The 144,179-nt window shown below is 37.7% G+C and overlaps 3 protein-coding genes across 15 annotated transcripts in view; 1 reads left to right on the forward strand and 2 right to left on the reverse strand.

Annotated features, from left to right (window-relative positions):
* Nucleotides 1-4,695: 4,695 nt before the first annotated feature.
* On the reverse strand, nt 4,696-62,096 carry AGPS (alkylglycerone phosphate synthase). Of its 3 annotated transcripts, none has more exons than XM_088135769.1 (21): nt 61,804-62,096; nt 49,119-49,208; nt 47,120-47,210; nt 46,327-46,447; nt 46,159-46,233; nt 44,274-44,345; nt 43,826-43,905; nt 40,888-40,968; nt 37,113-37,238; nt 36,539-36,647; nt 31,381-31,508; nt 28,197-28,248; nt 26,596-26,672; nt 24,651-24,763; nt 22,239-22,308; nt 21,320-21,381; nt 19,971-20,060; nt 17,940-18,039; nt 16,431-16,488; nt 6,922-7,060; nt 4,696-5,031 (listed from the first exon to the last, which is right to left on the reverse strand). In XM_088135769.1, the coding sequence occupies exons 1-20, from the start codon at nt 61,989-61,991 to the stop codon at nt 6,939-6,941; spliced, it is 1,905 nt and encodes a 634-aa protein (XP_087991895.1). In that variant the 5' UTR covers nt 61,992-62,096; the 3' UTR covers nt 4,696-5,031; nt 6,922-6,938. The 3 variants fall into 3 exon arrangements, with proteins under 3 accessions (XP_087991895.1, XP_025022498.1, XP_007428406.1); XM_025166730.2 differs by having other exon boundaries at nt 6,917-7,060; XM_007428344.4 differs by having other exon boundaries at nt 4,696-7,060.
* Nucleotides 62,097-98,004: 35,908 nt separating this feature from the next.
* On the forward strand, nt 98,005-127,906 carry NFE2L2 (NFE2 like bZIP transcription factor 2). 3 transcript variants are annotated; one of them, XM_007424606.4, is made up of 5 exons: nt 98,005-98,456; nt 123,358-123,627; nt 123,784-123,876; nt 124,039-124,236; nt 125,847-127,906. In XM_007424606.4, the coding sequence occupies exons 1-5, from the start codon at nt 98,436-98,438 to the stop codon at nt 127,026-127,028; spliced, it is 1,764 nt and encodes a 587-aa protein (XP_007424668.2). In that variant the 5' UTR covers nt 98,005-98,435; the 3' UTR covers nt 127,029-127,906. The 3 variants fall into 3 exon arrangements, with proteins under 3 accessions (XP_007424668.2, XP_007424667.1, XP_025020103.1); XM_007424605.4 differs by lacking the exon at nt 98,005-98,456 and adding an exon at nt 98,738-98,870; XM_025164335.2 differs by lacking the exon at nt 98,005-98,456 and adding an exon at nt 98,858-98,893.
* A 2,407-nt stretch (nt 127,907-130,313) lies between these two features.
* HNRNPA3 (heterogeneous nuclear ribonucleoprotein A3) overlaps nt 130,314-144,179 on the reverse strand; it is a 17,952-nt gene continuing 4,086 nt past the window's right edge. For 2 of the 9 annotated variants that reach the window (XR_015795209.1, XR_015795215.1), the window contains 11 exons: nt 140,428-140,550; nt 140,152-140,298; nt 139,810-140,020; nt 138,321-138,410; nt 138,135-138,227; nt 137,970-138,047; nt 137,025-137,162; nt 135,153-135,278; nt 135,000-135,069; nt 132,520-134,912; nt 130,314-132,436 (listed from right to left, as the gene is read on the reverse strand). Coding sequence is in view for 1 of the 9 variants with exons in the window: in XM_025164337.2 (XP_025020105.1) it covers nt 135,017-135,069; nt 135,153-135,278; nt 137,025-137,162; nt 137,970-138,047; nt 138,135-138,227; nt 138,321-138,410; nt 139,810-140,020; nt 140,152-140,298; nt 140,428-140,550 (1,059 nt within the window). In the remaining 8 variants the exon portion in view is untranslated. The remainder of the gene's footprint in view (nt 132,437-132,519; nt 134,913-134,999; nt 135,070-135,152; nt 135,279-137,024; nt 137,163-137,969; nt 138,048-138,134; nt 138,228-138,320; nt 138,411-139,809; nt 140,021-140,151; nt 140,299-140,427; nt 140,551-144,179) is intronic. The other 7 variants (XR_015795212.1, XR_015795213.1, XR_015795211.1 and 4 more) reach the window with 7 other exon arrangements.

Below are 144,179 nucleotides of genomic sequence, written 5' to 3' on the forward strand. Positions count from 1 at the left end.
ATTCATGTGTTGTGGAGAACATTAAGCTTGAGGAAGCCTGAGCTAGAGGAAAACAGCATTCTCAAACATGCATATTTTGCCTAACCTTCCCTCATCAAAGCTAAGGACTTTCCCCAAGACTAGCCAAACTGATAGAGCTATTGAAAGGAAGAAGTGGGGATCGCTGTAGTTCAATATGGAAAAGCCCAGGCACGCTGGTGTTACCACTGTGCTAAGTACTAAAAAAAACCATTATCAGCACATAGATACAACTCTCAGATCCTACTCAGGCTGTAAAGGAGCCCTATAATTCCAGACTTAAAAAAAAAAAAACCCAGTAAAATAACCATTTATGTTAGAAGAATCTTGCTGTCTGCTATAGAATTAGGACTTTTTTTATGAAGTGCCAGAGCGATGCCAGTGGACACCACCCAACAATTTCAGGAGACTGCAGGCAGATTTTAAAAGCTTTGTCAATATAAGCATCATCCATTCATTCTCTCTCTTATTTGTTCAGATCGTACATACCCAAAACACCCTTCTTGTTGCTGGCCAGGCAACAAAAGAAAGTGGAAAGTCCCTAGAGAGCACTGAGATGAACCATGATGGAGTGGGAGATGGACTTCAGGCTTCTCTTTCTTCCAGTTCTTTTTAATAAGCAATGCCAGATTTATTATTTTTTTTAATCTGCGCTCAGTCATTACCGACTCTGCAGTGACTGCTTTGGACAAGTCCTTTGCAGTTTTCAAGGCAAGGTGTTTCGGAAGTGGTTTGCCAGTGCCTCCTTCCTAGGGCAGAGCCCAGCTGGAGAGCGCAGGAGGCGGGGTTTCCGTTGCTTTGCGCCCTTTTTTGGCGCACGCTGTTTTTCACGCTTACCGGCAACTGCTCCCAACTCCTTTTTGCAAGGCGCCACCAGCATTTTTCCTCCCACCGGAGTGAGAGTCCCCATTTATCTACTCACATGAGTTTTCGAACTGTTGGGTTGACAGGAACTGGGGAGGAAACAGGAGCTCACCCTGTTAACGTGAAGGCTGGACTCGAACCGCTGAAGCATCGACCATTTCTGGCCGGCAACGTTCAGCGTCATTAAGCCGCTGCGCCACCGCGTCCCCATTGCCAGATTACTTCAGCTAGATTGCTGCATCACCAGTGTCTCAGATCAAGGTTGAGAGATATCCATCTGATCAGAATATTCCTTGTCCTAACTATTCCACAACCGTTACATGACAGTAGGGATTCCAAGAATCCTATCAGAGCAATAGTCTCAAATATTCTTTATCCCATAGAACATCTTCTGATATAGTCTTGCACATGTATTCTTTCCAGGTTTCATCTCCAGGGCAAATTATTAACCCTTCCATGCCTGGCCACTGACTCTTCGTCTAGCAGTGTTAATATTGTACTAAGTACAAAGAAATGACACTATCAACACATAGATGCAACAATTAAATCCTGCTTAGACTGAAACTACTAGCTGTAAAAGAGCCTTTTAATTCAAGATTTAAAAAAAAAAAGCAAGACTATCTTTGTATAAGACTAGACAAAATGATCTGTTCAATACTTCTCATCATTCTTCAATTCTCATATACATTCTTCCCTCATTAAGTTGTCCCCACCCCCAATCTATATCAGAACAGAAGCTTAAATATAGGTGGTCCTCGTTTAGTGACCACAATTGGTTCCAGTAACTCAGTCATTAAATGAAGTGGTCATTAAGTGAAAAATCACATGACCACGACTGTGCTTATGATTTTACTTCAGCTTGCTTTACAGTTTCAGAAGGATAGGATCCCAAACAGCCGAGTGAGCCCAAATGGCAGGGAAGGTTTCCAGAACTCAATTCACAAGTCAGTCAAGTAAAAGGGCAAATCTAAGAGCCCCTTTTCTCCACTCCCCCGCTCCTGGGAATACTCACCCCAACGCTGGGATTATTAGCAAGAAAAAAATTAGTTTGTATTTACATCCATTGGAGAGGAAGGGATTACAAGAGAGTAAGCAGGCACACAATGGGGAATATACACTGAAAGCAATGCGCTGGTGCCGGCTGTCTGCTTAGCACTCTCATGGCTGCGAGCCACTTAAGATGCAGACAAAAGCCTTTAGTGTGTCTTTCAGTGTCAGGCAGCAGTATGAGCCCTGGATGGTTCTAATCAACTAATTAAGGTCAGACCTGAGCTTATTAACTTGCGATTCATACCTTTTAGGGACATGCTGCACTGCAGAGAAAAGCAGCTCAAGAAGAGATAGCTTGTTTAGGCAATCTCTGTTGTTCGAGGGGGAGAAAAAAAAAAACAGGTCAGGCACAGAACAACACTTAACTGACTGTGATGGCAAACATGAGACTGACTCAGAGATACTGTGAAGGTTGTAAATGCAGGCATTGGGCATTTTTTCACCACTGCTGTCTGAGGCAGTCACTAAACGAGGACTACTTGTACTTCCTTTCACAAATAACGTTTTGGGAAAGGCAATTTTCAGTTGGACAAGAATCAGTGGAAAGTAAGTTGAATTGCCTCTCTCTAAGCTCAGCCTGAGCAGCTTGCTAGGTTTTTATTCAACAGAATTCTGTATGAATGGACTTTTAAGCCTCTCTGAAATTAAGCAAAATCTACATGGATAAGATGTTACTCTTTAACACTTAAGTGGTAAAAGGGCTGTAACAAAGATAAGAAATCAAAGCATTCCAGAAAGTGGGAGAGGTCTGGCCTCATTAAAGGCAACTGTGGCTGGATACACACAGCATGCTCTGCCAGAGTTTTCTGAAAAATTTATAAGTGGCTTGGCTCATACAACACACTGGGCTATAGTTATTTATAAACTACCATCCCTGGAGCTGATATGACAGGCTAAGCCAAAACTAGACAGACCACACTGCTGCTTAGCTTAATCAGTAAACCCAGTTTGTTAGGTTTGGCTTCTGAAATAGAATACCCCTATATCCGGAAAACAATGGAGAGTTCCGTTAAAACAGAGAAGGTTTTATATTCTGAAAGACTGATCCATTGTCTCAAAGTCTATCCTCCTAAAATGCCACTAACTTCAATCACTGCTTGAAAATTATTTAAATATTTCAATAAAGCAAAAACAACAAGCCATATGAAAATGTATTAATTTAATCAGCTTATGGAGAAAATTTAGGACCATTTTATTAATAAGCAACTATAATCTCAATATTGTAACCTTGGTTGTACAATTAACTTATCAATACATGATCAACATGTTCTTACATAATTAGCAGAATTTCATTAGCTAGTAATATAGTGAATTAACTTTTTAATTTGATGTGTAGCCCAAAAATGTTATGTTAAATGTACCTATGGATGTGCTTTTAAACTTTTTTATTGGAACCCATGTGAGGCTTCAATCTGAATCAAGAAAGTTGGCTGAAAGAAAAAGCGGCCCTCCTCCCATTTATGCCATGATCCAGACCCGAACTAATCACCCAACTGCTATATAAAAAACCACCACTATAACGCAAATGCAGAGATGCACTTAACATAACAGTTTAGTCCACAAAACAACAGGCACGCATCATATCAAATGACTCCTAAGTTACCGGGTTTCTAAACAGAAAACCACAAAACTCCATTCTTGTTCTTAAATTCAGTGTAACTTTCTGAAACAGTACACAAATATGTCCCATTGAAAGAAGATCTAAATGCCAATACTCCATTTTACAAAGCTGAATTTCAACTCCTTTCCTGCACCCCGTATGAAAACCTATGAATCTGGGTCTAAAGAATTACATTCCAGGCACAAACGTCACTCATGGCCAGTGGAATGCTGATTCCTTCTTGTTCACTTCTGCTACTTGTCCCTCTTCTTCACAAACTCCTTTTGAAAGATCTCTCCATTTGCCTCATTATGTGGGGGATCAGTTTGATCCAAGGTCCTTTATCTGCATGGGACATCGTTATCTAATTCTTTGGGTCTCATTACTTGCTATGAAATGGAAGCAAACCACACTGAGAACACTGTGAATGGTCAACAGTGATTTAAAACTTGTTCTATCGGGGTGGCACTGAAAACATTTTAACCAATATAAAGCTGATCCTGTAAAATTGCCTGTTCTTCAGGCAGAATCCAAAAAATTGCTTATGGCATATCAAAAATGGACTTTTTTCTTGCAACTCTCGTAACACCAAATACTTTGAAATCTATCAGAGACATGTGGTGCAGCCTGCAACAGGGCCTATACGTTCCTCACTGAGCATGCCTGGGGAAAGCCCCCAACAGGCTGGGACAAGTCTGAAAGCAGCAGGGCCCTTTGCAGGCTCACTCTTCTCCTTCATGAGCAGTCCTGAGTAGTTACTACAACATTGTAAAAATTTATTGAACGTCTTGTCACGTTTAAAACATTGATTTTCATTATTTTGCAAGAGCACCTGCTGGGTAGAGTTCATTTTATGACTAGGACCTCAAAAGCGCGGCACCACGCATGCTTCTATTTCATTTCCAGCAGTCTTGCTCCATGACAGAAGAGGCTTCTGAGCTTCCCTACCCTCTTGGCATCTGCATGGTAGTGTACTTTTGAATGTCTGGTGAAAAGTACTGCAACTTCATCAGTTAATCATTTTGACTCTACGAGTATTGGATTTTCATGAAACGGCAGCAAGGCGTTACAATGCAGCATTAGAGAAAAATTAAATATGCCATATGCCAACATAGCCTTCACGATTTTTAATGCTGGTATGCCATGAAAAGATAAGCAACAACTTTTTATTTGGCGTCTTTCAGACTTTTTAATGAACATCACTTTTTAAAATTAGCATTCAGCTAGTGCTTATTTTACAAGTGCTCCTGCTAATATTCTGAACAATTTAACAATTAAAAAAAGGTTTAGCAAAATAGGCATAAGTAAAGCAATTTACAATGTTCACAGTAATCTGCATTGTGTCTTTCTCCAAAAGCCTGTCCACCTTTGTGACTTCACAATTACTTTGATAGGACAGTACCAACATGACACGATTATACTTCATGATTTGAATACTCCTTATCTATTTATCTATAAAGGTATGAAACATATCCCCAAAGCATATCATTCTGTGCAACCTAAGGAGAGAGAGAGAGAGGGTTAAGTAAATTCTACCAGTAAAATAAACCAATTGAGCACCTTAAATGAGACTAGAAGTTTGGGAGATAGCATAAACTTGGTCACAAGGGAAGACAACCAGGACATTAAACTTCTGCTTCTATTCTATCAAAAAGGCAACTGTATTCCCTGAAGCACACATTTGCTTTATATTTGGTACTCTACAAAAACAAAATCCAAACCCTCAATGTATCCCTATGTTTGAATAAGAAACTAAACTAGTAATGATAAGGACACCGTAACCTAATCAGAAGTAAAAATTAATGCACATATGTATTGGTCTTTAATCGGAATCACTCAGATTCCACTTGCCGACAAGACAGTTCTGCACCTCTCTTCTCTATAGTCCCTGCATCTCCATTCAAGCCTTCTCTGAAGAGTTGGGGCTCTAGCAAGGAGATGGAGTTGTGGAATATCTGACCCCTTTTCTTTTTGGCTGATAAAATCTTACTGACAGCAATGGGCAGCTAGATGGACTGATCCAAAGAGCCAATCTCTGCTGAATAGAGTTTTATTTCTGTCGTTTAAATTTGGGAAAAGCTGTCTATTTTGTAACCATGGTTCAGAGCCATCAGTATATAATATTATGCACCTGCCTATGTTAAAAGTATCTTTCAGCCATCTATTAGTAAGGCAATCTTTAAGGTTTGGACATGTGTTGCTTTGTGTCCCAGACCAGATAACACTCATGTTTCTGAGTTTAGCTATATAATTTATTAAATTTGTGTATTAAACTTCAATTCTGTTACCAAAGCAGAACAGAAGTTAAAAAAATGTTTCAGGTACTTTTGTTTATATAAGCTTCTTCAGAACGAAACTGATTAAATCTCCTTATTTTACAATAGTGGATTCTGATGGGCAAAACATGTAAGCGGTTTAGTCCCAACAAAGCCAGCCAGATTTAGACATCCTTAGTAAGGACAACAACAAACTACAGGAATTGGCTCTTAGATTAGAATAAAATAATAAAAGAACACCCGCCCAACTTTTCTGCCAAAAGGAGTGTTTGCTCAGAAGATTCTATTCTATTGTTGACAGAATAAAATTTGAGACCCACTGAATTGTTATAACCAACCCCCCCCCCCATTACATTATATATTTAAGGCCAACGCTCATGGATACTTTTAGAAGCTTGCTATTTTGTTTTTGTGGGTGGGCAAACAACTTAATGTTGCTTTGATTTGTAAAGGCTGAAATTTCATTTTTTTTCTATTGCAGGATTAGAACTCATAGCACTATTTTCATTCTTAGGAAAAGTTACACTCAAATAAATGAAGACTGATTATGAAGCTTGACGTTTTATCTAACAGTGGGTTCCAATATCGAGAAAGAAATGTTTAACTTTCTAGCTCAGTAAGATTGATACAGGATTAATAAAAATGCATTAAACCACATTTAATTTTTTAATAGTATCAGAGAATGATGCTTTTTTTGTCTCCTATCAAAATATCAGATTTTTTCCCCCCAGTTGCAGCTTGGCATTGCTCCTTTCTGCTTAACTGTTCAACAGAAAATCATATTTTAGTTAAACATACTCCTATTTTTCATCTGCTTCCCCAAAGTGCTTTTCTATCAAGAAATTCTCCAACCACATCAGGGTCACTCTTGAACATTTCGGCACCTTTAGCAGGAAAGCCATCCAAATAGGTTATCAATTAAATGGACCTAACTATACTCTGAACTGCTTGCATGTGAAAGATCTGGTAGTAAATTGAACATCTTCTCTCTGGAACTGAATGAAGAAATAAAATTTACAGGGAAGGAAACAGCTTTTGAAGTTAAGTCCATGCTATTTTTGGATACTGGGAAAGCTATGAGATTCAAAAACATTATTCTTTTCTGTACTTCACTGTGGAGAGTAAGAAGCTTATAAAAGGTTTCCACTCCCAAAGATGTTATTGGGGTCCACAAATTGTTTGATGGATTTCAGCATCCCAAAGCCAACGTCAGATACACATTCTTTCAGCCACTGTTTTCGTAACTTGCCCACTGGAAAAAAACAACAACAAAAAAGTGTCTTTAAAATTCACCATAATAGCAGGAACCAATTAATCTTATGGCCATGAATGAACAAACACTGGGTGATAAATGCTTTTATTCAAAAATGAGAAATGTTTTGCTTTATTTGATTTATTGAGCGCCCACCAGACTATCAAGCTCATTAAGTACAATATACTCCCAAAGGAAACCTGGATTCCAGACTGCCTTTTCTCTTTACAAAGTATGAAATTTAGATCAAGTTTAGGCAAAGATGATGTCTTGCATTAAAAATAATTAAACTGAAGCGGCATATATTTCAACAAGATCCTGAAACAGAAACCGCTATCTTACATGTGAGTAGTTTTTGTAACCTGTTTTAAGCAAACAGTGCACAGGCTATATGCAACTATACAAAGTTTTATTTTCAAAAACACTCAGGCTATCAAATAAGCAAGAAAGCACACTTCTCAAAAGCAGGATGACAGATTTGGGCTGCAGTTCTACCTATATCTACATTTAGGAGTAGCTTCCATTGAACACAGTCGAACCTACATCTAAGTAAGTACGACATATGCATCCAAGAACATTGCCAGCTGTCACCATCTTTACATAACTCTTTGCGGGGGGGGGTGTCGGGGGGGCTTCAAGCCAGTCTCCACTTCTGGTGGCTGCCTAGACAAGTCCCTACAGGTTTCTTGGCAACATTTTTGGAAGCGGCTTGCCCTTACTTTCTTCATAGAGCTGACTTCACCCAGCTGGCTTCATGCTCAAGGGAGGACTAGAACTCACAGTCTTCCAATTTCTAGCCTAGTGCCTTTAACTACCACACCAAGCTGACTCTCTTATGCAACTTAGAAAATTAAAAATATAAATACAAACGTCAACGACAGTTTATAGCACAGTCATAAAAGTACAGATCTTTTAAATATATGTAGTTAGCTCTATCATTAAACAACTATTATAAAAGCATTTAATTCTTTGCTGAATAAATTAAAGCAGGTGCTGAATACAGTGTGAGTATAAGCCAAAAGGTTGATGTATTTGTACGAGGGACTAAGTTGCCTCTTGTCTTTGCTGCATTCAGGCGCCTCGCTCACCCCAACCAAACCTAGGATGTCCCAGGCTTGGGGCAGCTGGTTAAATTGCCTCGGGGATAATGAATCATGTGGACACCAGCCGAGAAGAGCGTTTTTGTTTCTCTCCTCTGCCAAACACAAGCCTGTCACCAAGCTCACTGAAAAGACTGCAAGGCTGACCAAACACAGGAAGATACATATTGGTGATACTGAAATGCCAAGGATCGTAGCGCATTCTCAGCTCCAGCCACCTACGTACCAACCAGAGCTAAAGAGACAATAAATAGTCTACGCTGTTATACTCCGTCATCTGTAATATTGTTTAAGCAAATGTATCCTGTGGATATAGATGTAATTGTCCAAGAAAGACTGAAAACAACTGGTCCAACAAGCTGGAGTGCATTAAAGCCACAGCAGGATGTCCAACAGCCAGCAGGCCTGTCCTCTCCCCACCTCCCCAATAATGCGATTCCATGAGGGACTGAACCGATGTCTGAGCAGCCACCAAACAGCCGCTGCATATTTAATGAAGTTGCTCACCGAGTGCTGGAAAACAGAAGGTGCTTGGACTGCATCATTAGTTCTGTCAGTGTGATAATTTACACATCTATCTTGTCACACTTTCTATGCTCTATACTTTTACAATAATAAATCTAACATACATTTGATTAGCGAACCGGAAAGTAAGAAAGCTGTGTGGCGGACACCGGTGGTCTTTTATGAACGTATTTGATAAAGAAATTAACCCATTTGTAGCATAAAGTTGCCAACCTTGAACATCAGTATCTCTGTGTTAAATGCCTAACGTTGTTTTTGCAAGTATGACAAGTCAAGGTTTCATTTAAAAGGAGATAATTTTATTTTGCTTGGAAAATACAGAACCATTCCGTAGATAAAATATCAGATGCACCATCTGACTGCATGAATCCATAAGTTAGAGTATCATCCAGTAAAAGGTGCAGCCTGCTTTACCTGTTCTCCATGGTGTGTAATATAATGCTTGTTTTTAAATATCCAAATTATCTGTTACAGTCACTGATGTACATATGTAACAGGCATACATATGTAACAACTATAGATGGGCTCTTATTGTGGATCTTTAATCCAGTTCTGCTTTAATCTTGCGGAAACTGCTTTTATTTAGCCTAATTCATTGTAATTAAGACCTTTTTAGACCTAGTGAAAGGCCTAAGATGCATTATTTTATTGTGCAGTACTTTAATTTCTCAGCTACTGCAAACGCTTGCTTTTACCCATTCATCCAGCCAGCTTTTTAATAACTTTAGTGGATTTGCTTCAGTGACAAAGCTGCATAACAATTTACTCAAGACCTTGAAAATACAAGTGAATATTCATGAACGTTTCTTCAATAAACGCGTAAAAATATTGCTTAGCTGATAACTGCTAAATGAATCAATCAAACCATTTTTATTCAACAGAAACAGTGAAAGATTAAGCTATCTTGAATGTTGTTGGAGACAGTATTTAAGAACCTGGCAGAGTTTTGAAAGCCTTTTTATTACTTATTAATTTTCATTTCAAGTGATTATGTTATTAATCTAGGCTCAAGGATGTTACTGTATCTCCTCGAGATACTTATTATACCACATTTGCCATATGATAGTGGGCTGTTAATTTTAAATAATATGGACAGCACTAATATGTGTGTTAACAACTGCACTATTATATATATATACATATATATGCAAGCAAATGGCAACACTGTCCAGCCCATCGATACTGAGTAGGCTTATCAGTGCAAAATTTGGACTTCTCATAATTTCTTCTCTGCATTTCCAGTATTATTGACATTTGGAAAGTGACCATAATGGAAGGGAATTCAAGAGAAGTTAGAGAGGTCTTCTAATGTCCCAGCAAATTTTGTCGTCAAAATGCAATGCTCCCCAGTGGACTGGAAATGTTTCTTTTTTCTGGCTTCAAATTATCCTTAGCTAACATTAAATGATACATCTATCCTCAAAATAAATTATGAGAGGAAAGGTAACAAAGTTATTTGCAAAGGGCAGCTATTTCACGTGAGTCAAATTTCTCAAGATTTTATTCTTCACTTTTTTTCCAGGAAAGGGGCTGTTAACAGTGAACATTCGCTAGTATAAGCTGTCTAGTTCTTTCTATAAAAACAGTAAGTACTATGAAGATTAAGTTAAACATGCTTTATATTCCTTATAGCCTGAAGTCCCAGACTACATCTGTTTTGTTTGATACACAAAACCAGAGTTAAAATAGCTCCATTTATCACAACATGATTGTGGTAAGCAGACAAACCAGGCTGTCTGTTTCAGGATGGTGAAAGCAACTGTTATTAATCACAATTATAGGGCAAACACTGAAGAGGGATTGCATCAATATTCTCCCTTCCACATACAGGAACAAAAAGAAACACTAAGAATGTCATGGTAAGGCCTGAAGGTCAGTAAATAATAATAAACAAGGATATTACCAGTTTAATCCCAAATAATAAATTCCAGCTCAGAATAAGCATTAAAAGTCACTGTGGGAATTTAACACATGATATTTGATAGAACTACCACAGAAATGCCTTTTTGCAAAAGAGAAAAAAATGCAAAGCTTGCTTGTGTGCTCTGCGAGGGAGCCATGTACCAATACCAGACTCCAAGAAAATACAAAGAAGGCATAATTCCTTGGTCAAACAAAATTGCACATGTTTAGCTCCTGCAACTGTATTACATGCAACATCCTTTTGTTCAATTTTGTTAATTTCTCCAATCATATCACTGGCTTTAGAACAGACAAGAAACATAAAAAGAACATGAGTTTATAGCAAGTATTACTACAGCCATCACTAGCTGCTAAATTTCTGCTTAAATACCATATTCATTTAGCATAACTCAGGGATGGGCAACCTAGTACTCTGCAGATATGGTACCATGGTCTTTCAGCCAGTCAGGACTGAGAGGAATGAAAGCCCAAGCCATCTGTAGGATATTAAATTGCCTACTCTGCCCTGTTCTCCAGGTATATTGCAGACGTTTCCTTTGATTCTGCCTACTGGCCACTGTGTGCTAGGCCAAGGCCAATACAGGCATTCCCATGGATGCCGACTTCAATGTCACAGCCACAAATCATTGGTTCCAGTAGCTCACTTCGCACTTCCTTCTGCCCAGGAGACATTTCAGATTCGTGGGAAGGTTTCCAATAGCCAGTCCATAACAAATCCTGAGACACCATTCATCCAGAAACATTACCAAATCAATGCAGACTCAGAGCATGGTTTCAACGTACTCCTGACCTACATCCTTATAGAGGCATTTCATTCACCTTTAATTCTGGATGTATTATGTGTTTTATATATAGTTATAGTTTTAATGTTTTTTTGTAAGTCACCCAGAGTCCCCTATTGTGGGGGAGATGGGTGGGGGAGAAATCCAACAAATAAATTGCTCTTCTTTAGATAGGAACCTGTGCTTTCACATATATTTTATACCTGCACAAATGAGTGGAATACTCTAGAACTGAGCATTTAAGCTAGAACTGTGCAGGCCATGGCTCCTGCTTTTCTTGTTCAGTTCCCAAGACAATACAAAGGAGAATATTCAAAACGAAAAGGAAACAGCAACCACTGCCAGTGGCATGAGAAACAGAGTGTGCATTAAGAGGCTGACAATCTATCCTCTTTTGTCATCTTACAATCTTCAGATATGTTTACCCGGAAGAGGGATCTTAGTGCAGAGGAACTGCATGACCAAAGATGCACTGCCCTTTGCATGGATATCAAGCACAGCACAGATCCAGGAAAGAGACACCTCGGAGAGATGCAGCAGCAAAAGCTACCACCTGGTAGAATGTACCATGATGGGATTTGGAGCAAACAAAAATGATATAAAAAAACAAGATATGTGGATTGAAGACATCATTTTAAAATGCACTGAGAAAAACAAGGTGCATCTGGCCATTACAACAAAAACCTGCTTATCTTGAAAAGAGATTATTTTAATCCAGGTAGAAGACAAGGGGCTTGCATCCATTAAGGAAACAATGAAACACTTTCAGGAGCAACAACAGCTTTGAGGAGAAACCAGGTAAGTTAATCACTGATATACCTGGGCAGATGATCACTTTATTTCTATGCATTGGAAGATATGGGCTTAAAGCTCACCAGCCACTGGCAGCAATTAGAAATAGAGATGTTCAGATTAGCAGCTTATGGGAGCATGCGACAAGTGGCTTGAAAGATTCTCCCAGAATCACAGAAAAAGCTCCACAAAGGTATAGGCCAAGTGCATTGGGGGGACGTGGTGGGGTTCAGATTAAGGCGTTTTCTTAGATCAGTGACGCATAAGTGGGAGAATACTGAGGAATTTTCAACAGAGGAATAAAAAACTGCTGTCAGATATATAGCTATGGAAGAAATGGTGAGTCTTCCAGATTTTAGAGAAAATAGAAACCCATCTTATACATGAAAAATGAGTTAAAGCCACAGCAGACTGCTAAACCTGTAAATGAAATCCATTAAATATGGCATGAATTATTAGTACAGAATTGTGAGCCACATAGCATACTGTAAAAGAGATTCAAATATCAGCGTAGCCCACAGGATGGAGGAATCAGAACTGCAGTGATTGAAAACTGAAACTTTAATTAGGGTGAAAGTTGCTGGACTTCAAAGCAAGAGACTGGGCCAGATGATTAATCTGCTCCAAAACCACCTTCTTTCAAAACAACAGCACGGCTGAGGATCCCATCTGAACATTGGAAGGAAGAATCCTACTAATATTGTTTCAAGTCCAATATTAGTTCTATGAATACTGTTGTGGTCATTTCTAAGCAAAAAGAGTGCATGCTAATGCCAATAACAGGGCAAGAGTATATTTGACCCAAACAGTTGAAGGGACAGTAGAAATGGTCAGGCCAATGATTATGCTGGGTTGAAAACTATCAGTTGCTGTCAATTCTGCCTATACCATTGGGACTGTGAATAAGATGCTTGAATGGCTTATAACTACTCCTAAGATAAATGGAAAGACTTTGGTGTTATCTCTGGGCCACAGTCTTTCTTTCCATCTTGGACCCAATGATCTACACATAGGAATGATGATCTAAGGCACACTGTATCATGTCCAACATGGGTATTGAGAAAAGATAAACGATGGAGGTGAGCAAAGAAGTTCTTGGACTGACTGTACTGACTTTGCCAAAGCTGGAAATAGTGCTGTTCTAAAATGACAACTGCATCTTGCTTTAGTATTTGGAACTACATAGTCTATCCCTTCATTTTCTTTTTTGGTGTCTTGAGCTCTTTTTTCCTTAGTGCAAAATATTAGCTACCCCACCCAATTTTGTATTATCTGCAAATTCAATAAGCATTTCCTTCACCTCTTTTTCCAAACCATTAATGAAAGTATTGAAGATTAGAGGATCCATGATAGATTCGTGTGGCACCCACTTAATACTTCTCTCCAACTGATGAACGTTCTTTAAATATGGTTTTTGAGCCAGTTATGTAACCACTTAAATGTCATGCCATCCATATTTAACTAGCTTGCTAATCAGGTTGTCATAGAGTATTCTGTCAAGGTATTCACATTACAGCATTCACACTATTAAAGAAATACCTGATAAAAAATATGGTAAGATCAGTCTGGCAAGATTTAATCTAGACAAATTCATACTGACTTTTGTTAACTACTGCATTGTTTTAAGGTGTTAAAAAAGAGGTCTCTTTTATGATCTCTGCTACAATTTTCCCAGCTATTGATGGCAGACTGAGTGGTCACTAATATAAATCTTATGTTTTGATTGTTCTCCTCTAATCTTTTGGCACTTAACATTTCTTCAGGATTCCTTAAAGGTAATACATAAGCCAGACCATTAGCTAGATTGTTCACTATTCTAGAATGCAATGCAAGTAGCTCTAAAGATTTCAAGTCATTCAAAGTAGGGATATTTCTAGCAATTTCAATCTTTAATCTTGCCCCTTCTTAATTTCCTATCTTTTCATCATTTTGTGTTGGGCAAGACTGAAGCAAAATAGAAGTTGAAATGCTCTGTCTTTTCTTTGTTATCTGTTGGCATTTTGCCTTATTTTAGTGAGCAGATGTTACACCAATTTGCTTCTTTCTTTTCTTTTTCTACTGAATACATCTTAAGCCCATTTGTTATTCTTAGCATCCTTTGCTAACTCAGCTCCATTTGACCTTTCACTCTCCTGACAGAAGCTCTACAGTTCTGGGCTATCAGTCTGTACCTTTCCTTTTTGACCTGACCCCTTTTCCATTTTCTGCATGTCATTTTGTCTTCAGATTTTCACTAAACTTTTGTGTAGCCAAGCTGGCTTCTTTGCTGTCCTCCATTTTTCTTCTCACTGGGATTGTATTTTCTTCTGCTTTTAGGAACTCTTGAGTTCCTTTTCCCATTAAATTCTCCTGCCATAGGATTCTATTTATCATTGCTCTGAGTTTATAAAAAATCTGTTTTTCAGAGTTCAAGACTTTGATTAAGTTGGTATCAACACTTAGTGATCACATAAATTCTAAGTTTTAGTTCCCTTTGAAATCAAGAATTCCAGCATTATATGATCCATTTTCCCCCCAATGTTCCAGCTACTTTCACTTCCTCAACTAAATCTTGTTATGCCTTTTTCTACTCTCTAAATAAGAGTTGTCTACCAGACAAATTAGAGGTTTTCTGGAAAAACTATGCTTGGCAGAGTTTGTCTCTGATGATTCTGAATTTAAGATGATCCTACCGAAACAAAGATGAGAAATAAAAAAAAGTTATAAACATACATAAAATTCCTCTACAGTCCCAGCTTCCATTCTTTGTCAGCTAGGGTTGCTAACTTCCACTTAAACCAATCCTGGATTATTTCTCCCCCGAAAAATGTGCACATGGGACTCTCTTACATATCTGGAGGTGTCTATATGCATTTACCAGAAGCCACATTTCAAAAAAATGTTTAGGGTTAGGAGGAAAAAAATTCAAGTAACAACTTCTGGCTAAAATTTAATTGCTTGTAAAACAAGCTTCTGCATTTGTAAAATAAATGAATTATTCATCTGTATACATACATACAAATTACTTTTTTCCACACATACATAATCAGAGAAGAAAAAATTGGAAATCTGAGCTCAGCAAGAATAAAATCTATATATTACTATATAGTAAGCCTCACTGAATTCAGTAGCTTTAACTTTCAGGCCAGTATGCATAAACTCCTGCTATGCTGGGAATTCTTCTGTTTAGCCCAGCCAACTCCATAAAAGTTGAGGCTAAAACTGGGGAGCAATTCTTGGGGCACTGAGCTGTTTCTTTTTCTTTCTCCTCTTGTTCCTCTCTACATCCAGCAGTTGAGTGTGTGCAATGGAGAGCCTCCATAGCCCTGAACAGATATTAAAAGTCATTTTGACTCCCCCCACCTTTCCCCAGCTGGGCTGGCTAGTCTAATTTTCAAAGGCACTCAAGCTTTCAGCAGCAATATCTGCTCCCACTTGCTTTAATTATTAGCATCTCGTACTCCGTTTTCAATAATGACATCTATTATCAGCAAATATGACTACCCCCAATGAAAAATGAATCTTCCTATTGGGTAAATGTAATAAGCGCTTTGGAAAATATTCCCCATTATCGTAGTGCAAGATAGCCACCAAGAGTCTCTGGATTGTGGCTGGAGATAGGTAGGTACATAGGCCAAATGGTACTAAGTATGATTAATATTATCTACAAACAGGAATTCTTCAAAACAGGAATAGGAAGCGTTTTGTATGATTCACATTTTTAATCAAATAAGTCAGGCTAACTGGACTAATTTATAAAACAGCTCACAATTTTCTTTCAGCCTGTTCACTTTTCCCAATTTTACAATGTAGTTCTTGACTCAAAATATATAATTTTAGAGAAAGCAGTGAAAGAAAATATTTTCCATTATTTTAAAGACATGCAGAATCTGGACATAATGGACATATGGCTCAAAATATTCAAAACTGACATGGAACAGTTTATAGACTGATTTGTTGTCACTAATCATTTGACCAGAAATCATAGAAACAACATTTTATTAACATATCACAAATAAAAGCTTGTGTATATATCGTCCATTCTGTTAGTGGCTGACAAAAAAAATATATAAAGAAAAAAAAAATTAAAATTTAACCTAAAAATTAAAATCTCCTAGTTTAGTATTAAATTTATCTTAATCTTACCCCTACTAATCACAGCCTAACTGGTCTATAATTTGCAGGAGCATTTTCTCTTCTTTTTTATATATATGAATCAAAACTCCCTACTACAATGTGAGTAGCTAAAAGTAAGATCTGTAACAATACCTCCATGATGATGTGACAAACTTCCCCCATTAGCAAGGATTTCTTCTCTAGCTGCTGTCTAAAAGAAATAAAGTAGTTTAAATTATTCAGCTGTTGAAGCAGGCAAGACAGTATGTTTCACTCATTCACCAGCATTTGTGTAATATAAATGAAGGGGGAGGGGTCTGCATTATGGGACATAATGCAGGACAGTGTTTTATCTGCAGTTTACCTATTGAGAGAGGTATTTCCAAAATGTTTTTAAAAGCCCTTGATAAAAATGAAAACAATACAACTCCTTTCAAAGCATTTTCATTCTGAAGTTCTATGTAAATATAGTTTTACTTGCAATATGTGTCTAAACTGTAAATAAATAGGCAATTAAATAGCAAATGTTAGCACATACTTGTCATGACTCTTACTCCATCCAATTCTCAAACCTGCTGATAAGTGAAACTCTGTTACATTCCTGCAAATATCCTGTTTTGTGTGTAACCAAAATTCATGTACTGAATTGTGGGGGGTGGGGGTGGGGAGTAATAGAGACCAGGAAAAAAAGGGCCATGTGTTAGAACTTGAAAAAAACTAAGGAGGGTTCAACCTGGTAAGAACTTGGATGGGAGAACCCCCAGTCAATTCTAGGTTGATGAACCAGATGGTTGCCAACAGGTCATAAAAAGTATTGTCAACATCTCCTTAAATCAAATACATTTCTGCCTGGGATCTTCTGGCTCCTGTGTGAGCTCAGAAAAAGACACAATTTTTTAAGAAGGTGCCAAAAGGTATGCCATATTTGCTCTGAAACATCTTTTCATCCTTGGATCTGAAGTGCTGCATATCCCCATTGGGGGCCACTTCTGTATTGTTGAGAAGAAAACATGGATGTGTCCACATAATGGCCAAAGTTGAGGTCAACTCAAAAAAAAAACACTTCATAATTACTTACATAGCCAAAGAGAGATCTCGTTGTGATTCCCACAAAATATTTTTCATAAACTCTCAGTGTGCTTATTTGTTAGGGTTTTCCTTAATATGGTATGGAACACAGACACAAAGACTGTATTTGTTTTTCCCACACAAAACTGTTTTATTGTACAAACTTAAACTTCTATTCCTTACTTCTAAACTTAATGCTAATTCTATGCTTGTTTCTATTTTCCTACCTAACTTATTCTACCAACTTCCTATTACTATAAGTTAACTATTTCTATCTTATTTAATGTATAAATTTCTATCTCTGTCTATGTTCCTCTATGTTTTGTAGCACTATGTTTTCCTATTTTAAGTATTTCTTAGCTCTGTAAACATTTCCTTTTCCCCCAGGTCTTCAGCTCTTGGAGCCAATCTTAGTCCATTAGCATGTGAAAACCCTTTTCACACCTTTATTCGATGGTTTCACAAAACTCCACTCACACAAACATCGTTTTCAACAACTATCACACAGCCAGTTTCACCTTTAACTTTGGGTTTAGGCAACAGTTAAATATAAACTTTATCTAGACATTTAAGCTATTAAATATGTAGAATTACCTCTATTTCTTCATAAACCCGAACAGGGTCACTAATTCCTCTGTAGTTAAAGCCCAGATAGAAATAGACACATGCACCGGAATCATACATCTGTGTCACTCTGTTTTATTTGAAAAAAGGTATGTCAGATTTAAAATAACCTAGTATTCTTACACACAAAGTCCAGTTTAAAAAGAGAAGATACAGTGATAGAATAAAACAATCTTCTCTGAATGTACTTGACAAATCAAGTGACACAAACTTGATACTTCTGAAGCAGACATTCTGCTATTTTTCTTTTGCTCTCTTTTTTCTAACCTAGTAAAATTGTTCCAGATTTTACATTGGTTGTGTATTGGGAATGTCTACTTAGAATTTAAATATACTAAAGTTGTGCTGCTGGAAATACTGGAAACAAGTTTGTGTCACTTTAGTTGAATATAATGTGTGAACCAGAACAAGAGTTAAACTCAAATATTCCCTTTTCTCTTATTATAGGTCTGGGTTATTAAGTTTTATTTACAGCCAAAAGCCCCAAATACCAAAGAACAAATATAATCTGATATTTGGCATTAGATAAGACCTCGTTTTTATAGCCATAGTAAAAATTTTGGCTGTTGCCCCTGTAATTTTAGGATTTTTATTTGTGAACAAAATTTTAACATACTCAGAAATATCTCTTCCTGGTCGATTTTAAAACAGGCCAGATAATTTCTTACCAAAAATCCACAATAAAATGTGATCCACTGTTTCTAGATCAATACTATCATAGGGATAAAATCATTGAGAGATGGGGATCTTTCAAAATCTACCATATAGCATATTTGATGGCAACATATTTAATCTGGCTTTTGAAAAGACTATTTTGTATTTACTTAAATGTAAACTGTTAAGATATATAGGGAGCTAAAAACTGTATTTGTTATTTATTCCAAAAATCACAGGTGAACACAAAACTTTGGCTTTTTCCTGTACTGAATTATCCCATAATCTTTGTTTAACATGATGATGTCATACCCTTGGAAACAAATAATCAAGAACAATGCCAATCCGACTAAATTGTTGGGCCATTTGTTTAAGCCACACATCCACAAAATTATCATTTGGGATTTCATAAAGTAAACCTTCCTTGCTTTTAAAAACGTACATTGGCAACTAAAATTTAATAGTACTTAGCCAAGCCTTTGTTTTCAAGGGTATTATCCAGTTTCCAAGAGAACAGCATTTGGGACACAACTTGGAAGATTTAAAAGAGATCTTAAACATTTCATCTGCAGTTGGGCTATGTTAATATTGACAACTGTAATCCAAATTGGAGCTCCATATAAAATTTTGCATTAAAAACCTATATTGCTGCAGGAACAAGTATTCCCCTTTTTGAATAAAAACACTGAAGCAAGGCCATGGTTAAAGAAAATGCCCACATAACTAAAATTCTTGACTTGTGTTATCATATGTTCTTGAATTTTAGTTTTAGCTGTACTTATAAGTCTGGGTTGGAGCTAACTCAAACTAGTACCTTAGCTTCTGACCACAATTTGCATTGAATTCCACCTTCCACTCCACTCCCTCTTTCCTCCTCTGTAAAGAGTTCATGAGCTTTTACCACCATTATATGGGTAACAATGTTGCTGAAGCTGAACAAACTATGGTTTAAATTTCACTCTGATCAGCAGAGAAAAGCAAAGGTCAAACCGTATCTTACAAAGCTGACTTGTTTCAACTAGTGATGATTTAGATTAAGTTCACTTTACATTCTGGATGATAGAGTAAACTGTGGTGATTCTAAACAGGATAAATGCTTATTTCTTTATTTAGCTTTCTTTGTAGCAATTAGGAGATTCAGCTGATGCAAGAAGGCAAGTTAAGCCATTTTACAAAAACTGGTCACCAGATAAATAAATAAAGCTGTGGAGAATTAGGTTTTTGGTGCAAAATTATGGTGACATGATTTTAAGGGATTCTGGGGGCCACAAAAGTCACATTATAGGCCTACATATAATCTATAGGGTACCCACCCCACTTTAGAACTTAATTTATAAGATGCTTTACCGACAGGTAGCAAATGGTGGAAACTGAACACCTTTTTCTTTGCATTCTCTTGCTATTCTTTCCTTTACATTTTTGCACAGATCAACAGTCCTAAAGATAAAATAATGCAAAAGTTAAAAAAGCAAAAATGATTAACACATTTATCAGTAACATTTTGTAATATTTTGTAACCTATTTAAGAATTGATTTATTGCAACCTACGCTAAATCAAGGATTAATTCTGGATCAAGATGTGCCTGTGCCTACAATTCTGCTTGGTTCTTAAAAGCACAAAATGCCACAAAAGAATTATTAACCAATATTTAATAGAAACTGAGATTGTATTTAGACATTTCACCTTTGTTACAATTTTTCCTTGATTAAAGCTTCCTAAACCTAAGAGCTAGATGGACAGTTCTGCTTCTCGGGTTTTTTTCCTCCAAAAATGTCACTTTAATGTTTATTCAATAAATCAAAACAGGCATTGTCCCATTCTCCACAAAACCTACAACAGACAAATCACATTGGCTCTACAGATTCCTCTGAACGTGGTAAAGACAATCAGATGACTAAGCAAAGGTTACAAATTTGATTACATTAATTGTAAAGGCTAAATGTACATAATGGTTCTATACCTGGTACTTGAAAACCACCTATCAAAAAGGTCTGAATTAGGTATACATTGTTTTAGAGCAGTCTCCTATACATTAAAGCCTCATCTTACCAATTTATATTATCTTGGAAATCATGGAAAATAAGATTTTGTTTGGAAAATGACAATGTCATAACAACATTTACAAATGTGAAGATGAGCATTTCCAACTTAATAGTCTCTCAGAATTGCAAGACCAATTACAGGACTAAATTCAGATGGTTTTTAGGAGATGGTATCAATACAGATAGCCATTTAATTCATCAGCTAAAAGTTTGAGCTGTTGGGTACTATGTTTCATTTTTGCAATTTATTCTTAAATTAAATTCATACTAAACTTTGCTTATGCTGATTAGGGCATCATCAGAGAGATTACCGTTGTTCTCTTTTTCAAATAACAGGATCTTCCATTGGCTCAAAAACTGTCTGTGGAGAGAAGCTGTTCTTTGTTGGAGAATGGGGAAGTTAGGACTCAACTGAATAGCTTTGCTTACTTCATCAAGAATCTCCAATGTAATTTTTATTACTAAAATAAGTTTCGCATGAACTATCAAATAATGCAATTCTCCCTACTATTCCAGAAACAACCTATCTTTATATTTTACAAAACATTTACACCATTACAATCTCAAACCATCACTTTCTAGCAAATTTTCCAGAAAAAAGACCTAAAAATGAGGGTTTTTTTTTTACTGAATAGAAATTTTTTTGATTTTACCTATCCCAAGGAACAGATGTTTCAAATGATTCTCCTATTAAATAATAATCCATGCCAAAGTCCTATTCAAGAAACCAGAAAAGTCTTAGATTAGAATTCCATCTTAGACTCATATGTTTACTATGTATTATTATGCAATTGAAAATAGTTAAGGTAATATTGTGACTACAGATCTGCATTTATTATCTAATTAGATGATTAAGCTCAATCCGTTTACGAGTAGGGAAAAATGTATCTGAAACTTAATTCCAATTTCCTGTCCTATCAAATCTGTGTGTATCATGTATCATGGACTCAATGTATAACTTATAGGCAAAATTGTAAAACTATACAATTTTTGTAAAGCACAAAAACCAAAAAAGAAGCAAAGCAATTCAATTTCCATGAATATTATACCTCAAAGTTCAAGGTTTGGTTTTAGACTATAAATAAACAAACTTTGAACTTTGAGGTACAATATTCATGGAAGTTGAATTGAACACAAGAAAAAGACCAATCATACAATAGATATAGTAAAAGAATAAAAACTGCAAGAAAATCATGAGACAATTAACAGCAAACAATTAATAGCATGAGGGAGGAACCAGATGGCTTCTAAGAGCTATTGCTATTAATAGAAAATTTTCAACCTTCATAGAGGTTTCTGAAACGTGGTCACTCAAAAGAAGGGTAATGGTCCCTTGGTCACAATGGCAATTAAAGTTGTTAACAATTGGAAGTTTGATCACCATTGGGAGTACAACGGACATTTTAATAGCATATGCTCATATGTATCTCCAGGAGTTCTGAACCACTGGAATATGGGTGCATTTCTGAACAAAATCAGTCCATAGCTTTTTCTTGCTTTATCTCATGGCAACATAATACACAATGGAAAATTATACATCTATATATTGTTCAAAAAGTAGGATAAACTTACCCTAAGGTAAGCAATGATAAATGTCAGCATATAGCCTCTTTGTCCATTGTCTTCTCCAGCTGCAAGACCACTGCAATTTGAAAATTTATTTATTTATTTATTTATTTATTTAATAGACTTGTCCCCGCCCATCTCCCCACAATGGGGGACTCTGGGCGGCTTACATCAAATTAAAATCATAAATACATGATTAAAAGTTATAAAAGAACCACAAAATATTAAAATATTATACATTCTAGCTCTTCCTAAGATGTCAAAACTAGCTCTTCTGAGGATTTAATAAGAGTACTTTAATTGTTAGAATTTATATAGAATAAGTTCAATTCCAGATATAATAGTCAACAAAAGAACTGAACTTATTCTATGTTCATGTAGGATTTTCAAGTGACACAAAATCCATCATTACCATATGTTGATATGGGAATCTTGAAGTATTGCATTGTTTAGATTCTGCAATACGACACCAAAAAAGATTATGTAGGGTATTGAGAACATTTATTTTAAAAGATTGTCAGCACATCACAGTGGTGAACTTGGACCAGGGAAACCTGAGTTAAAGTCTGCACCAGACCACAAAAATGTTGGACCGGCCACTCTCTGTCAGCCCAGTCTACTCGTTTTTTGTGAGGATAACATGTGTGTCTACCCCACTCCCCCATATGCCACCTTAAACTATGGAGAGGAAAGGCAGGGTATGTATGCAATAAAGCAAACTTTTCTAGCCCTCAAAGGATGGTGTGGGATGTCCACATACAGACAAGCCCACTCTTGGGTATTGAAATACTGTAAGATTTGGGCAAATAAAATATTTATCTAGGTAGATTTATCTCGTGGATATTATGGTACTTGCAAGTGCCGTGCTCCTGACTGCTGCTGCATTCTCTCAATTTTCCACACTAAGTTTATGATTGTTAGTCAAATTCCTCAGAGTAGATTTTTTTTGTTTTTTGTTTTAAAAAAGGACACTACTTTGACTCAACTCCCTGGTGCTAATGAGCACTGTTCTATGGAAGAGTCACGGGAGCAGGTTGCTAGCAACTTACTTGCTTTCATGCGGCATGACCGACACGCCCCCCCCCCCCCCCAGCAAGAAAGACAGTTTAAATGAGCTTGGAAACAGCGCTGCCATGGAGCTATCTTCTTTTTGCCGTTACTGGCACTTCAAAGAAGCAGGAACCTGAAAGCCCACTGAGCTTGCAGCTTGACATAGTGATAGCCAGACATGAGTAACAGCTGCCTGGTGGGGAGTATAATATAGTCTTTTAATAGCTGGCCACACTTTCTTCCTTCTTCCTCTGGCATGGTGACAAAGAACAGAGTGTGCAAAGAACCATGTACAAGAGAAACACATACAAGGCTTCTGTACAAATGTTACAGAATCAGTATCTGCAAAAACTAGTAGAAGTTTTATCTTACTCCTCATTTTGTAGCTTTCAGGCCAAAAGCATAATGGAACAGAGATGTAGATAGGATATGGCCCAAGAATTTGGTAGGATAGCCCGTGTTTTCATTGCAAATTAATAATGAAATTATTAATATGCATATAATTTCTATACTTCAAAAGGCACCTTATTTCTCCTTTAAATCTGAATTTTCTGGTTTTTTGAAACAATCCTTTTATAGGAGAGCATTGAAAAACAGAATGTTGTTAGCAAAACCTGTAAAACAACTAAAGTTAACAAATGATGTGCTTAGCAGTAGGAATGATGTTAATTTTTTTTTTTTTCTTAAATGGAAAATAAAGTTGTTCTGATCTGGATAAATATCTTCACCATAGTTTCATTATCAGACCCATAATCAATCAAACCAGATGGACACAAATTACCCTACCATTACTCAGCTTATAAAAGCGAAATGTTTTCTGTTTCCTTGTAACAGCACAGAGCAATAGGTGACAGGAGGTGGGATATATATAATTAATCAAGGTCTGTTGATTAAAGACAGACAATTTCCTTTTTAAAACAGACTTGTTCATTACAGCTGTAAGTCAATAATGGACGTTATTATACCTTAATCTCTAAACATTATTCTCCTTCACTATATTGACTTATTTAGTATCAGAAGTTGCTTTTAAAAATTGGAAAAAAAGAAAACTACTATAAATAGACATGACTTCAGCTGAATGAGATAAACATTTACATTTTCTTGTAATAGTTAAGGCCTTGCCAAAATGCATGGCTAGGCAAACTAAAATTGCTATGAGTGTCTTTTTAACTGCACTTCCACATATTCAGTAATTATGCTTTTACCATTCATGTCTGGAATATTGTTCTCACTTTCCCAATTAGTTATCTATTATTGAAAAATGCATGACACCCAATGGTTTTCACAACGGCCATTTCTACTCAACTCTGCAAATGTTTTAGGATAATAAATGGTAAAGTATCAGTAATACAGCTTTAAAAATCATACCCAAATTTTGCAGCAATATCATAAACTTGCTTTTCGTGCTGGAGAACTTTCTCTCTGCTACCCTCAAAAACCAACGTAGCAACACATAATACATTGGGATCAAATCCTTTGAACTGTGGAAAGAAAGAACCTGCACTGTATTATCGTAACATGACAACAAGATTTCCAAATTGCTGGGACTACATTCATTTTCATATTACTTTTGGTAAGAAGAGCAATTCCTAAAGTGAATGAAAAGTAGGGATGTAAGAAGCATGACATGACTTTTTAAAAAAGAATGATGAAGTTGAGAGTGTAATTCACTTTCAGTTTTTGAAGTTTTTCAGCACAATTAAAGTATAATTTCAACTACCAAATACCAACAAATACCATATTCCTTCAAGTAAAATCCAGAAAGAACGTGATTTTAGTCTTTTAAAAAGGAAAAATGTGCAATCAGATACTTCACAGCATAGGGACAATTAAGAAAGAAAACCTTTCTGCCGTTTGCAGATCTTACTGGCCACAGCAGCAGGCCAAGAGGCCTGGCAGCTGGAGAAAATAGCACAGAGACAGCATATGCTGATGCTTCTTTTCTAGCAGTGTGGAAACGCAGAACAAGAGGGATCAATCACTGTCTCATGTTGTAACACACCTCCTTCCCCCACTTTGGGTTTCAGTGGTAAAGAGGATGCTAACCTCAGGTCCAAGTACTTGGAGGGGAGGGAGCTACTGTATGCTCATTATTGGATTTTCTCCAAGGGTAATAATGTGGTTTTACAGGTTACAAAATTGTTTCTAATGCAAAGAGTTATTTTTCCACACGTGAAAGGCTCGTTTATGTTGTCCCAAACCAAGATTTAATACTATATTTGAATGATACCAGCAATGGACTTCTATGATAAATTTCTGTCAATATAATGCTATACTGTAAACAGCTCCAGAACCAATTTAGGAAAAGACAGGGTAGAATGTTTCATTTTTTTTTTTTTTACTGATAAATGATGTGTTAGGTTTTTAAGATACTTTTCCCGATCCTATTTTAAGGTTTTGAGAGGTTATGTCAAAGAGTGGATTCAAGAGACGTTGAAATTTGTTGAAATTTGAAATATCACTATATTGCTGAAATGAGAAGATGGAGCAGTAAGTTTTTGTATGGTCTAGATTTAATAATATGTTAAAGAAATGAACTAGTATATTAATAGTGTATGACAGTATTATCACTGTCATGCTATTTTTATCTTTGTGAAATTTCACTAATAAAAACCTATAATATACTTCTGAACTCTTCTATGTATCACTCAGAATAATACCCCACTAGAAAAGATTCTGGAAAAAAAATCACTTTAAGAATTATTCCCAATTACGCTGAATCTAAAAAACCAAACCAAACCAAACCAAACCAAACCAAACCAAACCAAACCAAACCAAACCAAACCAAACCAAACCAAAGCTTAACAATAAAATATAATACGTTTGGGTTTGTAGAGGATATCATGAGGCAGGCACCAATTGCTACCGCTCAGTTCAGTGCTGAGTTCAATGGTCCCTTGCAACAGTTTCTGCCTCTGGAGCTCACACTTCGACCAGTCTCCAATGGTAGTTAATCCACAATGGCTCCCTCACTGTGCCATGTACTCCTTAAATGTCTGCTGCTTCCATCCAAACCCCACCCCAGAAAATAACATCCTAATTGTAAGAAACAAGACAAGTTCCAACCATATCACCTCAGTTATAATAGAATATTCAAAACACTTTGAGTAACCTAAAATAGAATGAAATACTCAACACATTTTTCATCCAAAATAACTGCATTTTGGATTGCAAAATACATATGCAAACCATTCGAAACTGTTCATTATCAAATTGTTATACACAACCATATTCAAACTACTTTCTGTGAAAGAAAATATACAAAACCATTTACAATTTGTATATATTTATTGCTAAGATTAAAATTAAATACCTTTGTGATGTAAAATTTTTTCAATCCATCCAATAGTGATGTAAAAATAGAAGCAACCTGTGGCTTAAGAGCATATCCTTGCCAGGAAAGAGAAAAAATTGTAAGACAACAGAAAGATTAATAGAATTCAGAGATGCATATTGGGAATTTATGCAATACATTAATTAGTTGGATGCATACAGATGTGCCTCAAACCGAGGAAATTTTCAGGCTCCTTTTTATGTAGGGTGAAACAAAGCTTTTTTGCATGAACTTCCACTTCTTGTACTGATCTAGGGTTTCACTGTATGTAAATTATATATCACACTGGTCTATATCCTGGATTTACATTCTCTGGTATAATTGTATGGTAACCTTATCAAGACTCAAGCACACAGAGAAGGTGGAACTTAATTCTCCCCCATACTCCCAGTGTTTTGAAAAAAATCACACATATCATTGAACATAAGGTACAGGGTTTTGGTGCAATCTGTGCTTGCTCACTTTAGACTGAATGGATATACTTTGGCTAAGTCCAGTTACTTCCTTAAGCTTTTAAAGGAACTGGCTTTTATAATTACTGCTGCTCCTACACTTAGGGACTTATCTTTTGGGATTTTTGTTTGTTTGTTGCCTTGACATTTTTCATGGCCAGGTGAGAAGTGAGGAGGGGAGCTTTTCTATCTTCCCATTTTTACTCTTTCCGTTTCACAACCACTATAGGCCTCGCCAATTCTTCAAGTACATCAAAATACAAAGGAGGGTTAGAATATTGCAAGTACCATACAATTACAACCCTATCAGTGGAATACTAACAGAGCTTTTTAAAAGTGGAGGATTTCCAGCAGCATGTACTGTATGTTTCTCATAGGACATCTGCTCTATGTCCTGGAACAGTACTTACTGTATTCTCCTTTCTAAAGCCTATAAGCTGATCTGACTAAAGTTGGGATTGCACATTTACTTCTTAACCTGATCAATCTAACTATCAAATCAATATTATAATCCTAATTTTATGGCATGTTTTAGCAATATTTGAATTTCATTAAACCACTTATTGGTTATTAACAGTTGAGAAAAACAGTAGAAGCTGGAACAAATGTAATGATGGCTACCTCTTTACTGTATTAAGTAACTGAGAACCACTTACAAATCATGTCCTATTTTCCTGACTGCAATGCTGGGTTACAACTTGCCAAGGTTAACATCAAAGGAAACTTACCCAAGTTCCAAAAAACTATTTAGGATGTGTCCTAGCACTTGGGCATATTGTGTGTAATTTCTGACATTTTTTTGAAAGCAAAAAAAAAGTTACTTATAAAAACAATCTGCTAGATATCACTGGCTATTCCAGCTACAGGAACACATGCCCAGTGTTATCTTTTGGGGATGAGCTTAGTAGTTCTTTGAATCTTGCCCACAACAATGAACTATGATGACTGACATCAGGTGGACAGGGAGTAGAAAGTTGTAGCATGAGAAATAAGTATAGGAAGACTAGACCATGAATTCCAGCATGTTGTTTCCAATTCACTACTAGACTTACAATTAAGGGAGGTCTGGTTACAGAGTACTTAGTATTTTACCAAAACAATTCCTAAATAAAGTTAGTAAAAACCTACCGAACTGAAACTGTGCATTGTCCATCAGGCGAATGGATGCAGGAGCACATCGCTACAAAAAACAAGATGGGATATGAATAAAGAATACTGATGAAAAACACAATTTAAATCAGGGGCATGTTACTGAGAAAAAACTGGCATGGAAACAAGTATTGCTGCCCAACCAACTGTTAAAACTGAACTTCTGCAAAGGAGTTTCATTATTCAGTAAAAAGATACTTAATTCTTCCACATAGAGAGCCAAGATTAATGTTTTTAAAATTTGAACCAAAAGATATTGTTAACATCCGGCCTTTTAATAAATTGCATATAATTCAGGTATGTCTGAGATTCACTACGATGAAAGATTTTTAATGATGTGTTGGACCACAGTTAACTACAAATATTTGAGGAGAGCATTTTCTAAAATATAATGCCACATCATAAATACGAGTTAATTTTAACAGGTCAAAAACCATTTCAGAAATGTGTTAGCAAAGAAAAAACATTGTTTATGTCTGAAGGATGAATTCAACCAACAGTTTCCCTCGGTCAAACAGCAAAATGTGTATCTCTGTAATTTGCTCTCCCCTCTTCAATTTCCCATGCACCCTTTAAAATCTACACTGGAGAATTAGAGGACTCTCTTGAGCAGGTTTTAGGGAGGAGGCCTGGAATAGCAGCAGCAGGGGGGTAAGAGAAAATATGCTTGTACAATGTTAAATTTCACCCAAAGAGGTTTAATGTAGAATCAGGCATTATAATTTTTTAAAAATATGTATCAGCCAAAAGATGACCAGAGCAAATAAAGACTAGAAGTCACGTAGAAGTCATGAAAAGATGAATAATGGAAGATTTGAGTGTTTAGAGAATGCAGAGCAGTTCAAGAGTAGAGAGGAGAAAGGATAAAACATATTATTTTCAAACATATATTGGGCTGGAACCAGAAAAACAAATAAAAGTATGCTTGTGCAATGGGGCTGTTCTATGTCCTGTACTCCGTCTTCCCAAAACATGTTCTTGAGGCTTGGGAGACAGAATAGCATAAGATCTGGTAATATGGGAAAATGATTAGAAACTGAGAGGGAGAGAAGGTATACACTTTTTTTAATTATTAGACATTTGAAAGGAGTATAAAAGAAAGAAAAGACAAGACAAGAAAAAAATGAGTAAAATATAAGTAAGTAAAGAAAGGATCTACAATGTCAGGGAGATTACAATATATCATTAATTATAGAATATATTATAATACTTTAAAAGACTAAGAATCGCTATTAGGTTTTAAACTAAGAATGCAGTTTGAAATTTGAAGCTGCTAATCCACCTTGCTCACTTGAATATTGCAAAACCTTGAATTTAAATCGTTGGTCTATTAGACCATATGTAATTCATTATTTGTTTATATTAGTCACTTAAAACCTTATTTTCTTAATAATAATACCTTAATACCTATATGTATTAGAATCATTTGAAAAAGAAAATTGAGTCTTGGTAGAACATTCATTTTAATGGGTGCAATTCTTCCTAGCCAAGACAGATTTAGTTTTTTCCATCTAGAAATATCTGCTATTATACTTTTGTAACATAACAGGTAATTATTTTTGAATAAATCCTTATTGTTTTTTTGTCAAATAGACTCTGAAATATTTGACCTTTTTTATAGTAGTGTTAAACCCCATTTCTTGATACAAGTATTACTTTTCTTCCTCTGCCAAGTTTCATTGTCAGCATTTGGGTTTTTTTTTAATTAATCCGGCAACCTTACAGAAAGCCATATTGCTATATATATTCCATTAACATTATTAAAGAGCCTTGTATTGAGTAATTGTAAATACAACATTTACATCATCAGCAAATAATTTCAATTTAGGTTCTTATACTGCTAATTTAATTCCTGGGATTTTATTTGCCAGACTCTGACTGCCAATGGTTCTAATGACAATAAAAAATAAAGGAGAGAGGGGACAACCTTATCTTATCTCCTTCAGTATATTGCACTGTTGCGATAAAGAACCATTTACTATTATTTTGGCTTTCTGGTCTTTATTAATACTCTGTATCCATGTAAGGAAATCTGAGCCATAACCCAGTTTTTTCAAGAATGTAAGCATGAAAGGCCATTCCAAATTGTCAGCTTTTTTTGAACCAAGGAAGATCATTTATCTTCAAAATTGCTTTGCCTTTATCCTTATGTTATGGATTTATGTCATGCATCCCACTTGTCTCTATTTCAAAGTTACGGTAACTATATTTTATAAAAGGCAATACTGATTTTAATTTAATAGCAGAAATCAGTGGAAGGCCTTTTCTACTTCTGAAAATTTGCCTGCCTATCCCTTTCCCTATTTTATCTTATTTTCTTAGATTTATCAATCATTATAAACCTATATATGTCAGAAATGAATTTAATTAAATACATTCAAAGATTTAATATACACAACTGTTCTTTTAAAAAAAAACTTGAGTTGTTCAGCTAAACACAAAAAGCACTAACTCCTGTGACAACACTAACAGAAAGCACTGCAGTTTTTACCCTTACACTCAAGTTCACTCAGTGTTGCATATTAAGTTTAATAATTTGAAAAAAAGTAAACCACAATAAAATAGCTGATGCCACTAAAATAATCTGTTGTTCCTAGAACAGGACATTTTATATTTTAAGTTGCATAACTCTACTCCAAACATAACATGCTAACAATAAAATTTTTGAACATTTTTGTACAATATGAAAATGTTCTGGATCCAGATTTAATCACACTTAAGACTAGATTGGCTTGATATAAATTGGACTTAAAATACTCAGGATTAATTCAAGACCTGATGATTTGAGTAGTCGCTCAGTGACTAAGTCTGCATCCACTTTCTCTTCCACTTTAGGATTGTTTTTCATGATAAAGCAGAATAGATGTTTTATAAATACAGTAAATGAAATGTTGAAATATTCAAACCATACTGAAGCAGGAAATAATCCTATATCCGCCGTTCATGGTATCAAAAGATCAGTTCTCAGAAATGGAGTATTTTAACATTTCATCTAGCCCTCTGTTGGAACTGATTAGATTGCTGGACTGCTGTTTTAGACATATTCCTCAGCCTCAGAGAGGCCAGTGGAGAAGAGCATCAGCATGCCACCTAGTGAAGGTTCTTGATACTGCAGCTTTTTAAAAGTGCAATTAAATACAATTTGAAGACAAGGTTACTTTACCTGCTTTGCTACTTCTCTTAAGCAGGCCACCCCTTTCTCAAAGTTTGGAAATACTACAGAGCCGTACTTTTGGTATTCAGGGACTGGTCGAATTTTTATTGTAACTTCTGTTATCACTCCAAGGATTCCTTTATAAAAAGAGGAAAATAATCATTTTGCTACTACAGCCGAAAGATATACAGAATTTTATGATTTAATAGCAATATCCAAAATCCTACTACTACATCTCTATTTAAGTCATTACAAAATGAAAACCACACAACAGTGTAGTTGGTTTCTTTAAATGTGTCCTATCTTCAAAACTCCAAAAGATAGCGTACAGGGAATGCAGTATTTCTCAAACTATGAGAATTAGCCTTCCAAATGTAATAATATTTATTCACTATAATACATTGTAAGACTAACACTTTTTAAACAGTAGAATTCAGTATTAAAGTTATTTAATCCTCTGAAATGTAACTAAAACTCAGCACGCGAAATAGATTTGTCAAAGGACTCAGCATGAAGTACTGCTCTAGCGCCCATTAAGCATGTAAATAATTTGCACTGTTTGGTATGAAGCAAAGCATCTAAATATGTTTTCTAGTACTATATTTTTACTGGAAAATATCAGTCATTTAAAAAGGAAGTGACTTCTGACTACAAAGAAGAGACAGCCAAATTTTGGAAAGGAACATCTGCAGGCCTATGCAAATGAGCTTATAAACATGTGTTGATGCCCAACTAACTACTGCCTGATGTTTCAAAATTCAGTCAACTTTAGAAACTACACTAATACAGTAGCTGATACATATACTGTGATTTGATTTTGGCTTAATCCAGTAGGTGAACTCTGCAATTTTGATTTGTAAACTGTACTTTATGGCTAAGTGTAAATCAGATCCCCACAGCTTGTTCAAACCATGATTGAATAAACTATGATTTAGCACAATGTCTGAAGCCTACTATTTGTTCAATTCACTTCCACTGAGAGTTATGAAAATCCAACTACATATAATTGATTGGCAAGCCATTAATTTGTGCTAATTATTCTTCAATATGATTATTTGGTTCAGGCATCAAACTTACCAAGGATTTGCTTCTGAAAGCCATTATATTAAGAATATTATACTTAAGGAAATGTACAGACAAACATCTCTAAACTATGACTAATATAATCCATAGTTAGGTAAAATATCCAGGATGAGTCATTGTCTGTACTAAATAAAATGTCAGTAAATATAACATAGTATAATTAAATACAGCATTTCTAAGATACATCCTTTTTTAGTGCATTTTGTTAAAATTATTATTTTCAAAATTATAACAATTATATACAGAATTCCAGTTGCTCTCTTACTTGGTAAGTTACAATTTCTTACACTGAATTCTGTCAGATCCAGTGAGGCCATTTTTACAAATTTCCCCTTTCCCCAGCATGCCTTTTTTCTTTTTTTTTTGGCTGATCTAGAAGATCATAAACCTCTGAAGTAACTTTTATGGGGTTGAAAAAATATTGTCAAAAATCATCTGTCCTTCCTCAAGCCTAGAACTACAGATCTAGCTTAATGACTGATAGTGATCTGTAACTAAATAATAATACATATTGCCAGAATCAATCCAATACAGGATGAAGGCCTCTTCACTAAAAGTTATGGAGTGTAATCTATCATGCTGATCCACTGCAGATTGGGCTTTGACTTCCCACTCTATGGCTGAGAGTGAGTGATTGGCCCAAAGACATCCAGCCAGCTTCCATGCTTAAGGGAGGACTAGAACCTGGGTTTCCCCACTCCGTCCAGCACCTTAATCTTCAGTGAGATCTTTAATTATCTTTAAGACCTTTGGGCTGTCAGATTCTGGAAGGGGAAAAATACTTACAGGATAGAGTCCCGGTGGAATCTCAGTCGTGTACTGAGTCTATGCAGGAAAACATCTAGCTCTGAAAATCAGTGTAAGTCATGAGTTTTTAATAGCTGTTTTTATTTGAGCAATAGGAACTGAATTAGTAGATTGCCCGTGCAGAGTACACATGTATCCTGGGATCTGAAGTGGGCTATGACAGTCACCATCACCATCCAGTGAGGCCAGGGTGTCTTTTTTCTAGAAGAATTTCCTTACAGATCTCAGGCTTTTCATCCTGAATTTGTGATGCCTGATGTGCCAATTCACCTGTTTCAGTGTCCAAGATTTCACACCACTCTTTGTTTTCTTGGCAATGATAAAGAATATAGAATATGAACCAGAGAACCATTTGCATTGTGGGATTTATGGTTTCCAGAATTAGCTGGTATCCAATCAGCTTGCATGATTTTTAAGACAGGATTATAAAATGGATCAGGGGGGCGGTGTTGAATTCTGTGGTGTGATCTTGTGATAATTCTTAGTATGGATGTATCTAATGTTAGGTGGATTCAAAACTGGGTAAATTTTGTTAGCCTCCCCTCCATAAAGGAGGTGATATTTATGTCTCCTTTTCTGCACATGGGGAAATATTATGAGATCTCTGCTTCCTCTGGGTGTTCTGTATTCTTCCTGGTCAAAGGTTTTGCTTCATGTTCCATAGTGACAAAAAAAAAATTAGTAGATTCAGTTGATGTTCTGCTGCCATTTCCTTTATATTTTCTGTCAGTGATTAGAACTTCCTTTTAATATCTGTCTTATTAAGACACTGTATATGCCCTTGTTTCCACTGAATGGATCTGATATAAAGACAAATATATGATAGGAAGAGAGGGCAGGTTAAAGCTCCTGTGGAGGCCAAACCTCTTACTTCTCCAATGTGTCCACAGTTAGCAAATTGCTTTCTGTGAGCTTGCTAGCCATGGAAATTGTAGTAGGCTATAAGACAAGGAAAACAAGGAAAAACAAAACAAAACAAAAATCTGGTAATTTGAATGGTCAGGGTCATGAGGTTGGCTAGCAGAGCTACCTTCCCTAGAGCAAGGTAGAGCCAGAATTGGAAAAGAAGCTATCTCCTTTCATAGGAAGTAGACTCAGGAAGAAATTCTAAGGGAAAGTGGGAGGGAAATACCAACTTTTAGATATACTGGCTCCATTGTAGGAAAAAAGGAAGATCCATCTAACTACAGACCTGTTAGTCTCACATTAATGTTTGGGAAAATTCTAGAAAGGATCACAAGGAGATCGCTCTGTAAGCACTTTGAAAACAATGCAGTATTTGCCACAAATCAGCATGAAGAACAAATAATCAGGCTAGTCTTATTTCAATTTTTGATTAAATAATTTCCTTAATAGGTTGTGGGAAAGTTGTAGACATAATACATCGTGGATTCAGCAAAGTATTTAACAATGGACCTCATGACATATTGATTAGAAAGCTATCTAAGTGGGCTAGGTGGGGTAACAGAGACTGTCTAGGGATGACAGGTGGAGATGTAGGAGGCTTCCAAATTATATTCAGAGAAACCACATCAATGGTGCCTCATCAAATTGGAAAAAAGTATCTAGAGGGATCAGATCTGGGTTCCCTTCAATATTTTTATTCATGATTTGGATAAAGAGATGGAGAGAATGCTAATCATGCTAAAGGAGTAACTACTACCATAGAAAATAGTAATAAAATTCAACATGATCTTGATAAGACAGAGAAACAGGCTGAAAGTAACAGAATGAAACTTAACAGAGTCAAGTCTAAAGTTATTCATTTAGGAAAGAAAATTCAAATGCCTAAGTATAGGATGGGGAATATCTGGCTTGGAAATGGTACTTGTGAAAAAGATCTTGCAACAGTACTTGTGAGTAGCCAACAATTGTGTGACATAACTGCAAAAAAGGCAAATTCATTGTATGCTACATCAGTAAATGTATAATTTCCAAATCACAGGAATACGTCATCTGCTTTATTTTGCTTTATCCAGACTCAACCTCAGTATTGTGCCTAATTCTGGGCAACATACTATAAGAAGGATTCAGAGAAATTGAAACAAATTCAGAGAAGGGCAATGAAGCTGATCTATTGATTAGAAACTAAGTCCTATGAACAGAGTTTGAAAGACCTGGGCATTTCTTTTCCAAGCCAATATTTCCCATCCTATACTTATGCATTCGATTTATCTCCTTAGTGAATAACTTTACCCTTGAGAAATGACGATTGGTGAGATGGAGGGGTGGGGCGGGGATGTTATATCACTCTTCAATACCTAAAAGGATATCATACAGAAGGAGGACCAAATCTGTTTTGTTCCAGTGTGCAGGACATGAACTAATGGAATTAAATTGTAGGAAGGATAATGCTGTTTTAAAGTTAGCAAACTTAACAATAAGAGGAGACTGATTATGGAACCAGTTACCGAAAGAGGTAGTAGACCTGACTTTATTAGATCTGTTCAAGTAGAAGTTAGGCAGCTCTCTGTCTAAAATTCTTTAATCTGGATTCCTATATCAGGTAGAAGGTTGGATGCAAGACTTAAATGGCCCTTCCAACACTATGATTAAATAACTAAATGGCTGCCACATGGGGAGGAGTTGCTCATCCAAAATGTGCTAGCCATGGTATGACAGTCAATAAAAAACCCACACCATTTGCTAGGAATAAAAATTGGTGAAGATGATCCTTGCCATATACCTCTAGCCTCTTCTCAAGATGTTCCCTACCAAATGAAGCACAGGAATGCAGCCATCCACCATTTAAATTGCTTTAGACTGCTGCTTGGGCTCATGTAATGCTTCAAATATAAAGACAGCATTGGAAGCTGGCACCTTGCAGCATGCCAGGATCCCATTTTTTTGTTATTATTTTTCACTATTGAGTGAAATAATTCCTCAAGGAAACATACTAGCTCCTTCCTAAATATCAGCTGTTAGGCTCACAAAACAGACCTATGCTATTTTGTGTGGAACTATATGAGTTAGATGCATACAGTGGCATATGCAGGCGGTAAGGGGGTGGGGGGAGCAGAATGACCAAAGCAACATTGCCCTGTTGTGACACAAGCCCTGTTCTCTTTTATATGTGCACACATACACAAAAAGAGCAGAGCTTGTAGTGTGACAGTGCATTGCTGCATTCCACATTTTGATGAAAAACCTTGCAAATGCCCAGGGTTGCACAGTTGGTAAAATTCCTGTTCCTTAAGTCAGAAGTATTAGTTAAATATTGTGTTATAGAAATATGCTTGAAAAGCATCAAAGTCTTGCAAGTTTTTAAAAATTATACCTTCAGATCCCAAAATGAAATGATGAATGTCAGGTCCTGTTGACATGCGTGGTCCTTGACAGCTTTTTTGTATTACGCCTCTGGGTGTTACCATTTTTATATGAACCACCTGTATAAAATAGGGAGTCTGCTTAATACTACATATAGATGAGAGTGTATAAAATATGCATGCATATTAAATACCCAGGAAAAGCTAAACAACAGCCCATTTTGCCATCATAGATAAAAACACAACACAACATAGATAAAAACACAACAAAATAAAAAATTGACACAACAGAACATTGTAATACACTAAAGAATATGATCTAGTAAAAACTTTGTGGTGCCTCCTTAACTCTTTCTCTCCAAACCACCAAAACACAAAAAAAGCAGATGAGTATATACACTGTTTTCTTTTCATACGTGTTAAATAAATCCAACGCTTCTGTCAACCGTTACATCCTTCAAATTATTTTAATAACTTTTCCTGCACATCAGCCAATATTTGTCAGTGACAAAAAGATAAATATATAAAGGCAGAATAGATTACTTACTGATAGAAAGAATAAGAAGAATTATAGAAAATATTTACCAGATCTTCAATATTTCCATAAATATTTTTCTTCATGCCTGATGCTCGGGTAGCTACCCATCCTCCAAGAGTACTAAATTCTATTGAATCTGGTTCATGGCCTGTACAATAACCACTTTCGCCAAGCTAAAATAAAGAAAATCCCATTGTTTAACTGGTTTTTTAGCTGACATTAACTTCCACTGCAAAGTTCAGTTTTGTAAATGCTTTAAAAACTAGTTCACTTAGACCAATACAATCATATTCATGTGTGTCTTTGAGACTATTTCCAAAGAGCTGGTAGTATTCACCACTCCATAACTTGTTTACCAGATTTTTCCTTCTCCGAGGTGATCTAAAAAAGTTATTAAAATAGAGGAGGATTAGTAAGGGAGGTGATTAATTGATGCTTTCCTGCAGGACAGTGTTGAGTCCCTGCCTGCTTAAAGGAAACAGATAAACTATTATTAAACAAACTTTTTCTTTATCTGGAAGAGCAATGAAATGGCCTCAAATGTATGATTTCTGATTAATATCACTGAGTGAGTAGTAGCCTTGCAACTCCAGATATATTTGGAAGTTACCGATTACATTGAACCCTTTACAGCAAGCATTTGAAATACTTTCTGCAAGTATTTGTAACTGATACTGCTTTGGTCTCCCTTTTTTTGGATGATCTACATTGAGAACTGAATAGCAGGAGCACAGCCCTAATAATTATTATCTTGGACTTTTTGATAACTTTTGATCTAATTGATGATGGAATCCTTCTGGGCAGCTGGAAGTATTAGGCCTTGGAGGCAATGTTTCTTAGATATTCTGCTGTTTCCTATTGGATTATGTTCACACAATTCTGGGGGACTATACTTAAGCTGCTATCAACCTCTTCTTGCTCCCAATGCCCAAGCAATCAGTACATAGAAACGCTGCCTAAATTTGATAATGGCTGGATGATGGTGAACATGAAATTACATTGAAAAGGTGCTGTACTGTCAGTAAGAAGAAACAAAGCGCTGGGATGGGGGTTCAACCTGTTCTGGATGAGGTTGTACTCCACATGGATTAGTAAATGCTTAGTCTCGGAATGTTCCTTAACTCTATCTTCCTTTGGATATCCAGATGGTGATGGCAGTTAAGGAATGCAATGTTATGCTTTTCCTGAACCATATCTTATTCATATCTTGATTGCATCCTAGTTAGATCACTGGAATATGTTATTCTCAGGATTATCTTAGAACAGTATTTAAAAGCTCCGAAACAGAATAAAATGTTGCAGCTAGGCTGCTAAATAGTTACAATTCTAGGGGTATAATATGCCTACAAGTAGTCCTCATTTAGCGACTGTTCACAGTTATGAGAGTGATGAAAAAAATAACTTTGTGACCAGTCCTCGCATTTACATCCTCTCAGGTCTGTAAAGCAAAGGAAAGCTGAAGTAAGATCATAAGCACTGTCGTTTCGCTAAGTGACCACTTTGCTTAACAACCGAGTTGCCGGTCCCAACTGTGATAGCTAAAGAAGACTATCTGTATACTGAAAGACTTGCCTTGGTTGACCTTTTGTGTACATGGTGGGGGGGCACAATTTAAGACATTGATGGTCACCTTTAAAGCCCAAAATATCCTTGGATCTTACTGTTTAGGGACTGTCTACCTTGGTAGGAACATATCTGCACATCAAGATCAACAGGACATGTCATCTCAGAAATGCCCTTGCTTTCTGAGGTTCATTTATTAGGCATACAGGAAAGGCCTGCTGTTTGGTATCAGAATTCTAAACCAGGGGATCCACATAACTACCACTGCATAGTTCATGCCAATATTTTTTTAAAAACTTTAAACATTTAATATCCTCTGGAAAGAGTCTGTGTAAATGCACCACTAAATGTACCATGAATTCACAAATTAGGTCGTAAATTCCCAAAGTACGCATTATTTAAAAGAAATATCTGAAAATATCCTCCCAAGTTGCCCAGTTTGTGCTACCATCTGCACAATACGCTCCACCATTATTTAGATTTAAGACTTCATAACACAGTATTTTACTTTGATATATTTTAGTACTTTTACTTTAATTTTAGATTAAATAACATTAATTTGTTTTGTTTTATATATATACATAAATGTAAGATGGTTACTATTATATATTTTGATTGTATCTAGCCTTAGGGCTGTAATAAACATGTGCGTGTGTGCACGTGCGCATTATTTAAAACAGAATTCATTACTACTACAAAGGTGTTAAACATTTTATCTTATTAGGAGCCTTTTGTTCTTTTAATAAGCCTTCTGGTTAATACCCATATTTAATTACTTGACTACATAATTCTCCTCAAGATGATAGCTTATTCTGGGGCTAAATGGAAGAAGATAGAAAGATTCCAAAAAGATAGTTACATTGCTGATTCTGGTCAATGACAAAAAGTGGATTTTAAAAAATATATTTTGTTAAGATAGAGTGGTTGTTAGATAGAATGGTTGCCCTGTACTACATAAATCCAGTAGAGATAGCTATTTCCTGAACCAGGTTTAAGATTATGTTACTTGAATTAATTTCCACATGTATAATTTTAAGCATCCAGTTTTTTAAGAGGGTTCCCAGTCCAATAAAGCTTCCAGTAATGATTCCATGCTATTGTAAGAGGGACAGCAACGTAGGACTTTATTTAGAAAGGGTAGGACATATGATCCTGCAGTAGTGTCCAAATTTCAGTTTGTAATGGAGACATGGTTTATTGTATCTCCATTACAGTAATCCATTTCAAAAATTGGTTAGAATATAACAACTTTCAATGTTACCAGGTGTGTCTTCCTGGACTCATGGCAACTGATGGATGTACAGGTGGAGGCTGCAAAGGTTGGGGGCGGGGGGCACATGTCTTTGCCCAGGTTTGGGTCGTGCACCAGTTGCAGCTCTGGAGCAAGAGGACTTGACGATAGTAATTCATATCGTCATCTCTACTTAGGATAGACTATTGCAATGGACTCTACGTGGAGTTACCTTTGAAGACTTAGGACCACAGAATACAACTACCCGCAAGCAGATGACAGCCATTAAGGCACATGATACCTACATTGTAGGCACTGCACTGACTTCCAATATGTTTTCAGGTACAATTCAAAAGTGCTGGTTTTGATCTTTAAACATCTATTTGGCTTGGCCCCTAGGTACCTACAGAACCACATCCTTTAGGTAGTACTGACCCATCCAGTAAACTCATCCTGACTGAGGATATAGAGTATTCCGCAGTGCATAAGAGGTTAGCTCAGTGGGGAGACGGAGGTAGAGGACTGAGAACTAATGTTACTCCACTGGTGGGCACCTGTAGTTACAGGAAATGATATTGCTTTTATTTAACTAAAACAATAAATAAATAACATAACCTTTTTGTGTGTTGTGTTACTGTTATAAACTGCTATGAATTGGAAGATATGGTGGTACATATATTTAATAAATAATACCCCTACCAATAAAATGGCTAAGGGGACAATTTTAATTTTTTAAGAAAGACTGTGCAGAAAGGCTGCAAAACGCATATTAGTTATTTTTGTTGTCTGCTATGGAAATTTAACTGCTAGATTTTTTTTTTTTTAAATCCCTTTTGCCAGTTTTGAACATACATGTTATATCTGCTAGGATTAAAATAAACAGAAAAATTAATAACATAGCAGCTGCAATTAACCTGGATATAATATGCATAATTGTTCAAATACATTTATTTTATGAGCCAATATATGGCAGTATATTTGACAGCTATAAAAAGACCAGCATTCTCAAAGCAGTAAGTTGATGATACCTGTCTTTCCAAGTCTTGGCCAACAATGCCAGCATCAACGTGAGCAGTTAAATTTTTCTCATCTATCCAGTGAATCCTGTTCTATTACAAAGAAACAAAAGACTTGTGAAAAATACTGATATTTAATTATTTAACAAAGCACCGTTAAAGTCAGTAATTAGTGCAACAGTAGGCATTAGTTATGTGTAAAACCCACCACTGCAGGAATGGAATGTTCCATCTCAAAGGGGCGAGTTTTGCATAGCCATATGAAGTATAAATCAATAGAGACAAGAAGATGAATGCATTTTGTCTATTTGCATTGCTACAATTGCACATATGAGGATAGAGTACTATAGTCTGGCACAAAAACATGTGACAGATATTAGAGTCCATAAATCCTTTTAAGAATTAAGGAATTCATGAGATAATGCCGAAATCAAATTTCACCTTACTTCAATTAACCACAGGTGTCAAAATAATTCTAAAGTGACAATATACCAAAGACAAGGCCTTCAGAATAGTGAAAAAAGTTCTAGTAGCAAAAATTATTTTCTTTCTTATGTTCAATCTTGCTCAAGACAAGTTTTTAAAGAAGAAAATGGCATGCTTGTGCTAATTTTAAATACTTTTTTGTGTAAGTTTCTCCCTTAACCTATTTTGTACTCTGATATCCATCTACGAAAGTAATATTACAAATGCTGAACACTGAATTGGGGTCAGATCCAACCTGCTCTATAGCATGTAGGTTATTAAAGCTGTGTCTCTGCTAGTATTTAACTACCACACAATAATTACATGATAAAAGCATTTTTTCCTGTGTCCCTAACAACACTGCCTTCATCTTATCCACAGCCTGCTAGTGAAAGAGCCTTAAGTCAATAGCTAGATCGGTCTTAAAGTTATATTTTTCCACTTATTCAGACAGCCATCCCAAAACAGCTTCAAGGTATGCAAAATCTCCTAGGCTTTGTCACCCACAAGCTTGGAGGGAAGCCAGACAATTAGCAATGACTGCAAACAAATGCAACAGAGAAGGAGCGGGATCAACAATAGGGACTGCAAATTTCACGCTAATATTGTTTCCTTCCAACTCAAGGATGTGTGGGGAAAAAGTCCAATCCTACCAGCGTATTTTACAACAATTTACAAAGAAATTCCAACTCCATTGGTACAATCAGTTTTCTCCTCCTCCTCCCAATCTGTCTAGACTGCATCTGAATGTATTTGTGGCTGCAGGAGGGATGAGAAAATCCTGCTTGACAATGTAAATCCACTACTATGATGCTGGATTTCATCCAAAGAAACGTGACAAGCTAACTATCAGTAATGCATGAAATCACATATATGAGGGTTTTTTAAAACCATGTAAGCAAACAAAACAAAACAAAATCCTTGAAAGTTTATATTACAAGGTCTTGAAGGACCTTATAATATGAAATTATATGATCTTAGGAGACAGAATATATCACATTTATCTTCCCATCAAAAACTGCAAAATTAAATTTATTCAAAAGCAAATATTCTCTTCCATGATCTCAGACTATTTCTTGAGTCTATTTACCAGGTGAAAATTCTTTCCATCACTTCACACATCAGTGCTCATAAGTCAGCCTCAGCAACATCAAGGTCCTATGATCTGCAAGAGTTTGTTCCTAACAAAGCATAATATAGGAGATACAGCACTGTCTGCCATTTGCCACAATCACAGGTCTCTGGTCCATTTAACAAAGTTAACCCAAACTATGTACCTCAATATCAAGGGTCCTCAACATTTATTCCTCTACTATAGAATGGCTCTTTTGTACTGATGACCGTGTCAGCCTTTACAAAGTTTCTCAACTGTGCCTAATATACTTCTTCTCTAGAAGATGTTGGCCTGGTATTTAAAGCTATTGTTGCTGTTAAGAAAACCTTTGTATGATCTCAAACAACTCTGCTCTACTTTGTGGTTATACAAAGCATAACCACATTATACATAGCATCTCCCTGGTGTTAATTTATTTTATACTGATTTGCTACATTCTTGGTGTGGGAACAACCCTGATAGCTTTTTTGAAACTGAACTATTGCTGAATTGGTATTATCTCTGGCGCAAATAAACAGCAACAAAATTATGCTGGAAATGTAGAATTGGGTCTAAAACCATTTAATTGCTTATTCTTTCACTATTACTGCTGACAAAGTACAAATCTAAATTGTAGCCTCATTGTCACTGATTGCTATTAAAGAATGTGGATGGTTAGGGTCATATATCAGGTTCATTTGGTTTACCACAATCTGGATCTTACTTTATCACATCATAAGCTCTACAAAATCCAAGGCTGTATTTGATGGCATATAAAATGAGGTGATAAAGCTGTCTCCTAATTTTATATTTCATACCACTGTCAACTACCATTGATGTCTCAATTTACAGATCTGGTCTCACAAAAAATGTACTGCCATATTTTTAATGTGTTCTTTTAATCACAATTTTCAACTTCACATCCAAGATTTGCCAATCAGTTGATTCTCTTGTGTGTTCCTTATAAGCAAAGTACTTAACAGTTTCTTCACATGTAAGTAAAGGCTTTTTGCCACTTCAGAAACAACTGAAATTAACTGATGAAGCCTTCATTAAAGACCTTGAGAAGGGTTCCAGAGGGAGTTTTCTCTCATATCTATATTGGCTATACTTCCTGAATGGTTAGTGCCCCACTTTTGTCAAAACCCCTTGAATTACAGCTGAAAGTCCTGACTTTGCTCCCATCTGGGTGTGTTTCATTTCAACTTCAATGTGGTGGTGTACAGAGGCCAAATGCCAAAACAGTTATCCTTGTTTCAATATTTCTGGTCCTGACTGTAAATTCCAGAAAGATTAAAACATTCAAAGCAAAATGGGGACCCTTAAGCTAAGTGACATATTTTTATGACTTGACATTCTGTGAAATTCACTTGAAACTGTTTGTACACATACCATTTGTGAAGTGTCAAGTGAAACAATAGTTCTTTTTTCATCAGCAGGACACTCAAGTGCGCTGGTAACGCTTGTGCCTCCTACGGATATGAGAAACAGATCAATTTATATTTCATTTGTTTGCCTTAATGTTAGTTCCTTGGATTATAATTTATGACATCCACTGACAGAATAGAGAATGCTATGGATGGAATTAGGATATGTGTGAGGGGATAAAGTAGGGATGAGATTAAGTAGAACCCCCCCCCCAATATTTATGGGATTTACATAAAAGACACATTTAAGGTTGGGGGATTTCCGTAAGCAAAATATTATATGGCAAAAGGTATTTGCTATTAAAACTAAACAATTCCATTTGACATATCTAAGACATTATGCCTCAATTGTTCTTTAGAGCCTGTCTTAAAAACAATTATTTTCTAAAGGTGTTAAGAGCTTTATTACTTACCACCATAGGGTATTATACAAATATTATGCTTGCAGGCTATTTCCACAATTTTAACTACATCATCATGGCATTCTATAGAAATGAACAGAGTATTAAGAGTTTAAAATATTATATTTTAACATAAATTACTGAATAATCCAGCTAATTCCAAAACTTTTGAGAAGTCAGTGTTATATTAATTAAAATACTTGATTGTATTAAAAGAATAAAGTCATCAATATCTCTGACAGCTTTTGGACAAAAAAGAATCCTCAATGCAAAATAAGCATTAGGTATGGGAGAAAATGGGATGTTAGCCTCATTTAAAAAAAAACAGTTTTGATCCCAAACTATATACATTTTAAAATGTGTGTGTTGTTTAAAAATAAATTAATGAAATCAAAGTAGCTTGAATTAACTAATCTCAATACAGCAAAATTGATTGTTACAATTCAAATATCAAGTTGCAGATTCAACAGAACTCCCCCCCCCCCCAAAAAAAGGGAAAAACAAAAAAACCCAGTCAAGTCCAAAGGTCTTGAAAGATACTTGACACTTAATATCTAAAGAGGCAGAGCTTGATAAGTCTTCTGGGGAGGCTTCCAACAAAGTCTGAAATGCGAACTCCCTCCTGCTAGGACACAGGCCAAGTTTCAGGGAGGGACTACCCAGCAGACTTGAGGCTGAAGTGGTTCTAAGTTACTCAGGCCTGCACAGAATCCTTTTTTTAAAGGCAACTAGTATAGCTCTGATAATACATTCCAACTGACTATGGTCACTAACAATTTCATGGCAGCAGTTTGCACATTATCAAATGTGTTTAATGGTAGCTTTGCTTCATGCTATCCAGTGGTCAGCAACTTTTTTCAGGAACTGGAAACCCCCGATTGATTTCATGGTTACAATCTTTCCTTTAAAATTAGAGTTTACTTCATTAGCTTCAATGGGGCTTAGGTATTTTAGTTACGCCAGGGGCAATATTTATTTAATCATGCAGATTAAATTATACATAAAACGCTAAGAAAAACTAATTTCCTTGTAATTAAACAATCTATCATAGGAAGAGCTAGTAACTGGAGCTTGAATTAGTTTCATAATCATAGTATTTAGATGAGGTGATTGTCTATTCTCATATAATGTTAAAGAATCACAACTCTTGGCCTACACACCAAGAAATAAGTTCCTATAAGTTTTGCCCATTATTTCAGACACTGCAATGTCACTCAATAGCCAAGATAATCATATAATGGCAACATGCTTTTTGAAGAAAAGGCATAACATGTGCCACTCCCCTCATTATTATGTGGAATTTGCACACCCTGGCATCTGGACAGCTTTGTGCATCAACTGAAAATGTCACACTGAGAAGCTTGGTAAATAAAAGCAGCCCATCTTGAATTAATGTAATGCTGTCTAAAAAGTAAGGCATGTTTATGCATTTCAGAAAATATTATAACTCATTTGTTTAATAGGAATTAATTGTCTGAAAATAATGTTCTAAAGCTACCAATTTAAGACTTGCATTTGACCTTCAGAAAAATTTAAGTTTTGTACATATTGAAACAACATTTTATTATTTTATATATTTTTGTTCTTTGGTACCCTGTGCATTCTAAATTTTGCCTCTTCCCTTCACTTTGGAAGAAATGAAAACAAGTGTCAAGTGGAAATAGAGGCTGTGTTTTTACCACAGTCCTAACCAACGTGCAACATAAACAACTTTCTTGGCAGATCCCCAAACTGCATTTCTGGACTACATATCCAGTAGATATTTTGTATTCTGAGGCTTTTATAAATTTTTTCTCAATTCCAATTTTTCCAAAATTGAAAATATTACTACATAAGTTCAGTAGGAAATGCAACAGGGAAGTATTTTAAGATGTGAAAAATATTCTCAATAGCTTACCTGGCCATACCACTACATCAGGAACCCGCTTAAACATTCCTTCCCTGAGCAAAAAAATCTCATGTAGGCAATGACCTGAAGCGCAAAGTAAAAACAAGTCTTATAAATACATCAAATGTTGAAAGCAAACAATTAAGATGTTATTGTGTGCATGCTGATTTTGCTTACCATGGGCTCTAAATAATCTAGATTCTGCTTCCTGTGTATATGAAATTTTAGCATTTTGGAGGTCCTGGAGAAATTCTTCACTTGCAATGGAGGGAGGTACATCACTGATATTTAAGGATGCCTTCAAAATTAAAAAAAAGAAGAAGATAATTTCCAGTGTATCTGTTCAGAAAAAAATGAGCCACCTCAGAAGAGCATCATTTTCAAATCTGCTATAGGAAACGCCATTCCCACCCTTTTGCCACCAACCTCTCTTCTAGCAAATCAATTTCTTCCTCCTCATTTATCAGCTCATCACACTCACACAAAATCTTCTGGAGGAGTCTCTGGAGCAGACCTCAGGTAGATGTAGAGGAATAATGAACGACTGAAGTGTATGTTAAACAAGCAGAAATCTACATGTGATGCAGCCCTTGATATTTTTATACCACACTTCTATCCACAGACCACCAGAGACAGAAGAATGAACACTACAGTTTTTTAAAACTGACATCTTGAAATATTGCAACAATTTAAAATCAGCAATCTATCAATATATGAAAGCAGAAGTTATAAAGCTTGTAAAAATAAACAATTTGTGCTTAAGAAATTTTGGATGTATCAGACTATTTTCAATTACAGATCCTCATGACAAGATGGCATACTGGCAATAAGGCTGGGAAAAAATTTTATGTGAGACTTGCAAAGGTCAATGGACAAGATTAATGTAAAGCAGCTTTATGTTTTAACTAAACTGTATATAAAGAACTTAAAATAGGTTAACGATTAAAAAACAGCCAATGTATTCACTTACTTTAGGAGTAGTTTTATGTTCCAGACTTCCACCAAGATTTTTCTCTACCCAGTCTTTCAAAAGTGGGAATATCAGTCCGCCTATCCGGTACCTGAATCCAAAAGCATTTTCATCAGTTCCTTCTAGAGTGAAACTAGTGAAAACCTGATGCTAATTTCTTTATTTAGATATACACAAGCAGTGGGCATAAAATTTCTAGAAGTAGGAGGCTGAGAATCTGGGAGGATGGAGATCTTAAAATATCAGTCATAACAAACTGATTAGAAATTTAACATCTGAAACTTTAAGCATGAAGAAGTAACCTTGCAAAGAAGTATTGATATGATTTCTGTAACAAGAACTTCAACTCAGAAAACTTTCAGAATTCTATCATGGTCAAATATAGAGATAACAGCCACGTAATTTTTAAGTTTAGATAAAGTATTCCACTGCATGTTAAGCAAGGTATAAGATAAATCCTCATACTGATTACAGCTGATCAAAGCATGGAAACAGATTATGAATAGCTTTGGCAATGGAAGGGATCAGTAATGAAATTTAGTATTAGCATCAGTGATGCACACTAGGACAAAACCAGTTACAGGTAGTCCTTGTTTAGTGACCACAATTGGACCGACAATTCAGTTATTAAGAGAAATGGTCACTAAGTGAAATTGCAACTGTTCTTATGATCTTACTTCACCTTTCCTTTGCTTTACAGACCTGCAAAGGTCATAAATGCAAGGATTGGTTGCAAAGTTACTTTTCCATCACTGTCATAACTGTGAACGGTTGCTAAATGAGGCAGTCGCTAAACAAGGACTACCTGTATATGCAGAAAAGGTCCTTGGGCCTCCACACGCTTGCTATAACTGATAAGAGGTAATCTCAATGTTAGGAATGGGATTGAAATAAAATATTATCAAAATTAAAATACATTTAAAATACTGCAAAAAATCAAGCATACATGCTTATTGAAAACATAGCAGAGGGTTATGAAATTATCTATTACATTATTACTTTAGAAAACTGCAACTTATTAAATTAACTGGTTACAAGTTCACAAAAAAGGGAATGTTTATTTCCTGAAAACAAGAACATCTGAATCAGATTTTTTAAAGTACATGTCTTTGGAACAGCCAAATGTATAAATGATTTTTGCTATCTCTTTTCCAAAAGGAGATGACAAAGCCAACAAGTAGATAAGGGTTAAAATCTTAATTCAGAAACAATACAAAACTTATAAAAAATATGCACCCTGTAAAAAAGAAGAGAAATAGCTTTCTCTATCTCATACTAGATCCCTGGTTCACTCTATGGCAATAACAGCTGGAAAATTCAGGAGATATAAATGAAAAGTATTTCTTTATATAATGCATAATTGTGTTAGCACTTTTAGATTACTGATTATCACAGAATTTGATAAAGTTGGTTTAGATCATTTTAATGCAAGAGAATATATGTAGCTTAGGGCTGAACTGTGGACTCAGGGTTGAACTGTGGAAATATAAACAAGGAGCAAACCCCATACTCACTCACACTGATGATGTTACCTAGTTGGGTAATGAAATGTCTGCAAGCATACAATCAAGCTCAAAATTATCTGTGGAATCTGATAATCTCTAAAACAGGTTTAGATTATTGTGCGGAAGGAAATGGCATATGCCCCAATCTAGCCCAACAGTAAATAAACTCTAAATGTAATTACTTCCTAACAAAAAGAAAGGCTACTCCAGATATGCCACAGCAAATCAACCACATCTGTCTGTGACTATGTATGTGGCAGGTTGCAGCTGAAATGTTTGATAAAAGCAGAATATAATAGAATTGCTATTGCTTATTCACACTGGAAAAGAGGGGAGTTGTTTGTGCCACAGAGAATACAACATGGATGCATAATAAGATCAAATCTCTTGGCTTTCAATACAGTACCCATTTATTAATATATGCCATAATTCAGTGCAGTTATTTTTCCAAAAAGAAAAGAAATCATAAATCTTACTGTCTCTATGGTTGTTACCTTTTTCCAGTGAATTCTCCTTGCCCCTTCTTATTGAAAATGAATTTTGAGTCATTGTATCCCCATCCATTCCATTTTAAAATTTCTTGCCTTAAAGGGAAATGAGGATAAAAAGAATATGCTGTTAGTTCAATATTTCCAATTTGTTCTGTAAATTAAACAGCACTAAGACATCCTTTTCTCCAATCTTCATTTTGCACTCTGGCAGGAATGGAAGTTGTTACTCAACACTCCTGAAGACACATCAATGGGGAAGGCATATAATAGGTTTTCCATCCTATGAAAATATACAATCTTCATTCTGCTATGACAATTTAATGCCAACAGATACTCATCTGATAAAGTAGACTGTTGGTCTGAGAAACATACGCCATAATAAATTTGTTGATGTCTTCAAGTGCCCTCAAATTTTGCATTGTCTTAGCTATAGCAGTCTAAAAGGCATATTCTCCAGTAATCTATTAATAGCAACAACTACTACCTTTATGCCTATGCCCCAGTCATTTTGCTCCACTGAGGCAGTGTTCCTGTTCTGAAAGGTCTTTTTAGAGCCCACTGCATTGATCAAAATTGTTTGGCCAGGGCCCCATGAACAGAATGAATAGAATACAGAACTAACAGAGTATATAACTATACAGTTAATGTATACAACTCCAAGGCTAAAACCTTTTCAATATAGATTAAGATACTTTCAACCATTTATAGAAAGCTGATCATTTCAAGTAGCTGAGGGTGAGAGCCAGAATTTGACCTTATTTAACTAGAGGGTCATTCTGGTTCTGTTACTTTTTTTTTTTTTTTTAATTCTGTTACTTAGGAATAGCAATGGGGGAGTCAGATACAGTATAGATAAAGGAATCAAACCTGTAGTACCAACCCCATTTCAGCACTGTACATTAATAAAGTGTTCCCTACAATATCTCTGATTCTAACCATAACCATTGGTTAAGCTGTCTCCTTTAGATTTCTCTTCTCATCCTTTTTTCTTGTATTTTAGACTGCAAGCCTCCAAGCAGGAAATAGTGTTTATTTTTATGTAAGACACTATGAGAGGTTATTCACTAAGGAGTGGAATAAAAATGGCATCAGCTATATTGCCAAGAGCTCATTTTCCTGCACATTCACCAGTGATTTATGTACTATCAATTGATAGCAGGACGCATTATTTTCATTGACAATGGGGCACCCACATAGAAAACAAATGGACAAACAGTAACTCAACTCAAATGTTAAGTAGGTACATGGAGAAAACAATTTCATTTTCCTTAATATTGTCCATAGAGTCATCATATAGCCAAAAATAAGACTACTGATACCAAAATTTCATTGTAGAAACCTTTTGAGTTTTACACAGTGATTTTTTAAAATAAGAATCTAAGAATTAAATTAAAAACATTAAATTTAAATAGGACTGTAAAGTATTTAAAGTATTATATTAAAAGGAACTCTTTAGCCCCAGAATAACATATATTCTAATAATAACTTCTAATTATAGTCCATAAATAGCATATGGAAATAGGAGATACAGTCCTGATCAGTCCTATTCTGCAGGTAATATAGCAGAGCAAATATAGCATCAAGCCCTTAACTCTCTCTCTCTCTCTAAAAGTACAAAAGACCCCCCAAAAAAGGGGGGGTGAAGGATGAAATATACCCAAGCAAGAAGAATCAGAATAAATGTGACAACTGAAAAGACTCAAAATGAAAAAGTAAAAAGAGACATCCATATAATGCTGAGAAAATCTGAGTGCCCTTCATCATTTGAAGAAGTACCAGAAACTCCATCTCGAAATACTATAATAAAATTCCTGTTGCTTAAACATTTCAGTTTGAAGACCACTGAAGTGGTACCCTAACTTTTCTGTTTTAGCTTTTTCAGCAAGTACGGATTCCCCCGCTCTGCTTCCTTTGGACTTTATTCTAAATTAAGAAATACAGTAATACCTCGATTCATGAACGCTTTTGTTCACAAACAATTCGGTTCGTGAACAGCAGCATTTGCACATTTTTGCTTCCGTTTGCGAACTCCGCATCAGGTGACAACACACGACCTGCGGCCCTCTTCCCTGCTCTGACACGTGGTCGTGGCTTCCTCTAGGTGAGATCGCGGTCGCAGACAGACACTTGCTGTGAAGCTTTTTGGTGTCGCCTCAAGCAAGGTTACTGTTCTCTCTCTTTATACTGTATTGTACTGTACTTTGTTTCATATTTTTGTGGTTAAAAAAAATACATATGGTTCAGAATGGATTAACCTTATTAAGAACCTTATGGGAAAATTTGATTCGGTTGGCGACCAAAATCGGTTGGTGACGTTCGTAGGGGTCAGAATGGATTAACCTTATTTACATTGAACCTTATAGGGAAATTTGATTCGGTTCGAGACCAATTCGGTTTGCGACCAGAATCGTGGAACGAATTAAGTTCGTGAACCGAGGCACCACTGTAATTTGGGAAGTAAAATAGCAGGAAAATGTTTACTTCTTTTCCTGACTATAAACCAAGAGGAACACAAATAGAAGGAAAATGCTTGTTATACCAGTCATCCATATTATAAGTATTGACTTCACTGAAATTGTCAATTTGACTTTTAAAATGTGTTACATTTACAGTTAACAATGCAGAAATGAATGTGCATATTGCTGAAATATTCAGTGTGTTTATTAATGCAATTAAAAGTCTAAATAATGTTACAGCATACCTTGAAAAAAAAATCCTCCAAACATTAATGATTAAACTGGAGCTGGTTCATTTCATAATGATTTCACAAGTATGTGTCTTCTTTAATATTAATAAAAAGTATAAACCATTATTCAATTTGGTAACAATTTTTAAAAATCATAATTGCTTTATAATATGTGCAAAGATCAATCTCTTTAAGTCAGCTCCCTGCTTTTATTTCTCAAGATCAGACAACATTGACTAGGTGCTGCCACCTGGTGTGATATAAGGCATGCGTCTATTTTCTACAAAATAAAGTTACAAAGCTCTGCTAGATAACAGCATCTTGCCAACTTTGGCTGATCTTGAAAATCAAAGTAGGGTTACCGCTTAGATGGGAAACTATCAGGAAAGCTCAGGACTCAGACTAGATAGCAAAGTAAGGGGGAGGGAGGGAAATGCCCCAGAAGACTACAACGGCAAACTATTTTCACACTGTTGCCAAGAAAACAACATGGATGTGTCTATGAAATCATTAAAGTCAAGCTCAAGTTGAAGGAGACTTTATTAATTCAGAATGCACATGTGGAACAAAGGTTTGAAATTTACGTTGAATTATAATTTAAAAGAAATTTTTTATAAAATGATGTACTGCTGTTATTTAACTCCTGATTAGTTATCAAAAATGTATACTGGTATAACAAATGTTTGTTGGAAATGTTCACAGGGTAAAGGAACCTTTTATCATCTTTGGTGGACTTGTGAAAAGGCTAAAAAAATTTGGGACCAGATATGTATTGCTATTCAAAAGATTCTTAAAATGAACATTCAAAAAAAACAAAAACAAAATAGAATTGTTCCTACTGGGCTTGATGGAGAAAGGACTGGAAAAACAACATGGAACTTTGCTTCTATACATGACCACAGCTGCAAGACTTTTATACACGCAAAGACGGAAAGACTCACGAATACCTACAGTGGAAGAATGGATTATCAAACTAATGGACTTGGCTCAAATGGTGAAGTTAACAGCTTTAATAAGAGACAATACCATTTCTAAATTTGTCTCCTCATGGCAACCCTTCCTAGATTACGTGCTTGGGTTGGGAAAAAATGAAGCTTTGATTGTGGGATTTAATTATTAGATGGTTTGTGTTGATAGAAATAATGTGAATTTGGATTAATTAGTGGTAAGAGATTAACTTTTTAAAAATTTGTACTCATATCTGTACTGGAGATAGTCGGAAGTCACTTTCTGTTTCATCTTTCTACTTAATCTCACTATTTTAGTTTTTGTCTTTTTCTTTTAGTTCTATCTTCTTTCCTTTCTATACTTTCTGATTTATATTTTAACTGTACTTTTTATATATCTTAATAAAAGTTTTAATAAAAAAATTAATCAAGAATGCACTTTTTTAATTAAAAGTTTCATTAAATAGAATGTTCCTGTCAGTGGTTTATACACTAAAACTGAATCTTCTTGTGGAGTGACTTCAGTTACATCCATCTTGGTATGATGCACAACTGGAATTTATTCACAAAGTTTTTCAAAGTGCATATATATATATATATTTACTGCATATATATGAAAAAGGGTGTTTATTAGGGATATGCTAGGTAGCCATGATTCTGTCCAAAGGTGACTAGATTTAGTGTGAATTAGCGATACGAAGGAAACAAAATTTCCAAGCTGTCAGAAGACATGACAAAAACTCCTTAATCTCACAATATTGATGTTACCTGACTCTGTGTCATCAAATTCCCTCATCCAGTGGTTTTATATGGATGTTAAATACTGTAGGGCATCAACCCTCTTCGTATATGGACAAACTCAACCAGTTTCAACTGGGAAAATATTAGCATCTTAGACCAAGCCAAATCCAAATATGCTAGAGAATTCCTGCAAGCTTGGCATTCAGACCAATCAACCATCAATAGATACATAGAGATAAGACACATTTATGCATCATTCAAAAGAGACAATAAAAAGCTTATGGAGGAAACAAAAAGACTACAAAACATCCCTCCAGCAGCTCACATTCAGATAAGCAGGGATCAGCACCAGACAAACAATCAGGCAGAAAACAATAATTTAATCAAGAAACCACCAAGGAGGAAACTACACCCCTACCAAAACTGGCAGGGCAAGCTACTGCATATAAACAGGCAGCAAACCTCATACTCACACTGATATTATCTAGTTGGGTAATGAAACATCTACAAGCAAACAAGCAAACTCAGAGAGCACCAAGAACTCCACAATTCAATCCTGAGCCACAGATATTCTCTTCTATCGGAAGATTAATATACCTAGGAAGTACATTGGCACTGTTAATGATGTGATCATCATCATCAACATCATTAATTTTAATATACGTTTGTAAGCTATTTGAATTCGTTTCATCAAAGCAGAATAACAACACTTGTAATAATTAAGTAAATAATGAAGAAGCATCAAAACCCTGTGCAATGTAGAGTCCTTCAGGGTTGATGCTCTCATCATTCCTACAGTATTTAACATCCACATGAAACCACTGGATGAGGGAATTTGATGACACAGAGTCAGGTAACATCAATATGCTGATAATGCTCAGTGGTACATCTCAACCCCAGGCCAACCAACTGATGCTGTCAAGGTTCTGTTGCAACACTTGGAGTCTGTTAGGAACAGGCTGAACTCTAGCAAAACTATGGGTACCCTAGCAAGGCTATGGGCACATGAACCATAAGTTTCTGGGGATCTTCCAATTCTAGTTCTGGATGGGGTAGCACTTCTCCAGACAAAAGTGGTGTGCAATTTGCAGGTCCTTTGGACTCACAGCTCCTGCTTGAAGAGTAAGTGGCAGCTGCCCCAATTCACCTTATGTGCCAATTGCACCTATTCCTGGATTGACAGGCCCTTCGCATCGTCACTCATGCTTTTGTCACCTCATAGCTGGATTACTGCAATGAACGTTACATGGGGCTATCCTTGAACATCATTTGGAAGCCACAACTGGACCCAGAATGCAGCACTGTGAGTTATGGACAAATCTCAATATGGCCATGTGACAATGCTACTTCACAAACTGTACTGGTTACCAGTGAGCTTCTGGTTGAAACTAAAGGTACTGATGGTAATCTATAGAGCCCTTCATGGCATAGGACCTGTTTAATTTTGGGACTGCCTCTCCCCAACTGTTTCTGCCTGTCCTATAAAAACTGATATTGTCAACATCCCCAGAATTCCATCAATTAAATAATGTCACTTTGTGGGACCCAGGAGGCATCCCTTTTCTGTTGCTGTGTCTGCCTAAACAAATTCTACAGAGTGAGAAGAGTGAGATACAGCATTGCAACACTCCATAAACACTCTGATTTGTAGGAGCATAAAACCTACTTGCTGGCTACTCATATCAATATTAGAAAATTGTTTACTGTATTTAATATCCTTTCAATTTTGTCTATAGGTGAAAGGAAAACTGCAACAATGTTTGAAACTCTGCAAAATCAGAAACAGCGGAAAGACAAATGAATCTCTGAAACAGTTCAAAGGCAACTAATCAGACTTTAAGCCTTTTTCTAAGCAATTGTGTATGACAATCATCCCCAAATAACACGACATTCCATCCATTAAGAAGGGATGGGGCAACTGACAGCTAGGGAGAAAGGGAGAAAGGGAGAAGTAGCAACAGTAGCAACTATCACCCAATATAGTGCCACTACAACATAGAAAAGGCAGTATGCAGTCATCTCTGGTTCATTAGGGCATTAAGGGGGGGGGCAACAGAAACCACAGCTAATTAATCTGTTATCCATTAGACAGAATACCATCTGCCATGATAGAAGCTGTAGTCCAAAAATCCAGAAGGCACAATTTGGAATTTTCAAAATTTTTCAAGCCATGGTTCCTATTCAATCAATCAATCAATCAATCCTGAAGCCTCTGATTAAGAGTCATCTTAAGAATTAAGATTGTCAGGTAACAAGCCCTGTGGTTTCACCTCTACCTCAGACAAATTGCTATGGAGCAGCATTGAGGCAAGATCATTTTTTCCCCTTGGTCCTTTGTGAAGAGGTTTTTTTCCTCCTTAGTCCCATGGAACCCATACAAGTCTTTGCAGAATCTAGGATTCTGTGGGACCCAGTCTGAAAACCCCTGATCTAAGGCATGAATGGGAGACCCTCTGGACCATAGCTTAATATAACTCTTATTCTATTACCAGCAGTAAAATTCTCTAATAGAAGATAACAGGGAAAATATTTCCAGAGAAATATGGTAAGAAACATAACTGGAGAAAGAGGTATATTAAGCAAGACGTTAAGGAAGCAGTTTTATATTTCTTCTGGCAATTTCAAATGTTTAAAGCAGAACTGATAATACTTCCATACATCACAGCATAACAGCAATAGACACAATCCCTCATTTCCCAAAGACCTACTAGAACAAAAGATTTTGCTCCCATAAAAAAACCCTGAAACTCTGACCTTTTTATTGGTTGACAAACCTGGCTTGGCTCTCAGAACTTTGGATTGGATTTTCACTTCTCTTTCTGCAAGTTCCTTTCGAAAGTGAAACTACTCAGGCAAGCTTTCTTTCCAAGAGAACTCTATTTTGATTTACAAGTAGTCCTCACTTACCAACTGCCTCATTCAGCACCCATTCAAAGTTATGGTGGTGTTGAAAAAGTAACTTTACAACCAATGCCCACATTTATGACTTTGAGCGTCCCTTAGTTACATGATCGCCATTACAGTCAGTACACATTGTTCTGTGCTTTATCTTTGGTTTTTCTCCCCCCCACCCCGCTTGCACAGCAGAGAGATTGGAGAAGAAGGGATTACCAGAGAGTAAGGCACACAATGGGGAATACACACTGAAAGCTATGCAGTGGTGCTGGCAGCCCCAAGCACGCTACACAAACAGCCTGGTGCATGCCCCACTGTGTGCCCACTTACTATCTTAGTAATCCCTTCCTTTGCAATATCTCCACTCTGCAAGGTGGGGGGGGGGGGGAAGAAACAAACAGGTCAGGCACAGGAGATTGCCTACAGAAATTGCTTTTTTTTCCTCTCACCCTTCTCTCAGAGTGGAGGGATTGGAGAGGTTATGACAGCAATTGGGACTGGGATTGCTATCGCTAAGAGATGCAGTCGTAAAGCATGACATCGCGTGACTGCATCACTTAGCCACGAGGGCCAGGGGGTGATGCAGGCAGGGGGTGCTACAGAGTATGAGTCCCTGGGACTTCATGCTCCATAGCAGACTCCTTGGGAGAAAAAGCAATGGGAGTGATTTACTGGGGCAACTTGTGACCTTTCCTACCAACTTCCGCATTGAAGTTGCTTGTGGGAAGCCAGCAGGGAAGGTCGCAAATGGCAATCACTTGACCACGGGGATGCTGCAATGACCAGAACTTCGACGACTGGTCGTAAGTCCATTTTTTCAGCACCACCTAATTTTGAATAGTCACTGAACAATGGGTGTAAGCTGAGAACTATTTGTATGTTTCTGGGTTTGATTCAAGTGCTGACAATGACTTATAAAGCTCTCATGGCATAGGACTGGGTTATTTGAGGGACCGCCTCTCCTTGCTTACATCTACCCGTTCCATTAAGTATGGCAGCAGAGGCATGCTTTGGGTCCCATCTGCTAGAGAATGTCATCTGGCAGAGCCCAGGAAGAGAGCCTTTTCTGTCATGGCACCTGTCCTTTGGAACATCATCCTCCCAGAGATCAATTTGGCCCTGGCCTTGATCCTACTGGCCTTTTGTAAGTCTTAAAGATGTGCTGTGCCACCAAGCTTGGAGATCTGGATGTGTAGTTGAGCCTGTTACATAGTGGTTGTGTTGAATGGTTTCATACCTTGGCTGTGGATTCTGTTATATTGTTTTTTATATGGCGTTATATGCTTCCCAGAGTCATACATTTGAGACAGGTAGCTATATAAATTGAAATAATAAAATAAATAAATAATTTGAACAGGAGGTAGCAGCTCAGATCACAACATCCTTTGCCTAATCACATTGTATGCATTAGCTAAGATCTTTTGTGGATCAGGAGGCTTTGCCCGCAATCACAAAGGTCTTTGTCACCTCTTGGCTAGATTACTGTAACACACTTTAAATGGGGCTGCCCTTGAAGACCCATCCAGATGCTTCAGCTGGTGCTACATGCAGCAATTGATTGCACGATCGATTATCAGTGCACTGAGGTTTGTCCATGTAACAGTGCTACTATAAGAGTTGCACTGGCTACCAGTTATCTTCCAGGTGCAATTCACAGTGCTCATCTTTAAAGCCCTAAATGGCTCAGGGACTAGATCTCTCTGACTGCTTTCTCAGAGCTGAATCTGCCTGTCCAGTAAGAACTAGGGGAGAAGGCTTTCTGAGAGGCCCACCACTGAGGGAATGCCATCTTCAAGGACACTGGGTTCAAGTCTCAGTGATATATTCCTCTTTTGGAACAATTTACTCACTGAATATCTAAACTGCTTTTTCCTTATGTTTTCAGAGAACTGTAAAAGCATGGCTTATCAGAAAGGCATTTAAGGATAAGTAAGATCACACTATGCGAAACACTGGCTCATTAGGCTGATTGGTTTTAGTTGTATTGATTTTTGTTTTTAATCTTCTGATATTAACAATGTAAGCTGCTCAGAGTCTTTGGCAATGCAGCAGCATAAAAGCTATAGTAATATATAAGAAATAAAAATACCCAGTAAGTGTAGCTTTGGTTCATGATTCATTTGGACATTCTTCCTATATTTTACCCACCTTAATTTATTTCCCTTACTCTTTTTAGGATTAAGAACCACTTTAGTGCAGTGGTTAAAGGCGATGTGCTAGAAACCAGGAGACCATGAGTTCTAGGCCTGCTTTAGGCACAAAACCAGCTAGGTGACTTTGGGTCAGTAGCTCTCAGTTCTAGGAAAATGACAATGGCAAACCACTTCTGAAAACATAGCCAAGAAAACTGCATGGACTTGTCCAGGCAGTTGTCAGGAATCAAGGCTATTCAAAGGCACGTACATGCGCATACACAGACACAAAAGGATTGGAAGGATATCTCTAGCACGTTAGGTGTTTATGCCATGTATCCTCACAACATCATAGGGTTTCTACTACAATTTTGTAGCCGAGTCAATTAAATTTCCATTCAAAAGGAAACATTACAAGAACAGTTCAGCAATAGTAACTCCTGAATCAGAAGTGGCAATGTCCCTTTGGCATGAATATCTGCCTTACCCTGCCTCCCCTGAATGCAGAAATCAATATGCTGCCAGTTCACTACTAAATAAGAAGCTGAAGTGCCAAGGTACCTTATCACTATTTCACCACTCAAACTGAGCCAAGAGGCAACTTTTTTTTTCTCACCACAAAAACAAATTTGGTAAGGCAAGGAGAGAGACTGCCTACTATCTGTATTTTTGCAATCTTCTACTGGCCAGCTAGAGGGAATGCTAGTTGTCTTCTGGAAAGGTCTGTGCATGATGGGGACAACAATAGTGAGGATACTAGAGAGATCTTGAGAAAATTTTAAGAGTTTAGGGTATGAAATCAGTAGAGTGTGCAGTAGTGATATCTTCTGTCATCTTTAAAGCCCTTTGTATATCATGGTACTACAGAAATAATATATAACAAAATAAATTATTTTACTGAATCCAAAGGTTTTCAAGTTGTTTATATAACTGCTTTGCAACTCTTCTAACACAACATGAATTTAAAAAATTGAAAACAGTATTTTAAAGTACATTTTACACTATAATATACATAAGGACAGCTTACTTGACAAGTATTATAGAATATGCATTTCTTGTTGGTAGAGTGTAGTTAAGTTACCTATTTCAAAATTAATCTGGGATTCTTTTTCCACTGACTTTTAAAAAATTATATCAAGAAACTCAGCAAGTGGCAGTACCGTCCTGGACACAGGAGCTAAGCAGGGTCAGCCCTGTTTAATACTTGGATGGAAGATCTCCATGGAATCTTAGAGCTGTAACTAGATTATGAAGACAAAATAACATCCCTAATGAAGTTAATGCCAAATCATCTCCATGTTGGTGCCAAAAACACTACACAGACATGTCCATGAAAGCACCCAGAGTTTTGCTTCACTCAAAGAATATTTTATATCAGGTAAGCACATTAGTAAGCTCTTGAATATATATTGAGAATGGATCATAAATAATCTATATTGGGCATGCAGTCATTTAAGATGTGCAATTTTTTGGTACATCTTTGCAAGACCTTCCCTTATTGTTCTATTGTAACACACTGAACTCCAAAGGCCCACAGCTCATTATTTTTTCTAATATGCCCTGCCCAGAACAACAGCCATTTAAATAATATGTAAATTCATTTCAAAAAGACATCTTTGTTTCCTCCCCCCCTTTCAAGAATCCTTACTATTTTAGCAAGCTGTACTGTATGTCATTCTGGCTAAATATAACAAGAGAATGAGTTAGAGATTCATCTCTTCAAATGTTAGCAAAAGGCAACAAGAGGAAAAGCCAAAGGTCTATTTGACTGCTGCTAGGGAGGGCACTGACACCATTTCCCTTTGTTTTCTTGATTAAATGTTGTTCCCTACTCCAAGCCATTATCTGTTTCATGAGATATATATAGAGGTAAAGAAAGTTGTTCATGGACCCAACACCGTATTTCAATTCTTATCTATCTAGCTGTTTACCAAAACAGCCAAATAGAAATCCAATGTTTTGGTCCTTCAATATTCTGTGCTGCAAATTAATCCACATTAAATTAAAACATTAGACTGAGCTCCTAACTTAAATGTAAGATATAAATCTAACAATAAAGCACTGGGACTCAATCATACTGCACATTATAAATCTGCTAAATTATGCTCATTATATACATGTAATCATATACAGATTACAAACATTTATAGCCCACCTTTCAGAACAATTCTTCAAGATTTGCTTACAATTGATTATTCATAAAATCTCAATAAATTTTAAAAAGAAAATAAAAAATATTAAATCTTTTGTGTACGGCAGGTAATCTTAGTAGTTTTAAATAACTGATACATTGAAATGTATTACAGACAGAGGTCAGTTGAAGAAACAAAAGCAAATGCTTATTAAATCTCTAGAATTTTACATCTACAATTGTACACATCTAGCACTTTAACCTTTATTGCTGGCCCATGGGAAAGAAAATGCAACATCCATAATACAGCATATCTTTAAAAAGATTATTCAAAATAGCATACAAATTGTCCGGAACTCATCATGAAAAAAGTTACAGCTGAAGAGCATGATGAAAACTAGAGCTGTAACCTATTTTAGAAGTATCAACCAAGTAACTTCCATTGTACTTCTAACAAAATGTTTCAAGAAGTACAAGTCATATACCTGTGTAGGGAGTTCATGCCTGAGCGGGAGAGGGGAATGTAGGAGTTCTCTATCTCAAGTGCTACAGCCCATATCATCCTCCAATGTCTCAAATTCGCATTAGTTTACACCATTCAAATTAATATCATGCCATGGTGAATGAGAACTGTAGTGACATGCAAACTTAGAGCCACATATTCATAGTCGAATTAAGTATCGGAGCTAGAAAACTTTATTCCTGAACTCAGTGATAACACTTTCAAAAGCTAATGTAAATTACCAACACCCTCAATTTATAAACTCCTCCACAAACACCAACAAGAGGTTTGGCCACTAGAATCCACCGGGACTTAATAAAATTCGCCCGCCTTGCAGCCCCGGAAAGAAGGGATTTTTAAAAATGTCTCCTTTGAATGCCCCAGCGTACTTCAAGAGAACCGTCACCGCGCACAGGGCTACCACCTGCCTGAACTTCAGGCACAGATTACGCGTGCGGAATTGACCGGCGGCACATTTCAAGCGGCAGGCAGGGCCGGGAGCGAGAAAGAGGGAGACGTGCCCTCCTCTCTCCAGTACCCGTCTACTGAAGGCGGTGTCGGGACACGGGAGCGGGCGGCCAGGCCTCTCGGGGAGCCCATAGCCACCAACGAGAATCCGCAACCGCCGCCCTCGACTAGGCTTCCCTCGCTTACCGTCTCTTGGGGAAGGTGCCTGACTGAGATCCTTCCGGCGTCGCGACGGTTCGCCCTCGGCACTGGCTGGCTGACAGGTAAGTCTCCGAAGCGCTGCGCAGGTGACCCGAAAGGATTCGCAACCTCCGGTGAGCAGCAGTCTGGAAACCGTCGCTTCCCCCACCTCCCGGCGCCGCTGCCGCCGCCATTTCACTTCCGTGTTGCGCCGTCAGGCGCCGCTGGAGTAAAAAGGTGCGCACGGCGCCCAATGGCAGTTATAGATTGTTCCGTCGTGCACCGCGCCTGCGTCTCTCCCTCGCTCCTCTGTCCATTTATAAGCATGGACAAAAGGGAGAGGAATGCTCCGCCCCTAGTGGCGGAGCGGGAGGGGCTGACGCCTTCTTGTCGATGGCTCCGCCCGTCTCATTTTTTATGAGTTTGTGAGGTCTGGGACTCTCAAGGGCTCGTGGTGGTCCTTAGAACTTCCCTTCGCCAGCGTAGTTGATTTTGCTTTAGAGCTCTCAATAACGTCGGACTTAAACGTCCACAGGCCACATCAGCTGGAGCTGAGGGAGTTGATGTTCAGCAGATGAGAAGAGCAGCAGGGTACAGATGCCTGTTTTGCAACAATGGTATTCTGTGTTTAATTCACTCAATTGTTCAGATGTACACAGTACACAGAATTGTCTTCTTAATCCACTTTAAGGGTTTTCACCACACACAGCCACCAATTAATTAACCAATTATAGCCTAATGTTAGGGGTTTCTGCAAATCCTGCTGGAGTGATGATAAGATACTTCGACAGTCTTTTAACATACAAAAATTGGATGACGTCTTGAACCAATTTCCATGGAAGGAATTTATTGGATTTGCTCCATACATTGTTTCCAAGAGCCCCAAAAGGTTTGATGCTAATGTAGGAATTCACCCAAGTCGCTTAATTCAATTTTATGGTCCTTTTTTCTCTGGTGGGCTGGGGAAGCCTCCCTTATTGCAAACCCTTTGTTGCTGGTCTGAAAATGGACTTTGCTCAGAAACTGGCCGAAATGTTATAAACATGGTACACTTTTGAAGTTTAATCCCTCATAAAGATAAATGTTTCCTGACCAGGCAAGCAAAATGACACTGAGAGAATTTATTACCATCGGTTTCCTCATGCATTTTTCATTCAAAATCCATTGAGAAGCATTCTTTTGCAGTTTTGTCTATGTTAGTTTGGCCTTATAAATCACTGTATTATTAATATATTATTCAGTGCAAAAATATGGCCAATCTGTATACTAACAAATCAATACAGGAATACATATTTGTAATTCCCAAAGTGATCTGGATTGGATATGCCTCGGGTCTGATCTTCCACAGGTTTCTTGTTTTTTCTAGGTCTCCTTATGAACTTCCTTGCTTCCAAGATAAAAGCAAACACTTCTCTCTCTCTCTCTCTCGCTTGTTTTATTAAGCAAACAAAATATCAAGACAAAACTAAAAAAAATTACAAATAAATAAATAGATAAATAGAAATTTGGAGTATACATACATGTAAATATTTGAATATGTCACCTTATGGAGAAATACAACACTTCAAATATCCATGTTTAATAGTGACATTTTATAGCCAAACATTAATATGGCTAATAAAAGGTGGTCAATTTTCACTAAATTTATTCTTCATTGTGAGAGTTTTTAAGTTTTTTGTTCTGTGTTAATTTTTAAACCAGAACATCTGCCTACATTTTAAAATATAACTGGTCCAGTAAAATTTGTATTTTAGTTTTTCAGTGTTTTTGGATCACAAATCTCATAGCTAACAATAGCAACTGAAGAAATGTGTGAAGCTGCATTAGTTTACAGGCCTTGGGAAATATAAACAATAAACTAATAATAGCCTTGTACATTTTTTTTATTAAAGGATCAGTCTAGCAAAATGTCTGGGAAAGTTGCAAAATTTTATCTTATGGCAGCCACTATTAGAACACTCTGAGTCTGAGCTATGCAGACTAGAACAGATGCTGATTTATGAAGTATATTTGTTTTTTCTGATCTATGACCATAAAGCAAATTCATACATGCATACATACAATGGGCTTCATTGTGAAAGATTGTCAGGATTGACCTTCCCAATTTCTTCAAAAAACTTTAACCAAAGAGATTGAGTAATTGGGTGATGCCAAAGCACTTCTCTTTCGAGTGATGTTTAAGTGTTACCCAAGAGAGCACTGTTTTAGCAAGAACACCCACACATTTTTCATAGTTTTGAAAAAAAACCTCTCTGATCATTAAACCAAGGACAAATTAAAATACAGTACTTGAGAATGCAGTCCTTCCATTTTGGAACTGGGATGCATTTTAAACGTTTGAGAAAATTTCATGCGCATAGCCTCAAATAGTTGCCATAGTAAGGTGTGCCCATTTACAAAGAAAGTGTTAGATATTCATGACCAATCATAAAATGCTTAGTTCTCCAAAGACTAAACCAAAAGCCTGAGTACCAGACAGTGATGAGGCCCACCTGTTTTCTGGTTTGTCTACTATATCACCCATTTCACAGAAAGTAGGACTTTAATTTTTTTTCTCTGAAGTAAATTAATTTCAAGAAATATTTCCCAATTTAATAAGATCATCTTTACATCGCACATAGGAATCATATATCCCACACTGCATGCACAAAACAAACAAAACCTATCTCTCTAAGTATCCTCACTACTCTCTGGGTAGCAGTGTTTTCATCATCCATCATTGAGAAAGCAGTCTGAAACCAACTTGGCTTGAAGCACAGCAGACGCTCATAATGTGATCCAATTCATGTCTTATCCTCTGTAGTATGACAGGTTGTGGAGTAAAAAAATTCCCTTACCTGCATTCTGCAAATTAAATAAAATGATTTCCTAGAACCCAATCCCCATTAATGAATTTTAGTAAATGGATTTGTGTGCATGTGTCTGATGGATTGCAAAACAAAAAAAACCCCAAGTGTTTCTTTGAAAAGCTATGTAAAGAAGGCAGATAATATGAAAATATGAACAAAAACACTGATATAGATAGCTAGATAAACTCCAGAAATAATATGCTACTGAACCTCTGTTGGGCTGGGGAAGAGTTGTGGAGTGATAGCGATGGCTAGTTTGAACTCAAGAGCCTTTTAGGAACCTGGGGCTATGCCAAGGTTCAAACTGGAAGCTTTTGTCAATTTTTTTATACAGGTAGTCCTTGCTTAACAACCACAATAGGGACTGGAAAATTGGTTGTTAAGTGAGGTGGTCATTAAGCAAGTCATCATGTGACCAGACCTGATTTTACAACTATTTTTACGACAGTCATTAAGCAAATCACTGCAGTCATTAAATGAATTATATGGTTGTTAAGCAAATCCAGCTTTCCCAATGGACTTTTTTTCCAGGATTTGCTTAATGACCATAGTGATTCACTTAATGACCACAGTGATTTGCTTAATGACCATTGTAAAAAAGGTTGCAAATCACGATCACATGACCACAGGAATGGTGTGACAGTTTACAACAGTTGTAAGTGCAAGTACAGGTCATTAATCACTTTTCCTGAACTTCAAACCATCATTGAATGAACGGTTGCTAAGCAAGGACTACCTGTACTAAGAAGAGACAGAATACAAACAACAGCATCTGGGCATGGCTTGGTAGCATATCTTATCTGGGACATGATCATAACTTTAGACAGTGGAATCTCTGCCAAAGATATTTTATGGAAGACAGAGGCTTCTAGGAGACAGCACCTGGAGAGAGTCAGATGATATTTTGGGGGCCCAGGTAAGTGACCTTTTGCTAAGAATGTGTTATGAGAATATTGGTTTTAGTATGCAGGTATTGTTCTCCCTCCCCCCCTTAGCAGATGTTAGACTGGGGAACTGGTGTTGTCCTCTTTATCTTAATTGCTACAAGTAAGTATACAGATGAAAGGCAAGCAAGAGTGATAAACAATAGAATGATGCAATCCACAAGCTTGCAAAATAAGTTTTGCACACATGTCAAGGAATTTGCAAAAAAAGCTTGCTCAAGTCACCTAAAAATTGCCTCAGCTGGCTAAATAACCCTTTCTACATAGGTATTTCTTGTATCTGTAAAGGGAACACCACTATCTCCTCACAATCTTCCATGGTGTCCATGCAGTTATCAAAGGAAATAATTGAATTCATTGTGTCCTGAAAACCATATCCCCCTTGATGCATTTTATTCAACCAATTTGTATGCCCTCTTCTCATTGGACTCTAACCAGTTTAATTATATTTTACTACATTAATCTGCACAGATTATATGTCTAACAAAGCCAAATCTGTAAAGTTATATATTTATACAGCTTCCTTGATCTACTTTAGTTCAGAGCGTGGATTTCCAACATTCTGACACTTCCCTTGCTGCCCACTAGGCTTCTTGACTTAGGTGATTTTGTTAGTTTTTTTGTACATTTTTTTAATTAAAAAAGGGAGGTTAGCATGCTGTAAAGCAAATAGCCAATCTCAAACATCAACTCTGGTTCCAGTATTGTTTCTGGGTCCCATATACACCCTAGAAACATTCCTTGAAAATAAACCTCATAAGAATGTTTGCCCATCTACAGAGAAAAATGAGAGGTAAGGTGAATAATAGAGTTCATCCTGGAGTTGACAGCTGGAAGCAATCTCATCAGTCAGCCTTATGATAAATAAGTGTTTTTTTGATCAGCTGCTGGCTCCATGACAGCCATTTTGTGGGAATGCCCATAATATTCCATAGGTGAAAAAAAAGTGGGAATCTTCTATTTTATAGATATTCTTCTACCACATCCTTTTTATACATACAACAGTGGTTTTTTTAAACTCTTCCTTAAAAGAATCTTGGACTCGTATTCTCAGAAATATTAGTGAGGCATACAATTATCAGTAATAGTTATTTGATCTGAAAAGCCATCTAGCCATCCCTGTCAATATTCCTGGCAAGGTGTAGTTAGAGAGAAAATTCCACTGTGTAGCTCTGATCGGTAACAATCTGCAACAGATCGTAAGAGTGGAGCTTGGATTCTATGCTAGGATATGGTGTTCTTTGCAGTATAACTGGATTCCGTGGCAATTCTTTGGTTTGTTTCTAAAAATATTCTTTTTTACATTGTTTATATACACCTCAAGATAAACATGACAGTGTATGGTGTAAGGTTAGTTGGTTAAGCTAGAATGGTGAAAGACTTAATTCAAATATCCACTTAGTTTGAAGCTTACTTGGTAACTCCACTGAACTAAGTGTGAATTACATCTGAATGCACAGAACCAGGATTTCACTCTTAAATGGCCAATAGAAACTGTTCTAGTATGGATGATTGGTATCCCAAAAGGAAAGCAATACAACTGCTTTATACCAGTCTTTCTTGTCCTGATGCCCTACAAATATATTGGACTACAAGCGCATCTTATGTGCCTGGGGATAATTTGTGTGAAATGTCATCAGCATATTTGGAGAATATCAGGTTGGACAAAGCTGCTCACACATCTAAATATAAAGTATGTTACAACAGTCTGAATAAGACATTGCTGTTGTAATTGTGACAATGGTCCAACCTAAGGGTGTAGTCAGTTCATTTGCTGAAGCTGGTAATAAGCAGTTTATCCACATCAAACAGCAAGGCAAGCTTAAATAAATGTGTCCATCATATCTGATTTTTTGGGAGGAGTATAATCCCATCACAATTAGGCAAGAAAGCTGTCCCACATATCTTTACTGACCAACCATAAATTCAGTTCAGTTAGCTGGCTTTTCTACCAACAGTAACAGTTTCCAGATATTTCTCTATATAGGATACTGCTCCCAAATTTGGTGTGGAGTTAGTGTGTCACGAGCATCCTCCAAAATTTCAGATGTTCTCTCCCAAGGTTTCATAATAGATAGATAGCAGACAAAATATGATGGGTAATTAAGAAATCCCTAAAATAAGTCCAGTGGGTTGTAACCCCCACAAAATGATACCTTCAAGAACAAATCTTTCCAGCTTACCCAGAAGAATTAATGTTCTGAAAATCTCAGAGAGAGATCAAGAAGCACAAATCACGTCATACACTGTATCTACTGTCAAACTTCAAACAGAGAATATTCATTAAACTTGCTGATTTAAATACCCTGCATATAGCCGTGAAAAACCTATCTGTTTTCATACTTTGCTCAGCTTGCTGAAAGGTACAGCTTGTTTCATAAATCCAGTTGAAAATTATGATGACTTGCTGTAATGAGGTATGTAGCACTTTGTATTTCTGCTTTTAGATGACTATCTTAACAAATGAAAATCTGCACACCTGCGTTATTAAACAGTATGTCTCTCCCTTTTAATTCAGCTTCTAAATCTCACTGGAGAACTCTTCAAATGCAAAATAAGGTTGCTACAGTGGAAAAAGATGTATATATAAATATTTGCCCTCAACCTACTTCTTTTGCTACTTACACTCTCTTGCGTTTAATCTACATTCACTCAACATCCATTTATTCCTGTTCTTATTTCTTGTTTCACCACACATGCTTCTTCAATTCTCAGTTCAACTTAATGTTATATTTCTCCCAGCACACCTAACTCTTTCATATAACGGAGTGGGCAGCCATTTTTGCTTTTTTAGACAAAAACTCGTTCTGATTGCAACAGCCCATATACCACCCATTGTGTTCTACCAGCATTTTCATGACTTAAAATGTCTCCATCTGCTTTCCCATCTTTAGTAAACACTACCATAATATAAAGTATGCTCTATTTTTTTCCATTTATGTATAACTTACAATAATTATCTCTATTTTCCCTTGGTCTTTCATATGTTAATTTTCAGATCCATACTCCTTATTTAAAATCTGAAGTATCTGCTGTTCATTGTAAATAATGGTTTCTAGGCCACCAAATCAGCATAATTTGCATATAAAAATATGTGCACATTCATGTCCCTTATACACCTCTGATATCATTACAGGTTTTCAGGCAATGTCCTCCCCTGTACATTCTGTTTTTGGCCATCAAAGAAGCTATTCAGAATTGGTGCCACCATCTGGAAGAAACACCTTATATCACAGGAGTGAGAGTGGACCACAAAACCCTAGAACATCTACAGACTTCTCATAAACTTACTCAAAGATGGGCAGATTTCCCCCCCCCCCCCCCATGTTGACTATCAGTCTCATATTCACAACCAGGCCAATGCTTTGTCATATGAGCTAGAATATTTCTTGCCTTACAATGTTCCTCAGCCTCAGTTCTGAGACCAGAAAACTGTGGAACCCCTCCTCTGATACCTTCCCTCTTGGAACCATTCTCAGGAGGAGAAAGCCCCTATGTGCAGGTCAGGATGGATGACCCTCAGAGAATCATTCTACCTCCTTCTGCCTCCTTTTCTTGAAAGCAGAGAGAATTATACCAGAATGGCTGGCTATATGTTCTTCCTTTCTTGAAGGGGGAGGTTTTGCAATACCGTCATAACAGTATTTAAGAATTACATTTCTTTATGTCATATTGGCTATTGTGCCCAGCCTCAAACTGGGAAGTACAATGGTCTGTTGCAGTCACTTCCCACCTGCACAAGAACTTTGGGATACAATTTCCTTGGACTTTATAATGGACCTACCGTGTATTAAGGGTCTTGATGCTATTTTGGTGGTAGCTGATCTTTTTTCTAAGGTGGCTCATTTAATTCCTCATCATGTCTCCCCTCTGCCCCTGAGACATTTTGTCTGTTCATTTAATAAATTTTCCGTTGTTTCCTCCTTATACAATAACACGCTCCTTGCCCTGGTGCAACTTAGTTCTACCATCTCCTTTTATCTTGAGGGGGAGGAATTCAGACAGAGTGCGTTCCTGGTGCAAGAGTGGCAGGCTTGAGTATATGGTTCATTGAGAGGGCTCTATGGATATTGAATGCTGGCGGGAGGAAATGGAGGATATATACATATACACATACCCCTCCTCCTTTGCTGTTTTCATTTGCCATACTCTCAGAAACCCAGTCTGCCTGATTAGTTGCACAATACAGATTCTGCAGGTGGAGGAATGAAAGATGGCATCATCACCAAGGAGAGGCACTCCGTTATCTCTTCACCCCTGCAGTAGACAAGATGGCACCACCTGAATGGGAGAGGTAGTTCTGAACTTGTATAGGTCTTATTAGCTCCAGCAAAAAAAATGAATGGCAATGGGGATAGGGGAGTGTCAGAAGAGACTCCAGTATCCATGGAGATGGACTGAGGGGTTGAAATAGCCCCTCATCCTGCTGCTTTGAGACAAGGAGAAGAAGGTATTATTTCTGGTCTTTCCCAACATATAGAAAGTGAGGAGTAGAGAATGGAGACATGGGTTGCTATGAGAGAAGAGCTGTGTCACAGGTTCTCAATGCAGTGAAAATCAATTATGCCAACAATCAATAATTGTTCAGCTTCAAAATCATAAAGTTCAGGTCAGAGAGTCTTTTGAAATGTAGGAAAGCAGGAAGCAGCAACAACAAGTTTAACTGCTATGGTTATAAGAATGTATAATATCCTCACAGTGATAGAAGACAATAAATGGTTTAATATAGCTTCTGCCAAGTTTGCCTCTAACAGCCTAGTTAAAACATGCAAAATTGGAGGACATAATTTTATAGCTAAATTTTGATCTCAATAACCTACAAGTAAGCCTTTCAGTTGCTTTGCATATATTTATTACATATTTATATATGTAATAGGGCTGTGTAATGCTTCGGATTTAATTCCAAGAAAGTGCCTTGGAACATGTGGGGGTGTGTACATAGCATTTATCTCCAACTCTTAAGTCATCTGAAGTTTTCCAGGGATCATGTTCCAAAGAACCCTTTAGGAATCAAGTTTAAGAGTTACAAAGACCTAACAGGCAATCTTATTAGATTATCCGGACAACTTGTCTGAGTAATATGTGATTTTTACCAAATCACCTAGGTAGAACAGGCTGGTATAGTTTGCAACAACACATGATGTTTCAACCTTTGCAGGTTCTAATTGAGATTTTGCAACGTAACACACATGCAGATAGATTAAAATTTTACATGGCCTTTATGAGAGTTCTCTCTTATGTATTCTAGAAGCATGGATGCAAGACTGGTGACTTTTGATGGTTGCTAGAAAAAGATTAGATGGGATAGACTTTGCTTTTATAATTATAACTTGTGCATAAATGGTGACAAATTTAATAAGCAGGTATACAGTATGTCCTATTTTGAGCTGAAAAGTAATAAAAGATTCTGTTACAATACCCTATAGCAATGAAGTAGCATTCCTGGAATCCCTGAGATACCTGTTTCTTGACCTGGCTTACCTAAAAACACTGACATTAGTCTTGAAAGCCTGTCCAAGTTTTCTCTGTCCCATTTCATACTGAACAAAATCAAGGTGTCATATGTGCTTCGATCTCTGGACTGTGTAATCTTCTCTGCAATTCCCTCCTTAACAGTTATTTCATACCTTCCCCAAGATCATCTCTAAATTCCTCTACAATTTCTCAGCAACCCAGGGAGCTGCTTGGGATTGGTGACTGGGCAGAAGCCATGCTAGAGAAATCTTATCTAGTGCTTGGGCCACCTCCATGCTCCAGAGATATGAGATGCAACTGTCAGCCAAATTGTTCGGACACCCTCCAAGTGCTGTATGGAAATTCTCTGGTGTTATTAGCTGCCAGGGGCAAAGCCATATAAAGCAGGGCTCCCCCAGCTCTTCAGCTCATTGAGCCCTTCATGAAGTTTCAGATTGTTCATTGACTCCCAAACATTTATTATATGAAAATAATTTAAGAAACACTACTTTAACTAATAGTACTATGAATAGCAACAACAACAACAACAACAACTGCCTATCCCAGGTCCTTGGGAAGGACTCGATAGGTGGATAAAAATGCCAAATCCAGTCTGAACATCTGGCTGACTGTGCGACCAACCATAATAACAGTAATGGATAGTCCCATCAACCCTTGTGGGTTGATATTGACTACTTTGGGAAACCCTGATCTAAAGATGGGGAAAGATGCAGAGATACTATGATTCTGTAGAGAAATGTGGAAATAACTTTGATGTTGGCATGTTGGAGCCATTGAGGGAGGAGAAATGACAATCCTAAGAAAAGGGAGAGCATGAGAAAGACATTCTAAATAATCCTGCCTTGATTCTCTTTGGTATAAGAAAAGTCAAAGGAAATGTTAGCAGGCTTTCAAGATTCTGTTGTTATACTTTACCACAATAAGTTAACATTTCTGTAAACCTTGTGGTGTCTATTCCCTGACTGGCTTATCCTGAAGGGCTGATTTGCTGTTTGACAAGGAAGTCATGATCATGGCATAAGACAGGTGTTGATGTCCTTCATTTTGAGATCATGTCTCATCTGTTCTGGAGTGAAGACTAGGTCAAGCTTTTACAGTAAGTGTCTATGTCACATTTTTGCATAGTTTTGGAAAACAGACAAAATCTCTTAACCTTGAGTCCAGTTTATTACCTGTCTCTGACCTGCTGTTTCTGATCAGATACTGGTCAAATATTTTCCTTGAGCCCACCAGCTGCTCTATTTTGACAAATTGTTATCTAGGACTGCCAGCTGCTAACAAGTGCTACCAGACTCTTTCCAAACTAAAACCCCCAGAGCTAAAATCTAATCTTGGAGCTAATTAATCTACAACTAGAACCTAGGTGCCATCTTAAAAAACAAAAAAATGAGTATGGGAAAAAAATAAGAAAGAAGAATGAATGTGTTTTCCAATTATTAAAGCTTTTTTGACTGATCTGAAGACTAGAACTGTTGGTAAAATCCAGTAACCTGGGTACCCTCAAAAGTATAATAATGTAGGCAAATTCACTCATTAAAATTATTATTTAATCCTCTAGGGCAGTGTTTCTCAAAGTGTGGTCTGAGGACCCCTGGGGGTCCCCCAAGACCCTCTCAAAAGTCTGCAAAATCAAAATTATTTGCCAACCTATGTTGAAAAATAATACAATATTAAAATCCAATCAAACAATTGTGAGAAGTGGTAGCAGCACTGAATGCATCAATTTTAATTTTTAATATGGTAAACATTGATAAATATAACTTGTACAAACAAAAGCTCTTTTGGCATCCTCCATAATTTTTAAAAGTGGGAAGGGGTCCTAAGAGAAAAAAAGTTTAAGAAACACTGTTCTAGGGCTAAGTTAAATTGGATTCTTATTCATTGGCATGATTGTAACTAGATTTTTAAGATTTTCTTTTAACTTCTTTCAAAGCTTTCTCAGTTGATGGTCCTCATACATCTTACACAGCTCAGCTATGCATAGTGTGAAATGAATTAACAAAAAAGAAATATGCTGTGCATCTATGAAACTAAGAAAAAGGGGAAGCATGTTATAGATCTAAAGTAAAATGGACTGCTTTATGGACTGGAGTTGATAAATGCATCAGGAAAGTAAAGGTGTAGGTTTAATTACAAATGAAAGGACTTAAATATCAGGCAGTATGAACTGGTATCAGCTGGGTTGCTCTAGGTGTGCATGCAAATAAAAGTTAATAGGTTGGTGATAGTTGCATTTACCACCTCAGTGAATAGTGATAATGAAAGAACCAGGGATAATTTTGGGGGGGGGGGGAATGCAATTTTCTGAATGTATGTGATCAAGGAAAAAATTATTTGGTTAGGTAATATGAATGGATGGGAGGAAATGAGATGAAGAGTACGTGACTGGTCATCTGGAAACTCAAGAATGAATGAGAATTGTATTTGCTTAGAAAAGGTCCATTTGTTTTGAATATGTGGTTTACACAGAAGTTTATTAACACATAGAACTGAAAAAGGAATTAATGAAGAAGCACGATCAACTTAATGGCTTATGATGAAATTCTGACAGAATTATTGAACAACAGAAGGGTGATGAGAATTTCTGAATGCAAGACTGACAAGTTATTGGCCAATGTCAAGAACTGACATGGACATGAATGGACATGAAAGAAAAGGAAAGAAGAGAAAGAAACCAGAGTAAAAGTAGAAAAACTGCAGGAAGAGAAAGTATGTATCTGTATAACATTATTCCAAAATAGATTAATCTCCCAACAAAATAAAAGGAAAATAGACTTACGGAAAGAGGATAGGGAAGCAGCTTAGAATTGGTGAAAGGAGTCACATGTCACAATACAATTCAGAATGCTACAGAAGTGTGTGGAGTTAAATAAAGGGAAATATGAAAAAGGAAGAAGCTAAACAGGCTATGGGTGAAAAACAAACGCAGCTAAGAGACTGATTATTGCAAAAAATGAAGAGAGAAAAGTATTGTATAATGTATTTTACAGAGAGAAAAAATAGTTGCAAAGAATATAATCAAAGACAGCAAGCAATTGTTAAGATTAGAAGAGGAAGAGAAAAAGCAGTGTGATTTCAAAGTAAATTAAAAACTGTTTTGGAAGTGAGTTAAGAGGGCTAAACAAGGAGCCTCTAACAGAGTGAATGGAATCAAGAATAAAAGTGATGAAACTGAAGTGAGGGATTTTAGAGATTTGTATGGGAATTATGGTGATATGTGGAATTGAAACAAATGTTAGTATCCAAGAAAAAAAAATGATAAAAAGAAGTAATAAATATGAGAATATTAAAATGGCAAGATTGCTGATGCAGACAACATAACTGGATAAATGTTAAAATATGGATATGGTTTGTTTATGTGCCTGTTGTTTAAAATAAAATACCTTATACAAATTTTCTCTATGGAGTTCAGAGTGAATTTAATGTTCTTCCATTGAAATTTCATTGCTGTATCTCTATTGCTGCGTTCAAATTTTGCATCCATTTAATCATACAATCTTTGTCCTGGGTCTGAGTCATACTTCACCAGCAGTCTTATTTATAAAGACCCAGCAATTGTTCCAAATTATATGTTTCAGAATCAGTCAAGTTCCTCAGTATTTCCCCTTGCCTATGCAATTCTTTTAATACTATAACATGTATTTGAAGATACTGAAACCAATCAGGTATATTGAACTATTGTGGGAGTTCCAACATATTTTATCTTTTCTTATTAAAAATTACATGTCTAAATGAATTATTAGCTCTCCATTGAACAAATTTCTTAGAATAAAAATGAATGTTTAATAACAATATGAGGAGAGAGAGATCTGGACTCATTCTTCTCTATTTATCCCAGATATCCAGTACATTATTGATTATTAAATGATATCTTATACAATATTTGCTTTTGCTTATGTCAATCCAGAGATATTTATGCAAGCCATCTTGAAGTCCTGCTCTTCCATAGAAGTAACCAAGCCATAAAGTGATACAATGCACTTTGAGATCCATGTGAAGCAACTGGAATGGTAATACTGTTGAAAGTTCAAAACCACTAATCCACCTCACTCTTTTGCGTCCTGTAGAATCTTACATTTAATCTTTGGTCTTTTATTAGACTATATATGTTCATCACTTTTTTATGTCAATCACTAATACCTTGTTATCAATATATACTGAATCATTTGAAAAAGAAAATTAAATCTTGGTAAAATATTCATTTTGATGGCTGCAATTTTACCCAGGCAAGATAAATTTAGTTTTTTTTCATCTGCAGATATCTGCCATTATACCTTTCCAACTTAGTAAGCAGTTATTTTTTAAATAAATCCCTATTATTTTTTGTCATATAGATTTCTAGCTATTTTAATCTTGTTTACAGTCGTGTTAAACCCTGATACTAAATATAAGTATTTCCTTTTTTCCTGTGTCAATTTCCATATCAACATTTGAGGTTTTTCTTTATTAATCTGATAACTTGACATAAGACCATATTGTTGCATACATTCCATTAACAATACTAAGGAATCTTCCAGTTGAGTAATTATACAGTAAGTACAACATCATCCATGTATGATTTTAGTTGCTTTCTTGGGTTGCTAATTTAATTCCTGAAACCTTATTTTCTTGATGTTATTTAATTGCTGATCATTAAAATATCAATAAAAGAAGAAGGGGGGGAAAGGGGGCAACTTGTTGTGATACTAAGCCATTTACTGTTACCATGGATTTTTGTTCTTTATAAATACTCTATATCCAAGTAAAAGAAATGGAGCCATAACTAATCTTTTTCAAAACAGCAAGCATGAAAGGCCATTCTAAATTGTCAAAAGCCTTTTCTACTTTAAGAAAAACGATGGTCATTTTTTTGGTTTCTTTTTAATTTATCTTGTCAATAACGTCCAGAATATGTCTAATATTGTTGCTTATATACCACTTGGGAACAAACTCAATCTGGTCAAGATTTATCATTTTGATTAAAAAGCCATTTATTGTGTTTACAAGCATTGCCACAGAGTTTATAATCTACATTCAGTAAAGAAATAGGTGTATGTGACTCTGGGCACATAAAATATTATCCTTCTTTATAAATCAAAGAAACAAAAACTGCTTTCCATGATTAGGGAGGTTCTTCACCATCCTGAATTGATTTCATTACTTGAATTAAACGTTTAACCAAAATTTCTTGGCATGTCTTATAATATGTTGCAGAAATACCATCAGCTTCTAGAACCTTATTCGATTTCATTTTTTAAATTGCTTCTTTAATCTATCTTCAGTGATATTGTAGGTTGATTAAGGACTTGTTTTTCTTGATCTATATTTTTTTAATGTAATATTGAAGTATTCTTCAATCTTTTCTGGATCACTTGTCTGTTTACTATTTAATTTGGAATAATAACTCACACATCATTGTATCATCTTTTTTGTTATAAAATGATCTTTGGTCCATCCCAAATAGAAGTTATCCTGTTCCTTATGCACTTGGTAAGCCAGCAATTGATCTGACATTTATTTATTTATCATCTTTATATGCTGCCCATCAGACAGAAACGTGTCATGGCTCAGGCTCAGGCCTCAGATTCTGAATCTGAATCTGACCCTGAGGAAAGTGTTCCAGATGAATGTCAGCCTCAGGAGAGACAAGGCCAGCAATCACATGAGGCTAATCAAGCACAGGCACCACCTGAGCAGCTGGAGAAATCAGATGAAGATGACATAAGGCCTCCCAGCCCCCACGCCCAAGAAGTAGAGAAGAGAGCACAGCAGCGAAGGTTTATTAGGCTCCTCACCAAGCAAGTGAGTAAATCTTCTGATTAGTGACAGCTGGCTGCAGCCTTATTTAAGAGGCAGTCCGGACCCATGCTCCCTTTGCTGGAAACAATGTCTGATCTGTGGCTCTTGTGCGATGCTCGTGTGTGGATTTTACTCTTGAACCTCTGACCTCTGGACTGGCTGACAACCTTGACTCACCTCTCTGAAACTTGGATGACTTTGGACGATTCTTCTGCACGTTCCTGTTAAAAAGCAACTCATTTCAGGCAAGTATCTGGGACTCTGTTTTGGTTTGTTTGCTTGACTGTTGTTATCTCTTAACCTTGAGTAAACTGAGAGATACCATAGCAACTGTGTGTGAATCAGTATTTGAAACCAGAAGCAGGACAAAATGTGACTCTGGGTGGCATACAATAAAATCATAAAGAACAGTAATTACAAAGCATCTACAATTAAAACATTAATATTATTATTTTTATGAAAAAACAAAAGGGCTAAGGAGAGCATTAGCCACCATGCAATGTAGCCATCTCATTAAACCTCATTTCTGTGAGACCCCCCCAAGCCTGTTGACATAACCAGGTTTTGAGGGACTTCTAGAAGGACATCCAGGATGGGGCCAGTCTCACCTTCGGAGGTATAATGTTCCACAGGGTGGGTCCCATGGCAGAAAAGGCCCATCTTCTCGGTCCCACCAGACATAGTTCCTTAGCAGACAGGACCCAGAGCATACCTCTTATGCCAGACCTGATGGTACGGACAGAAGTAATTGGGAAGAGGCGGTCCCTCAAATAACCCAGCCCCATGCCTTGAAAGGCTTTAAAAGTCAAAACCAGCACCTTGAATTGGTCCCAGAAGTGCATTGGCAACCAATGCAGCTTGCAGAACAGAGGTGTAACATGTGCCATTCTAGGGGCACACATGACTGCTCGCACCATTGCATTTTGCACCAGCTGAAGCTTCCAGATATTCTTCAAGGACAGCCCCATGTAGAGCGCATTACATTAGTCTACCCAGGAGGTGACCAAGACAGGACATACTATTTCCTTTTTCAAAATATCTCAGCTGACAACATTCAGCTTTCTATAGGTCTCCTTTATTTCCAATAAATCTAATTGATTCTGTATTGCTTTTATCTTTAGTTCTAAATCTGACGTTGGAGTAAGTTTATGCCTGTTTCTAATTGTTTCAAATAATTCAGAAATATATTGTTGCTGGCTGAGATGGCCATAGTTCAGATTCCTAAGAAGGATTAGATGACAGAAGACAGATTCACATTGTTTTCAGGAAGGTAAACCAGAAAATAACTACATCATTTACATTGCTATATCTTCAAGGAAATAAATTGGCAGAGCATGTGGTCAAATACTGGGGAGATCAGCAAAGGTTACATATTACCACAGACCGTCTATGACATTAAGCACTTAGTGGGGATGTAGACACCTAGCTAAGGCAAAAGTAGGAAATAATTAGCTAACCAAGGTCAAAGTGGGGAGTTTGCGGCTCATGTAAAGCAAAGAAACAGATCATCACTTTGGGAAGCAAATAGGAAGAAACTAGCTTATCCAAGAAAGTTGTTGGGTGCTAATTAAAAGTACAGTTCAGACCCAGGTCATATATCTCTCTGTTTTTGCCTGGCTTTCTTTCTATGTAATGTCAGAAAAATAAACTTACCATAAATGCTTTACTGGTTTTCCATACTGTAGATATAGAAATAGCAGGAGTTAAGCTGATTTAGAAGAAGCTCTTTATCTCCTAATAGTTGAATTTAATATCTTCTTAAAATAATAGTAGTTCATTAAATCTTCACCTCTCAGATCTGGGAGTTCCTCTGTTTAGTCTTATAATCATTTAATTATGATCCACATAGGGAGGAACTGCCACCTCCAAATCTGTTAAACTGGCTAACAATGAATTAGAAATCCAATTAGAAATTCTAATCCAAATTAGAAATCCAGCAATGAATTAGAAATGCCTATCCTTCAATGAGTGTTAAAAACTGCAGGGGAAAATATACTTTCTCTCTCTGTCTCTCCACATTTACAAGATGTTTTTGTCTCCACAAGTACAAGAAATATAACAATGGTATATAACTGTGTGGTTTTGATTTTTTCCATATGTAGAGAAGAATTATTTCATATAGAGAAGAAAACCAATTCATGTCTCCAAGAATTAAGGTATTACCTTCTGCAATCTCAAGAGGTATTTGAAAACATTTCATAAAACTTAATTTTGTTATTATTCGGAGCATAAATTGTTACATTTTTGAAGAAACCAAACTGAGAAATCTGGAGTATCAACATTCATGCATTAAAAAGGTTGCATACAATTTAAAACCTTTTGCCATAGTTAGAATACACATAGATAATATACATAAACCAGTACAAAGGGTTACACAAATAGTTGTGGGAGTTATCTTAGCATACATCATTCACTGCATTTTGTCACATCATCTTAGTAATTCATGCTTATACAATCATTTCATATTGCTTAAGCTTAAATATATACTTAATAAAATACAGAGTTCAGCTGAAGAGTAGGCTCTGTATTTGTTCACACTACCTATTAAACTACTCTTGGTGCTTAACTCAAAAGGCACACCTGTTCTCTCTGGTTTTTGAACAATTGGCGCATTTATAATTTCTGGTTTGTGCAAGTCAATCAAGGTTCAAGTTCTGGTAATTGCTAAGCGGAGTTGTTGGCTTGGGTGACATACTTAGTCCTAGAAAAGCCACAGATGACATGGGGAAACAATATGGGGGCATTTGTGTGAACCACTCAGAATGGTTTTGTGTGTTTTATGAGCATGCTCATGTCCTCTGGACCTATTTTTAGCCAAAGAAAATAGATGTACAGTGCATCTTTCTTCCCATTAAGCACCCATAGCAAATGTATGCATTCCATACAATGTGGTGGGATTTTTCCCTCAAAGATCAGCATCATTGTGGTTTGTTTCCATTCTTTAGGACAAATTAAACTGGCTAGATTCTGATTCTCAAGTTCTGAAGTACTGTGTAGGAGAATTTTTAGGAGTTCTTTTGGACTGGAGACCATCACACCATTCCACTGAAGCGCAGATTGGTTTATTATGATACTGGAAGTGAAAGACAAACCTAAATTGGGCGGGGATGCAACCCCTCTATATAGACTTATGCAAATTACAATATACACTTAATCAGTATAGCAAATTATTTGATTGGACTATGTCATGTCTGTCTTAATGAGGCCAGGGTGTTGAAGTAATGGGTTGAATACAATGGCCTTTTGATTTAAACAAAGGGGTCTAAGACTGCCTGTTGAAATGTTACTCTTCCTTTGGTATTATCAAATGCCCTTATATCCCAGCACTTTTACTATCTGAATGTTGTTTTGTGTCTAAATGTTTTATGGCTGACTTAACAGTTTTCCAGGGAGAGGAAGTGCACATAGGGAGGGGATAAATTATTTTCCTATTTAACACCATATTTTTTTTCTTCTTCATTGCCCTGTTTTGGAGAAGGACACACTAGCTAGCTTCTGATTCTCAAACTCTGCAGTACTGCATCCCTAAAATGAAAAATGAATTTGTGCAACCATCCCCATGGAGAAAACTAAATCACCAACTGGCAGGACACTGTCTGCCAATCACTGCACTGTAATTTCAGAGTTAGACAATTGGACTGCATTCTTAAAGACGTCATGAGCAACCATTGGATAGTGTCTGTAACATCTTTTTTTTTAAAAAAATGAGAACTTCTGTTATTTCTAATTATGTAGCACTCAGGTACCAGCATAAACCACGCACACACACGCTCCAAGAAATGTGAAGTTGGAATGCAGGAAACCATACATCCTTACCATGGAAAGAAAAGATGTTATCTTTTCAGTCACCACTTTCTTAAATTGACTTCATTTCCAGCTGATCTCAGCACTGGAGTTGAGTAGTTGAAAAGCTAATTGTTTCATTTAGCCTTTTGTTCTTCTATCTACCTTGTTTTTTCCATCATAGCAATCTGGACCCATTTAAATCAGGGTAAATTGAAGTTCAACTTAGTCCTCTTTCTTTCTTTTTAATAATAATTTTATTAAATATTACAATTAAAAAGATAAAAACTAATACAAACTAAAAAATAAAAAATAGTGTAGAAAAGAGAAAAAAATAGAAAGAAAAATAGAAAAGAAAAAATAAGAATATAGTAAAGAAAAAAAAAGAAATATATAAAGAAATTACTTCCCCTTTCATCACAAGTATAAACAATTTTAGTAACTCATCACCTTCTCTTAAAATACAACAAATGATCTCTTCTTCCCATATCCCATCTCTTATCTATAAACAAATCCTTAAAGTCTTGTCGTTTCAGTCCATATCAGCAAAAGTCCATTAAGGGTTACCAGAGATAACAGCATATCTATTTTAACCTTTATCAAATAAACCAACTTTATATTCCTTTCTTTTACTTTTAAGAATCTTAATCTTTAATCCCTTCAAATAATGTCCTAGAACTTGATCCTTTTTCTTTGTCCCTTCTCACAAAATCCTTCAAAATTTTAGCGTTTCTTTTGTAAATCCAACACAGGAAAGTTATCCAGGTCACTCTTTTGATGTTCCTTGTTCCTCTTCCATAGCATTTTTTAAACACAGTCTATCTATAGCAGACACTCTTAAAGTTAACTTCTGGGTCCATTGTTCACAAATATCCTTCAATATATCCAATGTTAAAGTATTTTGCTCCATTCTATTTTAGTAAGTCAAATGTAAGTGTTCTTCTCCTTTGATTGTAATCTTTAGTACTTTCTGGTTCCCTCTAGTGTCCAACTTCCAAAGTCCCATCCTATCATGTTTTTTTTTGTTAAGAATTCAAAACAACAACATTTTCCCACAGGAAGGATTCTTATAATTAATTTCAAAATCTTTTTTCAAATCCATCTGGACCCTTAGTCCATTTTTAATTTTCCAAAATCAACTCTCTAATCACCCCTTTTCTGTTTATTCCAAAAAGAGAATTTTTTAAAGTCCTTAAACTTGTATTTAAAACTTCTTTCTCTAAAGATTGAAGGAAACTCACCCGGTGCTATAAAACCTGTGGTTCCAAAGGTTCCTAATAGCTGAAAAGCAGTTAAAAAACAATTTCCAAAAGTGATTAAAAAATGAGGCTCAGCGAATCTTATGTCCATATAGGCTGCATTATGCCTGTGAGCTTGATTGAAATCCCCCAAATCCCAGCTGCTTGACTCATGAGCCAATGATCATGAGTCTTTTTTCCAGAGAGATTTTGATGGTCAAAATTCACCATCTGGCCATCAATCTCCGCTGCAATGCTGCCCTTACTTGTTCAGGGATGTCTAGTTCGCCATGAATCCTCAACAGAAGACCTTATTGTCTACCTTGTTTTTCCCATCATAGCATTCTGGACCCATTTAATCAGGGAAAATTGAAGTTCAACTTAGTCTTCTTACTCTTTGCCCCCTGTCCTGGTTGCATCACAAACTCACCTGGAGCTAGTACAGTTTATAGTTAACATCTCCAAAGAAACGCAAGCAACGTTTCAGGAAATAAATCTGTAATTAACTTTGGGGAGACTTTACTTTTTACATGTTCAAACTGAATGTGTTTTTTCTCAGCTAAGATAGATGGACAGGCAAGGAGAGGTTGAAGAAGGCTTCTGCTTCCCTCATGGAAAAAAATATGTTAAAGGATGCTTAAGTCCTGAAGACAGAAGATTCCAGCTATTCAATGAGAAAAGACATCACTTTGGGACAACAGGCAGTGTGTTATGTGTAAAACCAGGTCCTCTGTCTCCTCCCCTTCCAAAATAATGTTGTAATGGGCTAACTGGAAGCTGTTCTTGAAAATGTCATAAGCAACTATTGCATGGTGTCTGTGACTTTTTAAAAAAATAGAAACTTTGCTAATTTCTAACTGGTTTCCAACATAGCATGCATATTTTTATTTATAAATAAAATAAGTACAATGCGAAGCTGGAATGCAGGAAAGTAAAGCATCAGTCTCTATGATCATCTTGTTTCCAAAACTGCCTTGGTGCCCAAATGAGCTCCATGAACTTTCTTAGAAGATAAAAGCACTGAGTGTCAACCTATCCAGAAGAAGGATAATGGTAAGGCAGGGGAAGAGGAGCATATATCTTAGGAGGGGCAGGAAGGTGAAATGGTAGGATTGCCAGATCACAGCTACAAAATTCAGATGATCATGAGATGGGACCAAAGAGTGAGACTTTACTGTGGCTCTTTGCTGTCATTCAGTGATAGCCAGATGTTTTCAGTCTAGATCTGGCTATCTGGGGACACAGGGAGCATTCTGGTAAATTTTACTTTGTACCTAGTTATGTCCCATGGTACAGCAAGGCACCCATAATATACAGGTAGTTCTTGCTTAACAGCCACAATAGGGTCCAGAAAATTGGTCATTAAGAGGGGCAGTCATTAAGTGAATCACCATTTGACCAGACCTGATTTCATGGCCATTTTTACTACAGACATTAAGCAAAATCAGCTTCCCCAATGGATGTTTTTTGCCAGAATTTGCTTAATGACCATGTGATTCACTTAAGGATCATCGTAAAAAGGTTGCAAATTGTGATCATGTGACTGTGGGGGTGTGTGATGGTTTGCGACAGTTGTAAGTGCAAGTACAGGTCATGAAGCACTTTTTCCAAGGCCATCGTTAAATGAATGGTCATTAAGTGAGGATTATCTGTATTCTCTACATTCTAAATGAGCTTACCAGCCCCAAATTAGGATGCCTGATTTAAAGTAACACCAATATAAAAGTATCCCTCTTCTTCTCGATTTGGGCTTCTAAGATGGAAAACAAACATGGCTTTGGGAGTGGCAGCTGTCAGTAAGGATCCTGAACTGAACTTTCATCTGCTCAGAGAAATTCTAATCTGGGTTCTCCTACTTATTTGCACCTGGCATGGGATTTGTGGAACAACCAAAATCACCTGTTGATCCAGTGCAGTTGAGCAGTAAATTACTAGCTCGCTGACTGCTAGTGGCTTCTGTGGAATTTCAGTGACAACATTGGCAATGTGGCAGGAGTATTGCAATGCAAGCCTCACCCCTTTTGTATGTGCCTTAATGTCACATGCACATTCAGAAGAGCTGGGGCTTGCATTGCAGTGCTCCATCTGCCAACTTACTGGATTTTGACTCCCTCTGCCTACTCAGTGTGCTGTAACCTCTCTTTAGCTTGCACATGTACTTCTGTATAAAAAAAGTTAAAATGATTTTAATATTCATTTAAATACTGTCATCTTCATTGTGTTATTTCATTACTTTATTACGCTGCTAGATGGGCTGTTCATTTATTTATTTATTTATTTATTTATTTATTTATTTATTTATCAAATTTATATGGCTGCTCATCTCATCCAAAGGGACTAGTTGGTTACTAGTTTATTTTGATTTGCCTCTTGACAATAGAGAACAGCTTTCCCAGTGTTTGAGGGCCTGATTGAAATTCTTTCAATTACGTAGATCACAGTTCACAAATCACTCAGTGCAGTTCTCCTTGGGTGCCACTACATTGTACAATGAGTAAAGTGTGCATTTCCTGAACTGCCACTTTATTCTGAAGAGATGTATCATGGGAACATTTACCACAGAAATGGAGGTCATGTGGGTTGGAAGTGTGACTTCAGCAGCACTGACTCTTCAGCATCCTGGACCTACTGACCACAAGGGAGCAGTGGGCAGAGTTAAGGACTTATTCTGCCCCCCTCCTTAGTCACTCTTGTTGTTCTTTGTGAGACTGTGGTCTTGAGTTCTCTCTTTCTGCTTTCCTTATGGAACAGGTGCTTTCCAAATATAAATTCTGAACATCCCTATAATGTATTTCTTGTAACTAGATCTCCCTTCCATTATAGCTCTACAACTTGCTTCACTAATCATTGCTAAGATCAGATTCTTGCTTTCAGGATCACTCTCTCACAAAACACTTCCACCTCCAATAACGTGGGAAAATATTAAGACAAGGCTAAAGCTGCCGTTAAGACAAGGACTAAAGCCACATACCAAAGATTGGGGGGAGAGGCAATTTGATAGGAAAAATCAGTGACAATGGCCCAGTGAATAATTTAGGAGTACCCACTTTCTGGGAATGATCCTGCAAAGAAGGAGGGATAGTATCTCAATAGCTAAATGGAAGAGTCTCATCTACAGTATATACTACTAAAACTCTTGTGTCTGTAACCTTCAGCTAGATGAAATGGTGCATCACAGGGCAACAATTTTTGAACCAAGGTATCTCAAATGGGCTAATATACAGAATGCATCCAAAATCTGGGATCCATGACTCCCATGGGATTGAAATTTGGGAAATTTGTGGCCGCTTCAGCACTGCTGTGCCACCATGGTCAGCCCAACGTAGACATTGAGGGTAGAGATTGAGGGAAGGATGAGGGAGCACTCAGATGCCTGCTGGAAAGGGGGTGCTGGCAGTCAACAGGTGGGCCCTCTTCCTTCCTTGAAGTAGGGACTTCAAGAGTGAGGAGTGGGGGTGCAGTTTTCCTTGTGGTCCATGGCTCCCTTTGTTCCACCTCCCCCCAGCAAACTGGCAGGCAATTCTACGGATCAGTCGAGGAGAAGGAGGAGGCTTCACTGAGCTCTCCTGAGGATCATGAGTGGAGGGCAAATGGCACAAACCTATATTATATGTGGAGAGGGAGGGAGGGAGGAATGAGGGAGAAAGGAAGGAAGGAAAAGGAAGGAAGAGAGGGAGAGGGAGAGGGGAGGGTGGGAAGGAAGGAGATGGAGGGAGGGAGGGAGGGAGATTTCTGCCAGCTTCCCACTAGTAAAATCAATGGGGAAGTTGGCAGCATGTCATGTCGCTCACACTCCCACTGCTTTTTTGCCCTTAGTCATCCTGTTTCTCTGTTTAGATAAGGAAATATGTCACTGGATGTCTAGTTTTTAATTAAAAAGCCAAAAAGAATTCCAGGTTGTGGGGCAACTATACTTTTCTTAGTTTCTAACATTGATTTTGAAGTTGATAAAGTAGGAAGACAGAATTGGGTGAAGGTAGGAAACAAAATACAGTTTGTTCTCTCATATAAATTACTCAAGGGCTGTTGTTTAAGTCAAGGAGCCATGTGTCCCCCTTTAGATCCAGAGGTTGTCAGTGTAGTGTCTGCAAGGCCTATGTTGCCTCTGATAACCCCAGATGGTTTCTATGGGATCCTAATGGCCCAAATCTTAAGCAATTGCTGCTCTCATGACAATTCAGTGTTCACATCTGGTATCTCGAACAATTTTAGTCAAGAACACTAAAGTCATTTGAGATTCATGAATCTTGCAAGATGTTGGCCTTCCAAAAAAATAAAAATTCATTGGCAAAAAATACATGACTGTGCCTAAGAAAATGCTAACACCTTTTATTTTTTAAATTATTTTATTACATATTATACAAACAACTAGAACAATGAAAATATGCAATATAATAAACACACGCACATATAGAGAGAGAAATCAGCTATGCATATTGTAACAGACATAAAACAGTGACCCAGTTATTAAACAAATTAAACCTTGCCTATTCAATTGATCAATCCTTCCGCTGTGTCAATAAGGAGCTAACCTGATCTAATCACTGTTCTTGAATGAAGCTGAGAAGGGTGGGGACAGGGACTATTGCTCTTGTGAGCCACTAGATGGCACTATTTAGTAGAACTCCACAAATGGGGACTCTGGAAACAGGATTCTCAGATCTTGCTATAGAGAGGTAGGCAATCTTCTCATTTGTAGCCCTTGTGTTTTTGGAAACACATCTCAGGAGACTTCACCAACACTGTTGTATGCACTGCAGTAGCTGCATTCGTGCAGGGCTACCTGATTTGGGCTGTAAATATCTGGATGACCTCTAGATAGCAGCACAAATATAGAAAATCTTAAAATCTTAGTTGCCATCTAGTGGCCATCCAGATATTTGCAGCCCAATTCATAGCCACTTCATGATGGAGTACAGTGGTACCTCGGGATACGAACGCCTCTACTAACGAACATTTCGGGTTATGACCAGCTTCGGCAGGAAAATTTTACCTCGAGTTATGAACTTGCCTCTACTTACGAACCGGATCCGCGGCCATTTTCCCTGCTGTCACGCAGTCGCGGCTTCCTGTGGGCGAGGTCGCGGTAGCAAGGAGATGTTCGGTGAGGCTCGTGGTGTGTTTTGCGGTGTTTTGTGAAGGTTTTTGGTGTGCGTGTTAGCATGGCTCCAAAGAAAATGCAGAGCAGGCTTGGCGGGAGTCAGGCTCTGAAGAGGAAATTGCCTTGGGTTGCGACCAAATTCGGGCGGAGGGCGGAACGGATTAACCGGATTTACATTGAACCCTATGGGAAACTTTACCTCGACTTGAGACCAACTCGAGTTGCAACCAGAGTCATGGAACGGATTAAGTTCGTATCCCGAGGTACCACTGTATTTTCCTGTGCACTTCCTGTTTCTTTCAGACAATGCCAGCTGCATTTTAAACAGAACCCCTTCAGAGGGACATTCAAACATCAAACAGAAACATTTGTTTTATGGCCTCAGTTCTTCAACAGATATTTTCACTATGTAATTGAGGTAGGCTATTTTGTTTCTTGTATTCAACTGGCTCCTGCTTTGATTGGAGCTCCATAGGCCTTTTTTTAATCCTGAAAACCAGCTGCCGTTGGCTTTGGCTGAGCACAACAGCAGCCTGAGCTGCTTATCCCACTGAGTTGCAGCTGCTTTTGTACCCAAAAGATAAAAGAGATGAGGAGCAACTAAGAAGATGAAAGTTGGGGGGGGGGGTAAGCAGAAATGGTGAAAAAAAACCTTTTTAGCTGGGACTCCAACCAGCCAGAATGTGAAAGAAACTGGTTTATGTCTGGAAATGAACATTAGATAAGCTTGCCTCAATACAGGCGCATTTTTCATTTTCAATAATCCATGAAACTGATTAAAAACTGATATTCAAATTCAGTTTTGTTATACCTGAGGCCAGCATGCTTAGAAACAAATAAGCAAACAAAACATCAATATACAATATATATAACAATCTATATAGATTTATAGTATCTATAAAAGTATCTATAATCAAAGCATCTACAAATCTATGTAAAAATTAAAATACATAATTAAAATAATTATACTAGTAATGTTACTATGCTAGAGGTCCTCCCCCCCCCCCAAAAAAACAGGATTTGAAGCATGGGCATCCATTCCTAACTATGATGATGCCAAAATGGCAAAATATATATTGTGACATCACAATGCAAGCTCTGCCCGCTTTGCATGTACATAATGCAGAGTTTGCATAGTGATCTTTCCTCAGTGCCCCATAGCCTACAGATGCCTATGGTAATATTGGTAGGGATAATACTTTAACATCAGAAACTGAAGCTGCTTATGCAATATTTTCTGTTTTCAATGTCAACTTTTTCCTGCCTGTTTCTCCTAAACAGGAAAAACAAAGAAATGCTACATTCCTTACGGTTCAACAACTTGTAAAACAGGTATTACATATATCTCATTTTTAAATCTCTCTTTCTCTCTCCAGATGTAGTTGAACTACAATTTTTATCATCACTGACCATGGGCTATGCTGCCAGGGGGACCGGTATAAGCTAGATTCAAACTTTGAATGAAGGGCCATTGATTCTCTGTCACTGAATTAATGCATCAGGGAACACAATGCTCTGAAAATTATTTCCAACATGCATTCAAGGTAGAGAATGCTTCACAGAGCAGTCTGCTTTTTAAGTAGGACCACAATTATAATTGCAAAAACAGAAAAGGAAATACTGTAACACAAAGAACATACAATCATCATTAATGTAAGAAACAGTGGTCTCCCCAAAATCTTACTATGGCCCAAGGTCTGAAGGAGTCTTCAGGGTCTTTCTAAACAAAAGAATCAAGCACAGAATGTTGCAGAGGGTGTTTCATGTCCTGGCCCCATTGTGCAGGAATCTCAGTAGAGCTTCTTTGATGACCAGATTGGATGAACAGAATGTTTGGTAAGATAATCCCTATATATCCCAGTACCACACTGAAAGTTGTTAAACATGGTTGGATCAGTTAATGCCAAATAAAGTTCTTGCTACCACTTACCAGGCTTTTGTATCCAATACTACACTGACAGTTGCACAGGATCTCCTCCAGCAGAAGAGATACTACAAACAACTGCTGGCACGCAAGAAAAAGGAAGGCATGAAAAACAGCTGGACACGACTCATTCAAGCAGTCAAAACCAATGACTCAGCCTCTTTCTGGCATATCACATCAAGCTCCCAACAAAGCAATGGCCCATCCATGGTGGACTGTCACATCCCCCCCAGGGACCTGGCAGGCATACTTTCAGGAACTCTACATGGATACCTCTGTTGGAAGTGGAAGCTCTAGCCAAACTAGAAAATCTGGCAAGCTGGGCACCAGTGACTGTGACAGAGATCATAGTCCAATCCTCCAGAGGCCATTAAAAAGAACTTGGGCTTCTGGGCCCCCACTCTGGTCTCATTCTTCACCCACATTGACACCTATGGCCAAGTCCCCAAGAATTGGGGGCTTGCGATCATTGTCCCTATATATAAAAAAGGGAAAAAGGATGATCCTGCTAATTATAGACCAATCAGCCTCCTCAACACAATCAGCGAACTCTATGCAAGCCCCAGGACTGGAAATTCCAGGACTGGCTAGAACAAGAAAACATACTTGCAGAGGAGCAAGCTGGCTTTAGAGAAGGCCAATCCACCATTGATCAGTGCCTAGTACTCCAACATCTCATTGAAAAATATTCCTCCTGCAACACAACCTCCCTTTATTCCACTTTCATAGATTTCAAAGCAGCTTTTGATTCCATATCCAAACTATGGAAAAAACTGGAGGCCTCCTCTATTGACCGACGTTTACTTCATCTAATATGTATGCTTCATGAAGGGACCTCACTCAAAGAAAGATGTAACCCCCAGGGCCATTTCACCAATGCTATTGGAACTGAGAAAGGTGTCAAGCAAGGCTACATACTGGCCCCACTCCCATTCAATTTCTGTATCAACTCCATGGTGGGCCATCTCCTCAGCACAAACTTTCATTCCCCAAAACTTGCTGGAAGACACATTTCTGTTCTACTCTGCGCAGGTGATGCAGCAATTCTTTCAAGAACACCTATTGGCCTTAAAAGAGCACTAACACAGTACTGCAAGGAAGATCAGTTAGAACTCAATTATTAGAAAACTAAAATCATGGCATTTGCCAAAAGGCCCAAGAGCCACTCCTGGAGCATAGATGGCCACGAGATAGAGCAGGTCTCCTGTTTCAAATACCTGGGGGTAGTCCTTCATTCCACTGGCAGCAGGAAAGCCCATGGGGACTACATTGCTGAAAATGCGTAGAGGAGCTCATCTGCCATCCTTAAATTCCTCAAGACAAGAGGTGGCCACTATATTACTGCAGCACTCAAATTATTTGAAGCCAAGCACAACTTCTTTATGGTGCCCAGCTGGGCCCCTTCTCCAATTTTGCACCTTTAGAACTTGTACAATCCAAATTTCTAAGATTGGCCCTTCAAGTCCCAAAACGTGTCTCTAATGCCACCCTGAGACTAGAGACAGGTTTCATGAAAGTGGAAGCTAGAGTGTGGGTGACCATACTCAACTATTGGCTCAGACTCTTTTTTCCTCTTGGCCTTGACTCATTAACTGTTAGGGATGAATTTCAGTCCACATGGAAAACAGGCAGTAGCAACTAAAATCTCATCCTTGGGCTTCTTTCCAGGTCTTCTACTCAGCATGGGATATGACCAGGCCAAAGCACTCATCAAACAGCATGTAGCAGACACAAAGCACCAATTGGATCTAGCTAGGTCCCCAATCTTTATTGCCAGTGAGTCCAAAAGTGCTCTACCTCCTCTATGGCATACTTAACTAAACTCAAAGTACCTGAACGCCGGTGGGACTTTACTCTGGCACGATGGCATGCCCTCCCCTCAGCTGTCCTTGAAGGTCGATACAGAAAAATCCTTCACCCAAAGGGACAATGCCCTGTGACTCTGGACACATGGAAACAACAGAGCATGTGCTTCTCCAGTGCCTGTATCACAGAGACATTTGTACTAGACTCATCTCACCATTACTATAATTACCCAATAATGTTGCCAGATTCTGCGCAGCAGCGATTAAAATTTGTCAGATGGTGACCTGTGCCATAAATTAATCTAAATAAGCATTTAGTTCGTCATACTAGAGTGCTTTGTAATTTAACAGATATTGTCTACCACATACTAACCTTTCTGCCCCCCTACACCCATCTAATGCTCCTATCCCTCTTTTTAGATTCTTTTAAGACTCTTGTTTTTTATATATACTTTCTGTTTTAATAGGTATATTTTTTATATCTTCTAGCTTTTCATAATTTTTCCTTTAGAACCCTTTTAGATTGATGTATATGGTATTTGTCATCATAAAGACTATCAAAAATGTACAAAGGGGTTTCAAACATATGTTGCAAATGTGAACAAAAGGGACTTTTTATCACCTTTGGTGGACATGTAATAAAGCTAAAAAATTTTGGACCCAAATTCATATATTAATTCAGAAGATTTTGAAGGTTAACATACAGTCAAAACCAAGGACTTTCATTTTGGGACTGATGGATTAACAATTGGAAAAAGCTCATGGACCCTTGTTTTTATATATGATAACTGCAGCTAGACTTTTATATGCTCAGAGGTGGAAAGACTCAACATTACCTACAATGGAAGAATGGATAGTGAAGATGGAGTTAGCTGAGATAGCAAAATTGACGGCCTTGCTTAGAGAAAAAAAAACATTGAGTAACTTTAATGCCAATTGGAAGCCCCTTTTGGACTTTTTTGCAGGAGACAGGAAAAAATGAAATTATGAAATATGGATTTGATGATTAGTTAAATTAATAGGTTATACAAAATAGATATGTTAAGTTGTAGTTTTAGAGTAAGAAATTATGATACGATTTATCTATATCTACTGTATAAGAGGTCAGAAGTTATTCTTTTTGTAATTTTTTTTCTTCCCTTTTCTTTATTTTGCATCACTTTTGTATACTTTCTCTAATTCTCTTGGTCTCTACTTTTCTCCCCAATTATTAGTTTTTGTTTTCTTTTACCTTTATGCTTTTTATAACTTAATAAAGTTCTCATAAAAAAAGATTCCTTTTAGATATATACTGTTTTATATCTTTTAGCTTTTTATTATTTTTCTGATGTATTTTCTATGCTTTTTAAATTGACTATAGCCCTCCCTCCTTATGCTGGTCTTTGACCATAATAAAGATTTGCTTGATGGCTGGATCAAGAGATGGTCTCTTCAGGAGAGGATGAACTTCCCTCAAAGAAAAGAAGTACTAACCACCTCAATCTAGCCACCCATGTCCCATCCTGGCACCCAAAGGAGCCAGCAAGACATGCATGAAGCCTACATGTGATAGAGCTCATACTAGAGACCCCCCAATATACAATAGGCCCTGACCCTGATGGCCTTTAGAAAGGGAGTTAAGACCTGGCTCTTTCCCCAGACATTTGGCTCTAGTTGAGGGGAATTCCCTATTGGCCGTTTTAATCAATTTTGTTAGTTCACCATTTTACACATTTGGGTTATTTTAATGATGTATGGATTTGTCTTTATTTTCTTCTCTGTTGTTTACTTCGTTGTATGCCACCTAGAGTCACATTGTTTGAGTTGCGTGGCCATATAAATGCTTGTAATGAAAGTGTAATAAACCCTTTTTTCTTCCTCAGGTTCCATAAGCTCAAAAGTATCATAACACAAGATGCTGCCCCACTTATCTCACTTGGAAATGCAGAACTGGCATCCAAGCAGAGGAAATACAAACTATTTTACCTACAAGAAACCCCCCAAATGATCTGGATGGCTGCGGGCACTTTGCCTCATCCAACCTTACCCCCAAAGGTCTAAGTCACTCAAAACAGAGCCTCCTGCCACCCAACGAAGGTGTGGAGAAGCTTTGAAGCTTTGCCATTCTTATTGCCAGAGTAGTCTCAAATCCAAGTTTGTACCAGTGCTCCAGTTGTGTTCACTTCTGGTTTTATACAACAGTTGCTCTAGGCATCTTTTCAGTTGCTTCATCTCCTTGCAAAGTGGAGCTGCTTGAGATGGGCAGTTGGAGAAAAGCCACGTAGGGCAATCTTGTCCAACACTACAGTTGCCTCCATATACTAGAGATTACCAAGGATGAGACAGAATTGCCCTACAAATTGTCAAGAGAATCCCAAGAAACCCTCTGGAACTCTCCAAACCCACCAGGCACATGGGGCAGACTATTCTAATAGGTCCTCTGTCTTTGCAGAAATCCAGGGAGGCTCTTTCTCTATTCTTCTACAATCTCCAACATCTCCATACTTACAATGTCTACTCTACTTCTGTCCACAAAGGAGTCATGACTTCTGCTACAACCCAGTTCCTTGTCACTATGACTCCTTTATGTTGTGTCCCTGACTATAGAGATTAGTGTAAGTCCAGAGTCATTTGTAAAGCTGGTAGTGGGAACAGCTACTCCCTGTATCACTCTATTCCAGTGTTTCTCAACCTTGGCAGCTTGAAGATGGGCGGACTTCAACTCCCAGAATTCCCCAGCCAGCATCCTGGCTGGGGAATTCTGGGAGTTGAAGTCCACTCTTCAAGTTGCCAAGGTTGAGAAACACTGCTCTATTCACTCAAATCGGGGGGGGGGGGGGAGAAGGAATCCCAACATTAGAATTGTTGGAGGATCCTGGGTAATGACATCCTTGGGCAAATATGATGGCAATTGCTACTTTGATTTATACATTGTAGTTTGATACAATTGTGCTGGTTAATGACCGCAATAAAGTTATTTATTTATTTATACAATATCTACCTGACTGAGCCACTGATATGCTAATATATAACTACATATGTAGGCAACATGATAGATCATAGGATTATATTGGGCCCTATTTGTCAAAGATTTCTGTGAAACACTTATTGTTTTAAAAACAAGATATTCTGGGGAATACTGGAACATTCAATTTTCTTCTGGACCATAGCAATTTGGCTGCTCCACTAGTGATCTGGTAGTTTTCTACCCATTTATCCCTGGAAAAGCTGGATCAGCAGAGTCTGGGAAAAAAATGGAATATTCTGATATTTCTGGAGTGTCCCATCCCTGGAACAGTGAGTACCCTAGTAATAGTAAGGCACTTATGCTAAGTACTAAGGGCAACTATGTTAACAGGAAACTACTTGCTCACAAGCCATTGTATAAAAGTCTACACCTGGATCTGCACCAGATCTACAGTAGCCTTAAATCAAAATGCCTAAGTTGATAAGAAAAGATAGTGAACATAAATAATAGTATCTGATTAGATAAATGAAGAATTACTATAAGGATCCTATGGAGTCAAACATAATTGCACACTTAAGGAGCATTGCCAATGACATAAAAGATAATGTACAGTCTTAGAGAAAAGTTTGGCTCCTGAACCTGGTTTCCTGGAAGTCTGGCTTCCCTCCCAGGTAGCAGGGAATTTGTCTGCGCCTTTCCTGTTTGTCCAGTCTTCTAATGAACCCAGTATTCATTTTCAAAATATCCAAGAGCATAACTTGAGGAGAAACAGGTCCACAAGTTTACATCAAGGGGCCTGAAATCAAGGTATTGTCACACAGTTTGAGGAGGCTGCTGTCCTGAACAGGTAACTTCAGGCTTTTCTTTGCCTAACGTCCTACACATGGAATTCCCAAAGTGCGAGATTCCAAGATACTATTTTTCAGTTTTCATCTAAAAGGGAGAGTTGCCATTCTAACCAGGATATAACTGCTTATTAAAATAAGTTTGATAAGCTGAAGAGGGTCATTTGCTTCCCACAGGCCACCTGATCCAGCTTTTTAGACAAGCAGCTGTTTCTTTTCTTGCCTCTGAGAATGGAGCTATGGAGCAACGGGCCATAGGCCATTCACTTCTTCCAGCTAAACTGATAATGCAACTTGTCAAATATCTTAAATGAAAAAACCAAACTTGTTTCTTAGGAATTAGTAATATAGGAGAATAAGAGCCTCGTGGCTCTCCAGATATTGCCGAACTAGGCTTCTGAGTATCTGTCAGTATGGGTCACACTGCCTGGGACTGGTGGGAATTGTAGCTCAGTAACATCAGGAGGGCCATAGATTCTCCATCCCTGTTAAGTAATATGATATTCTTGATCTTTTAAGAAATGTTAGTAGGCTTACATGATCCACACACAAAGGCAGGCAATGGAAGTGTCCAGTGTTTTTTCTAAACTGCTTTAACAAAAAAGTGTTGCTCCACATCTCCTCTTTTTGAGCCTCTGGGCTAATTCAAACCCCATTAACAAGCTGATAATCCCTCTTGAGAGGATCTTGATTTTGTTTTGGCAGGTGACTGTTTGCTGTGGTCAATATGTACATAGCTAACTTGCAATTCAATCCACATTTATTGTGCTGCTACTCCACCAACTTCTGGCAATGATATTGTTGACAATCCGCTGAAGTGGATTGTTATGTGATATTTCACCATGCGCAGAACTCTCTGGGTTCACTCAGTCTAAATTTTCAGGACATTTAGTCAAAAAGGCAAGCTAAACAAGAAGGCATGCAGTTATGCTCTCTCTCCCTCTACAGGTAAACAAAATTGGCTTTAGAAAGCCTGTAATAAGGGTGTGTGTGTGGAAAAGCAGTGCATACTTGCATGTGTTCTCATCCCCAATTTCCCCCACTATCAATTCCTGTTGTCAAACTAATTTCTCCTGGTTCCCATGGATTCCAATAAGGCGTTTCCTCTCACATAAAGCCACGTTACCCCCTAAACATGTGGATGATTGAAGACACATCACCAACATGTTATATAGCCAAAGCTTTGATATGATGCTAACTCCATGGCCTAAAATGCCACAGTAGATTGGCTTTTAAGTTTCTACTCTGTTCTCCTTTACCCCACTGGAATCTATTTCATTTGTGAAGTGTGCTAAGTATTATTTCACTCCAAGGTGTTTATTGGTTTAGGTAGTATTGTCTTATAATGTATAACTTATTGTAATATACACTACAGGAGGGTTCCTCAACCTCAGCGACTTTAAGATGGTGGACTTCAACTCCCAGAATTCCCCAGCCAGCTATACTGGCTGGGGAATTCTGGGAGTTGAAGTCCATCCATCCTAAAGTTGCTGAGGTTGAGGAACCTTGTGCTACAGGGTATACCAAAAGTCAGGCCCCATAGGTCAATAGATGATCTAAAGGAAATCATCACATTAGAATTTGTGATTATTGGAGAAAGTGTTCCTGTGCTTAGGAATGTTCAAAGGTCACGTGTCAAATGAGTAAGGAAGTGTTTAGAAGAAAATGGCAACCAACTCAAACATTTGATGTATGTAATAAATTGTCTGGGGGGCCTGACTTTTAGTACACCCTCTACTGTACACTATTTTACAAATGTTTGTATACTATAGCTGGCAGGCAGTCTGGAGGCCTCAAAATGGTTTGAAATTACATTAAACAATCCCACGAATGTTCTCCAGTTTTTCCCTAATGCAAGTGATTCATCTATGATACACATCACTGCCATGGCAATAAAGATCTCAAAGCTTGTTAGCATTCTGCAATATTCTTCAAATTTTCTGTTTCTACAAGTTGTGATAAGGTTTTCTGGAAATCAGGAAATTGTTTTAGCTTTTTATAACACCGTATCCCTACTTTCCATTGAGGAGGGCAGGGTACATTACCCCCATCCCTCCCTCTTTCGGTCACTGTCAGATTGGATTCTCACAACTATGTGATATAGTCTTGAGAGCTAAGAACCGGGCTGGAATTAATCTCTGAGCCTAAGCACTGATTTCAGTTTTGAACTACAATCTCCAGAGACCTAGGCCAGCATTGTGAATCGCTATATTATGCTGGCTCTTCTTCCAGTGAGAGGGACTATGACTGGGCTCTCATATCTTCTAAGCTATAACTTGGCTTGTCTGGTTCCGGTTTAGTGTGTTGAGGAAGCCATCACTGTGATTTGCAAAGCCTGGTCATGGCTTAATGCGGGATGTGAAGAGAGCTGATAGATTTATTTGACATCCCATGGAGGCAGGTTACCCCTCCCTTTTTTTGTGCCTTCAAGTAAGTCAGTGTTGACTCTTGGCGCCTGCCTGGACAAGTCCCTGCTGTTTCTCGGCAAGGATTTTTCAGAAGTGGTTTGCTCTTGTTTCCTTCCTAGGGCTGAGAGAGAGTGACTGGCCTGAGGTCACCCAGCTGGCCTTGTGCCTAAGGGGGGACTAGAACTCACTGTCTCCTGGTTTCTAGCCTGGTGCTTTCACCACCACACCAAACTGGCTCTCATCTAGCTCTTTGCAATGAATGAGCCATATGATGGAAGGGCTCGTGTCGAGCAGCATTACTTCAGTTCAGTTCTGAAACTCATCATTTCAAAAGTTTTTTTAAAATGTCCCTTCCAGCTTTAAGGAATGCGGGGGTGCAGTTTATGCACTGGGATGAGAGATGAGCACCTGCTTGAGAAGCGGAACCAGCATCCACTGGCTGTTTCAGAGGCTCAAGCGCCACATCCAGGAGCCTTCCAAAGCCAAGTCCTCTCAGCTGTTCAGCAGCAGCAGCTCCCACAGCTCCTGGGCAGGCCTTTCCTTCTTGGCAGCTCACTCGCACCTTGGCAGCGCTGCCTCCTTCCGGCCTCCGTTCCCTTCAGTGCAAGCAGCCAAGCTACTGTTGGGTCGGAGGAGAACTCGTTTCTACTCACGAATCGGCCTTCTTCACCCCCGTGGTCACCGGGCCAGTGAGCAATGGAGCCCGGGCAGGAAAGCAAGGCATGTGGGCAAGCAGCAGCTGCCCCCTCCACTGGGTCTGGAAGTCTGACAGGGACAAGAGCCAGCCAAGGGGTTAGTTGCCCCTCTGCCCGTGTGGGAGGGGAACCTGGGAAAGCAGCTGCCGCGGACTCGCCCCCCGCGCCCTCTGGACGGTCCCGCCAGTCCGATCCCACCCAGCGCGCCTTCCCCGAGAGCAAGAAAAGCGGAGGGTGCCCGTGTCGCCGGGCGAGACGGCCGGGCCCCGCTGTTTCTTGACACTTCGATTAGCTTTGCCCTGCAAGGAGCAGCTCCCGCCGTCTCCTCGGGGTGGCGAGGCTGGCCGCAAGGTGACGGGCTCCGGCTGCTCCCCAAACACCGCCAGCGGGCGAAGGCAGGGGCAGCCGACGCTCCGGGTGGCCTCCTCCGCGGCCGGCTGGCACTGAGAGGACGGCGGCCGCAGGGCATCACCGGAAGGGCCCGGCCCGGCCCCGGCGAGGCCCCCCGCTCCTTCGAGCCGGCCCCGAGGCTGGCGATCCCCGCTCCGCAGAGGAGGAGGGGCTGCTCCTCGGCCGCCTTCCTCCTCCCGAGGCCAGCCAGTGGCTCGGGAGGAGGCGGGGCGGGGCAGCCGGCGGTTTCCCGGCAGCCTGGGACGTAGGACGAGCAGAGGGGCCGAGAAAGCGGCTGGCTGGGCGCGGAGAAGTTCAGTGGGCGGCGGCCGCCGATCCGGAGCCTTCCTCGCAAGCTCGTTCGTCTCGGAACGGGGAGCGCGGCTGCCGAGGAGCGAAGCTTAACTCGCCGCGCTGCTGCTGCCGCTGCTGCTGCCGTGGCCGGCGCCCGTCCCCATGGAGGTCGAGATGCCGCAGGTGAGACCCGGCGCCCCGCGGGCAGGGACTCCGCAGCGGCCGAGGAGAGGGGCCGTATGGAGGCAGAGGCTGCCCCAGGCCCTTCCCAACAGAGCGCTCCAAGGCGGGGGGGGCGATCCTGGCCCTCCAGCGAGTTTAGCTCCGAGTTGGACCCAGAAGGCGAGTCAAGCAGAGGAGGCGCCGCCCACTTCTCCCCCCGGGGGCTACTAACGCTGGGCGCTCTGGCTTCAGCCTAGCCCCGCCCTCCTATCGTGACGCAACGATCACGTTCTAGCATGCTGACTCATCGACGTCTCTGCCGGTCTTGGCGCGGTGGGGGAGGGGTTGAAAGAGTGGGCAAGTCGAGCGATGGTGGTTGCTTGGAGTGGGCGCGCCCGTGGGCGAAGAATGGGGCCCCGACGGAAAGTTGTCTTAGTATGTTTGTTCCTCCTCCAGTGGTAAATTTCTAGCGATACGTGCGATTGGAGTTTTCAGCTGTACCGTATAGCGTTTTTCCTCCAAAGAACCGCAGAGATAGGTCGGCTGTGGTTGCAGCAAAGCCGAGTTCGTTGCATAGAGTTTGCACAACTGGAATTCCGTGGCTTCAGGTGTGGTGGCCGCCCATTTGCGGCTGTTATGGTGACTTTAGGCACACTCGTGGAAGGCTGGGCTACCGACGGTACTGCTCTCCTGAATCGCTGCCCCTGCGCCTTAGAGCCCGACTGCTCTGAGGGGAGGTACAACGGAGCAGGTCTTAGTATTCCCCTTCTGTGTTACATAATGAACGCGCTGAATGCTCCTGATAGGCAGCTGTGGCAAGATGCTGGTCTGAAGGAACTTTGGCCCTGCGTTCTTCGTTCGAGCCCTGTTTTTGTTTTTCCATTTTAACTCTGGGACTTTCTGGCAAAAGGTGGTGGAATTAGGGCTTGGGTTAAGCAGCCTTAGACAATTTGTAACTTGAAAGTCCTTGAAGGCGCAGAAAGGGGAAGAGAAAAAGAGGTTTGTAGTGGCCCAGTTTGTGATGACTGTTTGATCTTGGATTGTGTACGTGCATGATTAAAGGAAGTTTTTCATATGTGTGTATATGCTTGTGGTGTATTAAATTATTATAAATTACTTATTATTTATAAAATAAATTAGAATAAAAATATAACTGGAGAGAGAGAATGTCGGCTGGCGGGGCCCAGGAGGAGAGCCTTCTCTGCCGTGGCCCCCACCCTCTGGAATAATCTCCCCCCAGAAGTGTGTCTGGCCCCTTCCCTCCCGGCTTTCTGGAAAGGATTAAAGACCTGGCTCTGCCAGCTTGTGTGGGGCAAGAGGAGTTTTAACCAACCCTGGGGGTGGCTGGTGCCCTGATGACATTCCCCGAGCCTTATAATTTTTAGTTACCATCAATTATCTTGGAAGATATTTAATATTTATTTAGGATAAATTGTTAAATTTTTATATTGTATTTTTAATTAATATTGATCTTTTCTGTAAACTGCCCAGAATTGTTTTTTAACAAGATGGGCAGTGACAAATTTATATACATACATACATACATACGTGTGTGTGTGTGTGTGTGTGTGTGTGTGTGTATATATATATATATATATATATATAAATAAATAAATAAATATAAATAATTAGGAGCATCCAGAGCACGATATGCACAAAATTACCATGAAGCAGGAAAAACAGTCATTTTTGTAAATACTACATGTGAATTTATTTGGAGATTATGACATGGGTCAGGAACCAGATATTTGCTGTCAGATATGCACTCCTTTTTAAAGGCTAGAAATGGATTTAGAGCTTTATTTTCCCATGTCAGAAACTTATTTGAATGTAGATGTGCTGCTTTGCCTTGTGTATACAAACATCCAAAACATTTATTTCAAATACTGTACCTTCTAGTGACATGGTTAGTTTTAACATAACAAAAAGTATACCCTACTTTTTTTTCAGTAAATTAAATTTTAACTTATTATAATCCTTTATGTGTTTACTCAGACATAAATCCTATTAAGTTATGTAACTTGTTTCCTCAGGGGAGCCTTAATGCTGTTGCAAAAATATGGAGAAGTACATGTTTTGGGCATCTAAAGTATGTATTCAAGCTATTTCTGATAAACTAAAGTAAACATCAATATAGATGAGTCTTAAAAAGAAGCAAACAAGCAAAGTTCAATTAAAATACTGTAAAAACTTTATTTTAAAAAATAACTATTCACAGACTGGGTCCAGACGTGTACTTCTACAGAGGGTTGTCTTCTGTTCATGGATACCCATGACAGTCTCTCCATCAGAGGAAGTTCAGGAGTTTGTTGTTGCTGCCAAATTCCTTATGTTACCACTGGAGGCTGATCTAGCTGTCTGGAGTACTTTTTCAGGATTATAGAAAGTTGCAAGGCAGATGAGGAACTGGCAAAAGTCAGCTGCCGCCTTCTTTCTGTGGGAGTTCTAGTTGCACAAAATCTGAAGTCAACAGTAGAAATGCTGCAATATCTACTAAATCTTGTAGAAGAAAATGGTATTACTCTCTCATCAAAGTGATAAAAGTGTTGCCAACTTGCCTGCCTGAAGAAGGTATCCCATAAATACAGTGCCCCAATGAAAATTAACTTTTCCTAAATCACGGATCTAACCGCTGTACCCAGAAAAGGGCCTCAGTGTGTTTTATGCCAATTGTCAAGCATCAAACATGCAAATAAGTGGGACCCATCATTAAAAGTTTCCTCATAAGTGTTGGGAAATTCTGCCTTCAATTGAGATTCTGTTTCTTATGAATACATGTTCAAAGAATGTTAATTACATGTCTGTCCTCAGTTTCCATATTCTTAAATTGCATGCAGTGTGGGACATGTCTGCTAGACCTGTGCTTAAAAAAGACCTCTACAGTATTGACTGTAAAACTGATAAGGAACTGAGAATGTATCCTTTTTTTCCATAATCAGGCAAACTGCAAATTGGCATATGGTGCTCTGGAAAGAACCATAGGATTTTTTTGTAGCATTCTTATCTCTCTAGATTGAATTCTTTTTTTTAAAAGGTAGGATGGTGTTTCCTATCTCCTGTATTCTCAAGAATGGGAACAAACAGTGCCATGGTAAGATTACTGTAGTCTGCTTGAATACAAGGCTTATGTACTTTTATGGCCTGGAAGAAAGATGCATTGGTCTATCACTGATTTACACTTTAAAGAGTAGCATGGGAAATACAGATCATAATAAAATTCCCTTGGTGCTTTCTTGACAACTCCCCTACCATCCCATTGTGCTTCTGGTCTCTCGGGATTTGGCCTTCTGGGCCTTTAATTTTACGGGATTCTTAATTATCTACTTCCCTCTAAGTACAAAGGTTGCCATTCTTAATTGCTATATGGGAAGTCAAGTGTGGTGATAAATAAGGAAGGAGACATAGTCTACAATTTCACAAGACATCTACAGTTATAGCTTTGGTATTTCACAAGGACAGAAAATGTATATTTTTATGCACAGTGAAAGATAACACTAACCACTGGGTGAAAGAGTAACCATCAGGTATCTGGAAGAATATGGTCTTGGGTAAGAATGGTTATACTTTGTAGTATTGGATTGAATAGGAAAAGGCCTGTAGCAAAAGTGATCAGCTTTTCTAAGGCACATCAAGGCTTTAGTTTTCAGTGAAACTTAGGATGTCAGTAGTTGCTCCTACCTGCCTCTGATGGAACATGATTCATGGCTAGCACACACCAGTGCCATTTACAGGTTGCCCCTTTTTCTAGCAGCCCTTACGCAGACTTTAGCTCTGCTAGAGCTGTTTGCCCTGCTAGAGTTTGCCCTGCTAGAAATAGAACCTACAGGGGAATCCCAGCTTTGTTTGCTGGATGAGGAAACTGGAAAAACAGAAAATCATTTCTGTATTGCTACCAAAAAAACCCCTGTTTGGATGTGTCCATGAAGTCATCAGGAGTCAAGCTCAACTTAAGAGAGACTTAACCTTTGTGGGAAGTAAAACACCTTTTTAAGCTTGTATTTGTCACGACTGCTCGAGGTAGACAACTTGCCTGATTAATTTGTGATGAGGCCCTCTGACCACACCTTGCAGTTTTGAGAGTCATTGTTTTACCCATGCTGAGATTATTTGTTATGGCATTCAGAAAGAAAGAAAAGGTGAGGCTTTTCTTTCTGGGGCAATTTTATAGAAAAGAAGATTCTGACAGATGAAGTTGATCCTCTAGGGCAGTGTTTCTCAGCCTTGCCAACTTGAAGATGTGTGGACTTCAACTCCCAGAATTCCCCAGCCTGGCTGGGGAATTCTGGGAGTTGAAGTCCACACATCTTCAAGTTGGCAAGGCTGAGAAACACTGCTCTAGGGGCAAGACAAGTTGCTAAAACACACATACACATATACACTCATTTCTGGACTCTTATGAAAGTTATTAGCCAGTTTGCTGTAGTAGTGAGGACACCAGGCTAGGGTTAGGGCTGCTGATGCTGTCACCATTAAAGGTTGTTCCCTGTTTCTGACAAGAAAGGTTTTTGTGTGATCATAAAGTTTTCATTACTTTGATTGAGGAGGCACTGTTTTGCCTGGTCCAGGAGAGCCAGTTTGGTGTACTGGTTTAAGGCTAGAAACTGGGAGACCATGAATTCTATTCCCACCTTAGGCACAAAGCCAGCTGGGTGATCTTGGGCCATTCACTGGCTCTCAAGCCCTGGAAAGCAGGCAGAGCAAACCACTTCTGAGATCTTGCCAAGAAAACTGCAAGGCCTTGTCCAGGCAGTCGCCAGGAGTCAAGATTAACTCAAAGGCATAAAACAAAAAAGTTATTAAAACCCTGTTCTTTGCACATGGTTTTCTTTAGACTCATCATGCCCAGTTTGGATAGGTTGGTGTAGATGCCATGTGCAGAGAGATAATAAAGCTGTGACTTAAGACTAAAAAACTACTTGATTGCTTCACAGTGTTACATTGGTCTGGTAGGTAAATAAAATTGAGGACAATGCGGTAATTGACATAAATTGTAGAATCCCATATAGGGAAAAAAAACAGCATGAATATTGGCCCTGAAAATGGGACTATGCAGAATATTACTACTGTGATTTTAAACAATAGTGGCTATGTTCACACATTCTGCTGCACTGAAAAAGGTTTGTTTGATTTTGGCTGAACATGAACCCATATTGCATTGAGAATGTTAGTATTTATTAGATACATTATACCAAGTTGTATCAACCATGTATTAATCATGTTTGTTGAATAGTGGGAGTTGCACATTGTGTTAAGCTATACATCTTTGTTTATGAACCTTGGTGGGTAAGTTCAAACAATAGACTAATTACATTGGCAAACAGCCAAATTATTGTGGGGTTAGGGCCAACATAACATCCAAACTGGAGCAAGGGTAAAATTGTGGCTAAGGCAGAGCACTACAATTTGAAACCATGCTTTTCCATTGATTTACTCATGGAAGTATAGTCCACAGTGTTATCCAAACATGGGTCTGTATGTTTATATATGGTTAATCCCTTCTTCAGCTTTCTGATAGAGGCTGGAAGTTTGAAGGAATGCATAATGTTCTCCCAACCTGTGGTGTCTTTTACTCCTGCTTTTTCCACCTTCTGTGAACAGATCTGGAGAATTGATGAGGTGTCAGAAGATTGGAGAAGAGTAAACACAATCCCAGTATCAAAAAGGGGAAGAGTGAGAATCCAGAAACTACAAATTTAATAACTTTATTGAGCAACGTGCTAGAACAGATTGTCAAGCAGCATGTCTATGACCACTTAGGGGGAAAAATGCCACCATTACTGTCAGACTAATCTCTTCTTATGATGGAGTGACTAATTTGGTAGATGAAGGGAATGCTATGGATGTAGCAGAACTTGATCATAGTAAAATATGTGACAGGTTTTCCCCTGATACCTTTGTGGGCAAAATGGATAAATGTGAACTAAACAAGATTTTGATCTGGCAAATTTGCATCTGGTTGGATAGCTGCATCAAAGAGACTTTATAAATAGTCTTATATCATCCAGGAGGGAAAGAATTGAGATGTGGGTTGACATGTTTAGAAATGACCTAGAAGATGGATTGGAAATGTAGCTTATCAGATGGGCTTATGACACTAAGCTAGATATTGGCTAATACTTTAGAGGACAAACTAGGTATTGGCTAATATCTTAGAGGACAAAATCATAATTTGAAATTACCTCAGTAGATTTGAACATTGGGCTAAAAGCCAATGGAAGATGTTAGCTGCATGAAGGGTAAGGCTTTGCATCTGAATAAGAAAAACTGAATGCATAGCTATAGGGTTTGGGAGTCCTGGCTTGGCGGTTGTGCGTGAGAAGGATCTTACAGAATTTGAGCAAGCAGTGGGATACAGCTGCTAAAAGGGCCAGTTCAAAATTGAGCTTCAGTAATAGAAGCATTGTGCCCAGATTGCAGAATGTAATTGCTGCAATATACTTTGTGGTGTTAGAACACACTTAAAATACTGTGCCCAGTTCAGGGCATTGCACTTTGAAAGGAAGAGACTGGTGGGTTCAGAGGAGAGCTATCAGAATGGTAAGTGGCTTGGAAACCAACTCTGTAAGAAACAGCTAAAGGAGCCCGCAAAAGAGAAGACAAGAGGGAAATACAATTGCAGTCTACAATGAACAAAAAAGCTCTTGGATGCGGGGTGTGTGTGTGAATTTGATCTCTGTTGAAACTAAGAGCAGAAAGCAGATTAACAGGTTGAATTTAGAGGAAAGAAGAATCAAGCTGAATATTAGGAAGGATTTCCTAAAAATAAGACCTGTAAGCAGTAGAACAAGAGAGCTTTCCCCCTAGCTGGAGGTTTTCAAAGGAGATTAGGATATCTACCTCTCTGAGATAATGTACAGGTAGTCCTCACTTACAGACTGCTTGTTCAGCAACCGTTTGAAGTTACGATGGCACTGAAAAAGTAGAGTTATGACTGGTCCTTGAACTTGTGGCTGTGGCGGTGTCCCTGCAGTCATGTGATTGTGATTTGGGGCACTCGGGAACCAGCAAGCATTTACAATGGTCGCAGCATTCCACAACCACATGATTGCCATTTGCGAGCTTCACAGCCGGCTTCTGACAAACAAAGTCAATAGGGAAGCTGGCAGGAAGTCACAAGTCAGTTATGTGACGTCGTGCTTAACGACTGTGGGTGATTCGCTTAACAACTGCAGCCTGAACTTATGTCTTAGTCAGTCACTTTACGACCACGTCACTTAGTGATGGAATTGCTAGTCCCAATTGTGGTCGGTAAGCAAGGACTACTTGTAGTAGGTTCTTCCACTGAGCAGTGGCTTGACTAGATGACCTATAAATTCCTTCCAACTCATACATTCCTTGATTCTGTGGGTATGATTTAATGAATGGCACAGAAGTTTTTATAATAGCACGATTCTGGATTTTAAAAGTGACAGTTGTTAGTCATGACTTCCCTCAAATGGCCCTTTTTTGTTTTGTAGCGTGCAAACTTCGTGTTCTGAATATTAGAACAATGTTGAGAGTTGGGCAATCATTTCTTTTTCCCCAAGGCAGCTTTGTTTTTGGAATTAGTCTTTCCAAATAGAGCTCTAGAAGAGAGTTATGTTGGTTACCAAGACTAAGAGATTGCAGTTGTAACCTACAAATATTTTGAACTGACTTTTGCATTGAAAACATTGTTTTGCCTGATACAGCAACTTGTGCTATCAGAAAAAAAAAGAATAGAGGAAATGGAAATATTTTTCCTGTTTTTTTCCTTCAGAAACAGCTTTTTTTTAACGAGCTTGTATGTAACTAAAATCTTTTTTCATATAAAAATATATAACACAAAATATTATTATTCAGTTATCAGTCACGTCTAAGTCCCATTTAGATTTTGTGGGAAAACATTTGCTTTTATTTAGCAAAAGATGACTGGATGAAATTTAGGAAACATATAATTACTGTTGGAGGGCAGAAACTGACTGTAGTTGGCATGCAACAGTTCTCAAAATATCGAGAGCACCCCTGGTCTTGCTCTTGTGGTTGGCTCTCTTATCCATAGACAAAATGCAGAGGGAAGAGGAAGGGAAAACATACAAGAGAAAAAAGGAGAGGGAGGGGAAGGAAGGAAGGAAGAAAGGGAGGAGAGAGAGAGACAGAGAAAGAGTGAATATGTCATGTTTTCTGTTTATTCAAATGTCAAATTATTGGAGAAAATTGCTCTCTTTTTCATTAGGAAGGTTTCAACCCTGCCATTGCAACTTTCTTCTACTGTACAGGTAGTCCTCGTTTAGTGACTGCCTCATACAGCAATTGTTCGCAGTTACGATGGTGACAAAAAAGTAACTTTGTGACCAATCCTTGCATTTCAACCTTGGCAAGTCTGTAAAGTAAAGGAAAAGTAAAGTAAGATTGTAAGCACAGTTGCGGTTTCACTTGGTGACCACTTTGTTTAACGACTGAATTGTTGGTTCCAATTGTGGTTGCTTAACAAGGACCACCTGTATAATGGAGTGAAGATATTACTTAAATGGGTAACAAAACATCTGTAAGAAAACAACCAAGCTCAGAGAACCCCGAGGACTCCATGGTTCAACCCTGAGCTACAGATATTTTCTTCTATTGGTACCTGTACAATGCTGATGAATGCAGGTAATGCCCCATTCTGTTGCAAAGGGAATTTACAGAATGGTATGTATTCAGTGTGGTCTATTTTTTCTGCTTTCCAGTGGGTGAGCCTGTACAGTTCTCGGCATTTTGTATTTATCTGCAGGGAAACCAATGTGGGCTGGCTTTAAACTGGTTTTGAGGGTTTGGGGAATGAAAATGAAGACAATATGGGAGAGACCTCCGCTAAAGAAATACTGAATTTCACACCCACACAAACAAGAGCCCCAGAATAAACCCTTGTAAGTAAATCCATTGTGAGGATTGGGTGATTTGGAATGAGCCAGCAGCAGTATGAGGGGCTTCTTAATGCCTTTCCGTCCCACAGCTCCCCAGCCCAATTTGCTAGATACAGGTTTGCAAGCATGCTTGGAAGAAGCAGCAGGAGAGGAGAGGGTGAAGAAATTTTCCCTTGACCATTTCCTGTTGTGTAACCTTCCCCCTCTCCACCATTTGCACATTGGACTATGGCTTGCTTGTTCAACTCTGCTCCCTTGCTTGGGTTCACAGAACACACTAATCCATAAACTCCAAAGGTGGGTTCAAGCAACATGTTAAGCTACGCCAAAAACTATGGCTTGGCAGCATGTGTGAACCCAGCTACTTTAATATCTACCCAGAAGGAAGAAGAGGGTTTCCACTCAAGTAATTACCCACAAAGACAGGGAAGATGGTGTTGAAAGTTAGGGAGTGGTCAGGAAGTCCAGTCATGGAAACAAGTGTTTGGAAAGAGAGCAGAGACACCCCTACTGTCAGAGGGGAATGAGGTCGAATGTGCTGCCCCTTCCATCTTTTGTCAGTCTCTACCTGGAGGGCTGGGCGCCTGCCAGAGAGAGCTGCTGTACCCACGGAGGCTCTTCATGGGAGAGAAGGACACTAGAAAATGAGGATGCTCAGTCAGTCATTAAAAACACTTGCCCTCTAGATATGGATGGGAGTGAGAGGAGAGTTAGACTTGGCACACTGCCGAACAGGACTAGAAGGTCTAAGCGTACTTAGGTGGAAGGAAGAGCCCCAGTGGGACTTTCCTACACAATCAGCTTGTTTGGGATTACACTTGTGGAACCCAGATTTCTCTCTTTTGGTGTTTATTGGGGGAGGGGGTGGGAATACAGTTTGTGCAGAATCAATTACTTTTACAAATAGGACACCTAATTTGACAGGCAATTAATTTAAATCAATAGACATTAATTAAGACTCTTTTTTTTGACCAGGTCTTGCCCTTGTTTTGCAATTGCATGTAGACATATGCAGAGGTACACAAACATGCAGAGTTGTCACATACACACATTTGTTGGGAGGGGGGAAAATCTGTGGGACTGGTTTCTTGAAGAGCAGCATTGCTGAATGGAAACAGTAGAGAAGCTGGGTAGTGGACAGATTTTCTATGTGCCTTTATAGCTCTTTTTTTTCCTGTTTCGAGAGAGATTGTCTTAAATTCAGGATTGGTTTCCTGTTGTGTCAATATTTGCTTTAAAATGGTCCTGAAGGTGTATGTGGGCCCTTACTGTTGCACTGGTCTAAGCAGAAATCAGTTGCCACAGTTAATCATTAATCTGTATAGGTTGCATTGGAATAGCAGGCCAAATGAAAAGTAGATGTAGATTAACATCCTAGTTAAACTTTGTTTTGGCCCCAGCTGCCACATTCCATTCCAAAGCATTCTAATTTTGGGGGGGAGGGGGGAGAGACTGATTTTTTAAAAAACTTTAGAACACTTTGAAACTTGAAATGACTTCACACATGTGCACAAACACTCACACACACACATATAGTGACCAGAATGTACCTGATTGGGGAAAAGATGGGGACATCCACAGAAAAGGTTTCATATAAATGTTAGAAGCATTAAAATCAAACAAGATTCACTGTTTCTGGAAATATTGCCTGTATGGTATATGCAGTTGACCAATTTAATAAGAAAGAATAATAAGACAAAAGTTGTTTGTGCATCCCACCTTATTGGAAACAGTTTGTTGAAAAAAAAAGTCTACTACAGATTAATGGATTTTTAAAAAAAATTCTAGTTGAAGGATGACAACATTTTTGCCATATCTCTTCTGCCCTTTGGAGCGGAGATGTTGACTTGCCCCACTTGGAATGGTCCCCCCTGTTAATTTTAATAAGAACAAGACCGCTCAAGCTCACTTTCTCATGTTCCTCTAGTTCTGCTTTGTTAGTTGTAACAGGGTTTTTCCCAGTTTGAGACAGTCTGACATTGGCAGGTTACCCAATACCTGTGGGTGATGGCTGTTAATCCATATGAGAAGCCAGTGTTGAGCAGACTCAGTGTGGGTAATAGCCTTTTCCAAGAATGACTGTGGGTTGCGCAATCTAGCACTCCTTCCCTGAGGCCCTTCTTGTTAGCTGAAAATCATGAGAGCTGACGGGAAGTGTTTTGTGGAACTAGTCACTGCATGTGGTTATAGAGAGATAAGAGCTGTAAGGAGATATAGATCATAGCTTTTTTTGTCCAACTGTTGCCTCTGGCCATACTAGTTCTGCAGGTTTTTGAGGAGCTGAACAAGGACATGGAAAGTTAGATATAAACATGGGGAAAGGGCTAGAAAAACAGTAGGCTTGGATCCTCTACTGATAATACTCTTGGTGGCACTTTTGCTTCTGACGTTGGTAGATTCAGTTGATTTGTTTTCATATCTAATATTTTGTGTAAATTAGAAATAATTAAGGATGGTATAAATATTTCAACCAGCAATGGTATTATTATACCTTTGACTTACCAATAATTCTAGTTATTAATTTAACTGCCAGTGAGCTGCTGGTTTTACCAGTGTTGGATGTATTGTTAGTATTTTCCTTTAGTATTTAGGGATAATCTAATTTTGCCAGTCTAAGAATTTGAAGTTTTGGGACAGGCTTTAAAAGAAAAGATTCTGGAGTTACTGCTTATCTGTATTATGGTCTGACAGAAATAAAGGATTGTGTTGAGTTCTGAAGAAGTTATGTAAACAAGGTAGCGTGAGATAAACAAAATGATGCTAGATAGAAACGGAGAAGTTCCCAAACAGAATATTTGAACAAAAGTGTTTATATGTAGTAATGCATAGAAGCTGAAATGATTTAAAGTTTGCTTGTTTCAAATAAGCCATGGTATTAATCACAGTTAACATTCAGACTATTTAGAGTTTCTGAACACTTTGCGGTTGTAAAAGTGAGCAAGAGAAGAGTTCTGAGGTTTATTTGCATCATGCTGATTTAAGTTTAAATGCAGCCACAAGTTCATAAGGGACAAGCTAAACATACCATGGTTTAGCATTATATCCAAATGCATCAAATACAATTACTTAGTATAAATAATATATAATTACTACTACTATTTTTGAAGTTTTCAAAAGGATCACTATGACTGTAAGTAGTGCAGATTTTGTTCTTTCAGTCATTTCTAACTCTTCATGATTTAGGATTATTTTGCCAGGATGGTGTGTCAGGAAATGTTGTAAGTTCTTACAAACTTATGCTTGTATTGTCAGTGATAGTATCTAGCCACCTTGTCTCATTTTTCTGAAGTCTTCCATTTTTTAACGTGTCAGATGGTCTTCTTCAGAGACTCTTGCCATTGCATTAACTCTCCAAAATATTTAAGTTTTAGCTTCATTGTTAGTGCTTCCAGTGAGCAATTTACTTGTAGTTTTTCTTGTATTAAATAAATAGTTTTTTTATGGTCCATGATATTCTGCAATTTGTTCCAGCACCACAATTCAAAGGCATCAATTTTTCTTCATTTAGCCCTTCTGCTTGTCCAGCTATCACAGCCATGTGTTACAAGTGGGAAATGCATGGTCTTGTCAGTGTGATGTTTCTGCACATTAATATTTTGTCTAGATATGTCATAGTCTTTTTCCCATGTAGTGTGTGTGTGTGTGTGTGTGTGTGTGTGTGTGTATATATATATATATATATATATATATATATATATATAATTTATTGCCTGATTACAATCATCATTCCTATGAACTTTTGAGGCTCGGAAGATAGTTTGTTACTACTTCTCTGCCTGTTTATATTGGGTTGGTGTTGCTTGTAAATATAATCTTAGTTTCTAAATCTTGAATGCAGACCAAGATTTATACTCTCTTCATTCACTTTCACTTTCACAAAGAACTACTTTAAGTCTTCCTCCTTAAGCCATCAAAGTGGTGAATGATGTCAGTAGAGTGTATTTCAGAGTTATATCACTCTTGCAGGTAGGTAAAAATGCTTCCTTGTTCTGGTTTTGGTTGTTATTCATAGAAGCAACAACAAAGAATGAGATGAAGTAAATAATGATATATACCTAGAATATAACCACAAAAAGTATGACGTAACTACAAAAACTATGGAGCCCATTATGTTTGTATCTATGCATTTGTTGATATTGCTTTCCATTGACATGCTCAAAATTATCAGTGCAGATGAAAATAATGAATGACAGTTCAGTGCTTCACAGAAGCATAGTGAAGGAATATAATATAATACAATATAACTTCATAGATCGGCAATGCTCTACCTTGACTGTTTTCACTTAGAAATCTTTCAATTCAGTAACAGCAGTGAATTAATGAGAGATGAATTTTGCCCTTTCTTCTGTTGCCGATAACTGATTGTCTTCAGAAGCATCAGTAATGATAAAGACAACAAAATGCAAATAGGTTAAAATTTTGACCTGATTATTTACAGAGTCCATCATAAAAGACATGAAACATGTTTGTTTTCAGGTTTGGCTCCTAAGTTCTGGAAAAATTATTGCACTTCTGACAGCCTGTAGCAGTCTAGTAGCCTTTTTGCATCAAAAAGTGTTTTGCTGAAGAGATTACAGTACATCTGCTAAGTGATTAATGGATCATTTGCTAAAGAAGCTTTTGAATCTGAATCTGGATGGCTAAATAGTGTTAGTACAAGAAACTGTGTACCCATTCTTCATCACACAGTGGTAATTGTGTGAGCAGAATAATGAGACTGTGCTGTTGCAATCACACCACCTGATCCTACTGTCCCTCTTATGTGTTGGGAGAGATGATCCATAGTGGGGAGCCTGCTCAATAAAGACTAGCTCTCCCTGCATGATTAGGGTTCTGAATCATGTGGGAAACTCACACGCATATATTGGTCTTCCATCTCCAGCTGTTCTCCCTCCATTGCTTTTGGACAGGGGCTGTAAAAACCAGTTTTCAGTTTCCATTGCTTATCTTTCTGCCAAGAGGTTTCCCCTCCCAATTTTAACTATAGTAGCTCTGAAGAGCCACACCATATCTCTGAAAGGAGAATGTGCTTCATTAATGTTTTTTCAACCACACATCTTTGAGTTTGATCCTGGCCTCTGGATCTCCAGATGTTGTTGAACTACAAATCTAAGTAAGTCCTGGAAGTACAGCCAGTAGTGAACGATACTGGGGTTTATGCTTCAAGTATGGCATCAAATATGTTAGATTCATGAAATCTTTCAAATTATGTCCCATCTTGTTCTGGTTGTTTGCTTTTATGATTGGAATGATGCCATTCATTTGGTATAATAATAATTCTTACGTAAAGGGGTCCAGATGTTCAGCTTTATGACAGCTGTTTTATTGTACTCACCACAAGAACAATTAAGTTCTAAGATACAATTCTGTGGTTTATACTTTCTTTTTGTTTTATAATACTTTTAGCCAACTTTTAACTAAACGAATTCCAAAGTTGGGTATTCATTACTTTTGAGGTACTGTATTCTGTCAAATGGTGCTGATAGGCAACTTTTTGTAGAGAATATTTGGATGTAAATAGATTTGGATGAAATCTGTTAAGAATTCTGAGTTAAAAGCTGTTGAAGGCATTTGATAGTGGGGGTCAAGCAAGGAGATTAATAAAATAAAGCCTCAAGATGTGTTTTAGTATGCTGTGAAATTGTGAACAGCTTAAACTATCCATTTCTAACCCTTGTAATTTTGAACTGTAATTCATACTCAGTACACAGCTGCGTGGGAAGGGTTATAGATAGCTGATTTCGTTCTCTAGTTAGAACATTTCCTGAACTTAGATTTTATTGAATTAATAATTTGTTAACATGAAGGTCTTAATAATGCTGACAGTACTAAATATAATCAGGGCTCCCAGCATCACCACTGTATCTATCTTTCCTCCCTAAGATCGTATTAAAACACTCTGGTTTCTTCTCTTATGCCTTTATGTGCATGTACTTAGATGAACAATAAAGCAGCCTTTGGGTAAATTTTTTTCTAGTGGAGATATATGAGATATGTAATAGTTTGTGTATGGCCATCCCCCCAAATTACAACCTGGACGAACATTTAAAAAGAAAAGAATGAAAGCAGTGGAAAAGAATTTTGTTGTAAATACATTTGCATATTCAAGCAAGATGGCTGTGATCCCTTACTTTTAGTAATCTGGGAGGATAACCACTAGTAGCAGCTTCCTTGAGGATAGTTGTTTTCATCCAAGGATGTTCTCAGAGTGATCCATGGGCAGTGTGCTATGAAAGATAAATGTTCATATGTATGGACTGGATGCTATAGATATTTCAGCTTGATGGATGAAAAAAACAGAGAAGAGAAGGTCTTACTGTTTTAGGGATTTTGTGTGTGTACAAGAAAGGGACTTTCCACATGTTTTAAATCATATGAACACAGGTGTATTTTGCTTCTGTTGGACAAACAAATGGAATGTGAAGTATGCACTGGTCAAAATGTGTCTTTCAAGGACACATGGGCTGTTTCTGGAGTTCCATCACAACTCTTTGAAGTTTCTCACAACTTCTAAGCCAGCTGGGGGACTTTGTGCCAGTCCCTCTCTCTCAGCCCAACTCACCTCACAGGGTGGTTGTTGTGGGGAAAATAGAAGGAGGAAGGAGTATTAGGTATGTTCGCTGTCTTGAGTTATTTATATAAAAATAAGGCAGGATTAAAAAAACCCTCAGCTCTAAGGTACATTTTAATAACACAGTGTAGCAATATGATGCTTTGGCTATTCTAGCCAAACAATTTATTTTGTGTTCTCCTGGCCTGTGCTTTTATAGATCCAGCACTAAATTACCAGGATAAAAATGTGATGGATGTCACAAGACTTTGACTCTCATTCTCAGTTCTCATACATAATAATACCACTTCTCTTGGCAGAAAAATAACAAAATAAGTCTCACCAGACATTTTTCTTAGTGTGAATTAGATTCCTAAACGTATATGAACATGACAAAATAGTAACTTGAATGATCTGTTTGGCAAAAGATGGCCTCTCCCCATTATCATGTGCAAATTGACTTTTTAAATATGGACACAGCAAAGTAAAGTTCACAAATAGATAATTTAATTGGAAGTGTCCTTTATTGCTTGAGAAACTAGGAGTGAGAACTTTTTCTTCATGGCTTGAATCCTCTGAATAGTAGTAGTAATAATAATAATACAACAGCTACAACAATAGTCCTGAAAGCTATAATTTTTAGACTTGAAGTTGTCTCAATTGTTTCTATAAAATTAAATATTGTTTCCCAGCAGCTGTAATGATAAAAAGAAAGGTTGGATTACACTGGGAGCATTGGAATCGATTGATTAGAAAAGCAGATCGTGTACAGTTCAAGAGTGGGAGAAATTTGGCGAAAAGGACACAATCCTAGAATATGTGTATTCAGAAGGAATTCCTGTTATGTAGGTGTGTATGGGATTGCAGTGTTTGAAATCCAATTTCCTGAAGTCTTTTGCCTGGGCCATTTTAAGATGCCTTGGCTACATGCCCCATGTTTGTATTAGTTTCAGGCAACAATGGGAAAAGAAATCTCTGAAAAAACTTGAGAAAAGAAGCTCCCAGTCTAAAGAAAAAAAAATAGCATATACAGTGGAACCTTGGGTTACGAACACTTCTGTTAACGAACTTTTCGGGTTACGACCAGCTCCGGCCGCAAAATTTTGCTTCGGTTTGCGAACTCCGCCTCGGAGTACGAACAGGATACACGGCCATTTTCCCTCCTGTGACACGGTCCGCGGCCATTTTTCCGCCCCTGACACGTGGTCCGCGGCCATTTTCCGCCCCTGACACGTGGTCGTAGGGAGGGGGACTCTCCCTCCAAGCAATAGCCGCCTCCCTGTCCTCCACGCCAGAACGGATTAACGGTAATTACATTGAACCTTATGGGGAAATTTCCTTCGGGTTGTGACCAATTCGGGCTGCGACCAGAGTCACGGAATGAATTAAGTTCGTAAACCGAGGTTCCACTGTACATAGCTTTCAGACTTGACTTCCTCCTTAGTATTGAGGTAATAACCTACTCTGCTTTTCAGCTTATTTCAAATACACAACCCAGAAAAAGTAATCAGCTCAAACTTAGACTCATAAAGCTCCCTTTAGAATTGGAAGAAGTAGGCCTGCCTTATTTTTATTTTTGTTCTAAAATTGAAGTAATTTCTCAAGCTGGTTGGTGTTTTCAAAGTCACAGTTCAGAGGATTTTTCTCTTTTAACAGTAAGCATGTGAGTTAGGAAGTTAGTGGCCACACTGAAAAATGTGTCTTTTCTCCCTGTTCCCAAATTTCGTTACATATTTTTCTGTACAGCTTATCTACCCTGTAATTAATTTATTTTAAAGCCTGTTGCAAATATGTGCGCCACAGGAAATATATGTTATGTAGCTAATACACAATTCTAAATATGGGGTTGTTTATCTAATGCAACTTTGTTTGCTAAACAGCAATAAGAGTTAATAGTTAGACTTTACAAAACACCCACAAGAGTTTCACATAAAATAAGTAATTGCCTACCCCAATGCTAAATGTTAACACACAAACCTAAAAGACAAAATTTTCCATTGGGGTCCAGATGACAACTTAATATGGGTTGTTTAGCAGTTACATTTATCTTACTAAAATTGCCTTGTATAAATCCAAACTAAGCTATCAATGTGGCTTGGAACAGACTTGGAGAAAGCATATAAGTAATTGACTTAAAAACAACAAATGCCAGTCAGTATTTAATTTCTAAAAAGAGAGCTGTTTACAGCTGAGCCTATTGGGGAACCCTTCCCCTCACTAATGGAAAGGCAGAAGACAAGTAGCGATTATTCTGTGCTGGAGCAAAGACATTTTATGTCCGTCAAGAAGAATTTTCTTTGAGCTGAATCCTGGCTAGCTGTGAGCAGAGATTATTCACACTGAAAGAAGGAGGAGGCATGTGTATCTCCTATGATTCTTTTTTCTTGCAGTCTGCTTTGCCATTAAAACTGCTGTGGAAGATTAGACAATCTTCTGAAAAAGGGAAAGGGAGAGCATAAAAAAAAAGTCTCTCTGCTTTTTCCAGCATTGTAGGAAACTTCTACTAGATCCAAATCTCTTTATAAATTGAAGGAGTGTTTTGGTTTGCAGTAGAACAAGTCTAGACTTGACACTTGTTGATTCAAGACTTAGCCCTGAAATTAAGGACAGGTTGTAGACCTTGATACCAAGATAAATAAAGCACTGATGTCAAAGAAAATGGCTTCATTTTCCCTCCCCCCCCCCTTCCTCCTCCTCCACAAATTAGAGAGCCAGTGCAGAATTCTGGTTAAAATTAGACTATAGTTTGGGAGAGGCTAAAATTCAGGTTCAACCAGTTTTTCCTCCAACTTTCCTTACAAGGTGGTTGTTAATATGTAAACTGAGGTATTATGTATATTTGTTTATTTGTTTTGGAGAAGAGTGAAAAGAAAAAAAGAAAAGAAAAGGTAATATCCATGAATTCAGCACTACTGACACTTGGGTTGTAAGGCTGATTTGAGACTCTGGATCCAATTCACAATACTTAATCGTATAGTTGTTTAACTGAAACATAAGGAGTTCTTGTCAGTATTAATGCAATATGGTTGTACTGGTCAGATGGTTGGAATATCTACACAGGGGCTGCACCTGAGTTACAGAAAAATATATTTGTTTAGGGCACCCTTAGCTAAACCACTATGATTCATAGATTTTGAATCCTTTTTTAGGCCTTTTCCTTGGGCATTCCCCTTTCTTAGATTTGCCCAAGCAGCTATGTGACCTGATGTAATATGAGAACTTGAAAAACTAAAAACAAAAGACTTATTGAGGAACAAATCACATGATAACCCATTGAACTATTTTAAGGATGTAATAAGCTGTTATCTGAAAAACATGTCATGTGGCATGGTGTATGTACCATTATTATCAACACATTGATGCTTATTTTAACAATAGCAGCATGCATCTAATGCATTTAGATTTTTTTAACCATTTAATGAACTTATATTTGCAGAAAATAATTTATTTAAAATGACACCTTAATTATTTTTGAAAGGGGAAACAACTTTATTGGAGTGATTGGTATACTGACCCAAGGTGCCAACACTAGCTGGTATTGTCCTTACCATTATCAGAGAATGCTGCTTGTGGCATGGGTGTGACTAAGCTTGGTAACCTAGTCTGCCCCTACCCTATCTTATAAAAGCATTTTGTGAAATCCTCAAGTGCCCAAGCCATGATGGACAAAGAAAGTAAATATCCATGGATCTGTTTTGTGACCATGACATAATTAGGATGTAACACGCAGGAGAAGTAAATGGTAAAGGGCATGAATTAACAAGTTAAATGAAAGAAAGAAAAATAAATTACTTTGCCTGAAACGAAGGGAAAGGAGAATGCTGTCATAGATTGAAGGTGATTTGATCTTCTGGAATTGATGAATGCATGTAGGGACATGAAAGTATAGTATGAATAGGTATTATCTAGGTTGGGATGTATGACAGTAGGAATGCATAGATTGTTGTTACTTGCATCTTGTGCTCCAGTAATGGTGATAATGGAAAAAGCAGAGATGAGTTTGAGAAAAATATGCAGCATTATGATTGAACATGACCCCAGAAAATAAATTATTTTGTTAGGTGAACATTAATGGATGAGTGAGAATGAAATGAGAGATAAAGGAAAAAGTGATTGGGCAATTTGGTGACCCAAGAATGAATGAGAATTATGAGGCTATGTCAAGTGATCAGTATCTGCTTAGAAAATGTCTCTCTTTTTTTTTGAATATATGGTTTAAGCAGAAGTCTGGTCATATGTAGACATAGCAAAGAGCTTATTATATTAAAAGCATGATTGATTTCATTTCTTATGATGAAACGTGGAAATTTGCGATGGATATAAGGAAGTATGGGAGAAATATAATTGCAAAAAAACATAGAGAAAGCAAGAAATGGTTAAGATTAAAAGATGTTGAGAAACTACAGGGCAATTACAGTGGAAATAAAAAAAAAAAGGTTTTGGAAGTGGGTCAAGTAAATGAAACAAAGAGTCACCAGAATGAATGGAATTAAAAATAAAAATGATGAAAATGATTTGGGAATGAATAATTTAGAAATTTGTATGGGATTTTGTATGGGAATTATATTGATATATGAAGAGTAGAATTGATACAAATGCCATAAATGTCCAAGAAAGAAATTAATGAAAGTCATAAATGTTGTAAAAATGCTGAAAAATGGTATGAGATATAGATAATATATCTGGAGAAATTAAAATATGGATGTGGTTTCCTTAAGGAATGGCTGTGCAACTTGGTTTAATTTGTGTGTGAAGATTACATTTATGTCTGATGATTGGAAAAATGCAATTATTCTCCTGTTCCAAGGGAAAGGTAGCAAGACTATAGGAACAGGAGAATTAGATTGTTTGCCTTAAAGGTGTTTGTCAGTATTCTGATGAAAAGGTATCCCTTTTGATCCATGACCAAAATTTGGAATCTGCAGAGTGGCTGTATGCTGGACAGAGAATGTGCAGACCAGATTTTTGCCCTTCAGTAGGTCACTGAGAACTGTGTAAATGTGAGAAAGAACGTTTATTCTATGTCCTTTGATTTACAGAAAGGATATGATGAAGTGAGTAGGTTTGTACAGTATTATGGAATGTTTTGCATGAATATAAAGTTGACGTTTCCTTGGTGTGATATATGTGATGGAAGCAAGGTTATGTGGGAATTCATGAGTCACCAAATGGTCTATTTTTACTATATTCTCTTTCCTGCCCATCCATTCATGACACCTAACAAAATAATTTTTTCCCCTGGATTGCATTCATTCAGATTTTTTTTAAAAAAATATTAATTTAGTTTTCTGGCTATAATATACTAAAAGAAGGAAAGGAAAGAAAAAAAGAACTACATAAAATATAATATATAAACCAAAAAGAAAAAGAAAACTCAAATGTATGTAACAGCACTTTGTCATATGGAAGTGAAAGTTGGTATGTCAGGAGAAACAAGTCTGTTGAATGCAGTTTGAGTGGGTGCTTAAATGTGTACTATAAAACAAGAGTAGGTAGAATCAAGAATGTCAGATGTTGAATGAATGTGGATTGAATATCAACAGTTAGTAAGCAGTGCAAATGAAGGATCTTGAGGTGATTTGGTTGTATAGAGAGAATGAATGAAGGTCAAATTGCAAAACTAATATATGAAGGAAAAATGAATTAGATCAAGAGGGAGGGGGAAGACTGAGGAAGTTGTGGTTGTATGGATTTGACAAGGTGAGCAGTTTAAAGAAGAAAAGGCAACATATAAAGCAGAATATGGACACGGGGAAAACAAGAATGGTTTGCAAGAATGGACAGGTATGGAAAGGTATAGTGAAGTGGTATAACCTAGATGTGGCTTTTTTTTTCTTCGTTAATTCATGCCTCACAGCAAAGAAATTAATAATGCTGTTTACCCTGAAGGGGAATAGTGTGTTGGGTATGTATGTCGATTATGTGTACAATTTAAAGCCATACTACTTCTGGCTCTTTGATTTTTTAATTCTCATTTCTGTCAGTGGAATTAAAAACTGAAGGGCAGAGGGAACCTGAAATGGTCTAGGATGTTGAGGATCCTACATTCAACAGGGGAATCAGATTTGGAGAAGGAGCAGCAAACCTTGAGTTAGAAATAGCCCCTAAAATCAAGGCCTTGCAGTGTTCGTCAGAGCGTGTTGCAGACGTTCAGAGATGTAGGGTGAGCAACTGGTAAACTATTGGGCTGTCATGAAACCCTGTCATATTGCGGTATCTTCAGTTTGATTGTACTCTCTGACAGGCCCAAACCGTTATGGTGGGCAGTATAACAATAATTTCAGCTTCTCTTTTTGCGTATTATAATATTATCTAGCATTTTTGTTGAAGAAATGTCAGTTGTACTTTAATCAAAAATATATGCCTGTAGATGAAAGACTGCAAGGATCTGCCGCTTTGTTTCCAGCAAAGCCCATGTGGATGCCCCTGGAAAGTTGATCATCAAACCGGAAAAAATTTTTTTCTTTGAATATGGAATTCTGTTTATTTATGAATGTTTGAGCACTATCAGTCAAGGGAACCCTAAGTGTTGTACAAAAGCAATTACTTCAGCTAATGCAATATAACAATGACATACAGAAACAGAAATACAGTATATAATTATGGTAAAAGCTATAATTAAGTTCTGGCTTCCAAAATGCCAGAAGAGTAGAGGCTATTCTTGCCTTGGGGAGCAAGCTGTTCCACTGTAGGGGAGCCCCCCCCCGAGAATTCCATTTTGCTATCATGATATGTATAGAAATATCCTTCATTTAATTTGTCTGAGATTTCTATCTCATTGAATTGCATTAACTGATCATGCATTTTGCAAACAAGTACTTTCTTTTGTGTTTAGAAGCAGTCAGTTGGGTGACTGAACTTTAGTGTTCTGCAAAACCACTTTATTTTATTGACATCTCTGTCCCAGATTATTTGAGGAATATCTGAAAAAAGATATCAACATCCACTGGTGGTCATAAACATTTACTAAATGCAACTCTCATCATTCACTTACAAATATTGGCAAAATGGGAAATGGTATGCTTGTTTCAGGCATTTACAGAATTCATCTGTGATTATCATCAATCCCATAAATTATATATAAATTCTATATAAAAACAAATTAAATTTTTTAAGTTAGATATTTTATTACTGGAGCATGGCATACGCAGCTTTGATTAAGTTTTGAGATCCAAAAATGCAGTCATTAAAGATTTGATCGTTTGATCGTTCTTATTTTCAAGAACATAGATTATGATGTCTATATAACATTTAATTTCCTTTGAGAAATGGAAATGGCCTTTGGGATTGTATGAGTAAGAAATTTGGGGGGTTCACTTTTATTGGTAGAAAATTATTTCTCTATGGAAATGGATAGATTCCCAAGATTGTGCTTGATAGAACAGACTAAACTTCAATTATAATCCTCCTGGAAAGTATAAGTTACAAATTACATTAGGAGCTGTGGGCTTCCCGCTTCTTGTTCAACAGTACCTGGATAACAAGTTAAGAAAATTGTTGGTAAATATTCAATTACCAAATGCCCAAGTATCTTAGGAAGATGTTTACTCAGGTGAGATTTTAACAGCTAGATACAAGATTGAGGATATACCAAATACGTTATTTGATTACCAGTTATATAGCATAGAAAGAGATCATTATCTTGAACCATATATAAGATAAACAGTTTACAGGGACCCATATCTTAGAACAACATATTGTATGTGTGGTCAGAATACAAATATTACATATAAAATGACCTCCTTGTTGAATAAAACAGTGCAATTAGAGCTGCATGTGTACATCTGATTGGAGTAAATTGTAAGGGATGATAAGAACGTAGGAGTTGAGTTTTTGTTTTTAGTTATTTTGCTATGGATGGTTTTATTCAAAGGTTTTATATTATGATATGGCCTTATGGCTGATCAATAAAGTATTGTTGCCACTGAGCAGAATAATTTTCCCCCTGAATTTTCCTCCAGGTTCATTTTTACAAGATAACTAAGCTTGCAATATCTGGTGTCTTTTATTCTCATAACCTTGTGAATGCCTTAACCTATAAGAAAGTATTCAGCGTCCTTAGCTGGGCAATTCTATGGGCCTAGCCCAACACTAGGTTCACTTTCACTCGGCAGGACTGAGTCAATTAATCACGCAGTTGAGGGAAGTGGAATCTAAAAACACTTTATTCTTGTGCAGAAGCAAAGAGGTACACTTGCAACTCAAGTCCAGACCGAGCAGCCCTGATTGAATCAAACACCATCCATTTATTCAGTTCAGCTAACAAAGAAGTTCACTACAATTGGTTAACAAGCTGCATATCATTACACATGCGTATTAGTTATGCATCCAATAATAAGCATTTATTTAATTAAGTTTTACCTCATTGTAATATTAGTTCTCCTCATTTGGGTGGAGATTTTACTATTATAATTAAGCAGGCATGCCAAAAGTTCATCTTTTGCCAAGGACCCCCTCCTCCTGTCTTTCATTATCTGGTTGCATCTCGTTCAGATGTCTGGTCCTTCAGATGGATAGCCCTTATCTAGCAGTTTCCTGTGAGAACTGTTGGTACCAGGGGAATCGGTTTCCTCAAAGGCCATCCTCTGTGTTAAAGGTGAACTTCTGTTACTTGAAGGCTAAATTACTTGAAGGCTAATTTCCAACTTTTTACTACTTAGAGGCCATTACTCAAAAACCCATTTTTGCTTTTTGGTCCTCAATTCCTTTATCAGGACAAAATAGTAGTGAAGAAACTGGAGTTAGCTAACATGCTTAATCAAGCTAGCTTCTAAGCAACGAATAATTTAAAAAACAAAATGAAAGAATACCTGCCATCTGTTCATGAAACGAGTAGTGAATATTAGTAGACGTGATACAACTCTTACCATCTTTTAGCAGTGAACAATACCAAGAATTTATTACTTAGCTGTGTTTTGGCAATCTTGAAAAATCACTGACAGTTAGACAAAAATGGCATGATTACTAGCATTTGTATTTTATTAAAAGTTTCTGGAGCATTATATATAATAAAATTATGTAATTCTGTGTTGAACAACTTATTAATGCTTACTGGTGCATGTCTTTGAACTATTTATTGGAATCTGTTGATTTATGACATGGACAATTCAATCATATTCACATTTACTAATAAGTAGTGAAAACATTTAAGACTACAGGCATGCAGTCAAATCCAGTGTATGTTTATTCACAAATAATTGGCAGGATTATTTTCATGTAAGTGTGTATATACTTCTTACGTTAACTTCAAATAGTGCTCAGAATTGCAGTGCAAGTAATTTTTGCTTTTAACCACTAACTTCTAATTGTCACACTTCCATGTTTTGTAATCAAATACCTACTGAATTTTATATTATGGGATATAACATTGAAGTTAACATCAATTCATAAACCTTGGGCTTTGATTCTGTTTGCAACTGTTTAGGTATGACAGCCACTCTTTTAAAACAGGACATTTAAATTGCAGACAGCCCTGATGTTCTTTATTTTTTTTCTCTCATACATATAGGATGTGACTCTAATTGACATTCTCTGGAGACAAGACATAGATCTTGGAGCAGGGCGTGAAGTTTTTGATTTTAGCCAAAGAAAGAAGGAATATGAACTTGAGAGGCAGAAGAAGCTTGAAAGTGAGAGACAAGAACAGCTTCAGAAAGAGCAAGAAAAGGCCTTTCTTGCCCAGTTGCAGCTGGATGAGGAAACAGGGGAATTTGTTCCTATCCAGCCAGCTCAAGCCATTGAATCTGGAAATTCCGCCATATCCAACAGTTATTCACAGGTATAGCTGTAAATGCACAACCCCTTTTGTTCTTATTGATTCCAACACTGTATTCCCTTTCCCTTGTTTCTTTCAAAAGGGTGATGGTAGTTGCTGTTGGTGTGTTCACTGAATCTGCATTTAACACAAATGTAACCTTCTGTCTTTCCTAAACAGAGTGTACACATTTCCAAACAAGATGCAGATGATCTGTTTGATGACTGCATGCAGATTTTAGCAGAAACGTTTCCATTTGTGGACGAGAGTGAGGTAGATATTCACTCCTTTGCCAATCTTTATGTACTTAACAGCGTCTCTTTGTTATTTTCTGCATTCCTCTTAATATTATGAAGATTCTATGATAAACCTCTTTTCATGCTAATGTTTAAGGTTCCAAGCACAGCTATCAAAGATCTGTTTCATATATTCTAGATTTCCCCAGCTGAATTTCAACAAGTGGCACCTTTGGAAATGGCTACCAACCAGGTCTTTGTTGATTCTAACCATATGCAGCCACTTGACTCATCTGTACTTCAGTCTACGATTCCAGAGTTGTTAGATACAAAAGTTGAGAACACACAAGATATAGAACAAGTGTGGGAAGAACTCCTGTCTATTCCAGAACTGCAGGTAATAGTTGCTACCAGTGTTTGACTATGTATTTTGGACAGACATTTACTTAAAAGGAAAAATCAGTGTTTGACATTTTTGTTCTTTTGATCAGTTCTCCCCCACATCACTCTGTATAGGATAATTCATTGGAAGAAAAAAAGTTAGAAATGTCACCAGGTAACAATTTGACAGTGTTATAATAGCTGTGAGATACTTAACTTGCAACCAAGATTTAGTGTGAATGAAATAGCACTGATTTTCTAGGGAGAATTTGTACTATAAATTGTAATTACATTTTCAAGAGACTAGAATCAAGCCCAAACTGGCATTATAATCCTATAGCTAGTCTGCTTGAAAGGTAGTCCCACTGGTGTTGAATGGACTTTCTCATAAACTTAAGAACTGACGACTTTAATTGTTAAACATTATTCTTTTGGTTATACCATATAGAGCACATTGATACATTGGCAGAAATCTTGCCATTTAATGCTCTTTTGATAACTCGGGAGAGGTTCTTAAAAAAAAAAATCTTCCCCATATCAATTTGACCCATGATTGCAAGGAAGAGTAAGTCTGCTGCTTTTTAAAAAAAATAAACAGAATCCCCAACTTTATACTCCCGAAATCCAGTTACTTGCAAACTCATCAGAAACATTAAACACTTCTTAAAAGTCTAAAATTCTTCATATATCATGGATATTTTTTGAAAAAAAATGATACTGTGTAAATCTAGAGTAGCAGTAGTCACAGGAGCTGGAATTTACAAGCAAAAAGGCAAAATATTTTACCCTGAGTGCAGGGAAAACAGAAATGTCTCAAACAGAAGTTCTTCCCTTGGGAAAGAAACCTGGTAGGTCTACATTTATACTGAAAGGTCGTATCACTTGTTGAAGCCCATCCAGTCCCACAAAGGGGAGGCAGATGGTTCTGTTCCAATTATGAGGAATAGCATACACATTTATAAACTCTCACATTTATGTAAATTTGTTGAATTGGGCTACTGGTTTAATAAGTTATGAATGACTGAAGGGTTGACAGTTGTAGTTTCAAGGTTCTGATGCATTTCAGCCCCTTCATCCCAATATTCACATCTCCTTTGTGAAATGGTCAGTGGGGAAAGGGGCCTGCTAATTACTTGCATCTTTTTTCTCCCTTTATTTCTCTTGCATGATGTTTGTCTCACCAGGTTTTCTAGTCTCATAGTATATAAAAAGGTGGTAGTAAAAACGAAAGTGTCCACGTGTGTGGCACAAGGCTGCCCATCAATACTGCCTCCGTAGTTCCAGAGAGGCATCAGCTGCATAGAATGTAAACTGCCAAATTGTAAAACACGGGGAATTCATCTTCCTCAGAGGTCCTCCCCAAACTGTCATTTTCGTGGAACAGAAGGATAGAATTGTTAAATCTATGGAAAGTAATCATACTATTACTCTGAATTACATTTAAATTGAATTAAGCTAAAGCTTAGTTGCTGTCCTGCATGCAAGCATGCCACTAAAAATTTCAGTGTGGGTCTCAGACCAACCCCCCCCCCCCCAACTATGCCTCTAGAATGAAATGTAAAACATGCATCACGTTATCAGGTAAATTTTATTGCTGAACATTTTTTGGAAACTTTCTTTCTACAGTGTCTTAATATACAAAATGACAGCCTGGCTGATGTAACACCAAACTCATTTGCAGTAAATGCCACTTCAGAGGCTGCTGATAACTTTACCCTCTACAATTCATTATCTGCCATGGAGAAAGAAGTTAACTGCAGCCAAGAATTCCTGAAGCCACTGGAGGATCCCTATTCTAGCATGGTGCTGCCAGAAGATCCTAGCCAACATAGCACTGATTTCTGTGAGGATTTCTATTCCCTTATTGACGGAAAGATGAACAGCAGAGTGGCTACCCCACCATCTCATTTTGTGGATCAGGCACTTGCTGGCTTTTTAAGTGAACCTATTGATCTTTCAGATTTTGCTCAGTGCAAAGCTTTTAACCAGGACCTTGCAGGAAATGCCCCGGAGTGTAATGATTCCGACTCTGGTATTTCACTGAATGCAAGTCCCAGTACAACATCTCCAGCTCATTCTGTTGAGTCGTCTTCGGTCTATAGGGATACAAGCTTTGGATGCAGTGATTCAGAAATGGAGGAGATTGATAGTGCCCCTGGAAGCGTGTCACAGAGCAACACAAAGATGCATTCATTTCAGCTGCAGGCTCCTGTCTCTCCATCTCTAGAGCAAGGCACCCCAAAGCCTGACATACCACTTACTAGTACACCCCAAAGAGAATTGCCTGCCAATCCTGGCCATGTCGAAGCTCCATTTATGAAGGACAAGTCCTTTAGCCAACCAGAAGCTCATCTCACTAGAGATGAGCTGAGAGCAAAAGCTCTGCAGATCCCTTTTCCTGTTGAAAACATCATCAACCTGCCTGTGGATGACTTCAATGAAATGATGTCCAAGCAGCAGTTCAGCGAGGCCCAGCTCACTCTGATTCGTGACATTCGAAGGCGAGGCAAGAACAAAGTAGCTGCTCAAAACTGCCGTAAAAGGAAACTGGAAAATATTACTGAGTTGGAGCACGACTTGGATTACCTGAAGGATGAGAAAGAGAAGCTCCTGAAAGAGAAGGCGGAGAATGACAAAAGCTTGCAGCTGCTGAAAAAGCAGCTGAGCACCTTGTACCTTGAAGTCTTCAGCATGCTCCGGGATGAAGATGGCAAGCCATATTCCCCTAATGATTACTCACTGCAGCAAACCAGAGATGGGAGCATTTTTCTTGTTCCTAAGAGCAAGAAGCTAGAGACTAAATTCTGAAGATAAGGGAGATGAAGAATATTTCTATGAATATTTTTACATTGGTATTTTCTATTGATAAGCATTATGTAACCCAACATTGTCCTTTTTCAAGTGACTACACATTTCCCTAGAGCCAAATGTATGAACACACTAAATCATTAATGTAAAACAAATGTATGCACAATGGGTAATACTTCTGTAATACGCTAGTTCTTCCTCTTATGTAACAGCAACGGAAGTAGTTTTTGTGCTTGTGTAAATATTTCAAGATGTCTTATTTATATACAATTTCTATAGTTTGTTTTACTCAAATATGTATCTAGCGTGATTTAAAACTGCTAATCCTACATATTTACAAGATTAATTTTATGTTTTAAGGTACATCATTTTATAAATATAAATGATTTTTTTAGTTTCCAAATGTATTTTTGTTTTATTATAGCAGCTTGAATGTCATGCAAATTGATCTGCATAAGACAGTAACAAGGGCACAATCCAACCAAAGACAAGCACTGTGAAGGACAGCTTAGAGTAGGTACATTAAGCACGTTCAATGTTTTTTCATTAAAATTAATGGGGGCTTAGGAACCTGATCATTGGAAGATGATAGAGAGATGATTGACGGATAGATTTTTGGACTTTTAAAATGGCAAGTTTTTTTTTTTCTTTTAGATAGTTTAGTAGAATGCAATGTTACGATTTTGCTTCAGCCAAAGCTGTGTAACTATGTGACTGAATGTGGTTGAATGGGGGAGTGAGTTGCTGGATGTAGAACATAGTTTTTGTTGGATCTAAGCTTTCATTACCCCCCCTCCCTTTTTCTAGCTCTTGTATTTCCATATATTTGACTGAAATGTATTAAAGTCTCTGGCTTCAGAGTGAATGGTTGAACAAGCCATTGGCCTTATTGATGAGTGGGGGATCTTTGGCATCCTGAATAACCTCTTGGTCATATTCATAATTTGGCAGCTTGGATATACTAGACAAAAATAATAGCACAATTGGAGAAGTTCAATATCCATGCAGAGTTTGATTTTATATGACTTATGGGATTCAGTTTTACATGGTGTAATTGTATTTTAAACATTTTTGCAGTCTAAACTTTAAGGGTGCAGTCATTCTGATATTTCAGAAGAAAACTAAGAAAAACAAGGTACCAGGAGATAAGAGTTTTCAATGATGATCAGTTGCCTCTTGAGAGCTACACTGGACAATACCACAGCTTGACGTATAACATTTATCCCCCGAAGGATCTACAGAAAAGCAATATCTTAAAAGATTATGTGCCATCAAGCCTGTGTCGATTCAGTTGACCACATAGATTTCCTCCATGACAATCTGCCCCTAACCTGGTCTTTCAGGTCTTCTAATGGTGCCCCCATGGCCATTGTGTCCTTCCTCTTGCTGCTGGTTGTCCTCTTCCTTTTTCCTTCCAAGCATTTTAATGGCCCTCCTAAATATTAATACATGTAATCCTTGACATACAACTATTTGTTTGACTGTTCAGTTACAATGGTGCTGAAGGTGACTAGTCCTCACATGATCATTGCAGTCCCTGTGGTCATATGATCAAAATTCAGGTGCTTGGCACCAGGCATGTATTTACAATGGTTGCAGTGTCTTGGGGTCACATGATCGCCATTTATGACCTTCCCAGAGGGCTTCCAACAGGCAAAGTCAATGGGGGAAGCCAGATTTGCTTAACAACAGTGTGATTCGCTTGATGACCATGGCAAAAATGTTTGTAAAATCTGGTGCAACTCGTTTAACAGCCACATTGCTTGGCAACAGAAGTTCTGGTCCCAATTGTAGCCATAAGTCAAGGACTACCTGTAGGAAGGCATTCTATGGGGGGCAGACTCTTCCAAAGGATGGGAGTCAATGAAGCAATTTATTTCTAGGCCTCTCCCCCTCATACATCCTGTAGTGTGGGACTTGTAACATACCCTTTCAGCTGTTCTGCACTAAGCAGGTACTGTAGATACTCAGGACCCAACATAGGGTTTAGAGGGAATAATCGGCATCTGGGACTGCAGCCAAAACAACTCTATTTCAGAACTCCCTCCTATTTAGAAGTGCATCAGGTTAAAAAAAAACTCAAATCCCCTTGCCAGAAAGACTTACTGGTGATTCATATATTTTACCCCACTTGTATTTTCTGTAAAGGAATTCAGGCCAGTGTAAAGGAGTTATGAACAGGTAATACTGATTGGTAATCTAACAGGTTTTGTGCCTGAAGGATTTGAACCTGGATTTCATCAGTACTAATCAATGCTGGAGAGCCTATGTTACTCTGATTTTACCATTGAAAGTGGAATCAAGATGAAAGTTGTTCTCTAGCAACATTTAATGCGGTTGCTAATCTAAGCTCTTAGGTCACTTCTACATTGAACGATAACAGAACCAAGTGCTTTAGGAGATCTGCAGAGCTGAAGGCCCCCCTCTTTATATAGTACCTTCTATTCAGTCCAATCATGGGCATTCCTATTTCTCCACTACTCTTGCCTTTCGTTGGCATTCCTTTTGAGTAAAATTAGCATTTTGTTACTTGCACGATCAACTTATTGAACAAGATGCCACTCTTTTATGTGGTAGAAGAAATAATTACCTTATTTGGAAGTGCACTACAATGGTTATAATCCTCATGGGGTTTTAATTGTACTTTTAAGAATGTGTGATGTGGTCCAGGGTCTTCAGCTTTTTGTATCTCATACTAATTCTTAAAGATTTAGGGAAGAAAAAACATAACTGGGTAAGATATTCTGAGTTTTGCTTCCCCGTCTAAAAGCGTCTGATTGCTGTTTTATATAGTGAAATGGCACAAATGCACCATTGTAGTTACTCATTTTGTACTTCAGAATTAAAAAGGAACACAGTGCACATGGCAAAATTGTAACGTGATATAAATCTAAACAGCTACCTCGTGTTCTTCATTCTCAGATCCTTCACAGGACACTGGCATAATAGACCCAAATTACTCAGCAATGTCAGTTGTTTATAGTCTTTTACTAAGCCAGAAATTATTTGCGAGAGAGTGCTTGTTCATGTAAGCATGCCTGAAGTTTTGTCCTAGCATCTGATGTGCCCTGAAGCTCTGAGACATCTTCCCTAGGCTAGAGTCAATCATTTGTATAGAACCTGTGGTTTCGTGTGGAGCTAAATGAGCAGTGTGAATCCAATATCCTTTTAAGTGGCTTCAAACTCTTCAACTTTGTATAACAATTCAGAAGAAATCATATGCAAGTCAGTTGCCTAATGCAGAAATGATGGTTCAATACCTAGAATTAGGAGATTCACCAACTATCATGATTAACTATGTTTTATTGTAAGCATTTGATTATTACATGCTTCAATTTTTGCTCTCATAGCTATCAGTTGTATACATGTTCCACTGAAGAATCAAAAATTTCAATTTATGGAAACAGACGATTGTTTCTTCAGGATTAGTCATCCTGCAGAGCAGAAGATAAAAGTAAACAATTTAGCACATCAGGAATGGTAACCTACAGAATATCCTAATTTGCTAACAAGTTATTGAGGACCGTTGGATGCTAATGCTGGCACTGTTCTTGCACCATAATTCATCTAAGCCCATCGCCAAACACAGTTGGTTAATCTGCCTTGTTTGGGAAAACATTTAGCTGAGTGCACACAAGATTCAGCTACTCTTTTCCTAGTAAGAGTATCAGAACACCTCCAAATGTGAGGTACAAAGAAAGAAACACATGCACTCACCCCATGTCCATCTTGCTGGGGATTGCTGAGATTAGTGTACCCATTTTAGCCTCAACTCTGTTTTATAAGACAAAAAGGGAGCATAGATGCTCTTTGCCACTCAGTCCTAGGATTAATAACAAGACACAATCTAGAAATATTCTCTCATATTCAGTTTCAATTAGCCACAGTTCCTATTTGCTCTAACTTAACAATGTGTACATTCGAGACAACTGTAGATAGGTATAGGAATTGTAAACTGCTCACAAGTTCCTAACTTGTTAGATTGTGATGCTGACAAAGGCAAGGTGGCCAGTAAATGCAGACAATCTGGAACCACAGTCCTACTCTTTCACATGTAGAACTAGCATACAGAGTAAGGCAAATGAGTTCTAAATATTAGATTACAAAATTAAGGCTTACAGAATGAGTTTTTAAAATTTATAAAAGAAACCAGAGACTCATTTTAAGGGTTTGTTACCTGGAAGTTATTTAGAGGGCACATCATGTGTTCCAGGTGAGAATGTTACTGATTTTCTTGCCTGCAATCTGGCAATTAAAAACATTACCAATAGGAAACCAGCAATGCTAACTTTAGATTGGCTACTTATGTAATTGAAAAATCACTTTTCAGATGAGAACAGGGCAACGTTATTTTGCACCCTGGTCTATACTTATTTTTAGGCCTGCAATGGGAGTGGGGAGTGAAGACATTACACAACTAGTCAGATCAGGGTTTTCAGGTTGTTGTGTGTTTGTGTGTGTGTGGGGAGTATGTTCAGCAATCTGTTATGCCTCATACACCTTTCTCACCAGTCACTGGGAAATTATCCCACCAAATACAGTGGTTCCTGCCAAGTTTTGGTAATAGCATTAAGAGGCTGTATGCCAGGGGCATGCAAACAGCAAAACCAACCTACCACTGTTCTGAGAGTTCCCCAAATTAAAACAAAATACTGTACTTTGTTCCATTGTTTTACATATTCTGCTACAGTAACGAGAACTTTTTGTTCTAGGTAAGCAGGGCAATAAAGTTTATTTCAAGGAGTACCCACCTTTTCCTCTGATGTGTTGTTTCATCAGGGGAGAAAAAACCTTCTCAAAATATTGGAAATGTTTTGTTTCAAGCTCAGAGCAGTTTCCCATTTTATTCATACCATTACTACATGCGGTTTGCAAATTGCCTATCCATAATCAATGCATAATACTGTCCAGAAGGTGATGACTGGTGAACTCTACTAGAGACCACTACAACTTTTTGAGCCATTCACAAGTCATGAACTTAGCTGAAAACAAGGAATTTAAAAAACCCTACTTCTCATTTATTGGAGGACAATTGTCACCATCCATTTTTTCCCCAAATACTCACATGGCAACGGCCGAAAGTGAGCACAATGCCAAGTCAAGCCTCACCCCAGTGAGGCCTCATTGTTAAGCAAGCCACCCATCTCTTTCACAGTTGTATGAATTACTATGAATGGTAGAATTCTAGATCTAAATGCCAAATAGCTAATTTCAACATTGCTCATTCACATTGATTTGAATACAGTAATAAATATCAATATACTTCACATTTATCCAGTTTGTTCTCATCTCCAAAACTCAGTTTTCAGAGCTCAGAATACAAAGAAACATCAGTGTTTTACACTCTTACCAAGCAAGATTTTTCCAATAAGATATCCACCTCTGGTCACAGAGGTTTCTTCAACAATCTGCAAGTCAAACAGATCTTTCTTACCATGTTCAAAGAACAATTATTTTTTAATTCATGAAAAGTGTTAGAGACAAACCTTACCTAGTCTTACTCCCCTTTCAGGTCTGAATGCTAGACCTATGACTGGGTCAACTCAAGTAGCTATGACTTGGGGAGATTCCAACTGGTGAAGAACTCTTCCTAGACTTTCTTCGTTATTTCATCACTGACAGGCAGATTTAACTATTTTGGGGAAGCTGCTCACTATCAGCATAGTATATTATGCCTTCTCTTGTCTGGAAGTTGAAGCTGTCGCTGCCTTGTCCTCCTTTAATTTTGCTGACTTGGGTGCTGAAGTCCTGTCTGAATCTTGTTTGATCCACATTTCGGCTAAGACATCTTTAATGCTGGTTATTCACTGTCCTCTGCTTTTACTTGTCCGGGTTCACAGATAACTAGGTCTGTCACTGATTACCTTAGAGGTTTCACATGTTCACAACAGATTAACACACTAATAATTGTTTTCCCTATATACCATCAAGAAAGCTCCCCCCCCCCGTTCAAAAACAGACTCAATATCTTAATCAATCCCTCCAGTTCTGCTCCTGAATTCAGTAACAGGCTTAGAAGGGATAAGTTATATCTGATCTACCTTTACAAGAAGAAATAGACATGTGCTGCTTACTAATGTAAATGAGAACACTGCAGTAACAGGTGGATACCCTTTCAACAAGCTTTGATTATTGGAGTACAGACACTTTCCTGGAGATAAAAAGGATATACCGAGAAACAGACACCTCATTCCCACCTTTACACATACTCATGACACTGTAGATCTTTAGGAGACTGATGCTTTTGAGCCGGGTTCACGTATACCTTATGATTTTAAAGTAAATTTTAACCATGGTATTCTATACCCAGTGATGACTGCATGACTAATTCTGAGCAATATGTTCAACAATCAATTCCTACACTGGAATTAAGTTTACCTTATACTCATTGGCCTACAGAAGTAACAGGTGAAAAATGACTGAGTTTCTTCTACTCACTGTGCCCTACTCTTCTGGATGTGTACTGACAGAAAGCACTGCTCTGGCAATAGTTCAAAAAGAAGTCTAATCAGATTGAGAAGGATAGCAAATTATTAGGGAGCATGGCTGTAAATAAATTTAGGTAAGTGAAGGAGTAAACAACTCATTCATGTTTGTGACTTTAATAATTTTTATCATATCATTCTGATGCACAGTACTTATTTAATTGTAGCCATAGGACCCTCATTAGCAACAATACGTTCCATCAAGTTAGCTCCTATTGCTTTCACTTTACCTTTAAGACCTATTATCAGGGCATTAGAAAGTGTGTGAAACATCTTGATGCGTTCATGCTCAGAAGATTTATACTTAATCCAACGAACTCAGAGGGACTGTGTCTGTGCAGCAAATTAGCATCAGATAGAAAGGGGCATACAGAATTATACACAGTAGAACTCAGGCACCTTTACAGATGAACCCATATTTTTAGGATAGATATATACACATATGAAACTGTAGAACTGTAAGCTAAGTAACAGACCCAGGCTATTAGATTCAAAGTTTTAATTCAATTATATGTGTGCACTTAATCTGTTTGCAATTTGAGGGAAATTGAATCTCAACAGTTATAAAAGGCAGAAACCTGTTCTGCCAATGTTTCGTGTAGCTCCTTTATAAATCAGCAAAGTGGGAGGCAAACTGAATAAACTTTAAAAGATCTCTTCAATGCTTATTTACTTAGGTTTAAACTAAAAGCAAATGCTACAACTTATGATATGCACAACCCAGAAGTATCTGGAATTCTCATTTGAAAGTAAAGCTTTTATCATTCACAAGCATTGGTTTAAATGACCCAGTCCTAGTTATACAGCTAAACAAGCTTTAATGCAAACATCTCTCCTCTCCCTATGCATGTGCAACTCATGTCATTTGGTTACATATGCAGAAAAACTAAGGTACTTAAACGGTTCAGCATTTCTATAGTTTTAAATTAATACAGATTATAATGCACTGATTTTTTTTCCTAGCAAGAATATACCCTAAAACTACATTTCTTTATTTAAAGAAGTTTCAGTAAGAAAAAACTGAACTACACAAGTATTGAAAAAATTAAAAGTTCCTTAATTATTTTTAATTCCTGGTACCACTACCACAAATTTACAGGGCAATATACCTGATTTTATGAAGAAAAGACAAAGCTACAACAACAAATTAAAAAAAGTCAGGAATGTACATCTAAACACTACATTGCATTAAATCAATAGCTGCACTCTTTGCAAACTGTGGCTATATCAGTCCTTAAGAAGGGTTTCCTGTTTAAGCTGCAGTAACTTTTCTGACTATGGTTCATCGCTCCTTCTGTGGCAGATTTTACAGTTCCTCTAATTCATTTGGGACGACTGTCTCAAAGTAACCTGCAGCTTTCCTGACAACTCCTCGCTCTCTCCTGCTAAGAACTGTAGCCTGTTGAATACAGGATAAAAAAAAAAAGATTACTCTCAAAGAAATATTGTAAGCTTAATTAAAAACACTTATTTGTAGCATACATACCTATCCTGCTACAGTTTTTAGAATCTTCTTCCACCATAGCCACCACTTCCTCCTCCCGATCCATAGCCACCTACAAATGGAGTATAACTGTTTATATTCCAGTTTTTGCTACAAGATGCTAGCAAGCTGCATATATTTTAATGTTGCATTTACCACCATAGGGACTGCCTGAACTTCTGCCACTGAAACTGCCACTTCCTTTCATGGGTCCATAACTTGAGGCCTGTTGTCCACTGTAGTTGCCAAAATCGTTGTAGCTCCCACTGCCACCATAGTTGCCTAAAACAGAAACTTAATTTTACATTCATCAAGTCTGTTATGTAATTTGAAGTAAGCTTCAAAAGTACATTTCATTAGATTAAATAAACAAAGCACTACTGCATATAATTTAGTATGCAACATAAGCATTTTGTGGACTTACTGAAGACACTTAATGGAATTCCAATGTAGAATCATATGCAGTTTTTAGTTGCAAAGAATGGAACTCACAGAATCACCATTTGCTTTCTTTTCCCCAGTGGCAAGAGGCAAAAAAACACTTGCTTCCTGCTAGTAACTTTGGTAAGATAACCTGTACGAAACATGCCTTAGGAATACTGGGAGGAAGAAAAGCCACGGTTCTCCTTCTGCTTCACTTTAAGTGTACCAAAACATGCTGTTTTCTCAAGGGGTGGGGGGGAAGCAATCTGTAAGCAAGTCCCTCTCCATAAACCAGCTGGAAGACAGCTGGCTTTCTGATGGCCTGATACAGAGGCTCCCAAATTTTCTCAGTTCACAGTACCCTTAGTGTCTCATAATTTTTTCACTATGCCCTGTAGTTCCCAAACTGTGCCCCACAGCAAACTCATAGGGGCACTGTGGGATATTTTAAGCGTTTGAGGGAAACACAGATATTCTCAATACTTTTCTAACTAATTACCTCATCGTCAATTCTGTTAGAATTCTAAAGCATCTAGAAGGTATGTATCTATGCATCTCTCAGTTAGCATACTGCATTTACCTGAAAGGAAGACTAGTTTCACCCCCAACAATTTAACTATGAAATGGGGAATTTTTCTCTTGGATTCACTGAATTTATGACAATGGAAGCTAATATTCTTTGCTGGGAAAGGTTTTCTTTAAATTTAGAGTCATCTTTCTTTTGGGTAAAGGAAGTTCAAACTAGTTCCAAGTTTTTAGTCCTCATACTGATATGTTTGATAATCTTATTTGTCCTTCATTTTTTAAATTAACAGGCCCAGTTTGCTTTTTCCAGAAGTATATGAAGATCAGAACATATACCCTTGAAACTGTGGTCCAGTAATCAACCCAAATATTATATACATAAATAGTGCTGAAGAAAGTTTCACAAAGAATGTGACATTTATCTAGTGTTAGTCCTACAAAGTTGACCAGATTAAGAAACCAATGCCATGTAGGTCAGTACTACTTTTATTGTAAAGCTACAGTAAGAGAATCTTGCAAGTCAGAATGTGCTTTCCCCCCCCTCACTTTATCATCATGTGAACTAGGGAGGGGCTTGTGTGAGACGTTTTCTCAAATTAGTTTTCTGGCCAGGACTCAAGCCCTACTTATCTGACTGCTGTCTTGGCAGTGGCTCTTCCTCCTGTCCTTCAAGGCCATTCCCTATTCCTTCTACATCTACTTTTTTAAAAATTGCAGAATACTGCAGACACATTAATAGAACAGACTACATATAAAACAGATACAAGTTAGATAAAAATCAATGCTATAACCCTAGCAACTAGTACTGTAGCTCTTGAAAATTAAGCTTCCAATCTAACATAGATGATAGCATGCACTGATACAGGTCCCTGAGTCCTTCAGAAATTTTTCAAGTCTGATTTCACAACATTAGAAGTGTGTTTTGAGGCTAAGTTTACATTGCGCAACATTCTTCTTAATTAAACCTACAGGATGTTTTGAAATGTTAGGTAAAATAATTAATGTTTTATTTAACAGAAATTTTACTGAATTTTTAAATAAACAAGATAGATGTTGTATAATGCAATTCAGACTACTCACCTCCAAAGCTTCCTCCTTCATTATAACCATCATAGCCTCCACCTCCTCCGCCATATCCACCACCTGGATTTCCATAGCTTGGACTACCACCATAACCACCTCGGCTACCATATCCAGGGCTACCACCATAGTTTCCACCTTCAATTAAAAGTAACGTAGTATTTGATATTAATAAAAAGGTAGCTGCACTTTAGAAAATTACCACAGAGGTATGTTATGTAATGGTTTCTATTCAAAATCCTATAAATTCCCAATAAAATCAACCATCTCAACTTTCTGCAATGCCTCATTCTTCCAGATGTTTTGGCTTGTAACACAAATCATTCCTGATTATTAACCATATTGCCTTTGGCTGACCGGATTTTTTTTTTTTGAACATCTGGAGGCACCTAATTTGAAGAATACAAGCAGTATTCCATAGGAAGACATTATGTCATATTTTAGTACTTGCTTTGAAAGCAATGGGATTCTGCTCCACTGAAATTAATGGCATAAGCTAATAATGACTGACCTAAAGCATCTAGTTAAGCTATTTAGTATACAGATTTTCCACATGCCTCAGCTTAACATTTCCTATGTCAAAATATTCCACAAGTCGCCAAAAACTGTGTTCTACTATGATACTTTTGTTTTCTTTAGTGATACAACTAACTTAAAAAATGCAAAAAGTACAAAACTTGTAGGTCATAAATACATGCACAGATTCCAAAGGGCATGGAGCCAAAAATCTCATCCTGTTTTGCACTGGGAGCAGGAGGTGAGTGGGATGAGGAATTATAGAGAAAAAATGCTGCCCCTTAAAAATCCATTCCCAATCCGGTCCTTCTCCTGCCCACTTTTGAACTGAAATCTTTTGACACCAGTGCAACCAGGTGTGGCTCTCAAGCTACTGCAAGTTATACTTCTCCAATATAATGCAAGTGGTATTTGTACTACCATGCTTACCATCACCAAAGCCATTATATCCATCGCCACTCCCAAAGCTTCCTCTACTGCTGCCACCACCTCCACTACCGTAGCCTCCTAAATTAGAACAAATATATTATGTTATGAACAAAAAATAGCGTAAGACAGTATCTTGGAAGGACACTGCGAAGAACTAACATGTACCTCTACCACCAAAACTTCCACCTCTGTTGTAACTTCCACCACTGCCTCCAAAGTTCCCACGGCCCATGAAGTTGCTTGAACTACTCCCACGACCTTAAACAACAAAAACAACACAGTGAATGTCTTGATAGTGTTTGATAGATAGCATCACTGCTACATTTTGGACTCTTATGGACTAAGACTCACTTCTTTGTGCAGTTGCAGTCTGCATTTCTTGCTTGGAGAGAGCTTTCTTCACTTCACAGTTATGCCCATTTATAGTGTGGTATTTCTGAACTAAAATAAATTTTGAAAATGTACATTCTGTTCAGTAATGATTTATGCAAAATATTGTAAAATATACCAATTCCAAACAAACAAGAACATAAAATAAAGAACCTACACTGACTCTCCCACCCACACATAGTGCAAAGCGTGATGAAGCCTCTTCATTTCCAAGGGCATCAACAAGCAAACTTTTGCAAAGTAATTTATTCAGACTCTTCTCTCTAACTTTAAACTGAGTTAAAATTGTTTTGATCTCTATTCTGGCTTGGTCTGCCTTTCAACCTTGGGCTGAAAAAAGCAGAACTCTGGTTTCCAATCAGCTTGCCACCTCCTTTTCTCTTCCTAGAATGGATGGACCCAGAGAATTTTTAAGGAAAATAAAAGACCTGCTTAGAGTCAAATGATTGAAGCAGCAAGCAAGCAAAAGCAGGACAATGAGGGATCAGAGGCTGGCTGCTTTCCAGCCAACCCAACTTAAATGAATGTGGGTTGGATACAGGTGAAATTCTGCCTGTACAAGTAGGGAGTCATTAGACTAGAAAGCTTTGTTGCAACAGAGCTACGAGTTCTTGACTTTAGGGAATGTGTGGATTGTCAACCAATTTTTCCTCCAGCTTCTCCATCTTGAGTTCCCCTCAAAAACATGACCCATGTTGTTCACCAATGCTCAAAATCTGCAGAAGCCCACAAATGCAATTCACCAACCTTCCCTCACAATTATCCCCAAAATAATACTATAGCTTTCGGAAAATTATAGTGAAGGGGCTATGATCCTTCTGGCCCATCAATAAATTGAAACTGCAACTAGTGCTTTGACCTAAAGTGACAGAATCCAACCTGCCTTTGTGTGATTACTAATCACCATTTGAGCTGGGATCTCTCAAATCCATTCTTCTGCTTATGTGTTTGCTTTGGAATGAGGGTTCTTTGAAATCCTGACATTCAGCTAGTTATTAGTGAGGCTGTTCAATTTGCTTTGGGAAATTCACCCAACTACTAAGGTGGCTACTGGGGTCTTTGTGTAGTGATAGGAGCAAACAAGCAGACTGGATGAGAAATGCTGGCTATCAAACTACCTGCCAGGCAGGCACTCAAAGCACAGTAGAAAGATTCAGGAAAGCTCTGGGTAATGGGAATGAAGGAGAACAGGACTGGAGTCAAGCATGTGCTTGTGCACAAGCAACTATCAGATATTGGAAATTGCAGGAATTGAAGTAAATACAAGAGAGGAAAGTCAAGACCCCAGAGGTGGTTAAAAATTGAATTTGGGGCTACAAAGTATAATCTTCTAAAACACTGAACTTATGTCTTATATCATTCCTATGATAAAAGTTTTTTTTCACCAAAAAAATGATATGAATCAATATTTATCAAACTGAAGCTATCACAAAGAGAAAATATTACATACCAACAATTTTGTCTACTGTATCATGATCATCAAATGTCACAAAGGCAAAACCTCTCTTCTTTCCACTCTGCCTGTCTTCCATTACTTCTATGGTTTCAATTTTGCCATATTTTTCAAAATAATCTCTTAAATTATATTCTTCTGTGTCTTCTTTAATCCCACCAACAAATATTTTCTTCACTGTTAAATGAGCACCAGGTTTCACAGAATCCTACGGAATTTTAAGTTATGTTTAGTATTTCAGTCTTTTTAAATTAGTTCAACATTTGAAAAACACATTTAGATTTAGAAGTAAATAAGCATTTGTATAATCAAGATGTAACACTGTTAACAATTACTTACTTCTCTAGAAACGGCTCTCTTTGGCTCTACCACACGGCCATCAACTTTATGTGGTCGAGCTGCCATTGCAGCATCTACTTCTTCCACACAAGAGTAGGTCACAAAACCAAAGCCCCGAGAGCGTTTTGTCTGTGGGTCTCTCATCACCTTCAAGACATATATTAAACATAGAATGCTGATTTAAACATTACTTTTTTGTGTGCCTGCTCTAATCCTATTGACTAGAGTGGGAGCTTCTTCCAAATGCAGAGACATACAAATGTTTTAATTTCTCACCACACAATCTGTGAGCGTGCCCCATTTTTCGAAGTGCTCTCTTAGGCTATCATCTGTAGTTTCAAAGCTCAAGCCACCAATAAACAGCTTTCTCAATTGTTCTGGTTCTTTAGGATCATGGCCCTGAAAAAAGGAAAGTTTCAGTATCTGCACTAAATTCATGCTGCTGCTCAGAAATACACTTGTTTTTCACACAATTAAATAACACACTGCTTCTATAGATATATGTTTCAGTATGATACAAACATATGTTAACAGGAGTGTGATTTGGACTAGCTTGTTTCTGGCCCTAAGAGCAAATCAATTCATAAAAAAAAACCTCAAATCAATTCCTTTTCCCCATTCATCCCACAGTTTTTCTAAGCCGACCTATCCCTGAAGGACTCTTATAAATCCATTATTTCATCTTAATTAAACTTAACTACAATAATACAAACCACGGTAACTAGATAAGTATTTTTGCAACCGCTGCTAATATACATTTTTCTTAAAAGACTCATCGTTCACTGAGATATTTTCCTTAGTAAAGTACTTAATAGCAACTAATCTGTAATATTCTATTCATATTAATACAAAGCGTGTCCTACTGTGTTTAATAAGGCTTACTTTCAAGCATGTATGCACACATCTGAGGCTGCAATTCAATCCATATCTATTCTAAGGTTATATCCGATTGAAATTATGTGGCTTACTTATGAAAACTGAGGCTCATTAAAAAAAAAAAGGAATCACAAGTACAGTAAAACTGCCAATATCTTTATGTTTATAGAAATTTATGTTTCCATGCAAAGGGCTACTAATGTCATAATTTCATCACATTCTGTCCCAAAAAAAGTTAGACACCTTTTGTTGGAGGGAGGGGGAGAGATATGGTTAAGAGGCCACAGTTTGAAAATTTTATTCTGATTTTTTAAATGAAATTTAGCATGATTCCAGTTTCTTTGCAAATTTCATACTATTTTGCTGAAAATACTCTTAACAAAGTTAAAAGATATTTGGGTTCTGCTCATGCTGGACCAGGGGTCTCAAACTTGTGTCCTGCAGTTTTTTTCTGTAAGGCTCATGATGGTCATGCATCGGGTGCTGTTTCAGCTTTTATACCCATCCCCGCTGTATGCATTTGTCCCAGATTTTCAAGTCCCAGGCACCCTTTCCCCCTGCTGCAGAGCTGGCTTCTCCTACATAGCACTGGCTTCCACAGTGCCAGCTTCACTTCTCCCCCATAACACCAGCTAACATGGTGCCATTGCAGAGAAGCCAGTGCTGCACAAACTGTGTAGTGGGGGGAAACAAAGCCTGCATTGTGCAAGCCATGCTGGGGCGGAAGTGGTAGCTGCCTGGAGGCCTTGCAAAGGAGGTAATGGTGGGAAAAGGGTACCAGCCGCTGCCTTCACTTCTCCTGCACAGCACCAGCTTGTGCACTTTCTGCTTCTGAGCCATCCTCCTCAGTCAGGTGGTTTATCTGCCCGCTGATGACATGGAGAACCTAAGCTGGAACTGCCAGACATGCTGCTGCGACAGAAAGTGAGATCAAAGGGAAACATGGGAAAAATATTTCCAAAAAATATATATAACTGTTATATGATTTTGATCTTCCAATCCATGCACAGAGTGAAATGATTGTGCTCCATACGCTTTGTTCTGTCTTAAATCCAGAGTGAAAGAAGCCTACTTTGAAATGCCCTGGACTGGGGGTGGGGGGGAACAGTACTTAGATGTTCTGTGTCAGTTTAGATGGATGGCAGCCAGCCAGCCAGCCAGCCATAGAGGGAATTTTTTTTACCAAGATTATATTTCCCAGGCTGGGCTTTCTTTTAGATTGAAACTGCATATCACTTTATTTGGGGGCAACCAGCCAGTGCCAAGCTGCCCAAAAGGGTTGGGGTTACACTTTTCTTTAAATATGAGGTTGAGTGTTTAAAGAATCTATCTCTTCCCTCCCAGATATCACTAGAAGGCAGCAAAGAGTCAGAAGTTATTCTCTCTCCTTGTTGCTGTTCAGTAGTTCCCTTGTCTAGCTTCTCAACTTGAAAATCTTGTTTGTTATGCCCAGAACTTCTGGATTTGCTCCAAATTCTAGACTAATGGAATTCAGAGCAGGTAAACAGTTATGGACCCTGCTCTAACTGAAAGCTGTCTGGCCAGGTCTAGTATGGAGCAATAGAATTTGAGGAGAATGTGTGCACAGAGTAAAATACATTTTCTTTCCAAACACATTACTAGTTATAAACTGATAAATCCAGGAAATGGAGTGATAAAAAAAATCTCCATTTTTCATATTAATATTGTTACTTCCCTGTTTAATGTTTCTTCATTTGAAATGATTCACCAAGAGGAACATAATTTTTGGTATCATTACATTTAATTAGCATTCATTAGAAATTATACATTTCTTTGAATTAATCAACAGTTTCTCAGAAGAAACAGACTGCCAAAATTTTTCTGCCTCAGAAACAACAGGTTTTAGAAGACTAGAATCATTACCTTAAATTCCAAGATCGCAAAACAAGGAGAAAGTTATTTAACTGACAGTTATATTTTTTCAGCAAATCAAATACAATATGTCTAATTAATGATGATAAAGGCATTCAGGATAGGAAAAAAATACCTGCATTTGAGTTGTGAAACAATTTGAATTTTATAGCAACAGCTGACCTCAAGGGACTTTTGATTAGTATCTGAATAATGGAAACTAAACATCAAATTGTGACTGGCCTTAATAATCTAGCTGAAATTTTTATTCTGATCTGGTATTTTCAAATGGAAATTGAAATGAATGGCCATACTGACTAACTGGCCAAACAGCTAGCCCAAACTTCCCTTTTGGATAGTGGCATTTATAATGAGTGGAACACTGCTTGAATATTTTAACCTTTTCCTGACTAAAGAACAAGAACGTATCACCTGCTCTAAAGCCACCAACAAAAACTCTCCATAACTCTTAATTCTAAAGCCTCTCCTTAACAAACTGATAGACTCCACTGAATAAAGTAAATCTGGACTTCTGTTAGAAATTTTTCAAGAACCACCACCTGTATCATTATACATATGCATCATATAATTCCAGCTAATTCTCCCTAATCGCTTCACATACATTATTTATGCAGGCTATACAATCCACCTGTCAACAGCAAGCTCTTGCAGTCCCTTATAACTATGTTTTTATTGCAGATAATCAGAAATCATAATGGGAATGAGAATAAGGAGGACCCTTCAGGTATAGAAGTTTAGAGTTCTATTACTTAAATAAATAGATATAACACATAAGATATTACTTCCAGTGATTTGAAGGTCATTTGTTTAAACAGTGTTAATAATTACAATTCTATAATTAGCGTTTCAAAAGATGGCCATCGTTCTCAAAAACAGCTTAATTGCTAACCATCTCTAAATACATGTATTACATAATACAGAAGATTCAGATATTTATTCAAGTGAAGCTGATCAATTCATAGCTGCATTTGACCTAGTTTTGAATGATGCAATAAACAACTCTGTGTCTGGATTGTTAAGTTTTATACTGTATAGAAGAGCTCATGGGATACATTGTTCTTTAGAGAATAGTGAATTCTTATCTTCAATGTTCTAGTTTTTGTGGAACAATATTGATGCCACAGCATCAATAGCTACCACCTCAATGAAAAGTGGATCTTGGTCAACTGAAAATGCTCATCCAAGCAGATAGAACTGTCACTGAATTGCCTGTTTCTGGATTTTAATAATTTAACTACAATTTTAGATTTATTTAGATA

The sequence above is a fragment of the Python bivittatus genome, unplaced genomic scaffold (assembly GCF_059951505.1).
Source record: "Python bivittatus isolate LINGU-HERP-01145 unplaced genomic scaffold, Pbiv_v1 ctg000200_np1212, whole genome shotgun sequence".
NCBI lineage: Eukaryota > Metazoa > Chordata > Lepidosauria > Squamata > Pythonidae > Python > Python bivittatus.

What these genes read in the sequence shown, in the direction of transcription:
- AGPS (XM_088135769.1), bottom strand. Translation starts at nt 61,991, where the DNA reads ATGGCGGCGGCAGCGGCGCCGGGAGGTGGGGGAAGCGACGGTTTCCAG. An exon ending in TTGTATAATACCCTATGGTG is followed by an intron (nt 43,906 to 44,273) that starts GTAAGTAATAAA and finishes TCATATCCGTAG; the next exon opens with GAGGCACAAGCGTTACCAGC. An exon ending in CCACCATTTGCTACCTGTCG is followed by an intron (nt 18,040 to 19,970) that starts GTAAAGCATCTT and finishes CAAATAAAACAG; the next exon opens with AGTGACACAGATGTATGATT.
- NFE2L2 (XM_007424605.4), top strand. Translation starts at nt 98,805, where the DNA reads ATGGTGGTTGCTTGGAGTGGGCGCGCCCGTGGGCGAAGAATGGGGCCC. An exon ending in TATCCAACAGTTATTCACAG is followed by an intron (nt 123,628 to 123,783) that starts GTATAGCTGTAA and finishes TTTCCTAAACAG; the next exon opens with AGTGTACACATTTCCAAACA. An exon ending in TGTCTATTCCAGAACTGCAG is followed by an intron (nt 124,237 to 125,846) that starts GTAATAGTTGCT and finishes TTCTTTCTACAG; the next exon opens with TGTCTTAATATACAAAATGA.